Consider the following 143120-nt stretch of genomic DNA (forward strand, 5'->3'; position numbering starts at 1 on the left):
CCTCTTTGGGTTGCTGGTATCACTTCAGATCTTCAGTTCTATAATACCTACCAACATGGTGGGGCATTTATTATTTTTGGCGCTGTGTTTTGCGCAGTGATTAGATATTGTCCAGTACGGCCTTAACCGGGCTGCTCGGCTGTACATATGCCCTACGGCCCAGTGTGCATACGTTCGTGTGAATGTAGCCTTAGACTGAGACTCTAAGATATTCATGAGTATCTATATTTATGTAAACCCACCCCCTTCCCTCCCCTGTGTTAAATGCTCATCTTTTTATAGGTTCTCTTTGGACTTATGGTACTGCAGGAAGGATCCTCCCTCTTGTTGTCTCTTTACCATTCTTAAGTTAGAGGCTGAGGACACATGGCTAAGATCACGCTGGAATGTCTATGTTTCCACCACAACTTTAAAGGGGTTGTTTCGAGATCTATAAAAACTGCTATGTGGCTGGGAGGGGGCTGCTTAAAAAAATAAACATGTACTTACCACCTCAGTCCCTCCCGGTGTCCCTTGCCACCATCTCTCTGGGCCGCGCCCATTTTTGCTTACTAAGGGCACGGAAGCTGCGCTCAGACCAGCTTGCAGCCTACTAAGGTGGTCGCCCACCCATCCCCGTAATCCGCGCCTGATACAGTGCTAGGATATGGACACGGGTGGGCCTGGCCGGCCAGACGGAAGCTGGTCTGTGCACAGCTTCTGTGTTCCTGTAAACAAATGGGGCGCGGGCACCCGTGAGATGGCGGCGCAGGACAACTAGAGGGACTGAGAAAGTAAGTACATGTTTATTATTTTAGGCAGGCCCCTCCCGGCCACATAGAAGTTTATTTTAGGTCTCCCCTTTAAGGAAGGCCTTTGCTGCCGCATGGGGTAGGGCTTAACCTTTGCAATGCACATGACATCACTGGCTTTTAAAGCAGAAGCAGGACTCACCAGAACGCCATGAACACTGTGGGGGCGCGAGACATAGGGTCCTGCACACGTTCATTATTTTGTGGGGGTCTACCAACTCCCGCATAATCCCATGACTAATACCACCATTATGTAATGCATGTCATAAGTTTCCTAGACATACATTCCTGCCCTCTAATGATCTCTTATTTTAGAGAAAACACCATTTTAACCATAATTTCAAAAAACTGTACTGCCTCACTACCCCCGTGTATGAGATGTATATCAATGCCCTGCTCCTTATTGGAATTTTTAGAAAAAGAAGGAATTTACATTGGAATGCAATTTCCAGCAATTCCTGGGTCAGTAACCACTAGAATTATTATCCCCAGACTGCAGTGTCTCTGGCTTGTTAATGCAGTGAATACAGAATGAGCAGCGCATGCGGTGGGGGAGGGGAACACTCAAGTCTCATCTGTCTCCAGGGTCATACATTTCTTACATATTCTGTACATGAGAGGATCCAACCTAGTAACACTGGGGCTATACTCACACCACACACTAGACATGTACAGTATTAAGGGCAACACTTAGAATAGTAGAATAAGTTGTTGGAAATGTTTTGGTAGATAAAACTACTAACTGTTAGAACATATAAGGCAGATGACGTTTACTGCCCAACTCATGACCTATAATACAGAATGAAGAATCACTAGCTGTAATGGACCTAGCACCAATTATTACATAGTTATCCATTCATTTATATGAATATATTTCATTTTGCCAGTACAGTTGTCAGACTGAAGCTTTCTTTATGAACACATTCTATATCACTGAATATAGCATTCAATACCCCTAGATATTAGCACTAAACCATGATTACATCACTACTGACAATAGATGATGTCACAGCTTATCTCCTCCCCTCCCTGTACAATGACCTCTATATAGATAACACTGACCCATCACTACATCACTACTGACAATAGATGATGTCACAGCTTATCTCCTCCCCCTCCCTGTACAATGACCTCTATATAGATAACACTGACCCACCATTACATCACTACTGACAATAGATGATGTCACAGCTTATCTCCTCCCCCTCTCTGTACAATGACCTCTATATAGATAACACTGACCCATCATTACATCACTACTGATAATAGATGATGTCACAGCTTATCTCCTCCCCCTCCTCCCTGTACAATGACCTCTATATAGATAACACTGACCCATCATTACATCACTACTGACAATAGATGATGTCACAGCTTATCTCCTCCCCCTCCCTGTACAATGACCTCTATATATATAACACTGACCCATCATTACATTACTACTGATAATAGATGATGTCACAGCTTATCTCCTCCCCCTCCCTGTACAATGACCTCTATATAGATAACACTGACCCATCATTACATCACTACTGACAATAGATGATGTCACAGCTTATCTCCTCCTCCCTGTACAATGACCTCTATATAGATAACACTGACCCATCATTACATCACTACTGACAATAGATGATGTCACAGCTTATCTCCTCCTTCTCCCTGTACAATGACCTCTATATAGATATCACTGAGCCATCATTACATCACTACTGACAATAGATGATGTCACATCTTATCTCCTCCCCCTCCCTGTACAATGACCTCTATATAGATAACACTGACCCATCATTACATCACTACTGACAATAGATGATGTCACAGCTTATCTCCTCCCCCTCCCTGTACAATGTCCTCTATATAGATAACAGTGACCCATCATTACATCACTACTGACAATAGATGAGGTCACAGCTTATCTCCTCCCCCTCCCTGTACAATGACCTCTATATAGATAACACTGACCCATCATTACATCACTACTGACAATAGATGAGGTCACAGCTTATCTCCTCCTCCCTGTACAATGACCTCTATATAGATAACACTGACCCATCATTACATCACTACTGACAATAGATGAGGTCACAGCTTATGAAGGGGAGATAAACACCTGGAATCTCAGTAATATAGCAAGACAGTGCGCCTGTGTGTGTCCGCAGGTTCGCGCACGCAAGATGGATGTATTTGGCGCACCACAGCTGTGTAAAGCTGGTAAGTGAAGTCTTTATTTTTGTGCAGGTTCCCAACAGTGTGGACTTCTTTTGATGGACCGGCCGATCCTAGTTATAGCAGAATTGGTGCTTTGAAATGTTAGAGGCTAGATGCGTTTCAAAGTAACTTAACTTCTTCTTCAGTGAAGTTAAGTTACTTCGAATGAGTAGTGATGTACTACTGATAATAGATGACATCACAGTGCATCTCTTCCCCTCCTTGCACAGTACATGTCTCAAAAACTCTTCCATAGACCCGGAGTTAGCACCAGTTTATTAGGGTCTATAGTCATGAGCTAACATGGCATCAGGAAAAAAAAACAGATTACAAAACTTCAATATCTGGTTTTAATAAATGTAAAAAAAATGTTTGATACAATCCTTTTAAGGTTCTTTTAAGGTTTATTCTAATAATAAATGAATGCCCACTGAATCTCATGGTGAAAGATTCACATCTTTCAAGAACCTAAGAAATTTTTGGATTAGCAAACTAAGTTTCCATGTTCTCTCCGTGTTTGCGTGGGTTTCCTCCGGTTTCCTCCCACACTCCAAAACATACTGGTAGGTTGATTAGATTGTGAGCCCCATTGGGAACAGGGACTGTTTGCCAAGCTCTGTGTAGTGCTGCGTAATCTGTGTGTGCTATATAAATAAAGGAATTATTATTGTTATTAATTAAGTTTATTATCCTACTCAAAGAATGTTATAACCCACACTACTCACCCCTCTTATTTGGATAGAGAATCTGTGGCTACACATTTGCCATTTACAATAATAATTGTTTAAGTTAAGTCAAAATGCTTGGAAAAATGAGCTCAGTGATGCAAGAAGAAACCCAAGCGTTTGCTGGAGCTTAGCTGAGGGCACTTGCAAATAAGAGCAATGCTACAGAAAACAAACACACCACCATTGTTATGCCAGAAACTTACATAATGAATGCAAATACAACACAGAAATGCAAAACATTCTGCTTCCTGAATGCATGAATGACAAATCCCACAATGTGGAAAACCACAGAATTTGTTTATTAAACGTCTTACTCCAAAAATCTTTACATATTCTTTATTCAATATAAGATTTAAAGCTCAGGGATTTATTTCTATACATTGCATCATGTATGGTATTGCATAGTGTAGGTATTGCTGAAGGTTGCATCAGGATAGGATAGGAAAGGTATGTGTCTAATATACCATGGTACTGGTGCTAATGTAATAATGTATGTCAGGCTCCATGGGTGGTGGACCCACTGGATAACCGTGGACGATGGTTTAAGCAGTCACACGGGATCGGAGTCTAAGTGGTACCCGGCCTTCACCAGAGCCCACCGCAATGCTGGTTGGGCTTGCTGTGGCAGGGTGCCACCAGGTCGTTCCACAAGTGCGACAGTCGTAGAACAGAATCGTAGTCAGGGACGTAGCGAGAGGCCAAAGCAGGCAGCAGAGGAGCGTAGTCAGGAACGGAATCAAGGTCACAACGGGAAATCACTATAAACGCAAAGCTTTTTCTAAGGCTGTGAATCACAAAGATCCGGTAGGGAACACTGGAAGGGGCTGGGAATTTATCAGAAAAGGCAGCTGGCCAGTTCCAATTATCGGTGTGCTGGCCCTTTAAATTTAATAGAGCCGGCACATGCGCGTTCCGCCCCCTTGGGTGAAGCAGGACAAGCCTCGGGAGACGCTGCTGGAACCCAACGAGGTGGGCGGCACAGCGGGCAACACGGAAGTACACGGGTGCGCCTGCGACCCGAAATATGGGTTGCAGGGGCACCCGTGGCTATGTATAATGTAATCAAGTTGTGTGTGGTGATGAGCGGACCTGTCATTTTTCCCACCCAATGATGTCATCAGGGAGTAGCGACCCTAACCAAAATATCATCGCCCTTTGTGACCAATACAATTAAAATGCTGCTGACAACTTTGCTGGAGCCATCTAAAGAGTTAATGATCAGAAATGGTGCCACAACCGATCATGGGTTTTAGCAGCTGGGAGGGGGGGGGGGGGTTATTGTTGAGCCAAACCCGACTCTAGACTTCTAATAAAGTTCGGGGTGGGTTCTGGTAAACCCGAACCCGCACAGTTCCATACAAACCCATACTTCGTGGTTCGGGTCCGTTAAACACTAGTTGTGTAATTAGGTAATGTGAGTGCATGGATGTAATGTCATGAGGGTGACTTATAAGCTAAGAAGTTCTTGACTTTCAACAGAGTGTACCATAGAGAGGATGTAATTTGTGATGTCTAGTGCTGTAGAAGTCCTTTTATTCAATTACGTCTATTGCTGATCGGACCAGAACTGCAAAGTTCAGGCGTACCAAACTCGGTACCCCAAACCCAACCATCAACTTCATTAGACACTGGCACCAATGGCAGGCATTAACTCTTTGACCCCTTAATGCACCATGATGTTGGAGAACATCATGGTGAGCTTGTACTTAGTGCACCATGATGTTCCCCAACGTCATGGAGATCGCACGGGCTCAGAAGCGGAACCCTTGCGATCTGTGCAGGAACACGGCTGTATTTAAAACTGGGGCCTCTGCATGATCGAGATAGTCAACGTCCCAGCTATTTAACCCTTTAGGCGCCGCGGTCAAACATGTGCAAAATCCCCCACCGGGGCCTAGCCTTTTCTTGGGGCCTGGATTCAGCCTAGGCACGCTAGTGTCACGGTGCTTGGTATGGGGACCGGAGGGCTGTCCTACAGCCTGGCAGGTCTCCAGCAGGGTGGTGTTGGCAAGAAATGATGAGGGAGAGGCTGTTATAGTAGTTCTCCCTGGGGCAACCCTTTGGGGTCTGAAGTATGAGTCCCAGTGTAGTGGATAGGGTGCCCGTGAGGGTGACAGCCATAGTAGCAGGGACCAGACGGAGGCAGACGTTGTACAAAAATAACCTACAGTTCTTTATTGGAACCGACAGGAACAGTAACAAAGTGCCTTGAAAAATGGTAGAATGCTAGAGATGCAGTTGGAGGGAGCCACAGGAGTAGATCTCCAGTCTGGATGCAAGGGCAGGCTGGGAGGTAGCTGTGTCCTAGCAGGATGCTTCAGCTTGTCCTGGGTTGCTTCAGATATCACCCTAGAAGGTAGGATGATACCCCTTTCCTCTCACTAACTAACTCTTAACTCAACTCAGGCAGGGAGCTGAGCTCTCCTGCTCTGGTCTGTCTTCCTGTCTAACTAGACTAGAATGCTCCCTAGAACTTTCCCGACCAGGGGTTTTATTACTCCCACTGGTCAGGTGGTGGCTACTCCTCCAATTGCATCCCAGCTTACAGATACAAGATATGAACTACTGTAATTGGTTGCTGGAATTGCATCACATAAAGAATTAACTCCTGCCTTACCAGGCAGACTCTACCGCTGCAGTGTTCCCCTGTGTTATGTAGTGACCTGCTGTGGGGTTGATCAGACGTATTCGCAACAACCCCTCTGCCTTGCATCGGCATCGTTGTTGTACATGACTCACCCAGCCCCCTTGTGCCGGGTACGATGGTGTCGATCATCTCAAATAAAGGACCTCAGCGCTGCCAAGTCTAACTGCCAGTGTCAGCCTATGCATCGGCATAGTTACAATACACTGACATACATTAGTTTGGCAGTGTGTTAACTGAAACAAGTGATTAGAGGTGGACAAAAAAAAGTGAAAAAAAAAGTCAAACACAAAAAAGTCCCCTAAATGCCCCATATAATATAAAACTCCCCAACTGCATAAAGCCAACCCGAGTATAAGCTGAGGTACCTAATTTTAAGGCAAAAAAACTGGGAAAACTTATAAGCGTAGTGTGGGAAATGCATTGGTCACAGCCTCCAGCCAGTATATAGCTATCCATGCCCTCTTATATATAGCCTGCCAGATCCTGCCCCCTCCCCAGTATATAGCCAGCCTCTGCCCCCCCCAGTGTATAGCCTGACAGCCCGTACCCCCCGAGTATATTGTCTGCAAGCCCCTGCCCAAAGGATGCCAGGCCTATATAAAAATTATTAACTCTGTACTCACCTTTCCCAAGCCGCCCCCCCCCCCCCCCCCAGGTCCTCTACTTGCTTACAGTGCTCTGGCTCCATCTTCTGGTTCCAGTACATGGCCAGCAAACACATTATGATGTCAGCCGCTTGCGGACATCACTGTTTGCGCTCCGCCGCTTGTGTCAGCGGCTAACTCCATAATGTAGGTGCCGGCATCGCACAGCGACCAGAAGACGGAGCACTGAAAGCTAGAAGAGGACCTGCAGGGGGCGTCAAGGTGAGGACAGTGTTAATTTTTTTTTATAGACTTGAGTATAAGCTGACAATCTTGTGCTGAAAAACTTGGCTTATACTACTCGTATATATATGGTAAATAAGAAAACTGAAAAAAAATATGATTTTTGTGCATCCAAACAAACAAAATATACCATAAAAAGTAATCAAAAAGTCACATTTACCCCATCACAATACCAATAAAAAGTACAACTCGTCCTGTAAAAAATAAGTCCTTAAACAACTCAATCAACAACAACAAAAAAAAAGTTACGCCTTCAGATGACGGCGATGCAAAATCAAGGAATTTTTCTCTCCAAATGATTTTTTATTCTGTAGAGCAAGTCTAACATAAAAAGCTATTTAAATGGGATATCACCATAAGGCTACATTCACACGATGTATGCCCGCCGTACCGTAGTACGGCGGGCATACATCGGCGCTGCGGAGAGGAGCAGGGGATGAGCGCTGCTCACCCCCGCCCCTCTCCATTGGGAGATACAGAGAACGCCGACATATTCCGTAGAAAGATAGGACATGTCCTATCTTTTCCCGTGCTACGGAGCAGTACGGTGCCGCACGTGTGCTCCCGCACAGGGCCGTGAGCCCATAGGAGTGTATGGGGGACGTATATCGGCCGTGTTTACGTCGGCCATATATACGCCGGACGTATATATATGTCCCCCATACATGTGTGTGAATGTAGCCTAACTGTACTGACTCATGTATAAAACACAAAAAAGTAAAAAAAGACAATGACAGAAAATATTTTTTGGCATCTTCCCCCTTAAAAAAAGCTAATAAAGGTGAAACAACAGTGTATCGCACCCCAAATATATTGTTACTGTACTCCTTGAGGGGTCTTTTGAAAATGGGTCCACTCTTTGTAGGTTTTTTACTGTCCTACTATCTTAGGGGCTAAGCCAATGCGACATAGTACCTGAAATGTGTCCCAGCAAAACTCAACCCTCTAAAAGCCATAGAAGCTCCTTCCTTCCTGAGCCCCATATACACATATAATACATTATTATAGCAAAAAACAATTAGAGTGAATACTAGTCGTCACCAAGTCATCAACAACCTAAAAAGTGCCTGTCGCCCTAAATATTCTCCTTCTCCCTATAAAATGTATTCCAGTCACTCCGTAAACTAAAGACACTTTCTAACATGACTGGCATACACCTTCCTCCTCTCTAGCGTTCGTAAATTGTTATACCGCCTATGGGAAACGACAGAGTTCAGATGACGTCATTACGTCCGCGTTGTCTCCATCTGCGGACTCCATGAGTAGGTCGGAGCGACGGGTGCGTACATCCGGTGGGCGGAGTTACAGGACTGGTCCATATTTTGTCTGCGGTGGGAGCTCCGGGTGTTACTGGCATCATGGCTGCGGATGCTGCCGCCTCCAGTGCGCAGGTGGGAGCCTCTACAGCTAGTGCCGGGTGCAGGCGCTGCACAGTGCTCTGCCTTTATTAGAAGCAGCTATAGAGGAGCCTTGGTGGGGGATGGAGATGCATAGTGGTTATTACTAGTGCACACTGGCTGTCACTTGGTGACTCTGATTGTATGACCGATCATTGCTGGTCGTTGCAGATTTCTCCATTTTCTTCTGCATTACACAGAGAATAGGGGACACCTATGGTGCTGCGACCACTGATCATGACACGGGGGTCCTGTTCACACTAACTGAAGGAGTAGCATGTCCAGCATTTGTCCTCCTGCTACATTCAGTAGTATACAGGTATCGGGAACTGTCTACGAGAGAGCGGAGATATACTGTGTAATACTTGCCAATTTCTGACCTTCTGCCCCATCAATTAGTAAGAACATGACGCCCATTCTCGAGGGCTGCTCTTGTAATAAGTAGAGGGTCAGAAAAGTGTGACCTCCGCCAATTATCTTATCTTCTATATTGAAATCTGGGACAACATCTTTGCCGGATATTCTAACGCAAGACCCAAAAAACCCCATTGTTGTGTAGTGCGTTTTTTTCTTTAGCAAGTTGGGTGTCTTCTGCGCCTTTTTTCAGGGTGCGTTCACACGTTCAGCTTTTCAGATGCAGAAGCCAAAAGCAAAAGAGGATGACGGTGATCGAGAACATATTAGTGAAGCTGCTCCTCTCTTTTTTTTTTTCTCACTTTATTTCTGGTTTGGACATCAAAAACTGCATCTGAAAAACTGAACGTGTGAACGCACCCTCAGGGGCGATCATTATTTATCTCCTATAACGTGGGAGAGGTCGCCCAGCACAATACACCGATAATGAGTGTCCGATGTAGGAGAAAATGTTATGGGAGCATCTGGTTGTAAGCTGGGTTTCGGTGGTTTCTTACGTACATTATCCTACAGTGAGCCTGGCGCGCCACACATTAATGCCATGATGGAGGGGCCTGGAGATGTAAAGAAAAGGCGCCACAGGTTCCCTCACTAGAGTCCGCATCAGTCTCCCAGCGCATTTCACATAGTGAAGATAAGGTCCGTGTTCCTTGTTTCCCTGTTGTTGGACCCTCACCGATCTCATACAGACCATCTGTCCTATAGATAGGTATCAGTATTATTGTACTGGAAAACTCCTATTAAACCCCCACCAAAAAATAGTACACTATACAGTATCTGTGAGGGGGGACATGTGTAACATTGGGTAAAGCTACAGAGTTTTATGGTGTATTTCGCCCATAGCAGATAATCCGACTTATTACAGAGGACAAAGTCTGTGAATGTATCTGTGTTGTGCGATCCATCTTGTTCTTGTCATTACGGAGAGTAATCGACGTCTAATTTGTGTTTTGGAACCGACGCAGATCTCATTGTAGCCATGACCTACAGACCCCACCCACACACAGTGAGAGTTCTGATTACTCCGCCCACACACAGTGATTGACAGTTGGAGTCCTGATTACCTCACCCACACACAGTGAGTGACAGTGAGAGCACTGATTGCCCCGCCCACACACAGTGACTGACAGTGAGAGCCCTGATTACCCCGCCCCCACACAGTGACTGACAGTGAGAGCCCTGATTACCCCGCCCCCACACAGTGACTGACAGTGAGAGCCCTGATTACCCCGCCCCCACACAGTGACTGACAGTGAGAGCCCTGATTACCCTGCCCACACACAGTGATTATCAATGAGGGGGGAGATTTATCATTAGTCCTATGTAGCTTCTTGGCGTATAACTGTCGCAAATTTTTGCACAAACATTGTTTTTGCAGGTTTTTTTATTGAAACGTTTTTGCTCAATTTTGAGTTTGAGGTATCTGAGAATTTCCTGTGCAAAAAAACTGAAATTGAGCAGATGTTAAACGTACGACTGGTACAGTCTATTCGCATAAAGCACACACAGCTGATCACATCAGAAGGAGTATAACACTGCACATACACCGGATGATAAATCCGACTGTTGGAAACCTGCCAGTCTAACACATAGACAACTGCTCAAAATCCTGCCTAGTGATAAATTTCCCCCTGAGAGTCCTAATTTCTCCACCCACATTAATTGAAAGTGAGAGTCCTGATTATTTCCGCCCCCACACACAGTGATTGACAGTCTTAATTACTCCGCCCCCACACACAGTGATTGACAGTCTTAATTACTCCGCCCACACACACAGTGATTGACAGTGAGAGACCTGATTACTCCACCCACACACAGTGATTGATAGTTGAGGGTTCGGATTACTCCTCCCACACACAGTGTTTGACAGTGAAAGTCCTGATGACCCCGCCCACACAAAGTGAGAGTCCTGATGACCCCGCCCACACAAAGTGATTGACTGTGAGAGCCCTGATTACCCCGCCCATACACAGTGATTGACAGTGAGTCCTGATTACCCCATCCACACACAGTGATTGACAGTGAGAGTCCTGATTACTCCGCCTACACACAGCGATTGACAGTGAGTCTTGATTACCTCTCCCACACACCGCGATTAGATACAGCCACATGTGGGAGGCCACAGATGGGGGATATGTGCTGTAACCTTACTGCTTATTTTACAATAGTGATGGACGATCACCACGAGGTGCATTAATGGCCATTGATTTTGTACATTATTCATCGGGCAAATGTTTTCACACATTTTTGTTGCAGCTTTTTAATGTGTTTACCCAGAATGCCTTGCAGTAACGAGAGCGTATGCAAATGTGCTTTGTCGGGGGATTTTTCTCTAGTAATTGTTTCCTCTTTTCAGGCATTAATCAATTACTACTGCCAGGAAAAGTACTTCCATCATGTACAGGCCGCCGCTAATGAGGGGCTCAAGGAGTTTGTTAATGATCCAGTATTCCTCTTTTTCCGGGCCTTTGGGATGTTAATGGAAGGTAAGAGTTTGGAGGTGAGACTAACCCTCCTCAGCGTGCGGCGTATCAGTAATTCTCTCCTGTGTGTATCACAGATCAAGTGTCCGAGTCCATCCGAGAGCTGGAAACGATAAAAGACAAGGCGGACGTCTCCCTGTGTTCCCTAATGGCTCTGATCTATGCGCACAAGAAGAGCTCACAGCCCGGTAAATCTAACCCAAGTTACTGCAGCTATAACTTTTGAGCGTTGGCACCTAGAAACGTAGTTCTGGTGCAATTTTAAAGAGGAAAATCTCTAGTAGAATTTTGCCGGATTCTAGGAGCCACAGATATGACAAATATATAAAAGGTTAAAGCAAATCTACCATCAAAATCAAGCCTGGTAAACCATAATCTACTTATATTTGTCTATAAATCTCATAATCTTTTTATATTTGTTATCCATGGCCCTCTTCCTTCTAAAAGAAACTTTTAAAATTAGCGTTTTGGGGTTGTTAACAGAGCCCCTCCATGTTGCATCTGCTCCTCTGCTCCCTTGACACTTTCTCCTCCATCTGCTTGATGTAATCCCACACACTGGGAGGGGGTAAGTTCCCCTGCACAGTGCAACAGCCTGTAAAGCTGCAGCACAGAGGGGCTCTGGTAATGCTCCTAAGAGCCCTTCTGGCTCATGAACATCATTTTTACCTTTGATTTTATAAAGAAGCAGGCCATTGATAACAAAATAACATGATAACCACAGTTTTGGTGCCTGGATCTATGAGTAAGTGTCCCATGGTAAATTTCCTCTTAAAATTACAATTACAGTTGGGAGTTGTATATCAAAATCTCACTCCTAACATAGAAATACCATCCTATGTGATATTAAAAAGGAGATTCTCCTCTTTAAAATGATATCAGAAGTGTATTTGTAGGTTCCACAGTACAGAAGTTATTGCCTTTTGAAGTGCCCAACCTTCTTTTCCACCCATTAGTAAGAGTTGGACCCGCTTTCTCCAGTTTGTTGATGGTCACATTCTCATGATTGGGCAGGGTCCCAGCAGTTGGACCATCGCTGATCACTCCCTGAGGTGGTACATCCACTTTAAAGAGAACCTGTCAGTTGATCTTTTCCACTAAATCTGCAATCATTGCACAGCAGGGCACAAGTGTTCAAACATATTCTTTATTTTGCTAATCCTTACTTTTATTCCTACATGAGAATCTTTTATTCTTTATCTATACTAAGCATACTTGGCATACTAAATCAGTATGCAGAGGAGCAGGCAGAGAATTCCTGTTACCCCTCCCATCTCCTCCTCCATCCTCTTTTTCTCCCTCCTTTTCCAGCTCCATCACTTTCTGGTCACAGCTACTGAAGTGTGGAGTGAAGCCTGGAGTGTGATGGTTCGGGGTGTCACCTCCTGCTGTGCCTTCTGCCCCTTCTCCTTTCCTCCCCCCTCCCAAACCACCTGACAGAGGGGAGACATCAGGGCATTGAAGGGGGAATGGGTAGCATTTCCTTCCCCTGATAACAAAGTCTGCGGGGTAAGTAAACAGCGCTGTATAGCATCCATACACAATCCATACATTATATTAAAGGGGTTTATATTAGAGAAGATTCTTTTGTTTAATATGACACAAAAAAGTGTGTTTCTAGGTGCCAGGGTTCAGGAGATATAGCCTTTTGAAGTTGGTCACTGTCATGACGTTTATAAACGCCCTTTCTACACGGGGTACGTGCAAATCGGATGTATATAGCCGTATAGTATACTGAGACATATCAATTTTACCAATTATGTGTTAATATGGCACTTTTTTTGTTCAATGATTGTTTCAATAAATTTAATTATGTTCATTTAATCACTAATCTGGAGTAATCTTAACAATTTATCACCAATTGAGATACTCCTATATGTAGCGCCCCACGTTAGCTTCCCCCAATTTTTTCCTCTTTGTACCTCACAGTATATAGCCGTATGGCAGTCGTGAAGGGGTTACTCAAGTTTTTAATAATTTTTTTATTTATATAGCACCTACAGAGTTTGCCAAATTGGTCTCTTTTAATTAAGTATATACTTTGTGTGGGTTAATTTGATTTGTAGGTTCCCTTTAAGGATTTGTGTTCCATATTTAGATCATATACAACTCCTTTAACTATTTTTTTGCCTCTCAAGACATTAACTTGCCTTTAATCTCAATAGACAGAGAAGCCATTCAGGACCTTGAGATGAGGTTGAAAGAGCAACGCAAGACGGCAGGACCTAGAGCCTTATATTACGCCGGGTTGTTCCTTTGGCACGTGGAGCGTCATGATAAAGCTCGGGAATATGTGGATAGGATGATTAAAATATCAAATGGAGACAGAGATGTAAGTAACATACAACTTAACGATGTATACACAATCACCATCAAATTGACCATTCCATTTTAGCTAATAGGGAGTAATCAGTGTCTTCTTAAAGGGAATCTGTCACCAGGGACCTCATTTTCACTAAGGACAGGTTATAGAAGCCCATTACAGCTGCAGTGCACAATATAATTGCACCCTGACAAAATCTTGGGGTAGTCCCAGGGGTTGGGCTTTGTTTTGGATGCATTTCAAAAAACAACATGTGACTTGTCTGTATTACTCACTCCTCAGATCTTAGCCCCCACCTTTGTGCTGATATCAGTAGTAGAGGGAGGAGCTGTACAGGGACACAAAGGTGGGGGCTAAGATCTGAGGAGTGAGTAACACAGACAAGTCACATGTTGTTTTTTGAAATGCATCCGAACCAAAGCCCAAACCCTAGGACTACCCCAGGATTTTGTCAGGGTGCAAGGTAAGTTATAACACACAATTATACTGTAATGCAAATGCATATAAAAGGCAGAGAGGCATTTCTGCACTGCGGGTGTGATGGGCTTTTGTAACCTGTCGTAGGTGAAAATGAGGTCCCTGGTAACAGGTTCCCTTTAAAGGGTTTGTACCAAGTATTATCACTCTCTGCATTTTTGGACTATATTTTCAGTTGTGGAACTGACTTAAAATCTAATTGAAAGTCTGTGGTTTGAACATATCCCAATACCAAGAAGGTTATAGCAGTTGTGCCAAGTGTTATTGCTCTCCCCTGTCCACAGGATAGGGGATAAGAATCTGATATATTTGACGTCTGGGCTTCCCTTGAGAACGAACCTTCACTGATCATAAGAACGTAGGTTCTGTCCTCACTGAGGGCGCAGTCACTGAGGGCGCAGTCACTGAGGGCGATGTCACACGGTGCGTTTTTAAACGCACTGAAAACGCCTGTGTTTTTTGCATGTTTGCCATGCGTTTTGCTGGTTTGAATCTGTTTTTCTTCATATATAGAAGTGGAAGCAGCTGTAAAAATGTTAATACAGGATTCAAACCAGCCAAACACATGGTAAACATGCAAAAATGCACAGGTTTCATTGCGTTTAAAAACGCACCAAGAACGGACAAAGAATGCACCGTGTGACAGCACCCTAATGGAGTAAAGAAGCAGGTGGAGCATGCACACACTGGTGCTGCAGACAATATGCTGTTCTATATCCGAGCAATTTCCATCACTCCTATAGTATTTTGGTGGATCTGTGATCTGTGGGGACCCCCCTAATCAGATTCTATCTTGTGGATAGCAGATAACAGCAATACTTCATACTCCCCCTTTAACCTTCTTGGTATTATAGTATGCTCATATTACAGTCCTGTGATCAATTGTATTTAAGGTGGTTGCCCAACTCAAAGTGTGATCCAAGAATTGCCCTCCTGAGCCTCGTGGGTTACTGATGCTCTTCGGTGCACAGGAAAGCTGTGTTACATGAGGCAGCTACTTACCGCGGCTTCAGAGCTGATTATATCACTGCATTGCCATCAAGATAGGTCATTCATCTGAGTTTTTTGTTTAAAGGGCATCTACAAACAGGATGAAGGACTGTATGCAAATGAACCTGAAGGGCTCCAGGCTCCATAGGCATTAATGGAGCCTGGAGCCCCTCAGGCTCATTTGCATGCAGTCTTTCATCCTGGTTGTAGATGCCCTTTAAACACAAAGCTATTATCTCTGCCTCCCATACACATCACAGCTGAATGGAGAGTTTGCAGAGTATATACACTTGGCTATATTCACCTCTGCCATAGACATAGCTGCTCATGTGAGACAAACTCCCTGCTCGGGCATTTATTGGAAAGGGATCAGTGGACCCTGATTCCTGAGATAGGTGCAGGTCACAGAGGTGGGATAAGTCATAAATATAGGCACATCCTGAGCAGATTTTCCACTACAAATGAACCATACTCAGCCATTGAGTTATAAGCAAACTCCCCAATAGGGGGCACTAAAGAGGCAGCTCATCCATTTCTCTTTACATTTATAGGAAAATGGAATTAATGAAAAACATTGTTAATCTTGTGTTTGACATTGCAAGTTATTTTCCCAGCACTCATTCAGTAAGGTATTCACACGGGGGATGGAAACCCAGAGAAATGTCAGATTGTAATGACTCTCTGCGCCAGGATCCAATTAGTTGTGAACAAATTGTTGCCGGATAGACGCCTTGTTGTATTGTCTGCTGAGGGGAAATGATATCACCGGCTCTGGTCTTGCAGGGATTGGTTTTGAAAGGTTGGCTGGATCTGACCTGCGGGAGGGAAGCGTACGCTAAGAAGGCGCTCAAGTACTTAGAGGAAGGACTGCGCGAGGACATGGACGTGTCCGCCATGATGGGAAAGGTGAGATCCTCACAAGTGCTGGTAAATGGTTTCTAATTGATGCGGTTTTACTTTTGATCCTTAAAATTGATGAATCATTTTTGTATGAGTGACCTCGGGTAAGAACGAAAACAAACTTATACTTACCTCTTACTTAACCTCTGGCCCAACGCGGGGCCTTCATCCACCATTGCATACAGGACCTCAGTGCTAATGCTGCATCAACAGCCATAGCTGCTTCAGCTTCATATAGGTTCGCCTGCGGTAATCTCACACAATTGGAGGGGGAAGTGCTCCTGCACTGTGTAACAGCCTGTATATCAGGAACATGGAAGGGCTCAGGTAACATCCCCCGTAGTCTTTCTGGCTTATTTTAAGAAGTTGGCATAGTTTTAAAAGTTTATTTTAGGAAGGAGGCTATGCATAACAAACATGAGAAGATTATCACTGTCATGATGTTGGGATTTATGAGTAAGTGTCCCTGGTTTATCATGCTTGGGTTTGATGGTAGATTTCCTTTAAACTCACGGCCCGTGGGACAATAGTTTGCGTCTCCTACCTCCCTTCAGGCACTGGGACATATTATAATGTTCTGGAGTTGTGAGCGGTGTATGGAGAGAGCTCACAGGCGGAGCTCTCTCCATAAACAGAGTATGTCAGCTGTATAATACAGCTGACACCCACCTGTTGCTGCCTAACTTACCATTTCATGGGCGCCGCCATCTTGGATGGCCGATCGCTGCCCATGTGACTTCATCGGAGGGTGGTCGATTGGTTGCCATGGCAGCCTATAGTCTCATTGAGACTAGTAGGCTTGCCGTGTGTAATGAGCTCTAATAGCCAGCAGATGACAGGCTATTAGAGATCAGGAGTAAAATTGCTATATACTGCAATACAGTAGTATTTCAGTACATAGTATTAGCAATCAGGCTCAGAAGAGTTAAAGAACCCTGGAGGGTCTGAAATAATGGTTAAAAAATATATTTGAATTTTTTTTTTTAAAAAGTAAAAGTTTAAATCACTCCCCTTTCCCTAGATCGCATCAAAAAATAAACAGTAAAAATAATAAATATGATAGGCATCGCCGTGTCCCAAAATGCCTGTTCTATCAAAATATCCAAAGCCTTGAACACAAGGAAAATAGCGCCCAAATGTTCAAAACGCCACTTTTCCCCCATTTTTCCATCTGTGAATATTTGAATAACAAATGATCAAACAGTCATATAGGTCCCAGGTTGATATAACTTAAATTGCCACCACGTACCGCAAATACTGACACCTTAGGGTACATTCAGACGGCCGTTTATGGGGACGTATACATTTATGTTCCCATAGATGGCAATAGCGGTCCAGCGGCGGTACGGTGAAACACATGTGGCACCGTTCCTCGCCGTACATGGGGAAAAGATAGAGCCTGCTTTATCTTCCCCCGTGTGTGCGGCTGTGCACAACTTTTCTCAATGAAGCGGGGGAAGGGTCATCTCCTCTCCAGCGCACAAGATATGTTTCTGAATCAGTGTAGCTGCAGCATTTTCAAGGTATGTTTGATTCACAGTGCATAAAAACAAATGGTAGATTTCCTTTAAAGGGGTTGTACCACGTTATCCCATATCCACAGGATAGAGGATAAGAAGCTGATCAATGAGGATCTGACTGCTGTGTCCTTCTTCCATCACAAGACCCCAGTGGGGGTCCCATTCTCATTAGTGGGTGAAGCGGTAGGTCATGATGTGTCTTGTTGTTCCTTCGATACAATGGGAGTCCGGGGTCTGAAATTGCTATTGCAGAGATTGAACTCCTATTCACTGTCTGTGAGAGTGCCAGAGATAACTGAACGCTGTGTTCTGCAATTTCAGACACTCCAATTGTATTAACTGGAAGGACAGGACACATCTTGACCTACCACTCCACCCGTTGATGAGTACAGGACTCCCATTCCTCTGAAAGCTGGGGGTCCTGTTCTCATGATCAGTGGGAGTCCCAGCAGCCCGACCCTCACTGATCTGCTTATTATTATTATTACAACTTACTAATTTTGTCCACTCCTTTTACGCGTTGTGTTCAGATCTCCACCACAATCATTACAATATTATATAGACACCTCCCGCTCCATAGATCATTTATGTTTGTCTTCCAGGCTCACTATTACGAGTTGCGGCAGAATTTTTCCGGAGCCTTGGAAGCTGTGAATAAGATCCTTGCCAGCCATCCAGGCTTCACCCCGGCTCTCATTAAGAAGATGAAGCTACAACTCGCCCTGCAGGATTGGGAACAGACGGTGGAGACGGCGCTAAGGTGCAGTATGCCGCGTTCACACTAGCAGCGTGTCAGGTAGTCTGTGTGGGCTGCTGCTAGAACCAATTATGGGACTAAATGTCGCCTTCAGAGAAGGAGCTGACAATCTGATGTAGATGAAACGTCTTGTAGGAAGCCCTGTAGATATGGGAGGTAGAGACACTGAAATATCACTCTCTATTATTCTCTCTCCTTAACCCCATAATCCCCAGCTCCGTTATTTTCTATTATTCATCATTTATTCTTACTTTGTAAATTTAAATTAAGATATTCAGACGTCTTCACCTGCTGAGCTACAGTCACTTACAGTCTTACTGTAGTCTCCGTTGTAGAGGGTCGCCACGTAGTAGCTACTGCAATGGCTTGTATATTATTTTATGATTTGTTTTTACTTTTATATGGTTTTTTTTCACATTCTATTTTTTGGGGATTACAATATTGATTGTCTGCCCTTATGAAACGTTATCGATATGAGATCAGTTTGAAGAGTCTGCAGAATTAGGACAGGGCTAGCGGACTATTTACGCCCCGCTTAGCATAGCGCTGTGCACTGTATAGTGGCTATACTTGGTATTGCACTTCAGCCTTATTCACTTGAGCTGCAAAGAGGTCATGTGACTGATGGATATGAAAGACCTCATTGATTGGTGGTGATGACGGGTATTGGACTCATAGGTTTAATATTGATGGCCCAGCGTTGGAATAAGTCAAAGTAGTTGAGGCCCTTTAAAGGGGTTGTCACAATTTTTATTGTTATTCTCTATCCAGAGGATAGGAGAGGACCGTGGTGGCAACACTATGGCATGGGTGCCCAAGGTGGCACTCAGAGCCCTTTATGTGTGCACCTAGGCCATTGCTCCATAATGCACCTGATGGGACTCTAGGCCTCTTCCTGCAGTCCCAGGAAGCTCAGGACACGCCATTTTCAGTACTGTCTTCAAGGGACACATCCTGGCCTAACTGACACTGCAGGAGGAACAACTAGATGTAGAGAGGACTGGATTAACATAGATGCTCCTGCTCTTGGCTTCACAATTCTACCTGATTAGGGGAACACTACAGTGATAATCTAAACGACTCCTCCGTCTTTCAACTGTATTGATGTCAGGACACCAAAGCGATCAAAAGATGTGGCAGAGCAGTTAACAAGTTATTGTTGTTTTGTCGATTGTAATTTGGGCACTCCAAATTTTTTGGATCTGGGGACCGGCTGCACCTGAATTTTTTTTCCGAGGGCGGGTAATACTCTACTATGGTCATTGCAAATAGTCCATATCTAAATGCAATGTCCCCAGCAGTGCTCCTCCTAATGGAACATCCACCACTGTGCTTCCCCCAACCCAATGAAATGTTCCCAGCAGAAGCCCCTCCATCCAATGAAATTTACCCAACAGTGCCCTACCCAAAGAAATGTCCACAGCGGAGGTCCCCTAAAAATAATAAGTCGGAGACGCGCTCTAAAAGGATTGTCATTACTGGGATAGGGGATAACAATCTGATTGGTGGGGTCTGACTATTCTGACCCCCATCAATCATGAGAATAGACCCCTACGATCAAATTTATATCTACAGGAGAACACTTTAAAAAAAAAAAACATCCTCCTATGATGACGCCAGGGGTACCTAACAATCCTGTGATTGTTTATTCACTACAGAAAACTCATGGGTCGAAATGACAGAATCTGTTAGAAATAGTTTCTGTCTTGTCCTGGGTGGGGGGGCTCTGTGCAAGAATTAAAACTGGGGTGTTATATGTCAGCCACTGAAAGTCGTTGAGTTGTGTTTTTCATAGTTGCTTGGCCATACTTGTCCACTAGGTGGCAGCGATCTGTTGCTGCAGATCAGATACAGACGTACATGTTATTTGCACTCGCCCTTTCTATCCGGAGAAATGGAAACGCACAAATAGAAAGGTCTAAAGTCTCGGCGTATAAATATACTCTATACCATTATGCACACTTATATATATATATATACTTAGCTGATGATGTCTCCATGTTGCTGACGTGAAACATTTTGGTGCAAGTAATAACGTTTCTTACACAAAATAAAGCGATGGTATAGAATTGTTTTAGGACAACCCAGAAGTAAATAATAGGATTTTCCTACCATTAGTATCCTCCTACATAAGACTAGTTGGCAGTTCAGTCACTATGACAGATGTAGCAGTGTTAAGGATGAGTCAATATGAATCTCATTACACGGACCCAGATTTTAGACCTCTCCGGCAGAAATCAGGTTTACCCTTTACTTAGTTTTGTCACACAATCTGCTGTGTTGGGGGTGGATCAGACGCTAAAGTTGGGGCTTACTGTGATTTATCAGACGCCCACATATTAATCTTATACAATATGTCACGGAAAGATCAAGTGAAGTAATGTAATACTATTTCTACTCGGCAGGATACATACAGAGATAAATGTTATATTATCTGCAGGCAGACTGTGACCTGCCCCCAAACATAACACACTGGAAGAGCCCGCCCCCCAACACAACACACCGGAAGAGCCCGCCCCCCAACACAACACACCGGAAGAGCCCGCCCCCCAACACAACACACCGGAAGAGCCCGCCCCCCAACACAACACACCGGAAGAGCCCGCCCCCCAACACAACACACCGGAAGAGCCCGCCCCCCAACACAACACACCGGAAGAGCCCGCCCCCCAACACAACACACCGGAAGAGCCCGTCCCCAACACAACACACCGGAAGAGCCCATCCCCAACACAACACACCGGAAGAGCCCGTCCCCCAACACAACACACCGGAAGAGCCCGTCCCCCAACACAACACACCGGAAGAGCCCGTCCCCAACACAACACACCGGAAGAGCCCGCCCCCCAACACAACACACCGGAAGAGCCCGCCCCCCAAGAAACACATCGGGAGAGCCCGCTCCCAAGAAACATATCGGGAGAGCCCACCCCGCAAAAAACACATCGGGAGAGCCCGCCCCCCAAAAAACACACCGGAAAAGCCAGCCCCCAAAAAAACACATCGGGAGAGAGTCGGATAACCACCGGTCCTAAGGACAGGGCATCTAGTTACTTATCCTGTGAATTATTTGGGAGTGTAAAAAAATCTATTTTTCCTCTAGGTTACTACAGAAGGAGAGTCATAACCTGGAGGCCATCAGGATGCTGGGGATTCATTACCTGTGCAGAGAAGGAAATATTCATGAGGTAAGAGGAGCCGCTGGTCCAATTCCATTACACAGATTGACATTCAGTACTGGGGACCAGGATCTTGCTGTATAGGCAACAGCCTATCCCCAAAAGGTAACCCCCCCCCCTCACCCCACCCCAGCGTCATTTTATGGAATGAGCCTCAAAGGTTGATCCCACACCTTGCTGTAGACCTCATGGGATCACAGTCTTCATAGAGATCCCACCAAAAGGGTATATGGCCAATATCTATATGCCAGTTATGGAATAGCAGATACTTTTCTGGGATTGGGGAAGCAAGGCGCACCTGAGTCTCCTCGGTCTATTCTGGAGGCCTCGGATGAGGAGATATGAGGAGCATAGTAGGTGGGTCATTTTCAGTCTTAAAATATACTGGAGATTAGATTGGGTTTGATGGCACCCGAATCGTAGTCCTATGACCTCCTATTGACAAGTTTGAATTTACGTGGTTCAAACCTCGGATAAGGAGGTGTACTTGCACCCACCTAGGGGGCAGTGTGTCTACACCATTCATAGAAGCAAATGGGCCCATTGGCCATCGTTCTTTTCCTGGTGGCAGTACTATGACACTAAGACAACAACAAAAGGCAGGAAGAATCTTTAGATATTGGCCATCCTCCCCATTGGTGCAGCACACGGTAACTGACTTTCACTTGATTGCGAATACTTGTTGTACTCCACTTAGGACGTGTACTCTGTCAACTGTGCATATATAGTTTTTTCTAGTGTATATAAATTTAAAAAATTAGAATACTACGTATAGAAAAACTGGGTAAAAAAAACCTTATTTTCACACACCAATAATCAAAAGGTAAAGGGAACCTATCATCAGAAATTTGCCTAATAAACCACTGCCAGTATGTCCAGAAAATTTTGAAGTTAGATGTAAGTAATATGTATAAAGTCAAGGAGATGGAGAATTTAACATGGAAGTCAAGCTTTCCCTGCCTCTGAACACCTCCTATCATGTGATTGACATCATGTACCAGACTTCAGGAGATCTGATCAATGATCAGATTACAGTAAAGTGGGTGTTCTTATTCAGGAAAAGCTTGACTTCAGTGTTAAACTCTCCGCCTCCTTGACTTCATAAAACCAATTTACATCTAACTGATTTTTTGGATGATGCCACCACAATGGACCATGAAAGAAACATCATCTAGAAACTTCTCAGCTGCTTGATAACATACTGCTGGTGGTTTGTTAGAGCAATATCAGCTTCCCTTTAATATGTATTCCAAAACAACAGAGCAGGAATAAAACACTAGCAACAGTCCCTAAATTGCCAAAATATATAAATTTTAACCTGCCCATTAGAGATGAGCGAGCACTAAAATGCTCGGGTGCTCGTTATTCGAGACGAACTTTTCCTGATGCTCGAGTGCTCGTCTCGAATAACGAGCCCCATTGAAGTCAATGGGAGACCCGAGCATTTTTCAATGGAAACATCTGCAATCTATTCTTCACTGTTCCGCGCGTATATTATCTCCCGACAAGTTAGCAGATGTGAAAAACAGTGAAGAATAGAATAAAAACAGTGAACACAGGATCATTTAAGTGAAAAACGCAGTGAAGAATAGATTACAGATGTTCGGCACATCTGCTTACTTGTCGGGGTGATACGCTGTCCCGGGATCGCTCCTCTTCTTCCACTGAAGTCTCCCCGATCTCTCTGCCCTTCCCAATGTCTCTGTGCCCGCCACTGCCCCGGTGTCTCCGTGCCCGCCGCTCCCCCGCTGTCTCCGTGCCCGCCGCTCCCCCGCTGTCTCCGTGCCCGCCGCTGCCCCGGTGTCTCCGTGCCCGCCGCTGCCCCGGTGTCTCCGTGCCCGCCGCTGCCCCGGTGTCTCCGTGCCCGCCACTGCCCCGCTGTCTCCGTGCCCGCCGCTCCCCCGCTGTCTCCGTGCCCGCCGCTCCCCCGCTGTCTCCGTGCCCGCCGCTGCCCCGGTGTCTCCGTGCCTGCCGCTGCCCCGCTGTCTCCGTGCCTGCCGCTGCCCCGGTGTCTCCGTGCCTGCTGCTGCCCCGCTGTCTCCGTGCCTGCCGCTGCCCCGCTGTCTCCGTGCCTGCCGCTGCCCCGGTGTCTCCGTGCCTGCCGCTGCCCCGCTGTCTCCGTGCCTGCCGCTGCCCCGGTGTCTCCGTGCCTGCCGCTGCCCCGGTGTCTCCGTGCCTGCCGCTGCCCCGGTGTCTCCGTGCCTGCCGCTGCCCCGCTGTCTCCGTGCCTGCCGCTGCCCGATGTCTCCTTGCCTGCCGCTGCCCTGCTGTCTCCGTGCCTGCCGCTGCCCTGCTGTCTCCGTGCCTGCCGCTGCCCCGCTGTCTCCGTGCCTGCCGCTGCCCCGCTGTCTCCCTGCCTGCCGCTGCCCCGCTATCTCCGTGCCCGCCGCTGCCCCGATGTCTCCGTGCCCGCCGCTGCCTGTGCTGCTCCCCGGTGTCTCTGTGCTGCTCCCTGGTGTCTCTGTCCTGCTCACCGTGTTCTTCAATGTGTTCTTCACATACTATTTTGTTCGCACCATTCCGCCGTATCTTCCGACAAGTAAGCAGATGTGCCGAACATCTGTAATCTATTCTTCACTGTCTTTTTCACTTAAATGATCCTGTGTTCACTGTTTTTATTCTATTCTTCATTGTTCTTCACTGTTTTTTTTTTAATTAAATGCTCGATCTCGAGCAGGGGAAATACTCGTCCGAGCAATGAGCCGTTTCGAGTACCTTAATACTCGAACGAGCATCAAGCTCGGACGAGTATACTCGCTCATCTCTACTGCCCATTTTTTATCTTGATCCACAAAACCCCTTGTGGCTCTGTTATATATTCGCTACCTGGGTTGACTTCTGGACCAATATAATTTTGATACAGACCAGGCTTCTAGCTGGCTTATAACCATAGTTTGCGGCAGAACCTCTGTGTTGAAAAGGCTTTGTTTCACAAGGGAAAGGGGATTGTTAGCCCGTCAGGATTGTGGGTGAGTGTATCTGTGGTCGTGTGGACAACTCCATCTCATTTCTTGGGCCTTCCGGGACCGTGTGTTAGTGAAAATCAATATCTGCTGTTTACTCCCAAGGTGTCTCTAACGTCACAGCATGTAAATTACTGTGCCTAATATTCTGTGTTCTCTCCAGGCGACGACTAAACTGGGAGATTTGATCAACGCTCTGGACCGGTTTGAGCCGCAGAACGCTCACCTGTATTATAGCATGTCCTTAGCCTTCAGCAGGATGGTAAGTGCTGGACTATGAGATAGATATCGTTTTATTGATTTTCTATTATCATACTGTGATTTAAAAAATAGCAATTAACCACATTTTATAATGAAAATGTTTTTTTTTTTTTACCTAATCCCACCATCCACTGCTCAGCCTGAGGGGGAAAAAACAAAGGGGCCACCAGGTGCCTTTACCCGACAACCATATCCTTATATTAAAATTTGTTGTTATTATATTTGTTATTCAGGGCCTCCTTCCATCTAAAATCAACTTTTAAAATCATGTGAATGAGCGAGAAGTGCTATGCGGGGGAACATCACCATAATCCTCCCATGCTGTGTCATCACAGGCTGTTACACTGTCTCTCCCTCCGCCTCTGCTCCTTCAGCACTTCCCTCCTCCCCTCTGCCTGATGTAATCTCACGACACAGTGGGAGGGGGGAGTGGAGTGCCCATGCTCATTGTAACATCCTGTGAAGCTAAAACACGGATGATTTTAGAAGGAAGGAGGCCATGGATGACAAATATAAGAAGATTACCACAGTCACGGTGCCTGGATCTATTAGTAATGTCCCTGGTTTATCATGATGGATTTTAATGGTAGATTTCCTTTAATGAAGGAAGGACTTGACAAAACATGAATCTTGAGAATATTTGTGAATATAAGTCCTGTCTATTTTCTGCCCTAGTGTGAACGTAACCAACTGATCCTTCAGCAGACCCAAACCTTGGTGGAACGTGCAGTGAATTTGGCTCCTCACGATGCCACCATTGCCACAGAGCTTGGCTATCAACTTGTCCTACAAGGCCGCCTCAAGGAAGCCCTAAAGTGGTACAAGGCAGCAATGACTCTCGATGAGTCTAGCGTCTCCGCTCTAACTGGTGAGAAGTTATATTGTACTTAGTAGGGGTTATTTTTGTATTACACCTATTTATACACTTTTAATGGATCTACAATTATTTTCTGAAGAGACATATATGGTTAACATTAGGCCAGACTTTTTCCCATGAGGGGCATTTATGACTTATCCACAGGATTGTGGGATTGGCACTGATCACTGGCCACTGGGGTCCTGAGACCCCCATTCTTTTTTTTTGCGTTGATGATTTTAAGCCATTTCCAGTCTTCAGCGGCTACATAGACCCGGGATGGAGCAGTACACGTGTACTCCATTCAAACTCCTTTTCACTGAGTCTGTGGTAAGGAACAGGGACCGGACCTTCATTCTCGTGATCACGGTGTCCCAATGTTGGGGCTCTTAGTGCTCAGAAACTTCTAATTTAAAGGGGTTGGCCACTTTACCTCATGTTTAGTGTAATGTGTGTGTAAGTGTGGGGGACAGGATATTAGGTAATTTACCAATATACATATATTAATAGTTCTGCTCTGCTTTCTTGATATGTAAAGTGAAGCCTCCGGTCTTTTACCTCATCAGTCAGACATTTCTGACCATAAAATGGCCACAGATGGAGGGTCATGTGATCTTATCTCCCCACGAGTAATCACCCTGCCAGGACCTTATGATAGCATTCAGATAAACCTTAATGGCCGCACCCTTCATCTGCAGCCATATTATGGACAGGAATCTCTGGCTGAAGAGAAATAGACAGGAGGCTTCACTTTACATATGAAGAAATCGGAGCAGAACTATTACTAGATGTTTATTGGAAAATTACCTATAATCCCACCCCCTACACTTACACACACATTACACAAAACATGAGGTAAAGTGGCCAACCGCTTTAACCCCTTACTGACATTTGACGTAATAGTAAGTCACAGGGGGAGGTGACTTGCTGAAATGTGCCGTACTATTACGTCAGGCTTCTGGCACCGGCTCCCGAACGGATATTACGTACATATATTGTAATTTTCCTGGAACGTTTTAGAAACCGGACACTCCAGCAAGTGAAGACAATGGAGGCTTTTAGGGGAGGATGCGGGGGAGATTTTCCAGTTCTTGCAGCTTCGGGCTCTTGAATGAGGAGCAGTGGGTTACGGAAAGATGTGATTTGAAGGAACAAAACCTGCACAGCAGCTGATAAATGCCAAGATTTCTTATAGCAGTTTTTACCAAAATGAGAACATTTTTAACATATCCACAGAATATAATAGCTGAGACAGTAAAGCTTTTGCTTATTTCAAGCAGTCCCATACACGGTGAATGGAGCAGCACACGTCCGGTCCAGTAAGAGAGCTTTGGATCACTCAAAGAACTCAAGGCCGCCGTACTATTGATTAAAAGAAACCTGTCTCCAGATTTTATCCTTAACTATTAGTCCCTATTAGTCTTTCCTAAATTCCCTCTTTTATGTGAACTCTTCCCTGTTTACCTATAAAAAAAAAATCTCCCCCAAACTCAGACAGATATGTTCACATGAGATGAGTCAAGTTTAGTGGTTGTAGGTGGAGTGTCAATTCAGAAGCCGCTATCTTCTGTTCTATAGCAACTAGAAACAAGTATGGTTCTGTGCGCTAAAGAACGAATCATATAGGAAGTTAAGAAAATAGGTAGGAACTGCATCTTTATCTGCAGCTCACATTTTTAACTACCGTATTTTCCGGACTATAAGGCGCACTTAAAAGCCTTGGATTTCCTTGGAAATCCAAAGTGCGCCTTATAGTCCGGTGCGCCCTATATGAGGGCAGCGGACCCTACTTACATAGGTCCCCGCTACCGGAGACAGCAGATCTCCAGCGGGAACTGCAGACCACGCGGCACGAACAACTTCTGCCGCGTGGTCTGCAGTTCCCGCTGGAGATCTGCTGTCTCCGGTAGCGGGGATCTATGTAAGTATTCTATTCTCCACCTCCCCCTCACCTTCCCCGCGTTCCGCGTCTCTTCTCGGCGTCGCGTCCCGTCGCGTTCCGTCGGGTCTCCGCTCCGCCCCCGACCCTGCGCCTTATAGTCCGATGCGCCTTATATATGGAATTATTACATATATAAGGCGCATCGGACTGTTGCGCCTTATATTCCGGTGCGCCTAATGGCCCGGAAAATACGGTATATCTTTAGTTGCCTGTAACTCCGGTTCTGTAGCTCACAAAGCCATAAGCCTTATGTGATTTTAAAGATTCTATTCTTATCTATTCTTATATGACACAAAAAGCATGTTTATAGGTGCTACAGAACCAAAGTTAGGGGCTTCTGACACTACCTAAGAAACCACTAAACTTGACGCATCTCTTTGATAAAACAAAAAAACTTGCCTCCTTTTTTTTTTATATAGGTAAACAGGTGAGATTTCACATAAAAGGGGGACTTCTAGAAAGATCATTTAATTCCCTATCTGAGGGGGATAGTAGTTCAGTGGGATAAAACCTGGTGACTCTAAGTTGTGCATATTCACCAAATCTGAAATGAGATTAGTCTTTCCAAACACAGGGAAGAGCAATCGTTGTTGGGGGGTCCAGAGGTTGGACCCCCTCCCCATTCATAAAGTTTTATCAGTAAGGAGATGGTCTTTCCATTTTAATACGTTAATAGAGAAAGCAAAATTGATCCTTGACGGAATTGATCCTATAAGATGGGACATTTTGTAATTAATCTTGTGATATTTTGTAGGTATTATCCGATGTCAGATCCTAGAGGGACAACTACAAGATGCTGATCAGCAGCTGGAATTTTTGATGGAGATTCAACAGTCCATTGGGAAATCCGGGGTGAGTTAGAAGAGACTACAATACAAAGTGTAATGTGTGGGGTTAAAATCTGTACCAGTGTTTATAACACTGCTATACAGACGTCATCATATCTCATATAGTGGTGGTATATTGCTTGGATATGTCATCACTTTATAATCCATTGGGATAGTTGAGAGGTGCACGAATCATAAAGTGGTAACACATACTTGTGGTATGCCGTCACATTATGAGATGTTTAAGGAAATCTACCATGAAATTCCATCATGATAGACCAGGGGCATTACTCATAGATCCATGGAACCGTGACTGTGGTAATCTTCTTATATTTGTTATCCATGGCCTCCTTCCTTCTAAAATCAACTTTTAACATTATGCTAATGATCCTAAGGGGCTACTCTAGCCTTTCTGTGATCTGGCTTTACGGCCTGTTACAATGTCTAGTACATGAGCGCTTCCTCTCAGGGGGGAGGGTGAGACAGTGTAACAACCTGTAACACCAGATCACAGAGGGGCTGGGATAGCCCCTCAGGATCATTAGCATAATTATAAAAGTTGATTTTGGTGCCCCTGGTTTTAGAGACTTCTATACTTTGCACCAAAATTTGGGCAAAATGTTCTAACACTTTATTGTATGGTAAGCCATGTCTAAGTGTGGAGCACATTATGTACACTTGGTATAACAAAAGCAAGCAAGCTAGAAAATAACTTCTTTATCATAGAACTACAAACTGTTCTGTATCTGTAGGGGTCCAAATGACCGATCCATTCTTTCCCTTTCCAGGAGTTATCCTACCTGCAGGCCATTTTGGCGATGAAGAAGCAAAAGAAACAAGACGAAGTTATCCATTTGTTAAATGACGTCCTGGACAATCACTTCTCTGCCTTACAAGGATTGCCTCTCGGGATCCACTACTTTGAGTTGTTAAACCCAGATTTTTTACTTGAAATTATTAGGGAATATTTAAACTTTTGCCCCAACCAGGTAAAGTATTGCAAAATTTTTGTCTGTGGAAATGTGACCCTAATAGAGTGTGGATATATACTGCATGTCATACACTATGTTATCTAAATTTATACAAATCGGTCTATGTTTTTTGCTGGATGCTTCTACAATTTGTATGGGAAATAGTTGCATTGATGTGTACCAGCCCAACGAAGGCCAAAAGAGCACTAATATTTTCATAAGATATAACTGAAAAAAGCTGACCATTTGACAAAGCACGATAAACCAGGGACATTTACTCATAGATCCAGACACCATGACTGTGGTAATCTTCTTATATTTGTGGACGGAAGAGAGAAGAGAGAGAGAGCGGGGGCGCTCGATGTGTAGGATTTCTCAGTTATTAGTAGGTGGGTGTAGATGCTAAATGTGCACTCACCTTTTGGTGTTGCGCTAATGGCACAACTCATATGTCACATTTTAGATGGAGATATGGAACTGGATGCAGCCTTCCAGGAGTCGCTTCGGTCAGGGTGCCGATAGTAATAATGGTGCAGGATGGTCTCTATTGCTAGAGGCCCTTTGGACTCCTATTCGGTCTTAGAGGAAAAACCCGGCGCAATTCGTTCCAGAAAGTGGAGATTTTATTTATCCAGTGTAAAAAACTTAAAATATATATATAAAAAATATATTAAAAAGCAAGACGCGTTTCGGATCCGGACTGGATCCTTCTTCAGTTGCATTGGATATGTACATGTCGGGAGTTCTATATATACATAACTTTTTTGGCGCGTTCGCGGTAACGAGACCGGGAAGCGTCATGCAGGATAGTTAATGGATGACAGATCTAATCGATAATTAGACAGACAGATCTAAACAAGAACCCCACTGCACCCCCTGGTCGCCCCATAGTGTCCAATGTTCAAAGCCTCACAAGTAATCTATCACACTATATAGATTAGTTTCTCCAACCTTTTGTCACAAATCTGCCCAGCTATATAAAAGACTCAGGGGATCTTATCCAAAAACTACAGAAATTAACATGGCATAATAATTATTGGTTTGTCACTATGGATGTCACAGCCCTATATAGCAATATTGATCATCTTATTGGATTGACATGTGTAGAATTAACCCTTGAAAAGGACACATGTATAAAAGAAGAACAAAGAATATTCCTATTGGAATGTCTACAGTTCATACTTCAAAATAATTATTTTGTATATGGTGACTCAGTCTACCATCAGAGTAAAGGTACTGCTATGGGGACCAGAGTGGCTCCCTCATATGCAAATATCTTTATGGGGATCTTCGAGGAACTCTACATCACCCCTGAAGAGCTCCACAAAGGACATCTAGTCACCTATTTCAGATTCCTAGACGATCTGTTTATGATCTGGAAAGGAGACAAAGTAACACTGGAAAACTACTTCGAGGAAATTAACAAAAATGAATGGGGCATAAAACTCACCCTCAATGTCCAAAAAGAGGTAATTGAATTTTTAGACTTAATCATCAAACATAACGAAAACAAATTCATCACTGAAACATACTTTAAAACGGTGGACACCAACAGCTACCTTAATTTTAAGAGCAATCACCACAAGAAATGGCTAAATAATATACCCTATAGCCAATTTCTAAGAATTAGGAAAAACTGTTTCAATGATACCACTTTCAAGAAACAAGCAAAAATCATAGAGATGAGATTTATCGAAAAAGGCTATCCGAGAGAACTAATAAAAGACGCCATAAACCGAGCCAGTCAATATTCACAAGCAGAATGCCTAAAACCCCCCGGAAAAGACAAAAAGAAAGAGAACAGGAAGAACAAGAACAGTGACTCAGCGATCCGTTTCATCACGACATATAAGAAAAAAATCACAAAGAGATAGAAGCGGTTTTAAAAAAACATTGGCGTATTTTACGCAATGATCCATACTTACAAAAGAACATCTCTGAAAAACCAATATTTACATACAGGAGAGCCATAACACTAAAGCAAAAACTGGCTCCCAGTATACCAAAACAATTGAAAAAACAAACTCATACGGATAACTCAGTGAAAAAAGTCATGAAACGCAATAGTAAGAATTGCCAATGTTGTAAGGTTATCAATCACGGCACTTCTACGTTCGGTTCTAGCAATTCCGAAGAAAAATTCTGCATTAAAACCAGTATGACTTGCCAATCTCGCTATGTCATTTACTTAATTGAGTGCCAGTGTGGATTACAGTATGTGGGAAGAACCACTCAACCCCTTCACTGTCGCCTTAATCAACACAGGTTCAACATCCAACACAAAAACAATAAACACAGTTTATCTAGACATATGGAAATCAAACACAAAAATGACATTAAGTACAACATCACCCCAATTGACCACATTAATAAAGAAACTTCAAATAGATTTGAAGTTCTTAAACGCAAGGAAATTTATTGGATGTTCAAACTTAAGACACTAAAGCCACTAGGCTTAAATGAGGTTTCCGAAACAATCTTGACATAAAAACACACTTAATTCATATACCCATTAAAGTAAAGTTTATACTTACCTGTAAAATTAAGCATCTCTAATCCACACGCACCAAATAAAATTCCTACTTCTCTGTTAGTGATCGGAGCGGACACTAAAACTCATTTATCCGCGGCACACAACAGTATTTTGGCCACCTCAGGCTTCTGTAGATGTAGTTCTGAGATTGTGTGGCGTCCATTTTAGTCGTTTATCTACATCCGCCATCGGAACACAAACGGAATATATCGATTCATTTCTAAAAACCTCCACGCCAGTAACTCTATAATATAAGATAAGGTATTCTACTCCATAGGGTTTTTTAAATTGTGTATATATATTTGGGATTAACTATTCTGTATTGCTTATTCTAATTACCTTATCTATTTTTATTATCGATTAGATCTGTCTGTCTAATTATCGATTAGATCTGTCATCCATTAACTATCCTGCATGACGCTTCCCGGTCTCGTTACCGGGAACGCGCCAAAAAAGTTATGTGTATATATAGAACTCCCGACATGTACATATCCAATGCAACTGAAGAAGGATCCAGTCCGGATCCGAAACGCGTCTTGCTTTTTAATATATTTTTTATATATATATTTTAAGTTTTTTACACTGGATAAATAAAATCTCCACTTTCTGGAACGAATTGCGCCGGGTTTTTCCTCTAAGACCGAATAGGAGTCCAAAGGGCCTCTAGCAATAGAGACCATCCTGCACCAATCTTATATTTGTGGGGAGAGGCCTTACTAGAGCACTTCTGTGTTGCTTCACAGGCGGTTACACTGTGCACTTCACCTTCCCTTTACCTACTGTAATCTCACACAGTGGGAGTTGGAGTGGGACTTCTGCACAGTGTAACAGCCTGTGAAGCAGCATCACGAAGGGGCACTGGTAACCCCAGAGCCCTCCTGTCTCATCAAAAAATTTTAAAAGGAAGAAGGCCATGGATAACAAATATAAGAAGATGACCACAGTCCCGGTGCCTGGATCTATGAGTAAGTGTCCCTGCTTTATCATGCTGGATTTTGATGGTAGATTTCTTTTAAGCAAGACCTGTCACCAGAATTTTACCACCCAAAATGTACTCCATGTATGTGTCCGATCACATGAAATCACAGCATATCTCCCTGGAGGAAGGGGAGGAGAAGCCGTCTATGGAGGCTGTGATTTCATGTGATCAGATGCATACATGGGGTACGTTTTATAAATGCAAAGGGCACAGAACCTTAGATGACATCACATCACTTGAAGTGCTGAATATTGTGGCATAAGGAATGGGGAGGAGTAGATAGGAGGGGCTGGGCCAAGCAGGACACACCCCCTCAGATACCAAGTAATATCATATATACCGTATATACTCGAGTATAAGCCGAGTTTTTCAGCACAAAAAATGTGCTGAAAAACACAAACTCGGCTTATACTCGAGTCAAACAAAAATCGACACAAAAAAAAAATCAAAACTCACCTTTCCGGCGGCCCGCTCGGGTCTTCTGTGTGATCCGTCGGTCAGCGGAAGGTCCGTGCGATGTCACAGGCATTGACATCAGCCTGTGGCTGATGTCAGTGCTGTGCAGACCTGCCGCTGACTTGCCGCTGAAAAAAAAAGAAGAAAAATCAAAACTCACCCTTTCCGTGGCCCCCTCGGGTCTTCTGTGTGATCCGGCAGTCAGCGGCAGGTCCGTGCGATGTCACAAGCACTGACAGCCGCCGCCGCTGCAATAGTATTGTGTGTGCCGGCACACACTGTGATGTCAGCGGCTGACGTCAGCGCTGTGCGCGGCACGGACCTGCTGCTGACTGCCGGATCACATAGAAGACCCGACAGGGCCACGGAAAGGGTGAGTTTTGATTTTTTTTTTTTTTACATCAATGGGGCGGGGGTGCGGCTCAATAACGGAGCACAGGGGCTGCCAGGCTATATTTCCCGGGGCACAGGGGCTGGCAGGCTATATTTCCCGGGGCACAGGGGCTGGCAGGCTATATTTCCTGGGGCCAAGGGGCTGGCAGGCTATATTTCCTGGGGCACAGGGGCTGGCAGGCTATATTTCCCAGGGCACAGGGGCAGGCTGTGCTGTATACTGGGGCACAGGGGCTGGCAGGCTGTATACTGGGGCACAGGGGCTGGCAGGCTGTATACTGGGGCACAGGGGCTGGCAGGGTATATACTGGGGGGCAGGGGCTGGCTGGCTATATACTGGGGGGCTGCTGGCTATATATTTCTGGGGGCTTGCTGGCTATATACTTGGGGGAAGGGGCTGTGACCAATGCATTTCCCACCCTCGGCTTATACACGAGTCAATAGATTTTACCAGGTTTTTGTGGTAAAATTAGGGGTCTCGGCTTATACTCGGGTCGGCTTATACTCGAGTATATACGGTATATATATATAATATATATACGTTTATTTTATGGGGATGTTATGGTAATAATTTTTAGCTAATAGAATGGTTTCAGTAAGTTACTAGCGCTCTATGGAACCTGTTGCTAGCTGTATATGGGAAATTGTGATGACAGGTTCCCTTTTAAAGGGCTGTCTGAAATTACTTTTTCTATACTATTGGGCCCAGTGGGGTGTATATATAGGGGTATATATATAAGAACCGTGGTATACTGACCTTGTGCAGCGCACAGTATAGCCTACATACCTCAGACAGATGCGGATCTGTCTATGGGAGGTAAGTATACATTATTTGTTATGTTTATACCTCCTGGGGCCAATTGTATAAAAGAAAGGTAATCCTGAACAATGTGTATGGGACTATTGTCCTTCACTGTGATCATGTGTTTATGTGTACAGGACACTAGTCCCATGGTGCATCAGTGACTTCATGGATGTTTATAAATGACGGTGATGCTGGGAGTCCTGACATATGACCTGTGATATTTGGGTGTCATATGTTCCCTATTTTACAGTTCGGTCAGGTACACTGGGCTGACCTGTCGTATTTGCTTTTAAAATGCAGCAAAGTCCCTGTAATACAGAAAGGTCTGTAACATTTTCTATTGTTTCAGCCCCCCGCTGCTGGGCAGCCCGCGTCCCCCCTATTGAAGCACTGCACCTCCGTCCTGGAGACAGTAGTGAAGACAGCGCCCGGCCTGCAGCAAGCAGTGTTCCTGATAGCAAAGGTGAAATATTTAGCAGGTATGTCCAAAACTTAATACAATTATCCTTTTACAAAACTAAATTAGAAACTCCATATTCATCAGATTTGGGGAATGATATTGCACCTGCGTCAATGTAGTTGGTAGTAATGATAAAAGTCAGTCCCCAAAGTCTGATATATATTGATATATTGATATAAGAAAACTTCTTAAAAAGTGACACTTATCACATATGAATGCTCAGTACGTTGGGCTCGGCCACGTTGGGCTCGGCCACAGTACTGTTAGACAGTGTGTGCTCACCGCTCCGTGACTGGGTGCCTTAGACATCTATGGGAAACGTGATGCAGCCGCAAACTGTGGTGATAGCACAGCGGTGATAGCACAGCCCCCATGTGTTCCTGTGTAAGGGGCCTTAGGGTGACTCTTCAGATTTTGCAGTGTGGTGTATGGAATCTGTGATGAGCTTATTTCTTTCTATAGGTGACGTTGAAGCGGCTCAGAGCAGCCTCCAGCACTGTCTGGAACATAATCCGTCCTATGCAGATGCACATCTTCTGATGGCTCAAGTTTACTTACACCAGGACAACCTAAAAATGTGCTCTCATTCCTTAGAGTTGTGCTTGAGTTATAGCTTTGAGGTAAGTGAATGTGTTATGGCTTTTTAAAGGGTTTGGTAAGCAAAGACATTTGTCTTCTATGTATAGAACATGGAATACATGTCTGAGCTAGTGGGTTATACAAAGCCTATATTTACAGGGATTGTACCAAGTTTGCACGTTATAGCCGACTGCTGGGAGTCCTATCGATAAGAACGGGATCATAGCAATCCAAAGTACTAGGGGTCCTGTTCTCACTAATGGGTGGAGCAATATGTTAAGCGTGTGTCCTACTGCTTCATTCAATTGTATGAGTGTCAGAAAATGCTGTGCACAGCGCTCAGATATCTATGGCATTCTTATTGACCATGAATGATAGTTCTGGAGATAGCCGAGTGCTGTGCTTGGCAATATAAGATTTTCCCATACTATTAAATGGAGCGGTAGGACACATGCTTGAATGGACGCTCTCTCCGAATAGAGAGTACAGTCTTGTGATCGCTGGAAATCCAAGTGATCAGAACCCCTCCTGATTAGCCTGTTGAAAGGGGAAAACTTGCAAACTTGGTACAATCTTGGTACAAGTCCCAGTACTCTCCGGTCTGTGGACACATGACTGTGGCTGTCTGGTGGCACATAAACAATTTGTCTTCCTTTTTACAGATCCGTGAATATCCGTTGTACAATCTACTAAAAGCTCAGACCCAGAAGCGATTGGGAGATATTCAGGAAGCCATCAGAACATTACAGATAGCCATGAGTCTGCCTGGTATGAAAAAGGGGGGATCTTCTTCAAAAACAAAAGGAAGGAAAATCGAAGTCAGTGCGAGTGACCGAGTGTCCATCTTCCTGGAGCTGGTGGATTGTCACCGTATGAACGGAGAGCAGGTAATGAGGAGAACATCTCTCATCACAGAGGGGACATAGATGACATCCTATAGTGTGACACTCTCCCTCCCAGTATGTATGCTTTATGTTGATTGTGTCTCTCTTACAATGTCTCTATGTACAGCATGAAGCTGCAAAAGTATTACAAGACGCCATCAATGAATTTTCCGGGACACCGGAGGAGCTGCGCCTCATGATCGCCAATGCTGAATTGTCTCTCACTCACGGGGACGTGGAACAAGCTTTATCCATGCTCAGGAACGTCTCTCCGGAGCAGCCGTATTTTGTCCAGACCAAGGAGAAAATGGCTGATATATACCTCCAGCACAGGAAAGATAAGAAGCTCTACATCAGTTGCTATAGGTGATGTGCCGTATACGTGACATGATGTACACAAGGTTGCACCTCGTTTCTCTCTTACTAGAATTTTTAAAGGAAATCTACACTTACCCATAGATCCAGGCACCGTGACTGTGGTAATCTTATATTTGTTATCCGTGGCCTCCTTCCTTCTAAATTATGCTAATAAGCAAGAGGGGCTCCTCGGCGGTGTAACCAAAGCCCCTCCGTGCTGTAGCTTCATAGGGTGTTACACTGTGCAGGAGCACTTTTCTCCCTCCCAATGTGTGAGTTTACATCACACAAAGTGAGGGAAGAAAATGTAACAGCCGGCAAAGCCAGAGTACAGAGGGGCCCATTTAGAGCCCCCCAGAGCCATTCTGGCTCAATAGCATTATTTAAACAGTTGATTTTAGAAAGAGGCGATGGATTACAAATATAAGAAGATTACCACAGTCATGGTGCCTGGATCTAGGAGTAGCTTCCCCTAGTTTATCATGTTAAATGTTCAAGGTAGATTTCCTTTAAAGGCCAATGCTTTTTTCTAGTACTTCTAATTTTTTGGTTCCTTTTGCCCCCCTGTATGCTGCAGAGGGGCAGGTCTAGAGAAGAATGAATCTCTTTCCCCCTCTGTCCGTTAACATTATAGTTCTATCTTGCCTCCCTTTCACTTTTGGCTTTACTGCTGTGTATAGCAGATATTTTTCTCCTTCCCTGACAAACAGGGCAAGAAGTTATTCCTATTGGCTGCAAATCACTATGGCAAGACCTGGTGAAGAGAAGAGTGACTGAGCAAGTGTGTCCACCAGCACTCAACTAGCTGAGTGGACGTGCACATTGCCCTACACTCTTAACAACAGGTGGCGCCATAGTGATCACGCATTTTTACATAATGGCTTATCCGTTTTTCATGATTTTTCCTATTATGATGAAATTAAATGGTTGAATGAACTACTCACAAATTGGTATTATGTATATTCTATAAACTCATACATTCTCTGTAGTGATCTAGACTAACCATTTCCTCTCAGAAATGTTGAAAACAGAGATAAACTAGTGACAGTACATTGACGTATCACATTTTCCCCTTTCAGAGATCTGGTGGAGAAGGTGCAGAGCTCCCATACTTACCTCCTGCTGGGAGATGCCTATATGAATATCCAGGAGGTAAGTGTCCTGTCTGCCGGGTTCTGTATCATTGAGCAATTACTATAAGATTCGATGGGTTTTTCTGTGATGTGGGGCACCACACCATGCACCCAATATAAGTCTATGTGGCAGTGAGATAGCCGCTCACCCTCTCTGCACATGGTTGTGTGCACGAGGCCTTATTCAGTACTCAAAATACTAACAGGTGACCCAGTAATGTAACTGGATAGGGGTTATAGATCACTGAGGGTGAATGGACCACCGGTCACGCATGCTTCAGATCCGTTTTGATCCCTCTTTCCTTGTAGCTGAGGGTCCCAGCGATCAGTTACCAAGTGATCTATAACTTATAAGTTACATTGGTGTGAACTATGTCAGAAACGAAACAGCCCAATAACTTTAAAACTCACACTATGCTGTGTATAATTAGAGAGGGTCCTCCAGAATACATACATATATATATATATATATATATATATCTAATGCTACAAATGATCTTTTAGTATCTGGCTCTTTAGTGCCCATCATTACAGTCCATATAGTGCAGCCGTCGTAGATAACATAATAACTTCCCATATATATATGTATTTGGTGTTATAGTGTAGAAGCCAAACCTGAGAACTACCTCACAGCCAGGCAGGGTCAGCTCCAAGTTTCAGTAGGCCACTGGGCGATAGAGCCTCAGTAGGCCAGTTTACAGTGAACCTATGTGGCAGCTTTCAAAATTCAGAAACTAAAACCGTTCTGTTCCATAGAATATTCCCAAGTTTATCATCCCAAACAGCCCCCTCCTGGTTATTTTATATACAGGCCCCCTCACACCCTATGGATTTCTTATGTATAGCCTTATGTGGCCCCCAGAGCATCCAATGGCCCCGCCACTTGCCCAGGTATACCCAGTGCTGGCTATGGCCAATAATATAAAGAAATGACGAGGAGACAGGTGATGGATTCCTAAATTATTAAATGTATTATATTTATTTACTACCTATCCCTAAGCCAATGATCCAGAAGAAGGCAAAAAACCTGGACATATGTCACAGGGAAAAAATTCCTTCTTGACCCCGAGAAAAGGCGATCGGTTCTTCAACCCTGGATCAAGGCTGTAATACAACAAACTACTATCTATACTACCTGTGATAGCACACCGCATCTTATGTCCTCGGGTCTTCTATGATGTATCCTGGTAGTTTCTGCTTATGCAGCGCCTCCTCTTGATGCGGCGCCTCCTCTTGATGCGGCGCCTCCTCTTGATGAGGCGCCTCCTCTTGATGAGGCGCCTCCTCTTGATGCGGCGCCTCCTCTTGATGCGGCGCCTCCTCTTGATGCGGCGCCTCCTCTTGATGCGGCGCCTCCTCTTGATGCGGCGCCTCCTCTTCGTGCGGCGCCTCTTTGTGCAGATCGCACTCTGGATCTCCCCGCATGAATTTTCTCCACTGTAAAAGCGAAAACAAACACTCCCTCCCTACACCACAATTTTCGGCCACTTTTATTAAGGCGCGGCCCAACAAGAAACATAAAAAAGTTTTATCGCTGCAATAAAGCTATTTGTATACCTATTTAAAATACTAACTAATCATATATGTGTATATTTATATATATGAGGAAGAATAACCGCCTTTTTTGGGGGAAACTTATAGGGGGTCATTTATTAAGGGCCCGATTCGCGTTTTCCCGACGTGTTACCCGAATATTTCCGTTTTGCGCCGCTTGTACTTAAATTGCCCCGGGATTTTGGCGCACGCGATCGGATTGTGGCGCATCGGCGCTGGCATGCGCGCGACGGAAATCGGGGGGCGTGGCCGAACGAAAACCCGACGTATTCGGAAAAACCGCCGCATTTAAAAACCGAAAATGTGTCGCATAAGGACCGCTTACCTTCACCTGGTCCAGCTCGGTGCATTCCGGCGCGATGAGTTTACTTTCAGCGCAGCAGCGCCACCTGGTGGACGGCGGAAGAACTACCTTATTAAATCCCGGCCGGACCCGAATCCAGAGCGGAGAAGCCGCCGCTGGAACGCGAATGGACCGGGTAAGTAAATTTGCCCCATAGTGTCGTTTTTTGGTGGTTTATGCATTTTTTGATTTATGGGTCATTCTGACTTTGAGTCCCTTATAAGTATATGTGTAGTTATATAAGGGTATGAGGTAATAAAGGGTTGTTACGTTTTCCTTTTTGTTGTGATTTTTGGGTGTTTCATGTGAGATTTGTATATCTGAAGAGCAATTGTGCTGCCCAGTCATATCAGTTCAGTGTTTAATAGAATATTGAGAACAATCAGGCAAATGCCTAAAATCACTATCTACTACTATTACTATCTACTAAATGACACGGCGGATCCTACTTACACGTCATGTCCTCAATGTGGCGCATCCTCGAGATGCAGTGCAGTGTCCTCTAGTTAGGATGTTTACACTCTATGTGGGGCGTCCTTTAGATGTGCACGTTCACTACAAGCGGCGCTTCTTCTACATGCGTGTCCTCTATATTCCAGATGCAGAGTATCCTCAACATGCGGAGCGTCCTCTGCGGATCCACTAGATGTGGCGCATCCTGTGCTAATGGTGCAGGCTCTATATGCAGCGCGTCTAAAACATGTGCTGCGTCTTCCAGATGTTCGGCATCCTCAAGATGCGGTCCTCCCTCTGCATGCAAGTGCGTCCTTCAGATGCAGCACGTCCCCCAGTTGCGGCGCATCCTCTGTAGGTGGCATAACCCCTACAAGTGACATGACTTCTACAAGCAGCATGTCCTCCAGATGGGGCACATACTCTGCATGTGGCACGTCCTCCAGATGGGGCACGTACTCTCCATTCAATGTGTGGCGTCCAATTTTTGCTGCGTGTCATTTACAAACGGTGCGTTCTTTAGAATGCGGCATGTGGTCTACAAGCTGAGCACCCCATTAAAGCAACTCGTCCTCCAGATGTAGCAACCTCCAAATATCCATGCGACGTGTCCTCTTATGTGGCACAACCTGATTTGCAACCTCCCTGTTTTTTTATCGACCCTGTTTTGTGGTTTTTTTTTTGGGTGGTTTAAGCTTTTTTTTTTATTTGTGGGTCATATCTAATTGTTATTTGGGGTCATTATAGTGAATGTGCAGTTATATATGGGTATCGAGTCAATTGGGTGTTTTGTACCATTTTTCCCTTTTAGGCTTGTCATCTGATTTTTAAAGTGATGTCATTGTGTAAATAAAGATGAATTGGTTTTTGCATAAAACAAAATCATTTTTTGGATGTTATGACTTATGGTCTATAGCAGTTAGGACCACTTAATTTCATGTGAGATTTGTATGTCTGAAGAGCAGTTGTGCCTCCCAATCGTATCGGTTTAGCATTTAGTAAAAATATTAAGAACAATCAGGTAAATGCCTAAAATCACAGAACATTATGTCCTCTATTTACTAAGTGACAAGAGCATCCTACTTACACACCCTGTCCTCCAGATGTGGCGCATCCACCCCCTGCGATGTGTCTTCTATATGCGTCGCTTCCTCAAGATGTGGCTCCTCCTCTGGATGTGGTGCATCCACTCCATTCGACGTGTCCTCTATATGTGAGATGTGTCAATGAGTCCTCTAAATGGGATTTTTCCACTTCATGCAGGGTGTCCTCCAGATGCGGCGCGTCCTATGGTAGTGGTGCTGCCTCAATATTCAGCACATCTGAAATATGCGGGGCATCCTCCAGATGCAATGCGTCCCTCTGCATGCAAATGCATCCTCTACAAGTGGCGTGTCCTCCAGATTCGGCGCTTCTTCTACATACAAGAACCTCCTCTATAAGTGGCGGGACCTATACAAGAGGCATGTCCTCCAGAAGTGGCACATCCCTAAGTTGCAGTGCTCTCTCTGCATGAGAGGGCATCCTTCAGATGTACTGCGTCTTCCATATGTGGCGCAACCTCTACAAGCCGCGTGTCCTCCAGATGGGGCACATACTCTAAATGTAACATTTCCACTTCTTGCGGTACGTCCCCTAGATGCGGTAGGCCCTTTAAAAGCGGTACGTCCTCTAGATGTGACAGGTCCTCTAGATGTGGCACGTCCTCTACAAGCAGTAAGTCCTCCAGATGTCCTCCAAATGCGGCGCGCCCACTCCATGCAAAGTGTCTTCTAGACAATTGCAACCTTTTTTTTATCAAAGCTGTAATTTTTTTTTTGCTTGATGGAAATTTACCATCAGCTGTATGGTAGATAATTATTACTCACCTCCCGGTCCCGTTCTCCATGCTCCATTTTTCATAACTTTCTATTGCCATATTTTGGAGAAAAATGATTTTATTCCATAAGAAAATCATCTGGCTCTCTGCAGAGCACCATCAGGCTCCGCAAAGATATCATTTATTCACGCCCCGGGTGGGGGTGGTACAGCCCTGAGAGCTTCTTGGGCAACAAGCCGGCAGCAAAGAAAAATGTGAAAATCTTGCGCATACATATGGGTACCTGCCGGGTTGTTGCCCAGCACCAGATTTGATATGATATGCTCTTAATATCATGTGATTTTTTTTTTAATACTCTACATTTAGTAGAATATTAAGAACAATCATGCAAATGCCTAAAATCACAGAATATTATATACTCTATCCACTTTAAATCTACTAAATGACAAGGCGCATACTACTTACACAGTGTATCCTCCACATGTGGCGCATTCTTTCCTCAATGTGGCTCATCCTCAAGATGCAAGCGTTGTCCTCTAGTTAGGATGTTTCCACTGCATACGAAGTGACCTCAGCATGTCCTTAGGATACACGCGTCCTCTACAAGCGGCCTCCTCTATATGTATGTCCTCCAGTTGCAGAGCGTCCTCCACATGTGGGTAGATCCCCTAGATGCGGCGGGTCCTATGCTAGCGGTGCGACCTCTATATGCAGCGTGTCTAAAACATGTGGCGCATCTTTCAGATTTTTGGCATTCCCTATAACGGTTCTCCCTCTGCATGCGAGCGTGTCCTTCAGATGTGGCACGTCCCCCAGATGCGTCCCAACCTCTACAAGTGGCGAGATTTTCTATAAGCGGCATGTCCTCTGGATGTGGTGCGTTCCTCAGATGCGGCACGTCCCTCCGATGCAACGCTTTCCTCTGCATGCGAGCACGTCCTTCAAATGCGGCGCAACATCTATAAGCGACATATCCGGCAGATACGATGCATTCCTCAGATGCGTCATGTCCCTCCGATGCAGGGCTTTCTCTGCTTGCGAGTGCGGCGCCTCGTCTACAAGCGGCGCATCCTCTACAATGGGCGCAACCTTACCAATTGGCGTGTCCTCCAGATGCGGAACTTCGCTCAGATCTGGTGCATCATCCAGATGCGGAGCATCCTCTACATGTGGTGCGTCCTCTACATGTAGCACGTATTCTCCATGCGATGTATCACGTCCTCTAAATGCAATGTTTTCACTTCTTGCGGCGTGTCCTTTACAACCAGTGCGTCCTCCAGATGTGACATCCTCCAAATCTCCATGCGACGTGTCCTCTATAAACATTGGGGCACATTTACTTACCCGGTCTGGTCGCGATACCGCGGCGCGTTGTCCATAGCTGATTCGGGTCTGCCGGGATTCACTAAGGTCCGTACACCCGATATCCAGCAGGTGTCGCTGCTGTGCCGAGGTCCGCAGGAGTTCACCTTCTTCTTCCCGGTGTATGTAAGTGCTGAGCTTGCGACAAGCTGTGATGCGGCACAATCCGATCATGTGCGCCAAAATCCCGGGGCAATTCAGCACAAATGGGAAATATTCGGGAAAACCTACGAAAGTGCGGAGTGCGACCCTTAGTAAATGAGCCCCATTGTGTCCTCTGGATGTGGCGCATCACATGATTTCAGCCTCCCTCTTTTTTTATCGACCGTGTAATTTTTTTGCCTTTTTTTTTCTTGGTGGTTTACGTTTTTTTTTTTTTTTTTGATCTATTGGTCATATCTTGTTGTGAGTTGAGGTGATTACAGTGAAAGTGCAGTTATATACATGTGGATGAGTCGATTAGGTGTTTATGGGCGTGTTATCGGATTTTTATTGTGATATTATTGTTAAAATAAAAATTATTTGGTTTTTGCAAAAAAACTAAAAATATTTTTTATATGTAATGATCCATAAGGAGGTGAAACACTTATTTTTTGTTAATTCATGTGAGATTTGTATGTCTGAAGAGCAATTATGCTGCCAGTCATATCAGTTTAGTGTTTAGTAAGAATATTAGAATATTAAGAATAATTGGGTAAATGCCTAAAATCACAGAACCATTGTGTCCTACTTAAAGGAGTTTTCCCGCGAAGAAAAGTTATGCCTTATCCCGTGGATAGAGCCTAACTTGCTGATCAGTGGGGGTCTCAGTGCTCAGTGCTTAGACCCCCACAGAACACGAAAACGTATCTCCGTCGGACCGCTCATCTCTCCGTCAGACTATTGGAGCAGACGGCCACGCATGACTGTTCTGCTCCATTAATCTCTATGGAGCTGAAATTGCCGAACTCTGCGGTCACCGATCTCTGTCAGCTCCATAGAGATTATTGGGGGAGTATACTCTGTCCTGGGGGAGTATACTCTGACCTGGGGGAGTATACTCTGTCCTGGGGGAGTATACTCTGTCCTGGGGGGGTATACTCTGACCTGGGGGAGTATACTCTGTCCTGGGGGAGTATACTCTGTCCTGGGGGGGTATACTCTGACCTGAGGGAGTATACTCTGACCTGGGGGGGTATACTCTGTCCTGGGGGAGTATACTCTGTCCTGGGGGAGTATACTCTGACCTGGGGGAGTATACTCTGACCTGAGGGAGTATACTCTGACCTGGGGGAGTATACTCTGACCTGGGGGAGTATACTCTGTCCTGGGGGAGTATACTCTGTCCTGGGGGAGTATACTCTGTCCTGGGGGGGTATACTCTGACCTGAGGGAGTATACTCTGACCTGGGGGGGTATACTCTGTCCTGGGGGAGTATACTCTGTCCTGGGGGAGTATACTCTGTCCTGGGGGAGTATACTCTGACCTGGGGGGGTATACTCTGACCTGGGGGGGTATACTCTGTCCTGGGGGAGTATATTCTGACCTGGGGGGGTATACTCTGACCTGGGGGAGTATACTCTGTCCTGGGGGGAGTATACTCTGTCCTGGGGGGGTATACTCTGACCTGGGGGAGTATACTCTGTCCTGGGGGAGTATACTCTGTCCTGGGGGAGTATACTCTGACCTGGGGGGGTATACTCTGTCCTGGGGGAGTATACTCTGACCTGGGGGAGTATACTCTGTCCTGGGGGAGTATACTCTGTCCTGGGGGAGTATACTCTGACCTGGGGGGTATACTCTGACCTGGGGGGGTATACTCTGTCCTGGGGGAGTATACTCTGACCTGGGGGGGTATACTCTGACCTGGGGGGGTATACTCTGTCCTGGGGGAGTATACTTTGACCTGGGGGGGTATACTCTGTCCTGGGGGAGTATACTCTGACCTGGGGGGGTATACTCTGTCCCAGGGGGGTATACTCTGACCTGGGGGGTATACTCTGACCTGGGGGGGTATACTCTGTCCTGGGGGGGTATACTCTGTCCTGGGGGGGTATACTCTGTCCTGGGGGGGTATACTCTGACCTGGGGGGGTATACTCTGTCCTGGGGGAGAATACTCTGTCCTGGGGGGTATACTCTGACCTGAGGGAGTATACTCTGTCCTGGGGGAGTATACTCTGTCCTGGGGGGGGTATACTCTGACCTGGGGGGGTATACTCTGACCTGGGGGGGTATACTCTGTCCTGGGGGAGTATACTCTGACCTGGGGGGGTATACTCTGTCCTGGGGGAGTATACTCTGACCTGGGGGGGTATACTCTGTCCCAGGGGGGTATACTCTGACCTGGGGGGTATACTCTGACCTGGGGGGGGTATACTCTGTCCTGGGGGGGTATACTCTGTCCTGGGGGGGTATACTCTGACCTGGGGGGGGTATACTCTGTCCTGGGGGAGAATACTCTGTCCTGGGGGGTATACTCTGACCTGAGGGAGTATACTCTGACCTGGGGGAGTATACTCTGTCCTGGGGGAGTATACTCTGTCCTGGGGGAGTATACTCTGTCCTGGGGGAGTATACTCTGTCCTGGGAGGGTATACTCTGTCCTGGGGGAGTATACTCTGTCCTGGGGGAGTATACTCTGTCCTGGGGGGGTATACTCTGACCTGGGGGAGTATACTCTGACCTGGGGGGGTATACTCTGACCTGGGGGGGTATACTCTGACCTGGGGGGGTATACTCTGTCCTGGGGGAGTATACTCTGTCCTGGGGGAGTATACTCTGACCTGGGGAGTATACTCTGACCTGGGGGGGTATACTCTGTCCTGGGGGGGTATACTCTGACCTGGGGGGTATACTCTGACCTGGGGGGTATACTCTGTCCTGGGGGGGTATACTCTGACCTGAGGGAGTATACTCTGACCTGGGGGAGTATACTCTGACCTGGGGGGGGGTATACTCTGTCCTGGGGGAGTATACTCTGACCTGGGGGGGTATACTCTGTCCTGGGGGGGTATACTCTGACCTGGGGGGTATACTCTGTCCTGGGGGGGTATACTCTGACCTGGGGGGGTATACTCTGACCTGGGGGGGTATACTCTGTCCTGGGGGAGTATACTCTGACCTGGGGGGGTATACTCTGACCTGGGGGAGTATACTCTGTCCTGGGGGAGTATACTCTGACCTGGGGGAGTATACTCTGTCCTGGGGGAGTATACTCTGTCCTGGGGGAGTATACTCTGACCTGGGGGAGTATACTCTGACCTGGGGGGTATACTCTGACCTGGGGGGGTATACTCTGTCCTGGGGGAGTATACTCTGTCCTGGGGGAGTATACTCTGTCCTGGGGGAGTATACTCTGACCTGAGGGAGTATACTCTGACCTGAGGGAGTATACTCTGACCTGGGGGGTATACTCTGTCCTGGGGGAGTATACACTGACCTGGGGGAGTATACTCTGACCTGGGGGGGTATACTCTGTTCTGGGGGGGTATACTCTGACCTGGAGGCAGGTATAGAATGGCCTAGGCCACTTTATACCCCGGGTTTAGTCTGGGCTGGTGGTATACTCTGGCCTATACACCGGTATAGCCCTAACCCTATTGTGTCTTGATCCTAAATTTTTGGGGGGTCCCTATGTTTGGTGAATGAAGTTCTCCCTCCACCTTGTGACCTCTCATGAGCGTTTTCATCATCCAAATCCATAGATTCTGTCCACAAAGAGAAAAAAGCAATACATTACAGCCGCAAGCAGTAGTCCTGGAGGGTAGACATCTGTGTTGGTGCATGGTTCCCCTGCCAAAATCCCTGTAGTTTCTCACTTATCTGGAGCCTCAAACCAGAAGCCTCTGGTCTTCTTGTCTTCATCTCTTCTAATGAGCGTTCTCCCCCTGGACAACATTCTACTTGGAATCCTAATCACTATGACATCATGCGGTGAGGTCACAATGGCCGCCTGTACCATGGAAAGCAGGAGGTTATTAGGTGCCCTAGTGCATGTGGCCACGCCCCTTTTGCACAGAGAAGCTCATTTGCATAAAGAGAGAAATAGAATTTTTCTCAAAATTGCCTTAAAAGCTTATAAAGTGTCCAATAAAAACACGCAGCCATGACATTTACCATGTGACAAGAGATTGCACAAAGGCATGTGGAGGACGTTGCGAATAGCACGGTATCGCAACTTGGTCACATGATTCCTATACGAAACACAGACACCGGGGGAGATTTATCAGAAGTATCTTAGAGCAGGATTATTCTTGATGCTCATGTCAACCAACCAGAGCTCAGCTTTCAGTTTCCCACAGCTGTTTATAAAATGAAAGCTGAGCTTTGATTGGTTGTCATGAGCAACTAGAAGAGTTTAACCTCAGACATATCTGATAAATCTCCCCCACTGTTACTATGGGCTGGGGAAAAGCCATATCTCACATAGGCACAATGCTGGCACTCGGTATTAAAGGGGTTGTCCATCCACATCAAATTTTGCCCTATCTACAAGATTGGGGATCACTTGTTTATTATGGGGGTCCCAGCTGTGTATCTCATATAGTGTACCTTTGTACCCCAAATGTACAACCTCTATTTATTTGGGGTACAATGGACCACCCTATCATGTTGATGGGGGGTAACTTGATGAAGCGGGACATCCCTTTTAAGAAGGAGGTAGTGAGATGAGATCGGAGGTTGGTACATGTTAACCTCTGACCATGTGTTACATGCGGATAATGACCCCCACGCGGCACAGCAGAGCTGACTGTGTATCATTGCCGCCTGCACAGCTATGGCATGTGACCCGCGGGTCAGGTATCTCCTTCTTAATGAGCATTTCACAGCTTTCATTCAGGAAATGATTAGAGCGAAAACCATGAACTGTGTGTACGTGTCACTTGTTTTTTTTTATCATTTAAACATTTTTTTCTTTGTCCGCAACAGCCCGAAAAAGCCATTGAGATCTATGAACAGGCACTGAGGAAGAATCCGAAGGACGGAGCCCTCGCCAGTAAGATCGGAAAGGCCTTGATCAAGACCCATAACTATGCCAAGGTCTGCTTCTACTTTCTCCCCTCTCACTGGTGGTGAAATATATGAGGTTCTAGTTTTTAATTTTCTTTTTTTTTTCTTTTATAACAGGCGATCAGCTACTATGAAACTGCCCTGAAGAGCGGCCATCAGACCTTCCTGCGTTACGATTTGGCGGAGCTTTTACTAAAACTGAAGCAATATGAAAAAGCGGAGAAGGTCCTTCAGCAGGCGCTCGATCATGAGACAGGTAAACGATTGTAACAGGAAGCAGACAGCTCCAATCTCTGTGTAGTGGCTAAACTGAGTCATTGCAGCTTAGCTCTAATTCATGGGAATGGAAGCCGATCTGCAGTAACGTGGTGTGACCACTACACAGAGAAGTGTGCTGTCTGCTTCCTCTTCTATTGTCTGCAGTAGCAATGCCCAAGCAGCCCATAGAGGGAAGATGGTATAATGAAGGAATGAGGTAAAGATGATGATGGTGGTTATACTAGTGATGGGGAGGCTGGTGCCTTGTGAACCCTCCATTGTGATGGTGTATCACTGTGGTAGCTCCGGTCTCTCTCCTCTATAACTCCCTGGGTGCTGAGACAGCCAGTGATGAGGGCCGCAATGGTGTGAGATGATGATGGTGGTGGTAGTAGTTCCCCCGTGTATCCCTGGCCTGATGGTATATGAGAGGGTCCTTCATGTGGTAAACCAGACGACTTTACCGAAGAACTTCTTCCATAAATGGAGGCACAATACTGGGTTACAAGCTGGTAAACGGCTGAGACCTGGAGGGAGATGATGGGGGTGATGGTTAAGCTTGTCCTTCTCTCCAGCAGCTGCAGTATGTGACTTCTCTTATTGTGGCCTCCATGATGAAGCATCCACAGTTCCCAGCTGCGGGTGCCGATCTATTCAGACAAGTAATTCTTGTGGTTACTCTAATTTAGTATCTGAAGCCGGGCCGAACCCAATAACTACTCACAGAAATAGATGTAGGGTCTTCTCAGGCAGTGCCCTCACACAATAATTCTGCCCCTCTTCCTAAAATTCTCCACAGCTTCACTACCTACTCACAGGACCTTCACCTGCTCCTCACCTCCAAATTCCACTCCTCCAAAGTCTGCACTACCTCTTTATCTGGTTTTAGTGATGGGAAAAGCTCCTCCCACTTTCTGAAGCCAGCCAATAAGGATGTGGTACCCATCCATCTAAATCTCATCAGCTTGTAGTAATAATAAACAGCCACTAGGTTACAATTGCATTACCTATTCACACACTACATCGCATTCATTATGACAAGTGATGCCCTTTGGGTCACTACAAGCTGATGACCCCAACATATCTATGGGGGTGCTGGGAGCTGGACCCCACCAATCTAATCTGTATTGGAAAACCCATTGAATTACATCCATTGCATTTGTTTTGTTCATTTCAGTTAATGAATTATCACCACTGATGGATGACAGCCGCTATCTCGTTCTTCTCGCCAAAACATACAGTAAGATGGAAAAGCCTGAAGACGCAATGGTTTCTTTACAGAGGGTAATTACATTTCCATATTTTTCCCATGCAATCTTATATATATTACTCCATTATGCATTGTAAGGATTTAGTAAGGATGTATGTAGAGGAATCACTGGGAGAGCCCTCTTCTTAAGGAGTAGGTGTCTGCTGTACTATACTGTGAACACCCAACACTGACACTTGCATCATATGTCACGTTAAGGCTCCCCCTGCTGTCATAGAGGATTTGCATTATACACTGTAGTATATAATTCCAGGATCGTACTAATCCAAAAAATTAAAGGTTTTAGTCATATGGACTGCAACCCCGGTTCTGAGACCCTAATTAATCAGTTCATCAATGTGACTGGTATTGGACCTCAAATAACTGATGTAATTGACAGGCATTGCTGTAATATTCTGTTTTATTTCTGTGACATGGACAGGCCCGGGAGATACAAGCCAGGGTGCTGAAGAGAGCTCAGCTAGAACAGCCCGATGCCGTCCCTGCCCAAAAGTCCCTCGCAGCAGAAATCTCATCAGAAATCGCCAGACATACCGCAGTCCAACGAGACTATGAAAAAGCCATCAAGTTTTATAAAGAAGCGCTGGTCTACTGCGAGACAGACAATAAGGTGAGAAGTGTATGAGTGTTATGCAGGATGGAGATTATACTCATGTAAGGCTAAATTCACACCTGAATTCTGCAAGTTCCGTTACAGCTTCGGTTATTAATGGTGCAAAATGTAGTGCGGGAGCCCACGTCTATTTTGTATTATTGATAACAAAAGGTCCATTTAGGGCTAGGGGGAACTGACGGTGAATGACAAAATAAAGGGTGTAATGGAAACCTCCAACGCAGGTGTGAACATGGACTTAAGCATCAGGTTAAAGGAAATCTACCATCAAAATCAAACATGCTAAACCAGGGGCACTTACTCATAGATCCAGGCACCGTGACTGTGATAATCATCTTATATTTGATCCATTGCCTCCTTCCTTCTAAAATCAACGTGTAAAATTATGAGCTAATGAATGAGAAGGGCTCTAGTCTAGCTTCACAGGCTGGCACACTATCTCACCCACCCTCAAGAAAGAATGCACAAGTCCTGAGGGAGCAGGAGGGATCGGGGGGGGGGGGGGGGAACAGTGTAATAGCCTGTAAAACCAGATCCATTTGCATAATTTTAAAAGTTGATTTTAGAAGGGAGAAGGCCATGGATAACAAAAATAAGAAGATTACCACAGTCACAGTGCCTGGATCTATGAGTAAGTGTCCCTGGTTTATCATGTTTGATTTTGGTGGTAGATGTATTTTAAAGAGCAGCAAGCAGTATAGGAGCCACTGTGCTAAAGGGATAAGTGGAATATTTACATTGGTGCACTACATAGTCGGTTGTGAATTTTTGAAAGGTTATGGTTGGTGTTTGCGATTTACAAGCTTTTTTATATACTACTGTATATGTAGGTTATAATGGAGCTGGCACATCTCTATCTTGCACAAGATGACATTGACTCCTGTCAGCAGCAGTGCGCACTCCTACTTAAGAACGACCAGCACAATGAGGCCGCTACAATGGTAAGTGAAAACAATGTACACATACTATCTATCCCAACACAGAGTAATGTTATCAGGGCATGTACTTTATCACAACATAACTAGCAAAAGGACAAATGATAATTTCTGAATAATCCATCCACGTATAGAGAGAACTGTTACAGCTGCACGCTTCTCCCTATCCCTTGAAACAAGAACATCAATTGAGGTAACCTCCTGTTACAGCTAGGGCAACAATGGAGTGTAAAGAGGTGAGTGACCCACTAAACCCCGGGTATACAATATTAACCCATAACTGCCCTCCACCAGGGATCTCAGTTATCATTAGATTGCAGTATTGACCAGGGATACCCTTCTTAGCCTCCTCCTCTATTTAGAATACCAAGGACACTGTCTCTAGCCCTTTTACCACCATAGACAACTAGATCAGCTTAAAGGGGTATTCCCACGAAGACAAGATTCTTAAATATACTCAGGATAACATAATAACTCATTCTCTAATTCACTTTTATTAACATAAATACAGCATTTCACAGATATAATTCCATCCTGTCTATCAGTCCTGGTGTAGACAATTACGGATCCGTCCGTAAATCAGAAGTCTAGGGTCGGGCAGGATAGACGGTTCCCTGTCCTAGGCTCCTGCATCGGAGGCGGCGGTTAAGAAGGTCGATACTGCAATCTAATGATAACTAAGATCCCTGGTGGAGGACAGTAATGGGTTAATATTGTATACCCCGGTTTTAGTGGGTCACTGACCTCTTTACACTATGTTATAGAAGGTTACCTCCGTTAAGGTTCTGGTTTCAATCAATAGAGAGAAGTGTGCCGCTGTAACAGTTCTCTCTATACTTGGATGGATGATTCCAAAAATATTATTTGTCCTTTGCTAGTTATGTTATGATAAATGAATCCTTTATTACTTGGCCTGATGCTATGTGACTAGTGCTAGTATGTTATTTTCTGCCCCCTATACAAAATGCAAAGGCTTAAAGGGAATGTCAATAGAAAATTCTGCAACATCTGTGGCTCTGACCTCATCACAAGTTCTGTGTATGGTTGTTTATCTACGTGTCAGGAAATTGTGTAAGTATACCCCATGTGAGTAATATGAATCATTGCTGCCAGTCATGGAGAACGCACTGTGCCTGGCATTCATGTCCAGAGGGTTAGCAATGCTAGAGATACATCAGGCAACAATCTGAGCCTTATCAGAGAATCTCCATGTGCTGACATGATGTCACTCTGAGCGCTGAATTTGGCAGCGGCGCCGGGTTTGCTGGGCAGCCGCTTGTTTTTATGGAACACGGAAACGTTTTGCTGTTATTTGTTATTCTGCATATTGTACATGGCGGCCGCTCGCGCCACTTTCTGCAGCCTGGAAACAACATTAAACTGAATTTTACATTTGGAAAATGTTAAGCACTGAGAAAGGTCCCTAAAAACAAGGGCAGGAACCTGTACCATAATACAGTGCTCCGAGTTGGGGGACATGTACAAAAACAGGACACCGAAGTGTGTTGTGTAAAGACTACCGGGACTCCAAAAGTCCATCTGTGTTATGGCATTGTGGTGTGCATAAGTGAACTATACAAGGGGTTATAAGTCCAAAACACCGGCTCAAGGGAAATGCGCTCAACTCCAATGGTTGTGGTAAAACTTTTAAATTCTTTATTGAAATCTTCTATTATATCATACAAAAGATAAAAACATGGGCACGGATGGCACTGAGTCAAAAATACAAGCCTACGCGTTTCGGATGAAACCTACATCCTTATTCATGGCTAACATGTCCCAACTGTCCCAACTCCTCCAGCACAGCGCTAGCCTCTCCCCAGCACAGCGCTCGCCTCTCCCCAGCACGGCGCTCGCCTCTCCCCAGCACGGCGCTCGCCTCTCCCCAGCACGGCGCTCGCCTCTCCCCAGCACGGCGCTCGCCTCTCCCCAGCACGGCGCTCCCCTCTCCCCAGCACAGCCCTCGCCTCTCCCCAGCACAGCGCTCGCCTCGCCCCAGCACGGCGCTCCCCTCTCCCCAGCACAGCCCTCGCCTCTCCCCAGCACAGCGCTCGCCTCGCCCCAGCACAGCCCTCACCGCGCCCCAGCACAGCGCCCCAGCACAGCGCTCGCCTCTCCCCAGCACAGCGCTCGCCTCTCCCCAGCACTGCCATTTGCTGTCACAGAGATTGTGACTGTTCTTTGTAATTTCCATCATTCTTATGCTTCAGTCATTCCCCTGTTGTCCATACCCCCGTTCTCGTGATCAGTGGGGGTCCCCGCAGTCAGCCGCTCGTTGATCACATTGTTATCTCCTATTCTGTGGGAAAGTTGTTTCTAACGCTTTACAGATGATATGTTGTCCATTAATCAGATTTTCTCGTCTCCGCAGATGATGGCTGATCTGATGTTCAGGAAGCAGGACTATGAGCAGGCTGTATTTCATTTTCAGCAACTTTTGGAACGCACACCAGGTATGTACTACATTGGGGTTGTTTTGCAGCTTATAGAGACCCTGTCACCAGACTTTGCCCCATCAATCCCCCTAAGGTAGGGTATGACCTTAATTGCATTATCACCTGTTTCCCTATAAAAATCTGTCCCAAAGTCATGAAAAAATGACTCTACTCATCCCAGAATCCCCCATCTGTAGCACCTAGTAACATGCTATTTTTGTGGTAGATTTTAAAGGAAACCTACCACTTGAAGTGGCAGGTTTCAGATGGAAATACCGAGCTTGGTATTTCCATCTGAAACCTGCCACTTGAAGTGGTAGGTTTCCTTTAAAGGAAGTCTACCACAAGGGGGCAGCGCTTCCAAACCAAGCACACCTACATGCTGGCGTGTGCTTCCTGATATAGGATCTGTTCTTTTTTTTCTTCTAATAGTTTAGTTTTGAGAAAAACATCTTTTAAAATGCAAATTAGGCTCCTGGCTATATTGCAAGGGCCACTGCTGGCTCTGCTATCTGATAATAATTCACATCACTGGCTCTCTAGTAGAGGAAGTGACCAGAAACACCGAATGGAGGTGCAAATAATTATCAAGCGGCTGAGCCAACAAGGGCTCGTGTGATGTAGACAGGAGCCCTGAGGTTCATTTGCATAATTTAAAAATTTGTTTTTCTCAAAAACTAAGCTATTAGAGGTGAACAAAGAACTGATCATGTTTCAGCACATGCCAACATGTAAGTGTGCTGCACCCATATAGTAGATTTCCTTTAAGGGGGTTGTCCAGGTGGTCTGGGGGGGGGGCTGTGAAAAAAAAACTTTCCTTCTGCGACACTTCCGTTGTCCTTCAGGCGGGTGGGCATGCCTCACACAGCTCTGTACAAGGAATAATTGAGAAGTTATAGGTTTTTTTGAAGGTGGGGAGCAAAAAACTAACCAAAAAACTCTGCGACGCAAAGGGTTTAATGAACCCATAGTAGTGTTCTCATAGTTACAATAAATTACTTCCATGACTTGTACATTGAAGCATGAGGATGACTTGGATCTAGGACAGCTGACTAGAGGGACGGTGCAGATATTAGTTATTGGTGCATGAGCTGATGAAGTCATTGCATCTTCTGTTGCAGATAATTATGCAACGCTTTCTCGTTTGATCGACCTCCTGAGAAGAGCTGGAAAACTTGAAGAAATTCCAAAGTTTCTGGAAATGGCCGAGAAGCACTCGTCTAGAGCAAAACTGGATCCCGGCTTCCACTATTGCAGGGGGTTGTATCTGTGGTAGGTTTATTCTTTTGTCCATTAGAAGTTTGTATTTCTGTACGGAACCGTATACAACTTATATCCCAATGTGGGAACTGAACTGTCCACGTAAAAAAGTCTTTGAATGTGGACAACCCCTTTAATTCATATCCAGTGGAAGAATCATAAAAAAGCACACACTATGGTGTAACTTCAGCACTGGTGTTTCTGTTTGGTGCAGGTATACTGGGGAGCCCAACGACGCCCTCCGACATTTCAATAAGGCTCGCAAGGACAGCGACTGGGGGCAGAGTGCCATCTATAATATGATTGAGATCTGCTTGAATCCGGATAACGAGACAGTAGGAGGAGAGGTCTTTGACAATCTGGATGGAGACATGGGGTAAGGGAATTATAACTTTATGTTAAGTATTTTATATGTTGATCTCTACAACAGCAGGAGCACTATGTCCGTAACCACACGTAAACCTTTCAGACAATTAGGACAAACCTCACCCTTTTTAAAGCGTTTTTGGGGTATATGGAATACCTATATTATACACCAGTTTTTCAGACCTTATACTACGAGTGCATAACCTGCGGCCCCCAGACCACGATGTGTCAAGCAGTTGCCCCAGCATAATAAATGGTGTACAGGCTGGCAGGGAATACATCTGGGTGCTGATGCTGATATCATGGTCTGCGCTGGGGTCTCCATTACTATTGTCTGCTCTGGGTTTTCTTATTATTGGTCTGGTCTGGAGTCCGTATTATTATTTATATCTGGTGTCCGTATTAGTTATAGTCTAACTGCAGTATTTGTCTGGTTTAGGGGTGGTATTTGGTGCTGCATTGTATTATTAATCATTTCTGGGGAGGTATTTAGTTCCTCACTGTATTATTCAGCCTGTCTCTTCATTCATTGCCTGTCTCCTCTTTCATTGTTCCTCTCCTCCACACTACCCCCCACCCTCTCCTGCACAGTCTATGCACATGACAGGAAGTGGGGCGGGAGGTAAATGAGTGCGGTGGAGACTGACACACGCTGCAGGTGCTTCTTCCCTGGGACTCACCATAAGCTGCTGGCAGGGAGCCAGGTAATGTGAAGTAAACTATTATAAAGTACTGAAATGATTCAGAATGCTGACAAAAGCGGCCTAGCATAGGCTATAGGAACCTGTCACCAGGTAAATTTCTGGTGACACACAGTAAAGTAAACAAGTATCTGATGCTATTATATTGCACATTCACTGTACATGAGATCATTATGAACATTTTGTTTATTTGTAGGAATTCCACAGAAAAGCAGGAATCGGTGCAGCTCGCGGTCAGGACGGCCGAGAAACTTCTAAAAGAGCTAAAGCCACAGACGCTTCAGGGTCACATCCAGCTCCGGATCATGGAGAACTATTGTCTAATGGCAACCAAACAGAAAGCAAATGTAGAGCGAGCGCTGAACACGTTTACCGAGGTTGCGGCCGCAGAGGTGAGGAGCAACGCGCCAGCGCCGACCTGGGTTATAGTCAGTGGGCTGCACCCGTGTACTAGAGCCATGGCCAGCGAGGTCCTGTGCTCCCTCACTGGTTCAGTCTCACAAGGCCAAGGAGTGACAAGTGTTGGTCGAGGGTGCATTGGACCTCACAGCCACCGCTATGGTGCATCAAAATACTCATTTACATAGGAATAAAATAGTATTTTTATTATGATTGGCACTTCACCTTCACTATCAAGTCTTAAAGAGAACCTGTCACCATGATTTACCCTACTAAACTACCAGACTTCTCAGGTCGAGCATGAAATGTCCTTTCTAGAATTCCCTCTTTAATGAGAAATCTCATCCATTGACCTATAAAAAAAAATCTCCCCTAAAGTCAGGCAAATATGACTCTTCTAGTTTAGTGGTTGCAAGGCAGTGTCACTTCAGGAGCCGCTATCATTGGTTCTATAGCACCTCGAAACATGTTATGTGTCATATTACAGATAAAAATCTCATCTTATCATCTTAAGAGATCACATCAGGCTTATGGCTTTGTAGTATTCAGAACCAGATATACGGCGAGCTGCCGATAAAAGATCCAGTTTCCGCCCTTTTTTTAACCGCCTGTATATCCAGTTCTCAGAGATCATATTCTTAACTTTAATATGACACAAAAGTATGTTCCTAGGTGCTATACATTTAAAGTGACATTTCCCCAGGCAACCAATAAACTTGACTCGTCTCATCTCTGAAAATAAGGTGAGAAGAGTCATATTTTCCTGACTTTTTATAGATGGGAATTCTACAAAGGACATTTCATACCCTCCCTAAAGGAGATAGTAGTTTAGTGGGGTAAATCCTGGTGACAGGTTTCCTATAAATCTGGCAGATTTCACTTTGACAAACTTTATTTTCAGTGGTGACCCCTCCTCTCTCCATAGAGATGCACTGCCGTGTATACGAGGAAAGATAGGACATGTGTACAGAACGGAGCCACACTTTTGTGGCTACGTATAGTTCCGTGTGGCCAATGCCATCTATGGGGGATGTATGCGGCCTTACGGTGGTGTACATTCGGCCTTGTTGTCAGATTGCTGGGGGTGGGAGGTCTGATTGCCTTGAGCAGAACTATATAAGTGTACAGACCGCTCCAGTACGTCTAGTTTTGGGGCCTGTATTGGTCTGGAAGTTCGGAACGGTGGGACTTCATAGAGGCGCTTCTGGCAATCCTCGGACTAGGGGACAACACAGGAAGTGAAGTCCCCTGAAAAATTGAAGTCGAGGACACCACTCATTGGCTGAGGCTGGTCCTATGACCACCTGTAACATCCAGGCCCGGAAATCGGAAGTACAGGGGCTGACGCTAGCATTGGGAGTGGGGTAAGTATGCATGTTATTTCCTCCCATATTCCTGGAACATAACTACAGGCTGCTGGGTACAAGTTGGTGCCTCACTAATAGTGAAATTCCTTTGAATCTGAAGTATTTTTTGTAAGATTTCCAGAACCCATAACCATCTCCTTCAGAACTTCTTCCCATAATTCCTGTCTTTGTCCTCCAGAAGGACCACGTTGCGGCTCTTTTGGGTATGGCCACCGCTTACATGATACTGAAGCAAACCCCGAGAGCCAGAAACCAGCTGAAAAGAATTTCCAAAATGAACTGGAACCCGTCAGACGCAGAGGAGTTTGAGAAGAGCCTGCTACTGCTGGCCGATATTTATATCCAGTCAGGGAAATACGACATGGCGGGGGAGCTGCTGAAACGCTGCCTGCGCCATAACCGGGTGCGTAACATAGTGCGGGGGGTTATGCAAACTTGGGATAAATCCTCATTTTCTTTACCAATAATTGCTGGGGATCGTTAAGAGACGTTCAAGGGAACTGTTAAAACTCATTCCCGTGTCCATAATTGTAATAAAAATAAGGTTTCCTCATAATAATGGACAGCGCGTTATCAGAAAATACCTTTTATCGGAGCGCAGGAGAATCCTCTGGGGGCTCCTAATGTTCCTCTTCCAGAAGCAATTACACTGACAATACAGACTGCCTCATTCATACACAGATTTCACCTCCAAAAATCCTCATTGCTATTCAGGGGATGAGGCGCTCCATATTACTCACACTAATTCCTTCCAAATATTCTGGCAATGAGGCACTCTTCTTGGTCTTCAGTCAAAACGTCAATGAAAGGCGCAGGATAAAATACACTTTGACCCTTTCCGTTAATTCTTGTGTCCCATAGACATGGTCTCATAGAGGGGGCTATAGGCCGAGAGCAGGGGGAACGTTGTCATGCATTTATCCAAAACTGTTATGTCGTACAATTCCTGTATTCCAGTGTCATTGAAAGGTAAAATTAGTCAATGAAAATCTGCAGGTAGCATGCAATAGAGCAGGTGATACTGAGCAGATTGTACATAGGGACCTATCTGCAGGCGACATGCTATAGAGCTGGAGGAGCTGAAGAGATTATAACATGTAGATTATCCCACAATGTACAATCTGCTCAGCTCCTCCTGTTCTATAACATGCTGCCTGCAGACAGGACACTATGTACAATCTGCTCAGCTCATGATGCTCTATAATATGCTGCCTGTGGATAGGACACTATTTACAATCTGCTCCTGCTCTATAACGTGCTCCCTGCAGATTATTTTACAATGTACAAAGTACAGCAGAGCAGATTGTGATAGTGTCCTATCCACAGGCAGCATATTGTGTACAATCTACACAGCCCATTATGCTCTATAGTGTCCTATCTGCAGGCAGCATGTTATAGAGCAGGAGGAGCTGAGCAGGTTGTACATAGTGTCCTATCTGCAGGAAGCATGTTATAGAGCAGGAGGAGCTGAGCAGGTTGTACATAGTGTCCTATCTGCAGGAAGAATGTTATAGAGCAGGAGGAGCTGAGCAGGTTGCACATAGTGTCCTATCTGCAGGTAGCATATTATAGAGATAGAGGAGATGAGCAGATTGTACATAATTTGCTATCTGCAAAAATGTTTCTGTTTTGCTGCTCTGACCTTTGACCTATTTCACACCATTATTTTACCCTGGCTGCCCTGACCTCTGCTGGTTCTTGACTGCTCTCTGCCCGGCCACTGGAGCCTTTCAATGACTACTCTTGAAGGGGTTTCCCCACTAACAAAAAGTTGGCCTTATCCATGGGATAGGGCATAACTTGCTGATCAGTGGGGGGTCTCGGATCACAAAAACGAGGGACTCCTCGTCGCTCCGTCAGACTAATGGAGCAGACTGCTGCGTATGATCGTTCTGCTCCATTAAATCTCTCTGGAGCTGATGGAGATGAGTGAGCGCAGCGCTCAGCAATTTCCATCAGCTCCATAAAGATTAATGGAGCAGAACGGTCATGCGCAGCAGTCTGCTCCATTAGTCTGACGGAAGTACGTGGGACCCCATCGGACTCCGCGTTTTCGTGATCTGTGGGGGTCTCAGCACTGAGACCCCCACTGATCAGCAAGTTAGGCCATAGGCCTAACTTTTGTTTGAGGGAAAACCCCTTTAACTTGTTTGGGTTTGCTGTCGCCTACATCAGTACTAATTTCATGCCTGGTCGTCACAGGCCGGTCTTCTGGTCTGTATAAGATCATCCTACAGGACACCAGATGTGTATTTCTGTATTTTCTGGTGCCAGATTAAAGGAATTTACCAGATATCGGATGTAATATACATTGACATGGAAAGTCGTATGACTTCTAATTATAGAAACAGGTTTTCATTCCTTGTACCTTTCTCTTTGTTCTCCCAGTCGTGCTGTAAGGCCTATGAATACACGGGATACATCATGGAAAAAGAACAAGCCTATAAAGATGCAGCCAGCAACTACGAACTGGCCTGGAAGTACGGGAACCAGACCAACCCCACTGTAGGTAAGTACCTGAGAACACAGACTGGGAGGATGACAGAAAAACTAATAATCGTCTGAAAGGGTGGTCCACGCTGTATACTGGCGGACCACCGACAGATAGGAAAGTCTGGGATTGCTAGTGTTGGCATATAGATATATTCTGCTGTCCGTATACCTAGCATGGAAGTTACGCCAGTGTATGGGCTTAAAGGGGTTGTCCCATTGTAGGCCCTATCCTGTTGAGATTTGTATCTTGAATATGACACCAGAAGCAAGTTACTAGGTACTATAAATCTGAAATCTGACGCTCCCCCCTGCAGCCTCTAAACTTGACTCATCTCAGGCAAATATGACTGTTCATTGTCACATGATTGGAGGAGATTGTTTAATGGTGAACGGGTGAGATTTCACATAAAAGAGGGGATTCTAGAAAGGACATTTCATACCCGACCTGTGCTGTATTCAGGTGAATTATCTCACAGCATTTTTATTATTTTCAGGATACAAATTGGCTTTTAATTATCTTAAGGCGAAGAGATACGTGGATGCCATTGATGTCTGTCACAAGGTAAGATCCTCTGGTACAGATGGACTTGCAGAATTCATTGCTCCTCCATAGCTGTATGGATCAGCACCGGCCTTTGCTTTCGCTCTTCTAGCTTAACCCAATCCCCCAGGTGTTAAGTGTCCCACAATTGAAGGGACAAGGCTAAGCTGTCAGGATGAGCTTCATCAGGATGACAGGAGTGATCTTATCATCTATACTATTTTCTATCTCACTTAAAGGGAACCTGTCACCAGGGATCTCATTTTTCACTAAAGGCAGATTGCATTAGCCCATTACACCTGCAGTGCAAATGTGTCTTTCTGCTTTCTCTAAGCATTTGCATTACAATATAATTGTGTGTTATAACTTATCTTGCACCCTGACAGTCCTGTGTAGTCCTAATTGTTGGGCTTTGGTTTGGTTGCATTTCAAAAAAACAACTTGTGAATTGTCTGTGTTACTTACTCCTCAGATCTTAGCCCCCACCTTTGTGCTCCTGTACAGCCCCTCCCTCATTTTCCTTCATAGAGCTCACAGCCTGGTGGCATCCGTGGGATAGGGAGGAGCTCCTGCTCTATAACATGCTGTCTGCAGATAGGACACTATGTACAATCTGCTCAGCTCCTCCTACTCTATAACATTTTGCCTGCAGATAGGACACAATGGACAATCTGCTCAGCTGCTCCTGCTCTATAACATGCTGCCTGCAGATAGGATCTTATGTACAATCTGCTCAGCTTCTCCTGCTCTATAACATGCTGTCTGCAGATAGGACACTATGTACAATCTGCTCAGCTCCTCCTGCTCTATAACATGCTGCCTGCAGATAGGACACTATGTACAATCTGCTGAGCTCCTCCTGGTCTATAACATTTTGCCTGCAGATAGGACACAATGGACAATGTGCTGAGCTCCTCCTGCTCTATAACATTCTGCCTCTAGATAGGACACAATGGACAATCTGCTCAGCTCCTCCTGCTCTATAACATTCTGCCTCTAGATAGGACAAAATGGACAATCTGCTGAGCTCCTCCTGCTCTATAACATTCTGCCTGCAGATAGGACACAATGGACAATGTGCTGAGCTCCTCCTGCTCTATAACATTCTGCCTGCAGATAGGACATGATGGACAATCTGTTTAGGACACTTAAACATTTAGGTTTTTTTTTTACTTTTACGTATATATTTAGTCTAAAATTCATTTAAAGTAGCATTGGAAGTTTTACGGAAAGTCTGCAAAAAGATTTATAACATTGCGTTTTGTGGCATTTTGCACTTTTAGTTAACGAAATAAAATCATTTTACTGTACAAAAATATGTAAAAATATTAATATAATTGTTGTGGTCACCATTTCTTGTCTCCTTCTGCAGGTCTTAGAACTTCACCCAACTTACCCGAAAATAAGGAAAGACATTCTTGACAAAGCCAGAGCTGCATTGCGGACGTGAATAAAATTTTGGAAGTTCTTATGAAAGAACTTGGGTAGGAAAGTCGTGCGGGAAGAGATGGGGCTCATCTATACGGACCTCAGTACTTCTTCATGGAAGATGGAGGTGTCTGCTGCAGCAGCTTCCTCCCAGCCCGGGACCACAGCAGATCAACACCCTCCTCTTCTTCCAAACATTCTAGGAGTTAGTTAGTGACATGCAGTATAGGAGAGATAACTGTGAGAACCAATCAGGTCACTGCTTGCACTTTCCCCCCCCCCCAACATATTGGGATCACAGAGGTGAGTTATGATTGGTTGCTGGGGGCCGATTCTCAACTTTCTCAATCAATCATTTTGTTGAAGTTTTTAGAACAGAATCACAAAAATAGAAGAGAATGTGTACTATTTATACATTAACTATCACTTTAAAGTATCACTTTAGATTGGATCTTTTTGTAGAACCTGTGGATCTGGGTCGGTGCCTTGTAAGAAGGTGATAGCGCAGTGAGGAGTCAGGTGGGCGGCTTGTGATAGGAATACAATACAAAATAGGAATACAATGTATATTGTGATAGTTGTTTTCTGGAAGTCATGTAGATAAAATATCTGCATGTTTTGGGAAATCTGGGAATGGATCATGTTTATAAGTCATCAACATCAGGATAGGATATAACCTTCCAGTGGGAGGAGGTCTGAATATGCGGACACCCTCTAGTAGCAGGGAGAGAGAACAATGTCCCATCATGAATGCATCAGGAGGTGGAGATTTTTCTGCTGCCAGAACATTCATCGCTTTGAGACTTCTAAAAAATAAGGAGAGACCCATTCAGCTCCTCTTGCTCTATAACATGCTTATTGCAGATAGGACATTATGTGCAATCTGCTCTTCTCCTCTTGCTCTATAACAAGCTTCTTGCAGAGAGGACACTATCTACAAACCTTCAGCTCCGCCAGCTCTATAACATGCTATCTGTAGATAGGTCATTATGTACAATCTGCTCAGCTCCTGCTGCTCTATAACATGCTGCCTGCAGATAGAACACTATGTACAATCTGCTAAGCTGCTCTTTCTCTATAACATGCTGCCTGCAGACATAGCACTACATACAATCTGCTCAGCTCCTCATGCTCTGTAATATGCCACTATCAGATAGGGAACTATATAAAATCTACTCAACTCCTTTTGCTCTATAGCAAGCTTCCTGCAGATAGGACACTAGGTACAATAGGTCTTCCCATTCTAAGAAGGGATACAGGAGGCAAATCCTTGTGAAGGTCCAATTGGTTGGGTTTCCACCATTTCACAATAGGTGACACCTTGTAAACCTAATCCACTGCCTTTAAATTGATTTTCCGGATGGATGGCGGTGTGGGGACCCATACTCACAACATGATGTTCCTCTGTGAGTCACTCTGTACTGTACATTACTGTACTTTGATGAGTCCGGGCTCCACACATTGTTCAGACCAGGACTTATGGCCGTCCTTAGGTCTACCAATCACGACCGACTGCTGCGTCAGTTCTGCTTTTTATTATCATGGTAATTTATTTAAATGAATTATTTTTTTTTTGTATATTAAAAAATTATCCAAAATTCTGACTATTACGAGTGATCCGCACATCTTATTACTTATGCAGCACAAGGTTACATATACATATACTTGTATCATATAGTGATTGTTCTTATAGACACCTACAGTCTATAGTGGCCAAGAGTGCACAGTACAGCACAGAATGGGGATAGGGATAGACTTTTATGGCTATAAAGTAACATCCAGCAAACATCAACTTATCCTCCTGACATATCGGGGGTCATTTACTAAGGGCCCAATTTGCGTTTTCCCGATGTGTTTCCCTGAATTGCCCCGATCGGATTGTGGCGCATCGGCGCCGGCATGCACGCAACGGAAATCGGGGGGGGGGGGGGGGCGTGGGCGAACAAAAACCCGACGGATTCGGAAAAACCACCGCATATTTAAAAAAAAAAGTGTTGTGGGACTCGCGCTTACCTTCACCAGGAATAGGGCGGTGAACTTCAGTGCATTCCAGCGGGCCTTGGCGGAGTTCAGCGCAGCAGCGCCACCTGGTGGACGTCGGAGGAACTGCCTTAGTGAATCCCGGCCGGACCCGAATCCTCCACAGAGAACGCGCCGCTGGATCGCGAATGAACCGGGTAAGTAAATCTGCCCCATCGTTCTGGCATAAACCCGACACAAAATCTAAACAGAACCCCTGATTCGCCTCCACATGGGGCCCCACACTCCGGATGTCATGTTTTCCCGTATTAAGGAGCGCTGTATAAATGGCGACCTTCTCATACAAGGGACCACCAGGCCTAATGCAAAAGAATTGTAAACATCTGATGTGATTTGATACATTAATGCGAAGAGGTCAATGGCTTACGTGATTTGGGTAGAGCCGCAATACCAGCCTCTGCCAAAGTACAAGAGTGGCGCTGTTTCAAGAATTTAGTTTCTGCTCCAGCACTTTAGATCCTAACTGGTAATCTCTGGCATAACACCGCGTAACATTACATCAGCGCAGAGATGTATTAGCATTGAGCTGATATTTCTTGGCACGTTCCTCACAAAATATCTTTTTTTGCTCTGCGCTTTTCATTCCAAGCCAGCAGAATGTGTGGTCTGACATGGTGTCTGTGTAGACGCACAGTCTGTCCACTAGAGGGAGCTCTAGTTTTTTTTAATTTTTTTTTTTAGCTCACTTGTTCACTCCCTAGTAATCCCCAGTTCAGTGCTTTATATTATATCTGCTGCACCTATTCCTCTATATTGGGAACACAAATACAACGAGTGACCGGTCCCTAGAGCTCTGTTCACTAATTGACACCCTTCTAATAGACTCGCATCTGCAACTGTGTACGGCGTGTGATGCTGCGTGAAGCTGGGATAAGTCCCTGTCTTCATTGCGCATCTGCCATACCACTGCGGCTTCATTCACAGCAAAGGGAAATTATAAAAGTTTTTTTTTTTTTTTTTATTGTACCTATGTAGGAATCTCATACACTAAACCATCAGTCCTTAAGGACCCGTGGTATAAGATAGTATAAGGTAGTGGTGCATGATATGACTCTACCAGCGGGGACGCTGCCATCAAATAGTAATACCTAGAAAACAGTGTGCAGCTACTCATAATGAATAACACAACAATAAATGCACAAAGTATATAAACCACAAGCAAATACATACAGACCAATATAGAGAAGCTGCCCAGGTGTATAGTATATCGTACTGTTATTCTGAGATACAGCGCCTCTCTCACACATAGGTTGTTCCTGGTATTGCAGCTCTTTCTCATTCCATTCCACTGGGCTGAGGTCTAATAACACACAAATGAACAGATCCTGTAAGGACGACTTACACTCAGTGGGGGGCATTCATCACGGCTTTTACACCAATTGTTATGTGTTCAAGCCCTGTATCATACCTCCCAACTTTCGTAGCAAAAAAAGAGGGACAAAAGATGTTACGATATGTGTGTTGCCAAAATTTGTTTTCGCTGAGCCACTCATTTTGCTCTGCCCATTACTCCACCCCCGAACAGTATAATTTCCTTCGTAGTGCCCTTCATCTACCCCTCTTATTGTGCGCCCCAGCAGCTTCCCCTCTTTTTTTCCACCCACAGTAACTCCCCCTTGTATTGTGCTCACCAAGAACCCCCCCTTAAATTGTGCCCCCAAGCAGCCCCCCCCCCCATATTGTGCCCCTCTAGCAGTCCCCCTCATATTTTACACCCCCAGCTGCTCCCCCATATTGTACCCCCACAGTAAAATAATATAATAATATACTCCCCTTTCCCCGTTTCACTGCAGCAGCTCCTCCTGCAGCCTTCTGCTGTACGTAGCGCTGAAGCCGGCAGGCAGGGATGACACCATCACATCACACGTGCCGGCTCTGCTACATACAGCAGACCAGAGAAACCGTGATAGTGCGGGGAGCTGCCGTCCATCACACACAGCAGCAGCGGAACATCAGAGATTTGGGAGCGCGCTTCTCTGCAGTACACTGTTACATTGAATCACACTGAAGAAGACGACACTACTTGGCCTGATTGTGCCATGTGAAATGCACTGCAATGGCTGTATAATTTATAGCCGGACCCTGTGGAGAGTATTGGTCAGCATGTTGAGTGTTGTAGTACCCGAGGGATTGATCTTGCTGAGCTTGTACCTCGGCAGAGATGATCCACAATGGGCTCTCGAGCGGTTACTGAAGCCCTTACCGGAAGGTTACTCATCCCTGGTAAAGTGCCTCTAATAAAACTCTGGGAGCTCTGCCAAGTAGGATGCGGATTCATTTTATGTTACTTTATTACATTACGTCGGGCACCGAGCCAGGGCCACGAGGGATACGGACAGCCACATAGGCTTCACTGCTTCAAGGTTAAGTCTATTCATTAGTCCCAAAATCTATATGTCCAGAACAGGCGCTGGGTCTCGCTGACCCCTCCGCATCTGCTCCTTGTACTCTCTGGTTTTCGCTTGTCCTCCTTCTGTAAATTGCTGTTTCTGAGCACACAGGACCCCAGAGGATTAATGACCTCGCTATGGCTTCTCCTAATGGATCACATGGGACCCTGGCGGGCAATCCCACCGGCAAGGAGCCGGCCTGTTCTGTGTCTTATCAGTAATTGCCCTGGTCTGTGGTTTCTAATGTCTTGTCATGTGAAGTCAGCATTTTTACTGAAAGGGAAACTCTAGGGCGGAGGTACCCACAAAGCCTGATATACCCCCTTACTGCCCCACGTGCTATAAAATACCTCCTTATAATGCTCTCTATTCTCTAACCCATTACTTATATAATGATCCCTTTTTCTGTTGCACCCAATCTTTAAAGGGAATGGCCACAAAGGACATTTACCACCAGGATGAAAGATTGTAAACCATGTGCCCCCCATGTGTCATGATCCACTTTTTTTTTTAAAAAGACATCTACCACCAGAATGAGGGACTGTAAACCAAGCACACTGACATACTGGTGTGCGCCCCCTCTGGCAGGATCTGCTCTTGTTTTAGCTTCTTAAGCCCCGGCTTTTACAAAACATTTTTAAAAATATTATGCAAATGAGCCAGAGGGGCTCCAGGCTCCATTGACCTCTATAGAGCCTGGAGCTGCTCATTCTCATTTGCATATATATATATATATATATATATATATATATATATATATATATATATATATATATCATTAGGGGCACACAACAGTATGTCAGTGTATTGGTTTACAATCCTACATCCTGGTGGTAGATATCCTTTAAGATTCTATTTCCTGTTACCGATTTATGCACCCTTTTCTGTAGCACCCCATCTTTAAAGGGACTAGCAACTTGTATCAAATTTTAAGACGGTAAATTTAAGACCCTAATAGGGTCACCTTTTAAACTTTGCCGTTCACTGCTGGTCACATGACTCTCAGGCAGCAGGACCTCCAGTGACGTTCTGTTTCCTTATGGCAGAGGTAGCTGTGCACTTATTACTGTATATACCCCTCCATCAGGTGCATGGGGTTGTATCACTGATGTGGCCGTGGCTATGCATACAATAATGACGGCACAGCCCACTCCAGTAGGACACGGATGTCAGTAGAAGCTCCTAGTCCTTCTGCCCAAGGTTGGGTGGGGTTCATGTGACCTGCTGCCCCCAGTGAGCAGCAAATCTTACCAGGGCAAGCATAACATGGGTGACCCTATTGGAGTCTTACACTTACCCTGTTAAAGGGGCCAAACCCTTCTACCCTTGTTGTACCCACCCACACTCCTTTCCTATTTGGTGTTAACCTACTGTCTCTGCTCCGCCACAGCAGTTCTCCTCTTTGCTACGTCTGATGATGTTTTTTCCTGTTCTGCAGTCACGGCCCAGGTCCAGGTGTTCACGCCCTGGTACAGGGGGACTACTGCTGTATACTCAATACATTGTATAGTCCATCAATGTGGCGGGAGAATATGAGTGTCTCGTGGAAAATGACTTGGATCTGTGGCTTATAAAAGCTGCTGCACGTCAATTTTTAGATAAATATTCACAACAGATCTCTCCTCGCACTGTAAGTGTAGAAAACCTCTGTAGAGTCAATCTACAATATTACCTTTACAATTAAGATTTGTATGGCCAGCTATGATGTAGAGCAGGGGGTCTCAAAAATGCTGTGGCCCCTGGAACTATCACCCCGGCCCGTAGGGGGCACTGTACTTCCAGAAGCTGTCCTATGGCAACACAGCTGGTCATAGACTCCCTACAAGTCCATGTTATTACGATTACATTTACAGACCACCTTTTCAGGTAAACTGAGTCTTAGGCCATGCATTCTCTGCATGAGGATTAAGGGTAAGGAATATGCTAATAGGTTTTTCATGGTTGAAAAAGGAAAACTATGCCTTCTGTATAATCTACCATCAAAATCCATTGTGATAAAACAGGGACTCATAGATCTAGGCAGTGTGACTGTGGTAATTTTCTTATATCTGTTATCCATGGCCTCCTTCCTTCTAAAATCAACTTTTAAAATTATTGTAATGAGCCTGAAGGGCTTTGGGAGTGTTACCAGAGCCCCTTGGTGCTATTGCTTCTCAGGCTATACACTGGTTACACTGCAGGAGCACTTACTCCCTCCCACTGTGTGAGATTACAGCAGGCAGAGGGAGGGGGAAGTGCCAAGAGGAAGACAGTGTAACAGTCTGTGAAGCTACAGCACTTATGAGCACTTATGTCTCGCTTCTGTCATAATTTTAAAGTCCATTTTAGAAGGAAGAAGGCCACGGACATATAAGAAGATTGAAGTCCCTGCTATGTCATGTGTGATTTTGATAGACTTGGTAGATTTCCTTTAAATTTGTTACAATTTATATTTTATGCTACTTCTAGAACCCTCCTGCATTTGTTTTCCTTCTTTATTTGGACTGGAGAATATGTTTTCTCTTATATTGAGTTCAGGATCTTGTGAATCAATGACCATGTGATTGGCTGATACTCCAATGTTTTTCTTTTAAGTTCATGTCCTAGAAATGGGACTCATCTATTCGACACAAATGGTGCGCCCTCTATTATTACTATTATATACTACTATATCTGTTATTAATATTGAAGGGTTTTTTTTTGAATTGTGAAAATCCACTTGGGAGACGTTCCCCCTGGTACATTGACAGATCTCAAATGAGCAGCTGCTTCTGAATAAAATGCAATAACTATTTCATCTTTTCCCTATGTTTTGCGATGGTTTGAGCCTCCTATCGTCTCCAGTCACTATTGACCTTTAAATAAAAGCATTCGCAGGGAGAAGTTGGGTAATTGTGAGTGGGCCAGCTTTGTTATTCTGAAAGGACCTCAGTCTATGGCGCCGTGTTGCTAAGCAACCCACCTACCCATCTTCACATTGCATTGCACATTCCTCTTTCCCGTCCATTCATTCATTCTGCCTGGTAGTGGAGACTCAAGTGTGGTGTTTCCATGGAAGCACAATCCAGGTGTGATCTGCTCCGGCACTTCCCGTTTCATACAGCATGCCCGCGATCATTGTGTGTGAACCGAGATACTGACGGATCATGATGCTCCATTGTAGGCCTCATAATGGGAGTATGCAGGATACAGTATTACAGGGTGAAGCCGTGGGGAAAGAACAGATTTTATCACATTTTCCTTTTTCTGTACGATTTTTGCAAAAAATGTAATAAACTTTAGAGATCTTTGAAAAACCAAAGAAATCTATAACAATACTAATGGTCTCTTTATCATATGGGAATCCTCAGCATTAACCTGGGGCTAATAATACATCTGTATAGGAAGGGGTTAGGGTTAGGTATAGGAATCTTTGTGGAAGCCACTGTTGGAGCTGGAATGACAAGCCAAGGCATAGAAAGGTGAAAAACGCACCACAAGCGATTCTCTTGTACCAGCGCTGTCCTAGGCTACATCTGAAAACACTCGGACACAACTCACAAACCACAGGCGCAACCCATCAGAGCCATTGCACATGGATGAGTTTGGTCTGTGTAGTAAGTTTTAACATCCCTAAGGCAAAATCACTAGGACAGTGATGGCGAACCTTTTAGTGACTGAGTGCCCAAACTACAACCAAGACCCACTTATTTATCGCAAAACGCCAACATCATTGTAGCTTCCCTCCAGGAGCTGCAATGATAATCCAAATCTCCCCCCCCCCCTCCACTTCTCCAGTAGTCCCAGGTAGCGCTGCCACGTTAAAATAGCTCTGTGCACAGCAAGTCCTGGGCTGTCTGGGACTCTAGGAAGATACTTGGAGTCATCTCTGGTGAAGGCCTGGGTGCCCATAGCAAGGGTACCGAGTGCCACCTCTGGCACCCGTGCCATAGGTTTGCCACCACTGCACTAGGCCGTCTGTTGGGATGTATAATTTGCGGCCGCATATACATACCCATAGACGGCAATGGCGGCCCAGTGGTGGTGCACCGGGAAAAGATAGAGCATGCTGTATCTTTTCCCGTGTGTGCGGCCGCTCGCCTCTGTTTTCTATGGAGGAGAGAGGGGGCGGGCAATCCCGCCATGTGAAAGTACCCAAAGGGTGCATCCACGTGTTCAATTTGATGCAGTTTTTTAAGCCAAAAGCAGGTGTGGTGATAATGGGTTGAGACAAATAATGGAAATGTGCTGCTCCTCCAACTACTTTTACTCCATTCCAGGTTTGGGTATCTGAAAAACTGAACATGTGGTTGCACCCTTTAAAATTAAAAGTATGCTAATGAGCCAGAAGGGCTCTGGGAGGTGTAACCAGAGCCCCCTGTGTTGCAGATTCACAGGCTATTACACAATGCCAGAGCACCTCCCCCCCCCCCCACCTCCCACTGTGTGAGATTTTTAAAAGATTATTTTAGAGGGACGCATGGATAAGAAATATAAAAAGATTGACTCCCTGGATCTATGAGTAAGTGCCCCTGGTTAAAGGAAACCTACCTTCTGAGAGATTCCCCGTCCGGGCAACAGCTACAGAAATAAAGTTTAATGCTTTATAATGCAAATTAATTTGTAAGGCTACTGGGGGCGTAGTCTCAGACGACTCCGGGGGAAAGGCTACTCCACTCCTAGTAGACACTACATACCTGCCCCTACCTTCTCCGACCCTTTCTTCCGGCATTTGCTTTGCAGCAATCGAGCTCTGCTGGAGACGGGACGGAGCAGATAGGTGGGTTTGTAGTGGCTACTGGGATGTGGAGTGTCTTCGCTCCTGGAGGCTACTTACACCCCCAATAGCCTTAAAATTAATTTTCATATTTAAACTTTATTTCTGTAGCAACTGCATCCCTTAAGCAGTGAAAAACGGGCGGCAGCTGCTGCCCGGACGGGGAATCGACCATGGAAAATCTCTCATGGTAGATTTCCTTAAGGCATATGAATGTTTACCAAGCCACTCCCTCGTATGTTACCTGCTTCCAGGTGAATCTTCTGCCAAATTACTGAAGCTCCCTGTTCTTGCTCATCCTCGGTCACAGCCTCCTTCAGTCTCAGACTCTCCTCTGTCTGCTACTGACCGTCCATTGGAAGGAATAACCCAGCTGCTTCTTCATTACTGTAAGTACAAACTTTCAAAACTTTCATAAACTTATAAAGTGACTTCTTCTCATTCCAATCATGATCACTGATACTGTATATTTGTAGATAACAAACATTGTCCTTAAAGTGGGTCAAAGATCTCCATCATTCTTCATTACATTTTCTGGAGGTCCTGCAGTTCTTCTTTCCAAAGGCGGACTGTGAATCAACACAGTCCCATGGAGAGTAATCGGCTTTAACCTTTTACCATGGGCATGTTTTTTACTTAAAAAAAAATTGTCAACGAAAAAGCAAAGAAACAATTTATTTTGTACAACAGCAGTGAATAAAACAAGGATAAAATGTATAGTCTGTTTTGTATATCAATTACTGGATCTTGAAAATGACCATTATGTAACAGTGTAATTTTTGGACATTAGTCACTGACTACTGTAAGCTTTTAGTAGGAACTAGCAGAACAGGTAGGATTATAGATGCACCTCACCGAAATTGCATTAATGTCTGGATCCAGCAAATAGCGGTGTTTACATAAGAGATTGTTTCTTGTGTTTGGTTAATAAATTGCAGTTCCTGTGCCCATGTTATATAATAATACACTGTGGTAGAACAGAATTAAACATCCTTAAAGGATCTGTCCTAAGACATGCCCTATGAGCGTGCCCCTTCTATGAATTCTCCTTACTGGTCTCATTGCCCCCCAGTAACAGCGGAGGATCAGACTGGTTTCATAGGAGTGAATAACTAGCAATATAGGGGTTACAATGGTCATCCATCACCAAACACACCGCCAAATCCAGACTGTGGTGGGCCGCTGCCCAGAAAATGATCTTTGGCCACCATTACTGGTGCTTTTTACAAGCAGTTTCTGGCTGGCACCATGCTGCAGTGCCCATAATCATAGACAGCAAAATCCATGGGCAGTCAACCCCTGTCATTATCTACAGAAGCTTATGGGGGACCTCTGTCCTTTCCTTAGCCCCTTGTGACAGGATCAATGGATGTTGAGAGCCTAACAACTGCATCCAAGGGCTGCCTTGGATAGATGCCTATTAGGACATGCCTATGGAAGCCACAATAGGCAAAACCTCCAGTTATAATCTACAGCAGCAATGTTACAGTCTATTATATAACTAAGATCGCAAGTTCAAGTCCCCTAAAATGGCAACAATTAAAACTAGATGGGGCACATTTACTAAGCTCTTTGCGCCAGTTTTCTGTTGGACTTTGCACATTCTTTAGTAATAATAATAATTCTTTTATTTATATAGCGCCTACAGATTACGCAGCGCTACAAATTACGCAGTTTTCCAAATTGGTCCCTGGCCCGAATGGGGCTCACAATCTAATCAACCTACCAGTATGTTTATGGAGTGTGGGAGGAAATCAGAGGACCAGGAGGAAACACAGATACAGGGAGAACATACAACACAGGTTGCACAGGTATTTAAGAAGTGTCAGTAAATGTGCCCCGATGTCTTCCTACTAAGAAGAAACCCTCACACAGTTTTATAGATGGAAAAATAATCATTTTATGGATCTTCAAATGCAGTAGCGTAAAATGCATGCAGGAAAGAGGGGAGGGGCTTAAAGTAACATTTTTGCATGAGGGCCCTGTGAGGTTTAGGCGGCATTCACATGACCATTTGAGGGACGTATATCTGGGCGCCTTGGCTGGTTTACCTCTCCAGCGTCTGCCGGATGCCGGCTACGGCCCTACGAGCATATGTCTATATGAATGTAGCCTTAAGCTCAACCTTAAATTTGTTGGAACTAGAAGTATCCCAGTGTCATCAGTTGTTGGCATTGGGACATATGAGATGATGCTGAGGAGGAAGGCAATGAGCACTCAGCCCTCAAACTACCGGTAGTAGTGCAGGTTCATATGAGCCAACAGATGGACGGGCTCCATCGAATTTTACTTACCATGAAGCTCCTTCTCTGCTATTTCAATGTGAACTGGGTCTACAAATATTCGTGAAGGTCAATGTCGACTGATTTTCATTCTTCATTTTACAGATCTTCAGCTATGATATTCAGGGTTGTGTAGAGGACTATAGACCAACTTTAGTGTCTACCGACTGCCAAACCTTCATATCGACTGCCACTGGAAATCCTTTGTGGTAGTTCTCCTATTCTTAGGATTGATATTACAAAAAGTTCGGCATCTGGATGAACCTGCATCTTCAGTAAAAATGGAGGACATTGGAAACAAAGACGCCAAATCTACAATGGAAGCCATGTTGGAGTTGGATATCAATACTCCTCTGGACATTGGAGAACAGCCCCAGTGTTTCCCAGGCTATTACACTGATGAAGAACTCCAACCTCATCTTATCCGTCCTCCTGAGAACCCGAATGCTTATGGAAAACCCTATAGAGCTTTTAATGTTAGCCTGGAAGAAGAGGAAGGGCAAGTAGGACCTTATAAGAGATCTCATGAGTATGTATACATCTCCATATTGTCTCCTATTCCTAAATGTTACATAAATATTATCAGTTGTAATGTACAATTATAGTAAAGAAAATCATTCCTGTACCATAAAATAAGGCTAGGGACAACGGAGGACTACAACACGGGCCTACATGTCCTACTATATTTTCATACACTGAGATATGTCCTCCGCTTCGGCTCCTCCCTTGAAAGTGGGAGGAGTTAACATCGGCAGCAGCTTGTGATTTGCTGCTGATGTTCAGGGTGTCTAAGGACATAACGGTCCTTATATGGACACTTACATGACTGGGGAAACGCTCAGAGTGTACGCTCAGTGGAGTCTGTTGACGGATGTGATAAAGCTGCATCCCTTCCCCAGGCAATATGGCCTCCACTGAGAGTATTCTACAGGAACTAGGATGTCCCCAGCTGCAATTATGTGCCTATGGGCATGTGTACGTGTGCATATAACATTACGGTGTGGCACTGAAAAAAAAAAATAGCCTTTTTTTTATAACTTTTGACAACTCCTTTTATTTTCTACTTTTTTATATATAATTTCTGCTCCCTATTCTATATGTGTTTTTTTTCACCTCCCACTAACATAAACCAAGGAGCTTTAGGCAAATTTCATGTTGATATCACGGATGAAACAACGGCATCGTGTTGCAAAAAAAAGGGGGCGGTTGTCACCAATTACTGTAGTATAGGATTTATGGATCTCATAAAAAAATAATTTAAATGCAAAATAACCAACGGGGGATGTACATGGATGTTATAGATTCGGGGAAGGTCTAGGCTGAGTGAACAGTCAAGTAACGGAGAATTGCCCTAAGCTGGGAATAGACGTCTGATAGATGCCCTTATAAATATGCACATTTCAGGTTGTATTTGCACAAAAAGCCTACATCCACATTTAGCGCAGAATCTAGACTTCGCTAAATCAGCGGATTGTAACATATAGCATTTGATGAAAATGTTTTTATTGATCATAACATTTATTTAAAAAATCTCACCTATTATTTATCACCGATTTTACCCTGCGTAATGCATAATAATAATTCTTTATTTATATAGCGCACACAGATTACGCAGAGCTGCACAATGTATCAAATCGGTCTCCATGGGGCTCACAATCTAAACAACCTAACAGTATGTTTTGGAGTGTGGGAGGAAACCGAAGTACCCGGAGGAAACCCACGCAAACACAGAGAGAATATACAAACTCTCTGCAGATGTTGACCTGGGTGGGATTTGAACCCAGGACCCCAGTGCTGGAAGGCAGAAGTGCTACTCACTCAGCCACCGTGCTGCCCAGCATAGGAGGATATCAGCGGCAAATCCTTATGTAAAACATACAGATTAAGTGGCAAAATCCACAATTTCTGAGTGATTTCCCGATATACACTGCATATATGGAGCTACTTCTCTCCAAGGTGCAAATTTGTCCAAATAAGGCAGGTCACAGGCATTAAGCCTATGACACTGGGTGTGAGGGTGTATTCTGAGAATTATCAAAATATCAGGGGGCGCATAGTCCTACAACCATTGAAAAAAAAAAATCTGATCTGCGTAAAGGAGTTTTCCGACTAAATAAGTTAGTCCCTATCTACAGCAGTCAATCATTGCTAACAAATTTGGATACACTTTTACCTTTTTATTACACTTTGCTATAAACAATAGGGAAGCTGTGTGAAAGTAACTTAACCTTTGAAGCTTTATTTTTTATTTATTTCATATCATACATTAAATAGTGCAGGGAATAAAAGTAAACTTTGTAATTTACTTCATTATCAGTGCTTTTTTTTCTGCTTCTTTCTCCAGCGGTGAGCAGTGTATCTGAAGGATTCCTCAGGTCCACTTCAGATAGATACTGATTAACTCTTTCCATAATTTTTTTGCTCTTCTTTTATATTCTTTTTAACATTGTGCTTGGCTAAAATGACCAAAACTATATATTAATGTCTGGTTTCTTTTCCAACTGTAGTATTTTGAGTATTCAAAATGGCAAGAAATTTTACATAATTCCTTTCCGGATCTGTGACTTCGGGCCAGCAAAGGGCCAACAAACCTGAGACTATGCAATTACAAATCTGGATGCTTATTCACACTGCCAGAAGAGACGTGGTGTTTCCAGGCGGTAAGTTTGTTATACAAAGCCTCAGATTCTGGCCAAAATATGTATCCAAAAACTGTGAAAATCAATATAATTTACAAGTAAATATTATGTCTTTCTTTATCCTTTACTTAATTGTAGAGTGGAATGACTTAAAGGGCACCTACCACCACGATTCTACCTATAAAGGTAGATCGGGTGGTAGGTGGATGTAAGGGACGTGAGGAGAGCTCTTTTTAGAGCTAATCCTCACGTCCCCGCTAACTTTTAATAAACTTTATTCCCCTAACATGTAAATTTCGTTATGCGGCTACTGGGGCGTGGAGTAGCCGGGCACGAGGCTACACAGCGCGGCTACTCCACGCCCCAGTAGCCACGTTACTCCTCCTACCCTGTGTGTTCGGCGCGCAGCTCCTAGTAGCTGCGCGCCCAAGCCCGACATGCTGGCGTTCTGCGCATGCGCAGAACGCAGCTGAGCAGCCACAGCTTCGAGGCCGGAGCTACTGCGCATGCGCAGAACTCCGGCTTGTCGGATGCCGCGAGCTGAACACACAGGGTAGGAGGAGTAACGTGGCTACTGGGGCGTGGAGTAGCCGCGCTGTGTAGCCTCGTGCCCAGCTACTCCACGCCCCAGTAGCCGCATAACTAAATTTACATGTTAGGGGAATAAAGTTTATTAAAAGTTAGCGGGGACGTGAGGAGTAGCTCTAAAAAGAGCTCTCCTCACGTCCCTTACATCCACCTACCACCCGATCTACCTTTATAGGTAGAATCGTGGTGGTAGGTTCCCTTTAAATTTCCATCTTGTACCCTGTAACCAATCTGATCCTTTCCAAATTCGGAAGTTTTATAAATTTATATAAAATTTAATGTAAAAAAAAATTAGATTTTAAATTGAAGATTATAGTGTAATCATCTTATTCTGGGTGACTGAGATGAATTTAATAAAATGATTAAGACTTTAAAACTTTGTAAGTCGTAGTTATTATTTTCCTATCAAAAATTATATTGGTTGTCTACTTTTAGTTCTACAACTTTCCAATATACTTTCTGTACCAATTCCTCACAGTTTTATAGATTTCTGTTTGCCGTCCTTCTATAGAAAGCTTCTATGTGGATAGAAATCTGTCCATGGTCTTGTGATGGACATGCAGGTGCACGAGCTGTTACTATCAGACAACTCTCACTACTCTCTGTGATAATAATGGCTCATGCACCTGCGTGTCCATCACATCACCATGGACAGGACTCCTAGGGGAAAGAGTGCGTCCTGATTACCCCACCCACACACACTGATTGACAGGGAGAGTCCTGATTACCCCGCCCACACACAGTGATTGACAGTGAGAGTCCTGATTAACCCGCCCACACACAGTGATTGCCAGTGAGAGTCCTGATTACCCCGCCCACACACATTGATTGGCAGTGAGAGTCCTGATTACCCCGCCCACACACAGTGATTGACAGTGAGAGTCCTGATTACCCCGCCCACACACAGTGATTGACAGTGAGATCCATGATTACCCTGCCTCCACACACAGTGAGTGACAGTGAGAGTCCTAATTACTCCTTTCACACACAGTGATTGACAGTGAGAGTCCTGATTACCCCGCCCACACACATTGATTGGCAGTGAGAGTCCTGATTACCCCGCCCACACACAGTGATTGACAGTGAGATCCATGATTACCCTGCCTCCACACACAGTGATTGACAGTGAGATCCATGATTACCCTGCCTCCACACACAGTGATTGACAGTGAGAGCCCTGATTACTCCCCCCCCCCCCACACACATTTCTTCAAAGTCTACCCAGAACAACATATTCTGAATCTCTCTGCTCTCATCTTCTTATCGGAGATAGAAATTGGCGCTTCTATTTCTTTACCACTGTACATTAAGATTATCTTATTTTGGCATATTACAGTATTTTTCGGACTATAAGGCGCACAGGAGTATAAGGCGCACCATCATGCCTGCTAAAACGTCTAGGTTCATATATAAGGCGCACCGGATTATAAGTAGCACCTGATTATAAGGATGAATGACCAGCAGGTGGCAGACCTGTGCACAGTACAAGGCAGCTGTTGTCTGTAAGTACGGTTCATATATAAGGCGCACCTTTGATTTCTGAGAAAATCAAAGAATTTTTTGTGCGCCTTATAGTCCGAAAAATACGGTACCAGTATAGTGGATGAGCATTTTACCAAATTAATGTAGCCATATATTTAGTCTCCAGTCCCATATGGATTCTGTCCCACGTGCTTTCCATGTTCAATCGGTGACCACGGGGAGAGCCAGAGGACGTGAAATGCGCGGGTCTGAATAAGCCCCAGGGTTACACAGTAGGTGACACTCCTATCTGTAGTGTATAGCCCTTTTCCTGCCAGGATTCCATGTCCGTCTATTATATATTGATACTTGCCGGCTCGGAGGACACGGTGCTCCCATTGTTAGCGGTGCGGGTATAGCTGCCTGCCCCTGTGCCGCAGGGGGGCTGCTGATAATGAGTCTCCCCACAATCCCGAAATACGCTCTGCCGCTCACTAACAATACTCCCTGCGCCTTCTCCTTTCAGCACCAGAGCTGTCGCCTCACACAAGTCACTTGTCCCTGGATAGTTGTCTGCGTCTCCCTGTGGTGATGCTAAATAATGTCTGGAATTCTGCCGGATTAAATCCTTTGAATCTCGTAGCAGCGGAGCGGCGATTTCTCCGGCTTTTGTCCTCCACTTTCCTTTCTTTTCTGGAGTTTACATAAGACTTAACTTTCACGCTCTGTTAGGAAAATATTTTGCTTCCTAGAGAGACGGTAAATCCAACCGCACTCAGAGCATCTCCTTAAGGGGTAAATATTTAGATGTGGCGTTCACTTCTTTTAGGGAATTTTAAGGTGGACTATTAAAAATATGGCAGAAATTTACCATTAAAATCAAACAATAAACCAGGGACATTACTCATAGATCCTTGTCTTCTAATATTTGTTATCCATGGCCTCCTTCCTTCTAAAATTTACTTTTAACCTCTTCAGGACTTAGTTTATTTTGGCCTCTAGGACACGGCCCCATTTTTCAGATCTGCCCTGTGTCACTATAAGTGGTTATAGCTTTGAAATACTATAACATATCCAGGGGATTTAGAGATTGTTTTCTTGTGACATATTGTACTCCAAAATAGTTTAAAAATTTGGATGATACATTTTATGTTTAATTATGAAAAAAAATGAAATTTGGCAAAAAATTTGAAAAGATTCTCCATTTTCAAAGTTATAAATTCTCTACTTTTGAAGCAGATAGTCATAGCGCCCATATTACTTAGTAACTTACATTTCCCAAATGTCTGGTTTATGTTGCATGTTTTTTTAAGAATCCACATATTTTACTAGAATGTTATGAGGCTTATCATTTTTCACATTTTTTGGAAAATCACTAAAACCTGTGTTTAGATGGACCTGCTCAACTTTTATTTGACTGTGAGAGGCCTAAATAATAGCTAGGCTCGTAAATTACCCCATTATGGAAACTACATCCCATAACATGTGAAAAAGGACTTTTAAGAAGTTTGTTAACCCTCTAGTTGTTTTGAAGGGGTTAAAACATAAGGGAGGTGCATTCTACAAATTGTAATATTTTTGGAAAATACTTTCATTTTGGGTGGAAAATCAAACATTTGCAATGGATGAAATGACAAAAGACTCCACAATGTTTGATACTCAGTTTCTCCCGAGTGTACGGATACCCTATATGTGGTGGTGACCTGCTGTATGGGCGCACGGAAGGGCATAGAATGGAAGGAGGCGCCATCCAGAGCATTTGCTTTGTCAAATTGTACAGGCTATAATTTTTTTTCTTTTTTTTATGTGGACATACAGGGGCTTATTTTTTTTTGGTGCACTTTTCTGGTGCATAATTTTGTGACATCTTTAGCTAACTGATGAGATTTTATTAACACTTTGTTGGTGGAGGAAATGAAAATCAAATAAAAAATTTCTTTTGCCCATTCTCCATACCATAAAAATAATATGTTATATTTAATCTATGGATCGCCATGATTATGAAAATAGCTAATTTACATGGATTTTTAATTTTTTTTTACCAGTTTTACTGAATAAGAAAATCTTGTTAATTTTGGCATCACCTTCTTTTCAGAGGCATAACTTTTTTTTTATTTTTCAGATGAAAAATCTGGTTAAGGGCTTATGTTTTGTAAAAAGAGTTTCCTTTTTAGCTGTTTTATTTTGTGTGTCACTTTTTTAATCACCTTTTAGAGCATTTTTTAAAGGTATTCATAAAAAATTATCATTTTTAAGAAAGGTTTTCAGGCTCTTTTTCTTACGACGTTCACTGTGTGAGTCCAATAACAATTCTGTTCTATTATACCAAATATGTGGGTTTTTTTTTGTCTATTTGTGTTTTTATGAGTGACTCATGCACAGACAGCTTACAGTCAGACCCAGAATGGGTCTGACTGCAGGACACATAAGATCCGTCGGTAAGTGGCACAGGGAATACGATCCCTATGGGGGCCCTTACACGCCGCTGTCTTGCTTGACTGCGGCATGTAAGAAGTTAACACTCACAATTAGAGACGGCGCCAATCACGGGTGTTAGAACGCAGTGTCAGCTGTGATACACAGCTGACACCTGCTGCTTCTGGTGCTGTTTGGGAGTTGGTGTCAGAAGCTGGAAGTAAAAGCACATCCCATTGCGGGAAGTATCTTCCAGCAAGGACGTACTTTTACATCCATGTGTGGGATGGGGAGCCCTTCCATGCTGTAGCTTCACAGGATGTTACACCGTCTGCCCCTTCCAATCTGATCCCTGAGCATGTCCCTCTTCCCTGTGCCTGATGTTATCTCAATGCAGCAGAGGAAGTTTCAGCATACAGTGGGGGAGGGGGGGGGGAGAAGTGCTCCTACAAACAGCCCAGAGGGGCTCTGGTAACACCCTCAGAACACTTCAGACTAATAAGCATAATTTTAAAAGTTGATTTTAGAAAGAAGGAGGTCATGGATAAAAAATATAAGAAGATAAGCACAGTCACAGTGCCTGGATCAATGTGTAAGTATGGTATATGATGGTATTTGGTATAATTACTGGAGATATCTAGTAATCTGCTGATTTCCTGCTAACTGGTCTGTTCCACATGTAGCCCCATAAGATAGACGATAAAGAAACCCTGACAATCACAAGAACAGGGAATAAAAGTCCCCTAAAGTTCTCCACAAGTCCACCAGAGCTTTATTCACCTCTATGGGATTCCATATAATTATATAATTTTTTAGTGGAGAATCCACACCTCCTTGCTCTTCACATTGAGCACTAGAGAAGTTTTCCCCACTTGCGATTTCAGGTTGATTGTCACCTTATAGTGTGAAAAAATATATTTAAACAATTATATATCAATAGAAATATTTATTTTTACTAAGTTTTTCCACTTTATCCGGCTGTTCTGTGCAGGAGGAGAGATCAGGTTACAGTCTCTCCACATGGGGACTAGTGGGTGGGATGTGCAGCATTGGATTAGGGCAGAGAGCGTTGCATACAAGGCACAAACTACTCAGCTAGCAGATAGGGAGAGAGAAAATATTAGAGTAAAATATTAGCCTGAGGAGTTCTGGAATTATTCAGGTTACATTACTGGTTCTACTAGGTCTTCAGCATTACACATACAACTGAGGCATAACTTGGATTTTATCATTTGGAATGGTAGGACAAGGTCTTCTTCACATTTACACCACATACATACAATCTTATTTATTGGCCACGACTATATATATCCAGCTCACAGACAGTTCACTGCTGGCTATATTTCCTGGCTAGCTCTATTTTATGTGTCTCTTACTATACTTCTGATTTTCGGATCTTGGCTTATGTATTGGGACTATCAATCTATTCTCCGATTTTGTGCCGTATTTGCCATCTCCATTGTTAAAGGGGTTTTCCCATGAAAGAAAGTTCTCAAATGTTAATCCCCTAGTGATGGTTACCCAATAAAGATGATTTTTACCCCGTTACTTTACAAGATTTCTCTTGTGCTGTGAGATGCTGTGTGCTGACAAATTGCTCAGATTATCAGGGCCCAGGGTTTATATACACTTTCATTTAGTTTCTGACACATAGAAAAAGAGAAATGAGAGATGAAATGTATATAACACACAATGACACTCCAGCTCTGCTATATATCTGCTATAACACAGACAGTCAGCCCTGCCTTAACTCCTTCCCCTGCTTTAAAGATCTCATCTTATTTGTAGCTTGTAGAGTAGATCTTCTCACACTGTTGCTTGCCGTCAGGAAGTGTCTGTGAGTGTCTGTGTGTGAGCTCCTCTTGGAATGCAGGGGGAGGGGCACGAGGCAGAGAGAGACACTGGATTGTGCAGACAGGAGAAGCTATTCACAAAAAGAATCTGCCCTTTATCTGAGAAGATTAATGGTCACATCCTGGGAACACATCATACAAGGGACAGATAGGGAGAGGGAAAATATTAACCTGAGGAGAATAAGTATGGAATTGGCCAGGTTACAAAACTGGTTCACACATATAGCTAACTACGGGATGACTTGGGTTTTATGGAATGGTAAGAGCTATGTTTTCTCCACGCTGTTTACACCATATACATATATTCTTATTTTTTGGCCTCCACTATGTACAGAAAGTTTCCTGCAAACTTCTGTGCAAAGAACAAAACAGCCCTTGATCCCCTCCATTCTGTCAGCGTCTTAGGCCCTCGGCATTACGTCACATTTATACAGCGTCTTTGCCTCGGAGGTTTTAAAAACTAAAATTACCTGTTCCCTATTACTGAGCCATTCTGAGGCTTACACAGAACCATTAACATCTCCTATTAGCAGTAATGCATCACCATAATTACGTTTTCGGGTGATTTTGACTAAAAGCTGCTATGTAGCTAATGTGTAAATAATGGGAAGCATATACCGTGGGGGTTATTATGATTCTGGGTACACTTTGTTGTAAAAGTATTATTATAAAAATCGCTGATAATTCTGTACAATCCTTTTAGTTAAAGCTTGCCTTCATTGCATGTCCTAAAAACCTATTAGAATACATATTGTACTAAAATATTCAGGTAGCTAATCTATTTATTAGGGTCATTCCGTAGGACCTTTAGAATTGAGTTACTGCAACCTTTTAATACCGGGGGAGAGACATAGGGATGTAGCAAAATTAACCTAAATATGTTACCCAAATGGGAAATATAAGCCGTGGATGTGGTTATACAAGGAGACTGCTTGCCAAGGAAGACCTGTGATCACAGCAGCATCGGCACTGCTCCAATCAGCCAGTCTCTAAAGGCTCCTATATATTCAAGGATTTGTTCCAAGTATTTACGCTGTTCCCTATCAATAATATAGGGCAGTGGTGGCGAACCTATGGCACTGGTGCCAGAGATGGCACTCTGAGACCTCTGTGTGGGCACACAGGGTGTCTCACAGGCACAGAGTTTGCCAGACATGGCACCTCCCTGCAGTCTCAGGCAGTCCAAGTAGTGCCCTGCTATTTTATAGTGACCCATCCTGTGCTTCTTGGTCCTGTCCGAAGAGTGAGAAGATGTGGACAGGGTCGGACTGGAGCTCAAAGATTCTGGTAGCAATAAGTTTGTTACTGCCTAAATTGCAGTGTTGGCACTTTGGGAAAAGCTAGTGTGTTTTGGGTCTCATTTTGGACACTCGATCTCTAAAAGGTTCACCATCACTGATATAGGGGATAACAACCAGGAGTAAGGATGTCCTGTTCTTACTAATTGGTGAACACATGTTCGTTCTGCTGCACCATTCACTGACTATGTGAGTGCGGGATATTTCCAAGCACAACATTCTCTACCTGCCACTCCAACCATTAGTGAGAATGTAATTTCCTTTAAATGCATTTTCAAAGTCCTGCTGCTACTATCACAAACATAGGAATAGTAATGCAAATCTCCAGGGACAATACTGCAAACACTGCAGCTTTGTATTGTTATTCTGCTGGTAGACTCCCTTTAAAGATGATGTCCGTAGATTAAGGATATTCCCACAAAGACAAGATTCTTAAAAATATACTCAGGATAACAAAATAAAACATTCTCTAATTCACTGTTATTAACAAAAATACAGAATTTCTCAGATATAATTCTGACCTGTCTCTATCAGTCCTGGTGTATACAATGTCAGTTTCCTGGGATCTGACCGTAAATCTTCAGATTTGCATGGTCAGGCAGGACAGATTTTTCTCATGAATTGTTTCTCCTGTCTGCTCACTGCAGTGATCTCTTCAGCTCCCCCTCCACTACAAGACAAGCTCACACACAGAGACTTCCTGCCTGCAAGCAGCATCAGGGGAGGGAGGCATATAGCAGAGCGATGCAGCAGATGCATCAGAGCTGGAAAATGTCATTGTGTATTATATACATCTCATGGATCTCATCATCTCTCTTTTTTTTGTGTAGTAGACTGTTCAGAAGTGAAATAAAAGAGTATATAAACCTGTACATGTATGATAATCTAACCACATTGTCAGCTCAAAGAACTAGATGGATCATGAAGTGTCTGCTTAGAGAGTCCACACTCTAGAATCTTACACTTCACATCACTTAGTGATAGAAGCTAAAACAGCAATATGACTGAGTAAAAAACCCCTTTAAATTATTCTCTTGTTTTTTTTAAACGAAATCCTGATGAGCGCAGCATAGAGCCAGAAAACTACATGAGCCGGATGGTGATCAATTGTACCAGTGTCTTATAGCGACACCGGTGCAATTGATCCGGGGGCTCAAGAGGGCCCCGGCACTTGCCCGGGTTGGCCAGTCGCTGGCGCCGGGCCTGGCTCCGGCAATGTGGTTATATGTAAGGGTTCCACAGCAAGAGCGGATTGGTCTGAGATGATAAACCCTGTGGATGCTTGTTCTTAAAGGAATTGTGCCACATTTGCACAAAATAGGAAAAAGTGGAAGTGAGAGGGTATATTGGAACATATTGCTCAGGCCATGTGGCGATATACAAGGGTCCCTTGTGGAAGTGTTACAGTGCAAGAGGAGATTGGTCTGAGATGGGAAATCCCGTGAATTCTGGTTGCCACATCTGCTGAGACCCCATGAGAAATCCGGCCTGCAGGTGCCCAAGAGTGCTCAATATGAATGAATGTTTGGCTTACGTCCTTAACTATTGCTACATTTACTTTTATGGGACTTTGATGATGAAAAATGCCCACAGTCCTATTGAAGTGAATGGAGAACTTGAGTCATATAGAAGACTTGGGGGATCTTGTGGGTCCCCTATTTTTGCAATATCCCATGAAGGGGTAATAAGGTGACAGAATGGACGTCCTGCATTAGGACCCAGTAGAGAAGTCATTTCTTGCCTCCAATTAGTGGAACCTGCAGATACATATTTCACAATATTTTATGATGATTCCTGAAAGTGAATGTGAACAACGTCAAAGACAAAGAATCCGAGCGGCGGAGAAATAAATGTGAGAATGAGGCGTGTATATAGGGGAGGATTTCATGGTGTATTATCACCTTTTTCTTGCCACAAGCCAAATATTTTGGATTAAAGCTCCAAAAGTAAGATTTTGGTTCTCTGAAGCCCTAATGTTTTTTTTTTCCTTGTTTAGTCGTGACTCTTAGCAGACTGATTTATATGCAATCCTAGAGGCGGTGATACATGCCGAGATGCACAAACCAATTAAGGCTCAAAGGTTTTTACAGCAAACTTCCATGATGGACTGCATGCTAATGAGGCACGCTCCGTCTCTGCAGCCTTCATGTTGATTTAGCTACTGCTAGTAAAACATCAATTTGCCCAAACCCTGCAACACCCCGCACTCATTTCATAAAACACAGAGATTGTTAACCCTTTCCCTCACACGTAGTAGCTACACTAGTTACTACGCAGTTCCGTGCTGCCCAATGTCCCACTGTAACACCCTAAATTGGAGATACAGAGAGTCCCCGCCTTAAGAACACCCGACTTGCAGACGACACCTAGTTATAAACGGACCTCTGGGTGTTGGTAAATTACTGTACTTTAGCCCCAGGCTACAATGATCAGCTATAACAGTTATCACAGGTGTCTGCAGTTAAGCCTTATTTTTAATCCTGGTTCTTATGACAATCCAACATTTTTAACTCCTTCACGCTCTGCATCGTACATGAAGAGGGCTCACAGAGTGAGCCCCCTTCATATAGAGGTGGGGTTTGCTGAATATTGCAGCAAACACCCACTATCGGTCCTGGTTACTATTAACCCTTCAGATTCTGCTGGCGAAGCCTGTAAATGCTGAATGTAAATGCTGTGTAAAAATGTCATAAACTGCAATACAGTAGTATTGCAGTATATGGTAGAAACGATCAGACCATCTAGGGTTAAAGTACCCTAGAGGGTCTAAAAAAATAGTAAAAAAAAATTAAAAAATGTAAAAAACTTAGAGAACCTGTTAACTGTATAAAACAACAGCTACAACAGTCGCAGCTTAGAATACTGTAAGCAGTCCTGCATATTCATGAGGGGGCCATCTGAGGCGCTGCTTCTCCCCCGGACCGCTCCTCCCCCACTCCATAGGCCAGCGGTGACTGCCACGCGTCATGCGGTAGTCAACACCCCTAATCCCGCCCCCTCATGAATACACCGGACCGCTTACAGTGCGGTCCAGCGTTTCTAGTGTACAGCGCGGCAGTGTCTGCTTCGTTATCTGAGGTTTCTGATAACGCTAGCACCTGTCCCTGTGTCGTTTTTACACGTGACAGGTCCTGTATAAAAATTCTAATCACCCCTCTTTCCCTAGAAGTAATATAAAACATAATAAACAGTAAAAATCACAAATGTCCGATGTATCAAAATATAAAAACGATTATTGGACCCCATAACAGAAAATAGTGGCCAAATGTCCGAAACGCTACTTTTACACCATTTCACACCATATACAAAATGTAATAAAAACTGATGAAAAGGTTGCACAGTCCTTAAAGTAGTAACAATGAAATTGTCGGCTCATCTCGCAAAAAAATGAAACCTCGCGCCGCTCCGTACACCAAAGTATGAAAAATTATTAGCGTCAGAAGATGTCAAAAATATTTTTTTTTCTTACACATTCGTTTAATTTTTGAAAATGTATTAACTCACAATAAAACATGTATAAACTTGGTATCACCGCGATCGTAGCGAACAAAAGAACAAAGCAGAGGCGTTATTTGGAGCGCACGTTGAAAGTCGTAAAAACTGAGCCAAGTGACTCGAATGCTTTTTCTATATACGACATGGAATAATAAATAACGTCACTGAGAAGTAACAGAAAATAAGCCGTCACACAGCTCTGTACACGGAAAAATGAAAAAGATGGAAAGCGAAAAATGAACGGAAAAAAATCCTGCGCCCTTTAGGGGTCAATATCCAATAGTCACAGAGACCAAAAAATTTTTGACTGGGGTTTCAATAATTAAATATACAGTCCGACTTACATACAAATTGAAACCTACAGAACCTATCTTGTACGTAACCCGGGGACTGCCTGCATTTCTAATCTTGAGTGTTTAACCCTTGGATGACATGACCAACAGGTTAATGTATGTAGAGGTATGGACCCCAGGGCTACCACTAAAGGAACCTTGATTGTAAAGAAATCTTAAGGGGGGGGCATTTATCATACGCTGGGAAAATTAGGCAGGAGAGAGTACACCGGACCTCATGGCTGTGCCTATAATATATATATATATATATGGAACCTCACCTTTTAGGCAGCAATATGGGAAGAATTATGAGAAAACTGCCTGAAGCAACAGTTCACATTGTAGCTTTTATTTTTTTAACTTACCCTTGGAAAATACAATTTTTAATGCAGATTTTAGCACCAAAATCCTAGAGAAGAATGCACTAGTCACCAAGTTTTTTCCCACTAAACAAGTAGCCCCCTCTGGTAGGGGATGAAATATCCTTTCCAGAATTCCCTCTTTTATGCGAAATATCATCCGTTTACCTATTAGAAAAAAAACTTGTGTGAAAATGGCTCTTCTCAATGTATTTTCACATGAGATGAGTCAGGTTTAGTGGTTGCAGGAATAGCGTCACTTCAGATGCCCCTTATCTTCTGTTCTCTAGAACCTAGAAACATGTGTTTGTGTCTTATCGAAGAGAACGGTCCCATCTTTTATATATCATCAGGCTTATGGTTCTGTGAGCTACAGAAATGGACATAGAGGCAGTTAAAAATAGAACTGAATCTTTATCTATAGCTTGCATGTCCAACTCTGTGTTTAGTTACCTGGATCTCTGGTTCTGTAGCTCACAAAACCATCAGTCAGATGTGATCTGAAAGATGAGATCCTTATCTTTACTATGACACTAAAAGCTTGTTTCTATGTACTATAAAACAGAAAATAGGGGCTTCTGAACTGACATTGCCCCTGCAACTACTAAACTTGACTCGTCTCATGTGAAAATGGGATGAGAAGTGGGAGGTTTTTTTTATTATTACTGGTAAACGCTGAGATTTCATATAAAATAGAGAATTCTAGAAAGAAACTTTCATACCCTCCCTGAGTGGACTAGTAGTATAGTAAGATAAAACCCTCTTCAAGCAAAAATAGCCTTACCATGAGTTAGGGGTTAGTAGAGTGTTTGTTCACAACACAAAATGCACAAAGTCCATCCTCTTATCCCATTTTCTTAAATTGGGATAAATAAATTGAAAGTACATTTTCTCCTGGAAGCAAACTTTTGAAAAAAAAAATCATTAAACATTCACTCTACAATGTGGGTGTCAGCCATAGAAACACAGCGCCCCCTTAGGAGCTAAGTGGGCATCACACCTGCCAGGTCCACTAAGATTGTCACCCGATATAACGAATGTGTCGCTTCTCCGCTCAGGTCCGGATGCATGTAAGTGCTTGGGCTTGTAAAACATTTTGAAAGTTAAATCCCGCGCTCAGTCCAAATCAGTCGGATCTTCCTACGGCTTGCCCCCTACTTTGTGTAGCATGAAAGCTGCCGCGCTGTTCCAAAATCCAATCCCGTGCGACACAATCCCAGTGCAGACACTTGTTAAATAAGTACAAGCCGTGTAATCCCCGAAAAAGACAAACAGTCCGACAAAAGCGTGATCCGCGACTCTTAGTAAATGAGCCCCAGTAGGTCGGGCCCCATCCAAAAATAGTAGAAACTGGTAAAATACACAAATAATTAACCTAAAGAAACAAGAAGATCGAAATACAAAACATGCACTAAAATGGTACTAATTAAAATGAAAAATGATCCCATCCCCAATAAAAAACAATAAAAAAAAATCCCTAAAAAGGTTGTGTAAACTAAAATAGACAAATAATTGACTATAATCTATTTTCTCAAAGTATTATAACATTTTATTTAATACCTTTGGTATCTCTATAAATGTGCTGACAGTATGAAAGTAAAGTGTCGTAAAAAAAAAATATTCCCCCATAAAAACAATGAAAAAAGTGATTCCCCCCCCCCTTTTAGATTTTATTTCCAGCTTTTGGTTATTAGGAAGTACCATTTTTCCTACAGAAAAAAACCTCTTATTGCGTTTAAAGTAAAAAACGGCTATGTTTTTTGTTTTTTTAAAAGATAGGAATAAAGAAATTTGGAGTGGAAACGAAGAAGAAAGGCTCTGGCAGGAAGGGGTTAAGGTAGCCCCATGATTGTAGCACAGGTCAGACGAGGGTATTTGGGGATGGGTCACAGGTGACCACCCACTTTGTTCCGTTTGTACTTTCACAACTTTGCGAAGTTGTTTGTGGAGTTTTGGAATAATAAGTGTAAATCCAGGGATGCGGGAAACATGAGTAAGCGGGAGCCGGAGATTATAATTATAATAGTCTGCTGTGGGCTTGAGGCTTGTGTCGGCTTTTTCATTCCATTCTGGCTGTAGATGACTCATTCTTAGAAGTTTTCATACTCATCTACTGTGATGAGCCGCAGCTCTCCGACCGTACATCCAGCATGAGATGATCCCCATGATATGTAGAATTACCGAGAAATATCTGCAGAAAATGTGCTGACTGTTACATCTATAAGACAAAGGAAACCTCATTGGTTTAACTACCCTTAAAGGGAACCTGCTACCAGAATTGACCCCATTAAACTACTAGATAGGGAATGAAATCTCCTCTCTAGAATTCCCTCTTTTATAAGAAATTTTGCCTATTTATATACAAAAAATGCTTCTTTTTTTACCTTAAGTGAGTCACTTGCTGAGGTTGAAGGTGGAAAGTCAATTATTTGGTTCTATAGCTTATTTTTGGTACTGTTTTAAAGATAATAATGTAATCTTTCATATGTCATCAGGCTTGCGATTCTGTGAGCTACAGAACCGGAGATACAGGAAGTTAAATAAATAATATTGGATCTTTACCTGCCTGTATCTCTAGGTCTGTAGGACTCAGAACCTCAAACCTCATGCTGCTAGAAAGATAAGATTCTTATCTTTAATGTGGGTTCTAAAGAACCAATGTTAATGGTGTCTGAAGTGACCTGCATACTACTCTTTATAAAAGTGACTCGTCTCAGACAAAATAAGACTCCTCTCAGCTCATTTGCATAGGACTTTGGTAAATGGGATTTCACATAAAACTTTATTCTAGACAGGATATTTCACCTAAGGGTTCTGGTAGTTTAGTGGGGTTAAAGCTGTTGACAGTGTCACTTTAAGGGTAGTGAAAAAAAATTCTTCTAAATTCATAGGCAAATGAGGTGAGAAAAGTCACTTTTTGTCTGAGGTAAGTCACTTTTAGAGACTTAAGGTGGAGCGTCAATTCTTTGGTTCTATAGCCTATCATTTGGTATCATTTTATCATGTAAATATTAGAATGTCACCTTTCAGATAGCATTCGGTCATCTCCCGACAGGCTCATCTCATCTTAGGCAAAATATGACTCTTCTCAGCTCATTTATATATGACTTTGGTAAATTGAATTTCACATAAAACAGAAAATTCTTGAAACAATAGTAGTTTAGGGAGGTTGAAGGTGGTGACAGTGTCACTTTAAGGGTCTGCTCGAGAATACTAAAAACCAAGAAAAAAAAAATAATTTAAAGAAAACACAGAATGCTGGTGTGAGACGACTTCACATACTTACTGGAATGAGTGGCTGCTTTGGTAACATGATATCATGTCATGTCACTGCTCCTGGGATGTATATAATGATTGATGGGAGACCTTCGGACATACTTTATTTTTCACTCACAAACAACCCCTTTAAGGCCGGTGAACATTTGTAATCACTGTGGAATGTTTAAGACAAACTGAAATTTGAAAACTATAGAAAGTATATTTTGTAAGTTTTTGGAGCAAATTTAAGGGATTTTGGACTCTTCATGTGGAAAGTTTCTTTTTTTTGGAGGGGTCCGACCACTGGGACCTGATATGACTAGAGTCTGACCACTGCTCCATACATAGACTGAGGAAGATCATTGTTCTGAAAGTCATTATTGGGTAAATGTGGATAGTGTGACACCTAGGGGTGCACCAGCCATGAGGCGAGTTGAGCCTCTAGCCTCAGGCAGCACCACCTGCAGCAAAATGGGGGGTAGCTTCATGGGTGTAGTCAAAGCAGAGCTTAACACTTAAAAATAGTGTTTCTTCACACCAGACGTCAGGCATGGGTGTGAGACACATACTAAAAAATAACCTCACCTATAACTACTGGATTGGGTGTAGGGGGCGCCGTTCTATAATTCAGACAGCAGGGAGTTTAGGCTCACCCCTGTGACCTCCCCCCGCATAGACGGTAGTTCTAGGCAATTGATGTTCCCATTCTTGGGCCACAACAAGCATCACAGGTCCCCCACAGTCACAACAGTATAATATATAACACTCCGCAACTAACAATTTTAAAATCCCAAAACTCCAAATAAGTTAAAAAAACAAAAAAAAAAAAAACTGAAAAGAAAATGAAAGGACATGAAATAGTTAATGTATCTGCAGTCTCTGAGAGGTGGGCACCCGCTGCTGTGATGTCTGATCAGTCACTGGCTTGTAATAATAACTTGTGGTTACCTCTAAACTTGCTGAAAATCAGTCCGGTACTGGACGTCCTCCAGATGACATCACAGTTTCCAGACAATGACAGGGAATAGCTTGGAGCTGCCTCACCCCCTATTTGGGAAAAGTACTGCCCGGCGCTGAGATGTGGTGCCACATGCTTATTTACTGGCAGCAGCCGGAGGAAGGCTTACAATGGGGAAGCAGGGGAGCTGCGTACACTGGACTCAATGCTGACATATTACATCCAATGTGCTGTCCTCCCGTAATAGGAAGGGGGAGGTAATAGAAGTAATTGGATACACATAATCAGAGTCAAACTAACTGCTTCCGAACAGTTTCTGTACACACAAGTCCTGCTGTACCCTGATCAGCATATGACCTATGAGACCAGTGACGTTCTGCAGCAGTGACATGTGCATAGCTCAAGTTCGGTTTCAGGGTATAGGATGGACTTAAAGGACTGGTTTCTTTTATCTTGGGCTATTTTGTATTTTAAATTGTCATCCTTCACCTTCCTTTTGAGGTCTATATTAGGTAGTCTATGAGACCACCGGAGCACTGCAGGTGTGAGGTACATAACAATGAGCCCCATTGTCATGTAAAAGTGTTATATATTAAAGAGAAGGTATATGCAGAAAATAATTTATTTAAAACAACCTCTATATAGATAACACTGACCCAGCATTACATCACTACTGACAATAGATGATGTCACAGCTTATCTCCTCCCTCCTCCCTGTACAATGACCTCTATATAGATAACACTGACCCAGCATTACATCACTACTGACAATAGATGATGTCACAGCTTATCTCCTCCCCCTCCCTGTACAATGATCTCTATATAGATAACGCTGACCCATCATTACATCACTACTGACAATAGATGATGTCACAGCTTATCTCCCCCTCCATGTATAATGACCTCTATATAGATAACACTGACCCATCATTACATCACTACTGACAATAGATGATGTCACAGCTTATCACCTCCCCTCCCTGTACAATGACCTCTATATAGATAACACTGACCCAGCATTACATCACTACTGACAATAGATGATGTCACAGCTTATCTCCTCCCCTCCCTGTACAATGACCACTATATAGATAACACTGACCCATCATTACATCACTACTGACAATAGATGATGTCACAGCTTATCTCCTCCCCTCCCTGTACAATGACCTCTATATAGATAACACTGACCCATCATTACATCACTACTGACAATAGATGATGTCACAGCTTATCTCCCCCTCCATGTATAATGACCTCTATATAGATAACACTGACCCATCATTACATCACTACTGACAATAGATGATGTCACAGCTTATCTCCCCCTCCCTGTACAATGACCTCTATATAGATAACACTGACCCATCATTACATCACTACTGAAATAGATGATGTCACAGCTTATCTCCTCCCCTCCCTGTACAATGACCTCTATATAGATAACACTGACCCATCATTACATCACTACTGACAATAGATGTCACAGCTTATCTCCTCCCCTCCCTGTACAATGTCCTCTATATAGATAACACTGACCCATCATTACATCACTACTGACAATAGATGTCACAGCTTATCTCCTCCCCTCCCTGTACAATGTCCTCTATATAGATAACACTGACCCATCATTACATCACTACTGACAATAGATGTCACAGCTTATCTCCTCCCCTCCCTGTACAATGTCCTCTATATAGATAACACTGACCCATCATTACATCACTACTGATAATAGATGATGTCACAGCTTATCTCCTCCCCCTCCCTGTACAATGACCTCTATATAGATAACACTGACCCATCATTACATCACTACTGACAATAGATGATGTCACAGCTTATCTCCTCCTCCTCCCTGTACAATGACCTCTATATAGATAACGCTGACCCATCATTACATCACTACTGACAATAGATGATGTCACAGCTTATCTCCTCCTCCTCCCTGTACAATGACCTCTATATAGATAACACTGACCCATCATTACATCACTACTGAGAATAGATGATGTCACAGATTATCTCCTCCCCCTCCCTGTACAATGACCTCAATGACCATACATTATATTGTAAATGTCACCAATTATTAGTCTGGTAGATAGATAGATATGAGATAGATATGAGATAGATAGATAGATAGATAGATAGATATGAGATAGCTTTGTTAACTAGAAGTTACCAAGTGGCCATGAGGCAAATGTTTTTCTTCTCGCATCCTGGAAAATGTATCTGCATATTTCCTAGACAAAAAGTTAATCAATATTAATGTAGCAGAAAACATAGCAGCATTATGAAAGAAAAAGTTTTCATTCCACTGTAGAAGTATACAATATATATGGATACAAATGAGGAATTAATTACAGAAAAATTTGGAAATATATTAGTGATATTACACTTCATGCATATAAAAAAAAACCTGCATCAGACTAAGATAAATCTGCCCTAAGACAAAAAAACAGTCAGATGATAGAAATACAGAGAGATAAGCAAATGGGAGTGTTGGAGGTTGTCTTGACTGGTGGATTTGATAGATTATAGAATGAGATGATAGATAGATTGGATATATAGCTGAACGGTAGATTATGGTAGATTGAATAGATAGATGTATACAGGGTCGGACTGGGGTACCTGGGGCCCACCAGTGAAATTGATTTTGGGGGCCCACCTACTACTACATATAAATATTCTGGGATGAGGGAATTTCTAAGCACTAGTGGGGGCAGTGAAGCAGAGGATAAGCTAAGCCCTTTCTCCCTCCCTCTCTGCTAGTGCTCGGCTCTTGGTTTGTGTACAGGGGCTGCAGGGGTGACGTTATCTCAGGGCATTAATGCTAGGGATAGTATAAGAGTTACCCCTGGTGTCCCGGGCTTTCTGCTGGTGGCTGGGCTATGGTTAGGGATTAGAGATGAGCGAACACTAAAATGCTCGGGTACTCGTTATTCGAGACGAACTTTTCCCGATGCTCGAGTGCTCGTCTCGAATAACGAACCCCATTGAAGTCAATGGGAGACTCGAGCATTTTTCAAGGGGACCAAGGCTCTGCACAGGGAAGCTTGGCCAAACACCTGGGAACCTCAGAAAAGGATGGAAACACCACGGAAATGGACAGGAAACAGCAGGGGCAGCATGCATGGATGCCTCTGAGGCTGCTTAATCGCACCATTATGCCAAAACTATGGGCAACAGCATGGCCATGACAGAGTGACAGAATGAAGCTAGATAGCATCTAAAACATCCAATAATTGACCCTGACACTATAGGGGACGGCATGCAGAGGCAGCGGCAGCAGCGGCAGGCTAGAGAGTGGCATGGCGACATACCCTAAATGGACTCAGGCTTCAAACCAATGGGTGGCAGAGAGGAACCAAAGGAGGTGAGCAAGAAGCGCTCAAATAATATCGCTACATGATAAAAGTTTGCCAGTATATTTTGTGGATTACACAGCAGGGTGGCGACAAAGTTAACATGGAAGCCATGAAAACAACCCCAAATTCTGCCTGACACAGCTCGTTTGATAAGGGGACCATGTATGCTTACAGTTCATGCCAGTCGCTGCACTTGCTGCCAGTCTCCTTTCGAATAGTTTAAAATAATAATAACCCTCATCCATAAAGCTCTGTATAATGCTGCACCCCCCTACCTCTCCTCTCTTATCTCAGTCTATCGCCCAACCCGTGCTCTTAGATCCGCCAGTGATCTTAGATTAACCTCTACCCTAGTGCGGACCTCCCACTCGCGTCTCCAAGACTTCTCTAGAGCTGCACCAATTCTATGGAATGCTCTGCCCCGGACTATCAGACTAATACCTAACCTCCAAAGTTTCAAACGTGCTCTTAAAACCCATTTCTTTAGGCAAGCCTATAACACTCATTAACTGCATGAAGTTTTAACTCTTCTACTAACCCGTCCTGTATCGTCCTCCCATCTGTTATCCAGCAACCAACAGGCACCAGACTTCTCTGCAGTCCCATTCACCCTGGACCTGGTATATAAGATGACGGCTGAGTGTTTCAAGCGACAGCAATTCCATTTATTATATTTTTTTCTATTCCCTAAGAAGAATGGCTTGACCATTAAATATTCTTTTACCTCGTGTTACCCCATCATCTTCATAAACCGTAAGCTCTGGCGAGCAGGGACCTCACTCCTGTTGTTCCATACAAATGTTGTGCTCTGTTACATTACATTTGTATTTGTTTCCTATGATTTGTAAAGCGCTACAGAATATGATGACGCTATATAAATAAAGATTATTATTATTATTATTATGGAGGCAGTGAACTAGTAGTAGATTAAAGGTGCTGCAACTATGTTAGTTGGATCTTGGGATGGAGCTGGCGCTCTGCAGCCAGACGAGCTTTCGCCAATCCAAGCCCCTGTTTCTAGGCTACTCCCCAAACAGCACTTCTAAGAACCTTTTGTATAAGATCAAGTGTAGTAGCGTTCTTATAAGTTTAGGATATGCCGGGTGAGGGGAATGTAAACAGATGCGCAAGAAGCGCATGATGCGCATGGAGCTGGCGCTCCGCTGCCAGGCGAGCTTTCGCCAATCCAAGCCCCTGTCTCTAGGCTACTCCCCAAACAGCACTTCTAAGAACCTTTTGTATAAGATCAAGTGTAGTAGCGTTCTTATAAGTTTAGGATATGCCGGGTGAGGGGAATGTAAACAGATGCGCAAGAAGCGCTGAAATAATATCCCTAAATGGTAAAAGTTTGCCAGTATATTTTGTGGATAACACAGCAGGGTGGCGACAAAGTTAACAACTTTGATGTGGAATCCATGAAAACAACCCAAATTTCTGCCTGACACACCTCGTTTGATAAAGGGACGATGTATGGAGGCAGCTATATGGACGACTTTTGGAGGTAGCAATGGAGACAACGTGTGGAGGCTGCTATGGAGACAATTTAATTTGGATAGTGCCTGTATGTGGCAGTCCCAAACATTTTTCAAACCAGAGGAGCAGGTAGGTGGCCCTCCAGTAAAATGGAATAGATTGAGTGCCTGTATGTGGCAGTCCCAAAAATGTTTCAAACCAGAGGAGCAGGTAGGTGGCCCTCCAGTAAAATGGAATAGATTGAGTGCCTGTATGTGGCAGTCCCAAAAATTCTTCAAACCAGAGGAGCAGGTAGGTGGCCCTCCAGTAAAATGGAATAGATTGAGTGCCTGTATGTGGCAGTCCCAAAAATTCTTCAAACCAGAGGAGCAGGTAGGTGGCCCTGCAGTAAAATGGAATAGATTGAGTGCCTGTATGTGGCAGTCCCAAAAATGTTTCAAACCAGAGGAGCAGGTAGGTGGCCCTCCAGTAAAATGGAATAGATTGAGTGCCTGTATGTGGCAGTCCCAAAAATTGTTCAAACCAGAGGAGCAGGTAGGTGGCCCTGCAGTAAAATGGAATAGATTGAGTGCCTGTATGTGGCAGTCCCAAAAATGTTTCAAACCAGAGGAGCAGGTAGGTGGCCCTCCAGTAAAATGGAATAGATTGAGTGCCTGTATGTGGCAGTCCCAAAAATTCTTCAAACCAGAGGAGCAGGTAGGTGGCCCTGCAGTAAAATGGAATAGATTGAGTGCCTGTATGTGGCAGTCCCAAAAATGTTTCAAACCAGAGGAGCAGGTAGGTGGCCCTCCAGTAAAATGGAATAGATTGAGTGCCTGTATGTGGCAGTCCCAAAAATTGTTCAAACCAGAGGAGCAGGTAGGTGGCCCTGCAGTAAAATGGAATAGATTGAGTGCCTGTATGTGGCAGTCCCAAAAATGTTTCAAACCAGAGGAGCAGGTAGGTGGCCCTCCAGTAAAATGGAATAGATTGAGTGCCTGTATGTGGCAGTCCCAAAAATTGTTCAAACCAGAGGAGCAGGTAGGTGGCCCTGCAGTAAAATGGAATAGATTGAGTGCCTGTATGTGGCAGTCCCAAAAATGTTTCAAACCAGAGGAGCAGGTAGGTGGCCCTCCAGTAAAATGGAATAGATTGAGTGCCTGTATGTGGCAGTCCCAAAAATTGTTCAAACCAGAGGAGCAGGTAGGTGGCCCTGCAGTAAAATGGAATAGATTGAGTGCCTGTATGTGGCAGTCCCAAAAATGTTTCAAACCAGAGGAGCAGGTAGGTGGCCCTCCAGTAAAATGGAATAGATTGAGTGCCTGTATGTGGCAGTCCCAAAAATTTTTTAAAACAGAGGACCGGGTAGGTGGCCCTCCAGAAAAATGGAATAGATTGAGTGCCTGTATGTGGCACTCACAAAAATTGTTTCAAACAGAGGACCGGGTAGGTGGCCCTCCAGAAAAATTAAATGCATGAAGTACTATAGCAAGAGCCAGTGGGCCCTGTCAAAAAATAGCCAGTTTCCTCTGCTTTACTGTACAAAGAGGAGGAGAAGGAGGAAAATGAGGAGGAGGAGGAGGAGGAGGAGTGGATCAATTATTCAGGTTGAGCTTCCTTCACCTGGTGGAGATTGGAAATTCTGAGAAATCCAGCCTTTATTCATTTTAATAAGCGTCAGCCTGTCAGCGCTGTCAGTCGACAGGCGTGTACGCTTATCGGTGATGATGCCACCAGCTGCACTGAAAACCCGCTCGGACAAGACGCTAGCGGCAGGGCAGGCAAGAACCTCCAAGGCGTACAGCGCCAGTTCGTGCCACATGTCCAGCTTTGAAACCCAGTAGTTGTAGGGAGCTGTGTGATCATTTAGGACGATGGTATGGTCAGCTACGTACTCCCTCACCATCTTTCTGTAAAGATCAGCCCTACTCTGCCGAGACTGGGGACAGGTGACAGTGTCTTGCTGGGGTGACATAAAGCTGGCAAAAGCCTTGTAAAGCGTACCCTTGCCAGTGCTGGACAAGCTGCCTGCTCGCCTACTCTCCCTCGCTACTTGTCCCGCAGAACTACGCACTCTGCCGCTAGCGCTGTCAGAAGGGAAATACTGTTTCAGCTTGTGCACCAGGGCCTGCTGGTATTCATGCATTCTCACACTCCTTTCCTCTGCAGGGATGAGAGTGGGAAGATTTTGCTTGTACCGTGGGTCCAGGAGAGTGAACACCCAGTAATCGGTGCTGGAATAAATTCTTTGAACGCGAGGGTCACGGGATAGGCAGCCTAGCATGAAATCTGCCATATGCGCCAGAGTACCAACGCGTAAGAATTCACTCCCCTCACTGGCCTGACTGTCCATTTCCTCCTCCTCCAACTCCTCCAACTCCTCTTCTTCTGCCCATACACGCTGAACAGTGAAGGACTCAACAATGGTCCCCTCTTGTGTCTCGCCAACATTCTCCTCCTCTTCCTCCTCATCCTCCTCCACCTCCACCTCCTCCGATATGCGCTGAGAAACAGACCTCAGGGTGCTTTGGCTATCAACAAGGGAATATTCTTCCCCCGTCTCTTGTGACGAGCGCAAAGCTTCCGACTTCATGCTGACCAGAGAGTTTTTCAACAGGCCAAGCAGCGGGATGGTGAGGCTGATGATGGCGGCATCGCCACTGACCATCTGTGTTGACTCCTCAAAGTTACTCAGCACCTGACAGATATCAGACATCCACGTCCACTCCTCATTGTAGACTTGAGGAAGCTGACTGACCTGACTACCAGTTCTGGTGGAAGTTGACATCTGGCAGTCTACAATCGCTCTGCGCTGCTGGATAACATGGTCAGTGTTGAATTCCACCTCGTGGGCACGTCGCACAACAGTCGGTGAGCGGGCAGTTGGAGGCGGCGCTGCGCTGCCCTGAGAGTGGCAGCATCTGGGCTGGACTTCCTGAAATGCGCACAGATGCGGCGCACCTTCGTGAGCAAATCAGACAGATTGGGGTATGTCTTGAGGAAACGCTGCACTATCAGATTTAACACATGGGCTAGGCATGGCACATGTGTCAGTCTGCCGAGTTGCAGAGCCGCCACCAGGTTACGGCCGTTGTCACACACAACCATTCCCGGCTTGAGGTTCAGCGGTGCCAGCCACAGATCAGTCTGCGCCGTGATGCCCTGTAATAGCTCTTGGGCGGTGTGCCTTTTGTCGCCTAGGCTCAGCAGTTTGAGCACCGCCTGCTGTCGCTTAGCGACGGCACTGCTGCTGTGCCTAGAGCTACCGACTGATGGCGCCGTGCCCACGGATGGTAGTTCGGAGGAGGAGGTGGAGGAGGGGTGGGAGGAGGAGGAGGCATAGTAGGCCTGAAACACCTGGACCGAGGTAGGCCCCGCAATCCTCGGCGTCAGCAGTATATGAGCAGCCCCAGGGTCAGACTCGGTCCCAGCCTCCACCAAGTTAACCCAATGTGCCGTCAGCGATATATAGTGGCCCTGCCCGGCAGCACTCGTCCACGTGTCCGTGGTCAGGTGGACCTTGTCAGAAACGGCGTTGGTCAGGGCACGGATGATGTTGTCTGACACGTGCTGGTGCAGGGCTGGGACGGCACATCGGGAAAAGTAGTGGCGGCTGGGGACCGAATACCGAGGGGCGGCCGCCGCCATGAGGTTGCGAAAGGCCTCGGTCTCTACTAGCCTATAGGGCAGCATCTCCAGGCTAAGCAATCTGGAGATGTGCACATTAAGGGCTTGGGCGTGCGGGTGGGTTGCACTATATTTGCGTTTCCGCTCCAGCGTCTGGGGTATGGAGAGCTGAACGCTGGTGGATGCTGTGGAGGATCGTGGAGGCGACGATGGGGTTTTTGTGCCAGGGTCCTGGGCAGGGGGCTGACTAGCAGCTGACACAGGGGAAGGAGCAGTGGTGTGCACGGCCGGAGGTGAACGGGCTTGTTGCCACTGAGTGGGGTGCTTAGCATTCATATGCCTGCGCATACTGGTGGTAGTTAAGCTAGTAGTGGTGGAACCCCTGCTGAGCCTGGTTTGGCAAATGTTGCACACCACAGTCCGTCGGTCATCCGGTGTTTCCTTAAAGAACCTCCACACTTCTGAAGATCTAGCCCTCGCCGCAAGAGCCCTCACCACGGGAGCTTCACTAGTTGACAGTGGCGCTGATGCACCAGCTCTGGCCCTGCCTCTCCGTCTGGCCCCACCACTGCCTCTTCCAACCTGTTCAGGTCGAGGACTCTCCTCCGTCTCTGAAGCACTGTGTTCACCCGGCCTCTCAACCCAGCTTGGGTCTGTCACCTCATCATCCTCCGATCCCTCAGTCTGCTCCCCCCTCGGACTTCCTGCCCTGACAACAACTTCCCCACTGTCTGACAACCGTGTCTCCTCATCGTCGGACACCTCTTTACACACTTCCACTACGTCAAGAAGGTCATCATCACCCACAGACTGTGACTGGTGGAAAACCTGGGCATCGGAAAATTGCTCAGCAGCAACCGGACAAGTGGTTTGTGACTGTGGGAAGGGTCCAGAAAACAGTTCCTCAGAGTATGCCGGTTCAAATGGCAAATTTTCCTGGGAGGGGGCAGACTGGGGGGGAGGAGGCTGAGGTGCAGGAGCTGGAGGAGTGGGGATTTCGGTGACATGGGTGGACTGCGTGGAAGACTGACTGGTGGTGGACAAATTGCTCGAAGCATTGTCAGCAATCCACGACATCACCTGTTCGCACTGTTCTGGCCTCAACAGTGCTCTACCACGAGTCCCAGTAACTTCAGACATGAACCTAGGGAGTGTAGCTCTGCGGCGTTCCCCTGCTCCCTCATCAGCAGGTGGTGTCTCACCCCGCCCAGGACCACGGCCTCTGACCCCTGCAGTAGTTGGACGCCCACGTCCCCGCCCTCGTCCTCTACCCCTAGCCCTCGGGTTAAACATTTTTAAAATGAGAGTTATAACTTTTTTTTTTTTTTTACTTCTTTTTGTTTTTTTTTGTGTTTTTTGTTTTTTTTTTGTGTTTTTTGTTTTTTTTGAGTTTTTAAAACCAAACAATCCTATCCTATTGCTATGGCTATTTTCTAGCCAAGTATCAAAGGAAGCACACTACTATGCCAGATGAGATGACACTGAGTTATTGCCTAATAGAAATCCAACCCCTACTGAATTTTGCCACTTCGGCCTTTGCTATGGATATGTGCGCCACTAAGCGCAGAACACAGCGGTCGCAAGTCTCACTACAAATTGCTCAGAATTGGCAAGTACATGCACTGCAGAAACTACAGCCACCAGCAGATCAACCAGAAATCAAATATATAGAACGCTACTGTAGGCTTCAAGAAGCTGTTTGTATTCTCCTATGGCTATTTTCTAGCCAAGTATCAAAGCACACTACTATGCCAGATGAGATGACACTGAGTTATTGCCTAATAGAAATCCAACCCCTACTGAATTTTCCCACTTCGGTCTTTGCTATGGATATGTGTGCCACTAAGAGCTAAACACAACGGTAGCAAGTCCCCCTGCTAATTCCTCACAAAATGGTAATAGATGCAAATTAAAATAAAAAAAGTAGAACGTTATTGTAGCCCTAAGAAGGGCTGTTGGGTTCTTTGAGAATCACTCCTGCCTAACAGTAAGCTAATAGAACACCCTAACGCTTTCCCTGACCAGCAGCAGCTCTCTCCCTAGCGGCATCCAGAGACAGAATGATCCGAGCAGCGCGGCCAGCGGCTAGTCTATCCCAGGGTCACCTGATCTGGCCAGCCAACCACTGCTATCGACGTGTAAGGGTACCACGTCATGCTGGGTGGAGTGCAGAGTCTCCTGGCTTGTGATTGGCTCTGTTTCTGGCCGCCAAAAAGCAAAACGGCGGGAGCTGCCATTTTCTCGAGCGGGCGAAGTATTCGTCCGAGTAACGAGCAGTTTCGAGTACCCTAATGCTCGACCGAGCATCAAGCTCGGACGAGCATGTTCGCTCATCTCTATTAGGGATGTAAGTGTTCGCTCTGAACCAACCACCCAAAAAGGAAATGCTGAAAACCTTTACAAGAACTGATGACAAGTCACACCTACCTCTCTGACCCTATAGATATAACAGTACATAAGCTGAGCGCGGTCTTAGGCTGCATTCACACTGCCGTTGCCCGTTGTACCGTAGCGCGGTGGGCAACGGCAGTGCATGGGGAGAGGAGGAGGAGGTGAGTGCCGCTCACCCCCGCCCCTCTCCATAGGAACATATGGCGCACGGCGCCGTACTACAGAGAAAGATAGGACATGTCCTATCTTTTTCCGGGGTACGGAGCGGTATGGTGCTGCACCGTACCTCTCCCATTGCCTTCTATGGGGGGACGTATATCGGCCGTATATACGTCCCCCATAGGGTAGTGTGAATGTAGCCTTAGAAGGTAAGACCTACAATACAGATCTGACACAGGAAGAAGTAGGATCTCGTACCTCACAGGTGACTTGTCTTCTCCTTCACCTCCAGAATCGTCGTAAAATCTGGTTGCAAAAAATACCACAGTTACTTACAGTATAATGTCACCTGGATAAAACAATGTCATACACCTTGCCCCCCTGCAGATTTTAATAAGGCCTCCCTCATACACACTGCCACCCCCCTCCATATTTTATTAAGGCTCCCAATGAACACTGCCATTCCACGCCCTCCAAATTTTATTAAGGCCCCCCTCCCTTCCATAATATATTAAGGCAACCCCTCCCCTCCATAATTTTATTAAGGGCCCCTCTTCCCTCCATAATTTTATTAAGGGCCCCTCTTCCCTCCATAATTTATTAAGGCACCCCCTCCGCTCCATATTTTATTAAGGCCTCCCCCCCTTCCCTCCATAATTTATTAAGGCCTCCCCTCCATAATTTATTAAGGCACCCCTCCCTCCATATTTAATTAAGGCACCCCTCCCCTCCATATTTAATTAAGGGACCCCCTCCCCTCCATATTTAATTAAGGGACCCCCTCCCCTCCATATTTAATTAAGGGACCCCCTCCCCTCCATATTTAATTAAGGGCCCCCCTCCCCTCCACATTTAATTTAGGGACCCCCTCCCCTCCATATTTAATTAAGGCCCCACCTTCTCCCCTCCATAATTTATTAAGGGACCCCCTCCCCTCTATATTTTATTAAGGGACCCCCCCCCTCCATATTTTATTAAGGCACCCCCTCCCCTCCATATTTAATTAAGGGCCACCCTCCCCTCCATAATTTATTAAGGCACCCCCTACCCTCCATATTTAATTAAGGTCTCCCCCCCCCCTCACTTCCATAGTTTTTTAAGGGCGCCTCCTCCCCTCCATATTTTATTAAGGTCTCCCCCCCTCCCCTCCATAATTTATTAGGGCACCCCACCCTCCATAATTTATTAAGGAACCCCCCTCCCCTCCATATTTTATTAAGGCACCCCCTCCCCTCCATATTTTATTAAGGCCCAACCTTCTCCCTTCCATATTTAATTAAGGGCCCCCTTCCCCTCCATATTTAATTAAGGGGCCCCCCTCCCCTCCATATTTTATTAAGGGACCCCCCCTCCCCTCCATATTTTATTAAGGGACCCCCCTCCCCTCCATAATTAATTAAGGGACCCCCCTCCCCTCCATAATTTATTAAGGGACCCCCTCCCCTCTATATTTTATTAAGGGACCCCCCTCCCCTCCATATTTTATTAAGGCACCCCCCCACTCAACTCCATAGTTTATTAAGGGCGCCTCCTCCCCTCCATATTTTATTAAGGTCTCCCCCCTCCCCTCCATATTTAATTAAGGGCCCCCCTCCCCTTTATCAAGGAAAAAAAAAAAATCAACTCACCTGAACCAGCGTCTTCATTTGCTGGTGCTGCTGTGAGAGATGAGCGGCCGCGAGATGACGTCATCTAGGGCCTGAGTGAGGCGTGCGCCGGGAGGTACCCGGCGACGTTCGCACTCAATGTTTCGTCTGCAGTCAGTGATAGTACTCGATGCGGCCGCATCGAGTACTATTGCAGCCACTGGCAGGGGCATCCGTTGCATCCGATCGGAGGCCCCTGCCATAGAGACAGGAGTAAGGGCCCACGGGCCAAACCGACGCTGGATGTATAAAATACAGGTAAAGATATATGTGCGTGTATATAACAATAGATAGATATAATATATAAGTGTATATGATAGATAAAATACATAGGGTGTATACAGGCAGTCCCTGGTTAAGTACAAGATCGGTTCTGTAGTTTTGTTCTTAAGTTGAATTAGTATGTAAGTCGGAACTGTATAACTTATATACTCGAGTATAAGCCTAGTTTTTCGGCACAAAATTTGTGCTCAAAAACCCTAACTCGGCTTATACTCGAGTCAACTAAAAAAATAAAGACAAAACTCACCTTTCTGACGTCACCCGTAGGTCCTCTTCTGTCTGAGACAGAAGAGGACCTATGGGGGACGTCGGAAAGATGAGTACAGTGTTATTTTTTTTCCTACTACAGGGGCTGCACAGGCTGTATGCTACAGGGGCTGGGCAGGCTGTATGCTACAGGGGCTGGGCAGGCTGTATGCTACAGGGGCTGGCAGACTATATACTGGGAGGCTGTAACCAATGCATTTCCCACCCTCTGCTTATACTCGAGTCAATAGGTTTTCTCAGTGTTTTGTGTTGAAATTAGGGGTCTCGGCTTATACTCGGGTCGGCTTATACTCGAGTATATACGGTACTTTATCATTGTAACTCCAGCCAAATATTTTTGGGTCTCTGTGACAATTGGATTTTAAAAATGTTGCATTCTCATAAGAACCAGGATTAATAATAAAGCTTCATTGCAGACACCTGTGATAACTGTTAAAGCTGTTTATTGTAGCCTAAGGCTAAAGTACAGTAAATTGGCAACATCCAGAGGTCCGTTTGTAACTAGGGGTCGTCTGTATAATAGATATCATAGATGAGTGTACGTATTAGATAGATATAACAGGTGGGTGCATATACTAGATTATATATATATATATATATATATATACATATATATATATATATATATATATATATATATATATATGTATATATATATATATATATATATAGGTGTATATAATAGCTATAAAAGATGAGTGGATATAATAGATGGGTGTATGTATTAGATAGGTATAATAGATGGGTGTATTTATTAGATAGATATCATAGATGAGTGTACGTATTAGATAGATATAACAGGTGGGTGCATATACTAGATAGATAATATATATATATAGGTGTATATAATAGCTATAAAAGATGAGTGGTTCTAATAGATAGATATAATACATGGGAGTATATAATAGATAGATGTAATAGATGGGTGTATGTATTAGATATAATACGTGTGTGGATATAATAGATGGGTGTATGTATTAGATAGATATAATACATGGGAATATATAATAGATAGATATAATAGACAGGTGACAGTGCTATGACATACAGCTCGGGTCCCCTGTTGCTCTCTCACCTGTGTGGTGTGTGACAGGTGAGGGCGTTGTGCAGGTAGGAGTGCGGCGCCTGCGCACTGCGGCCTCTCCTGGTTACGTTGCAGCCTCCTCTCACCTGGGTCCAGCAAAGCGGAAGCGTCGTCCGTGTCCCGGGCTGTCATCACCTCCGTGTCCTCCCCCCACCCTGATCCTCCCCCGCCGCACAGCTCCTCCATCACTGCGCCCACACAACTTCCAGGAAACTTTCCGGTTTCTTCTGCATCTCCTCACCGGAGCCTGTACTACAACTCCCAGCATCGCTCCCGCCAGGTACTGACCACTCATCACCCTCTGTACATGGACTTGTTGCCGGGTCTGACCTCTAGGGGCGGTGTTACAATGTATTCTCCGGGGGTGCTGTATATTATATACTGTATATTATATACTGGCACTGCTTGTACTTATGGAACGTGCCAGGATTATTGTTTTATTCACTTTTTATGTAACACAAGTTTTCAGTTAACCCTTTCAGTGCCGGATCCGGCTGTCGTACGGTTACGCTACAGGTGAACTTGTTAGTGCTAGTCATTTGATTTTGGCGAAGAGTAACTAGAAATATTTGGGATCCACATTTAGTTTCGGATTGAGGTTGGTGACAAACGCTGATCACTTAGGTCAACTGATTCCTATGTCATACAAGGGATCCATTGAGTACCTGCAGTCCTATGTAAAAGCAGTGTTTGAATGACAAACTCCACCCTGCTACATCTATGTATAGAATGATGGGAATCATCTTCATAGGATTGTACGGGGGGATCAATGACATTCTATACTGGAGGATATACTGGGGTGTGTGACTATGTATCATTGACTTTGGATTTTACCTGTCTGACCCTTTTTTTGCCCTGATCAGGTGAAAAACCAGGCATAAAGCAATCCATCCACACTGTTACCCCCTCAGCCTGATGTGTTTGTCAGGAAAGTCTCCTGGTGACTGAATTACCATTTCTATGTGTCCTTATTTGCATTACAATACATGGGAAGTAGTGGGAGGCTGTCAGCACCTCCCTGTACCAGGTGTACGGTAGTTTCATGGTTGGTTTTTATGCTGGGCCCCTATGGGTGACTAGTGGCGATGTATAGTGTGTGTGTGTGATAAGTTTATGTATGGCTTGGGAATGCTGAATGTATACATCATGTTCCGGATGAATGTTATGTATATGGAAGCTCAATATGGCACCAGATGATTCTGGGGATGTGGACCAGGTACATGTATTTGTGACCACAGAGTCTGTGCTATGCCGTGTTATATATAATATAACAGGTGTGTGTATATTATATATTTTTTAAATAATGTGCATATATAAGTAATATATAATGTCTCCAGCTTGTTTTACACCATCTCCAGGCAGAGGGGCAGCTGTACCCTAAGCTACGAATGATTTTCTCATAGATAGACAATTCTTTGATTCAACCTATCATAGGAAAAAATGCAGCATTCACTACCCTGATCCAAGTTCGTGCATGAATTTTGCCCATTGAAGTCAATGGGTATGAGAAATCGGACACTGCTCAGATGCCATCCTCGTGTGCTCAGTTTTTAAAGCACAGGTTTTAAGAGAGAAGCTCAGAGATGTGAAAATGTGGGTCGATGAGGGTCGGATTGCACCAGGATTAAAACTGGACCACACGTTGCGTTTATATTTTCCAGGAATTAAGAAAAACGGATTCAAACCTGTCAGACGCATGGTAAACATGCAAATATGACCACACCCTCAGGGCGCGTTCACACGTTCACCTAGCGTCGCGTTCATAACCCGATCGCATGCGTTTCTCTGGAAACCCATATGCGATCGCCCTGTGCGCTAGCATCGCTTTATGAACGCGATGCTAGTGGAACGTGCCCTCAGGGTATTGTAGGGTCTCAGGGCCAGCACTGGGGATACCTGGGCAAGTGCCGGGGCCCAGGGATGCTGGGGGGCCCACATAAGGCAATATCTAATGGTGAGGGGGCTTTATATGAAATAACTATGAGGGGGCTGTATACAAAATAATTGAGGGGGCTGTTTGGGATGATGAACTAGGGAATATTTTAGGGAACAGGTGACTGTTTTAGATCCTGAATTTTCAATGCCACCATGCAACTTCACTGCAAAGGGGCCCACTGAGGCTCTGTCACTCCAGGATCTGCACACCTCAGGTCTACCGCCAGTTTTTACCTAATCTTATTTATATGCTGATTCTAAAATCTGCAGCTCACTCTGATCCCCATGGTTTCTAATCCCATGGTTAGAAACCCGCTGCTGTGATTCCCGCAGAAATGAGGCCACATATAACATTTTGGCACTTTTCACAAGAACCCGGAAAATCACTTTTTGTGAGTTTGCTGCACATCCCGTATAGGTTGTACTGATGGACAATTTGGCAGTAAAATAATTTTCTCCTCCTTTTGTTATTTTTGTGTCACTTTTGCTTTGCGATCATCAGCTTATCGGTTGGTAGTGCACGTCCCTGGTGTTGAATGCAGCCATTGTTACTGGCTCTGTATACACTGGTGACATTGTTACTGCGGGTCTGTGTCCACACTGTCAGTACCAAGACTCCTTTGGTTTTTTTTCATAATACATTGTCATTGACTGGTATTTTACTTGCATATTAACTTAGGATATGTCCTCCCACTGCTGTGCACTTAATCAGTGCTATGAGTCCTCACACTGCTGTGCTCTGAGCCTGAGTACTTAAAGGAAATCTACCTCTAAAGTTAAGCTAAATTAAACTTCAGATATACTTCAGCCTATACTCCTCTTCCCCCTCGATTCCAGCGCTGGTCTTCTTTAAGCTTCTTTCAAGTCGGGATCACCTCTAAAGAAAATCTACCATTAAAATCCATCGTGATAAACCAGGGACATTACTCATAGATCCAGGCACCGTGACTGTGGTGATCTTCTTATATGTGTTATCCATGGCCGCCTTCTTTCTAAAAGCAACTTATAAAATTAACACCTATGGAGCCTGGAGCCGCTCAGGCTCATTTACATGCAGTCCTTATGCTGGTGGTCGCGGAGAAGACATGAGGCTCTAAGGTGATGTGAGCCTAAGTGTCTCAGGCTAATTTGCATAATTTTTAAATCTTTTTTTTTTTTTCTGCATCATACAGAGGCTCAGGATCCACTTGAAAACAGGCCCATCGTCCTCTAGAGGTAACAAGCATAGGTGATGGGACGGTCTACCACCGATAAACTGGTGGTACATGTCCTTTAAAGATCAGAGCACAGCGGTGTGAGGATGGGCTCCTCATTACACTTTGAGAAATTATAATCCCGCTATATACATCCATTTTTTTCACAGTCCTGCGGCTACTAAAACATATCCAAATGCTATGATTAAATATCTTTCGAGGGCTGATGCTATATGCAGTTTTTCATAGAGAACCCCCCTTTAAGCTATCCCCCCGCCCCTACAGTCCTGTCTTTGTAGAATCCTTGTAATGTGGTTTCTCTTTCATGTTCTTTAATTACCTATGAAGGAATGCGGGAGGTGTCGTCACATAGGTGGCACCTAGCATCCGCTTATAGTAACATCACCCTCTCTCCTAATTAAAGGCTAAGTTAATGAATCCACGTTCCTGCATATCAGTATCTCCCAAATCCATGTAACATTTCTTGCGCAATTTAATAGATTAGCATAGAGCGAGACTTCTGCTAATATGAACCTAGTCACAGTCCAGGATATTACAAACGCTATTATGTTTTTACAAGAAAAACTACCATCAAAATCCATCATGATAAACCAGGGACATTACTCATAGATCCAGGCACCGGGACTGTGGTCATCTTCTTATATTTGTTATCCATGGCCAGGGGTGGATTAAGGGCTCTTTCACATTGGTGTTGGTCCTCAGTTTTCGTTTCGCATCCACTAAGGAAAGATGGACATTTCATTACTTTTTTTTTTTTTTTAATGTGGACCCATAGACTTCGATTGCTTTCCGTGATCCGCATCGCAGACATGTCTCATAATTTTTTTTCCACGGACAACGGATCAGTGAAAATACAAGCCAATGTGAAAACACCAATAGAAATTAATGGCTTCGTGAGGCATCCTAGTAAATCGCTGAACCACGGACAAGACAACCAACGCGAATGTAAAAGAGCCCTTAGACTGCCATGGACCCTTGGCTGTATGAATATTATTGCCCCCACAAATCTGGAATCACTTCCTACATATGGTACTAGAATGAATCTTCCTAGGGAATGGAGGATGTGACCCTTCTGCTGCTTTCAGTTTCTGGTTTCAGGACCTTTTGGAGGACCTTCAAAGATCCTGAATTGACTCTTGTGTATTGAAAGCAGGAATTCATGGGTGAAGTATAAAATTGGGTGGGTGCTTTGAGTGACCATGGGTTCCCTAGAAGACTTGGGCCCTAGGGTACCGCCCAAACGGCCTATATTATAATCTAATACTGTCCATGGCCTTCTTTCTTCTAAAATAAACATTTAGAATTATGCTAGTGGGGGGAATGTTACTAGAGCCCCTTTAGGCTGTAGCTTCATAGGATGTTAAACTGTGCAGAAGCACTAATCTTGCAGACCCAAATCAGATATGTAATGTCATAGAGCAGATATAAAAGCAGCCAAACTGAAAAAAATGAATTATGCCTCATAAAAAAACAACTGCATTGATGGTAGATCTACTGCACAACTACGAGCAGGAGACTGTAATGTGATATGTGGAATCGCAAGCAGATTTACAGAGCCGGATTAGGAGATGGCTAACCGGGCAAGTGCTCAGGGCTCTCGTTTCCAAGGGGGCAACTGAGGATGGAAACCCCAATTAAACCACCCAGTATTATGGATTGGAATTTGGACGTGTGATGTAGCACTTATTGTAAGATATAATTATGTAGGTTATTAGTTGGAGGCCACTATGTTAGATTAGATTCTTACGCAAGTGAAATCTTTATTGTTCATCGTGGCCTCATTTTTACTACAACAATCAGTGACAGTAGGGACGTGATGTGCCACACTACTATTCTCCAACCTAGACTGTGACGCTCGAGTAAACCCATGAGGACACGTCTCTGTACTTGGCAACCCTTCCCTCTAGGGACAAATGTTATGTGAATTGTTTTTATTTTTTTTTATACCCATTTGTAAGTTCTCAAAGCTGAACAAACTGGAGTTTCTTGGGCCGACCAAAAAGAAATATTCTATGGGCCCCTGTCGTCATCATCATGAAACAAACTCTACTAGCCTCCAAATTGAGTTGTCTTCAAGTACTGTCTCCAGTATTGGGCTAGAGCCTGGGCCCACCGGAGAATCCTCCGATTCCCTGATGGGCCTGTCCAACGCTGGCTCCACATTATTGTTATAATTTCTTCATCTCTTCCTAATTCCTGGCTGCTTCAGCCCAGGTCTCACCCAAGACTGAAACCTTCTTTCTGGTGTCTTCGGACTCCCATTCTTCACAGTGACGGTGTTACACGATTTGGGGAGTCTAGGCGGGACTATGCCTGTCCCTTTGTATATACTGAAGTTTCTCACTGTTTTGATTCTCTCCGGGGAATCTCTGGAGCACCTGAAGAACATTCAATGTTAACCACTTTCGGTAAAGTGTGGATTGAGGACGATATTTAGTCCTCACGCATATAATCCAGAGGAAACACTAATTCCATTATCTTCTAATATTCTAAATAAGGAACACTTTCTCTTGAAGAATATCTTACAGCCATGTTTGTATAAGGGTTTGGCTAAAATAAATATGGACCTAAGGTGGTGCATGAATGTTAAATTCAGTCTGTTCAGATACAGTATCACAGTATCGTCTTCTCGCTGTCACTGTAGCCTTATATTTTTTGTGAAGAAGGTAAAGCTCTATCCACACATAGGGCTCATTCACACGTAATCGGGTAATCGGGACTGATATGCAGACACACATCAGTTCCTATTGATGTCTATGGTGCCCGGTCACTGTGCTTTGAGCACACATTGTCTCATCGTAACCGTGAAAAAGAGACGTATAGGACGTGTCCTATATTTCGCCATGTTATGGTCTTGCTGTATGGAAAGGGAGCGGTGAGTAGCGCTCGTCCCTCCTCCTCTCCAGCGCACAGCTGTGTGCCCACCGGGCCGCACCCGTTTGTATGAATGTCCCCTTTTACTATTTTTGGTGGCATCATTCATGTATGTCAATAAGCAAGAATGAAAATTTTTACAACCCATCACAATCATTTACGACAAAAATCTGTTTGAAAACATCCTGCACGGGCAGGAGATAACTGAGCGCTGTACTCGGCAATATCCGACACTTCCATACTATCGAATACAGCTTTAGGACATACTTGACTTTTCTTTCCACCCTTTAGAAAGAACAGGCAGTGGTCCCTTCTCATGGGGGAACCAACAGTCAAACCCTCACCTCAATTTTCTTTACAAAGAACCCTTCGCCTCGTAATAAATTAGGCAGACCTTGCGCCAGGCCCAGGGGTGTCAGATCCAGTGTCTTCCATGGTCACTGGTCACTAAACGTTATTCCTAATAGCTGCTTGCCCACAATCGAGCACTGAGAAAAATGTTCTGTTTTCTGAAGTCCAGTCAGTGCCCCCCCCCCCAAAAAAAAAGGTTTAAAATCTATTTTATTCCAAGAAGCCACACAAAACAAATTAACCCCCCATTTTTTACAAAAAAAATAAAAAAAGGATATACCTACATGGATTCAGAAACATCAGGGTGTGCACAGTAAGGGCACCTCCATGTTACAAATGTAAAAATTGTGACTGAAATTTTTTCCGATTTTGAAATCTGAATCCGATGTGAGATTTGATTTGAAAATATTCTGCAATGACCTTTAAGGGCTTGTCCACTTTAAGCACATTCCAGCAAATGCTTGCTATTGTTTGTATGATGAAAATTTATAAGATTTTCCAAGATTTGTATCAATTTTTCAAGGTTTTCTAGATCTCTGCTTGCTGTCTTCTTGCTGTCATGCAACAGGAAGCTTCATGGTTTACTTCCTGTAGATAAACATTGGTCCATAATCGTGCGACATCACAGGACCATGAATCGGTCTTTATTTGCAGGAAGTAAATAATACAGCTTCTGAATGACAGCAAGCAGAGATCTAGAATACTGTGAAGAATTGACACAAAGTATATTAGAAAATTGTATACCTTTTGTATACCTTGTATACACAAACAATATTAATTATTTGATGGAAAGTGCTTAAAGTGGACAACCCCTTTAAGCATGATTGCTAGAGCCGCAAACACACTATAGAAATCTTCACTGCCCATTGTGCAGGATCCTCCCCGTCAGACCCTGTGTTGTAGAGGGCGTCAACAAGGGACACAGACTCGCTCGCTGTCTGACATAGTGACTTTGCTCTCTCTACGTCTGACTCTCCAGTGACGTTGCTCTCGCTGCAGACTAGACGTGTTCTTCAGGATAGCCGAGGGAGAATGTGAATCGCTGAGGAATGTTGACTCATCCCGTACATGTCTGACCTCAGATGTGATTTTCAAGTTTTGTCTCTTGGTTACATAGGTTGCTCTCAGCTAATTGTTCACTATTACCCTTCAGATGAATTTGTGATGTATTTATAGTATTGATATTGAAGTTTTTTGGGTGTGAGTAACCCATGACCAGCTTTAGGGTGTGGGGTGCAAGGTGCAAGAGAGTAGCAGTTTCATCTAAGCTTTGCTTCTGAGGGAGCTTAAAGGAAATCTACCATTTGTTTTCATGCACGGTTAAACAAACACACCTTGAGAATGCTGTAGAGACGTTGATGCAGAAACATATCTTGTTTAATCCCTGAGCCGAGTGGTTTGACTAAAATAAAAAATAATTATAAAATACAGGTAAATTCTTGGGAAAGCTGGGTGCAGACTGTTTTCCGTGCATAAAAGAACTGCCTGAACTGTCCAGACAGGACTAATCAACCTGAGCTGGATGACTCATACACAGCAGCTGGGGGATGGTGCAGCAATTGATTACTTTTGCCTGTCAAGGACAACACAGTGATGACGTATTCTCGGCTTATTCTGGTCAGGACAAGGCTGACCCAGTTTATAATTAGGGTGAGAGGAGAAGCTCTGGGGCAGCCACAGGAGCGACAAAGCCTCATAATTCATACTTCTTTTTTCAGCAAAACCAGGGATCGGGGATTAAACAAGATATGTTTCTGCATCAGTGTAGCTACAGCATTCTCAAGGTAACTTTGGTTCATAATGCATAAAAACAAATGGTAGATTTCCGTTAAAGGAAATCTCCCATCTTGAGGACCTGGAGTGGTGAGTACACCTGACAGACACCAGATACTTACCTCTCTACCTTCTCAGCAGCCCTCATCTTCCTTTCTTCTGCCGCTGCTATGTTCTGTGATGGCGGCAGACATGATGACATCATCCCATCTCGCCTACAGGCCTCAGTTGCAATAGTGATGACACAGCGCTGATTGGCTACTTATGCCATATGCCACCCTGGCAGCAGGTTTTGCACATGTGGTTTGAAGGCTTCATTGCCACATAAGAAGACTTTTTTTTTTTTTTTTTGTATAGTTGCCACATGTTACATTTTGCCCTGGATCTGAAAAAGATGTCTTGCCAATAAAAAGTATTACAAATGAATGCACATTCAGACAGTATTTTTAAATTTTTTTTTTTTTTTTGGGAAGTTGAACTATAAACTACGGGTCACGTTACACTGGCACAGCGCCATTACTATTAAGTGCATCGTGTTTCATCTGCTTTGATGCACTTCACTAGCAGCAGAGTGTGTGTGTGTAAAAGCTGAATACTTGTGAGATATGGCTGCAACGGAAAGAGGAAGTGGCACCGAAAACCGGATTACAAATATTTATGTCACATTTTTTTAACTGAAAATGAAGTAATAGTGAAGCTTTCTGCTGCACTTCTACCCTCACATGTGAATGTAAGTCACCAATATACATTAAAAAGGTATTCCTAATTTTAGAAATTGACACCTATACTTGGGATAGCTGATCTATTACAGTTAATCGTGGTCTGGCGCGGGTCGTTGCTTCCACCATAAAGGTTAGGTATGTGTAAAGTTATTCTAATAAGCCAGAAGGGCTGTGGAGGTGTTACCAGAGCCCCTCTGTGTTGAAGCTTTACACACTGTCTCACCTGATCCCTAGATCTCTCTCAGCACTTTCCCTTCCGACTGTAATCTCACGGCACTGTTTCAGCACACAATAGGAGAGGAAAGGTTCTTCTGCACAGTGTCGCAGCCTGTGAAGCCAGAACACAGAGGGGATCTGGTAACGATGACCTCATTAGCATAATTGTAAAAGTTGTTTTTAGAAGGAAAGAGGCCATGGATAACTAATATAAGAAGATTACCACATTCCGTGTGCCTGGATCTATGAGTTAGTGTTTCAGGATTTTGATGGTAGATTTCCTTTATGTTCTTTTATCAAGTGAATGGAACGGAGCTGCCATACCATGCCCAGATGCTGGACTATGTATGGTGATCACATTGGTAGGACGAGAAGAGACCGCAACAGGTTTTACATTTGTCTTTCTTCCAGACAATCAATATTAATGAAAATTTACCGACTTTCTATCGGGAGAGATAAGGAATGGGAAAGTTGGTAAGACAAATGTATAGCAGGATGTTCACTGTCTGTTACACTTGACACAATGTTTTCTGCTGGCAGTTTCTGTATCTTGTTATATCACACCTCCCTTGATGCATATCTGTATATAAATCTGTTTCTATGTACTGAGCTGTGTGTTAGCCTATGAATCTAAAGCATTTGTTGGAGTCGGGGCGTGCATGTGTCCTCCATAGGGAGAGGGGAATTATCTGCTACCAGATATCTCCAGTAGCTGTGTAAACCGTCTCGGACCGAAAGAATTTAATTAGTTGAAATACAACAGCAGGAGCCCCCTTATCCCTGAAATATTCCTTGATGAAGAAAGTCATGATGCCCCAAGCACATTTGATGGGTGGCACTGGGTGGGTATTTATGGGAGCTTGGAATACAGTATTTATCGGAGTATAAGGCGCAACGGAGTATAAGGCGCAACGGAGTATAAGGCGCAACGGAGTATAAGGCGCAACGGAGTATAAGGCGCAACGGAGTATAAGGCGCAACGGAGTATAAGGCGCAACGGAGTATAAGGCGCACCATCAATAAATTCCTGCTAAAACGTCTAGGTTCATATATAAGGCGCACCTGATTATAAGGATGAATGACCAGCAGGTGGCAGACCTGGGCAGCTGTTGTCTGTAAGTCAGTTCATATATAAGGCGCACCGGACTATAAGGCGCACCTTGGATTTCTGAGAAATTCAAAGGATTTTTTGTGTGCCTTATAGCCCGAAAAATATGGTAGTTTCTTATACAAATAGCAAGCTGAGATAAAGTGAATGGGGGAAATTTATTAAGACTGGGATTAAAATTCCCCCGCCGGTGCTCCGCTGCCCTGATCTACTAAGAGGCTCCAGCCTCTTAGTAGTTTCGGGAGACCCCTCCACCATATCACACCTATTTAGACAAAATCCCCGCCAGGACAGACCTTAACTATAGTAAATAAGAGAGGGGGGTGGGTGTTCATGCCACTGCCCGCCCCACTGCCGCTCAGCTCTCCACCCCCATCATGGCAAAAATGGTATGCGCGGCAGGAAAGTCCAAAAACTGTGGGATAGTAAATCTCCCCCACTGTGCTGCCATGCGAATGTAATACTATTTCTGGCCATTTTATGACTTGTATCTGCGCGTTTTACCCTCTGCAGGTGCTAGGCCCCTAAAACACTAGAGGGAAAACTACCATCTCTCAGGGTCATATAGGAAAGTATATAGAAGCACTGGCCTGTATGGATATGAATGAAGCACTAGCGTGATATAGACTACTTACTGTTATCTGCAGCAGCTTCTGTTTGCGTGTGGTTTTTCTCCCACTAGTCCCCTGTACACACTGTCCCCTCTATACGTTTTTTTTTTTTAGTGAACTTCAGTGTATCTTCAGAGACCACTATGTATTCAACTGGATCAGTTTGAAGGGTGTAAGGAGGAAAAGAGCCACATAAGATGAAAGAAGCCCTTTTCTCTGATAAACTTTGTAATAGATTATCATGTTCAGCTTGGCCTTCAGCATTTATATGGAGCAGTTGGACTCTTATGGGCCACAGTTCACACTTGTTTTCCTTCCCTTGTATATAGGGGCTAGTGCACATTATAGAACCCCTCTCCCCATCCTTCCATCAAAGTATCTGTAGCACTTGAGTAAATGATGCCCCCAAGGTCAGTAAATTATGTCGAACATCTCAAGTTCTGAGAACATCTTAAGATAACATGTACAGGACATTGGAGGAAATGACAATAATTTGTCTTGTCTTATTGACTATTCAGATATTTTTTTCATGTTTTTTTTGATTCCTCAACAATCCTTCTTATTTTCCAGGTTTGGAACAATGACTTTACATCAACAGTTATGAAACTTTTACAGTAGACCCCTCCCCCCTCCCTTTACTTCTCAACCTAAGAAGCTCCAGATCAGAAAATGGCAAACTTTAAGAGACTAGTTTTGGGCCAGCGCTTTATCCACTGGAAACTTGCGGCAGCAACTCTTATTTTTATGGGATTTGTCTTCTTAATCCAAAAAGAGGTAGTTGACCGCGAGATGGACGAGCTGACGGGACACGGAGGGTCTCACGTCAAAAAGAAAAAAATGCTGGACATGATGATAGACGCCGTCAATAATCTTAAAGACTCTGTGCCAAAAATGCAGATTAATGCACCTGAAAAACCGCTAGAAACTGATGGTAAAAGACATTGTCTACCGGGGTATTACACCGCCGCCGAGCTGAAGCCGTACCTGGAGCGGCCGCCACAGGACCCTCATGGACCTGGAGCTTCTGGAAAACCATTCAAATTGGAGAAACTCAGCCCCGAGGAAGAGAAAGAAAAGGAAGAAGGAGATAAGAAACATTGCTTTAATGCATTTGCCAGTGATAGGATTTCACTTCACCGAGACCTAGGACCCGACACGAGGCCGCCTGAGTACGTATTCCTCTTATAGTATTGTATATAGCTATTGGAATTATTCATATATGTCTGTATAAGCAATTGTTAAAGGGGTTCTCCAGGATCTTCAAACTCTGAAGCTCCTTCTGCAAAGGAGTAAGCACATGGTTTCTCACAAGTTTTTTGTCTGCAGTTTACCAAAAGGAAAGAGAACCCCTATAATTGTTGGGTTCAGATTATTAACCATGTCCATGGGAGATGACAAAAAATTCTATTACTAACCACGCCCGTAAAAACATGGTTTTATATCATTTCAATTTTATAAGGATACATCTTTAAAAGTCCTGCTTTGTCCATTCACGTATGATTAGTCTAGATCAGTGGTGGAAAATGTATGGCATGGGTGCCAGAGGTGGGCACCCAGGTCAACACCCCAGCACCCAGGTCAACACCCCAGCACCCAGTTTGCCAGACAGGACTCAAGGCCTCCTGCACTCTATGGTAGCCCAGGACGTGCCATGCTCAGTGCTATTTTAAACATATCCTTGGCCGCCAGGACTATAGGAAGAGCAAGAAGGCGATGGATGGACATGGATGGATTATAGTTGGAGATCCTGTTCTGGGCCCCGTGATTCTTCCTGTTCAGGTGTCCCTGGAGGGAAGCTACCCTGCTAATCCAAAATTTTTTTTTTTTTTTTTTTTTACTGTGTATGTCTTCAAAACGCTGATACGATTGAAAGCTGTAATAGAGCAGGAAGCAGTAAGTTACTGCTTAAATGTTGGTACGTTGCGGCTTTTAAGTGAGTTTTTGTGTAGTTTGGGCTCTCAAAAAGTATCAAAACAGTTCACCATCTCTGTAGGTGTAGATTGTGACTGATTCGAGTGTCTGGTTTGTCTAAAATGATCACAGCTCCACTGATTATGGTATGCTGATGCGGAGATAGGTCTCACAGCTCTGACGGTCAGTGTAGTCTTTGAAGATAGTAATTTCAATGGTGATATTGGGGCACATTTACTAAGGGTCCGCAGCTGCGAATCCGTCGGGTTTTTCCCAAATATTTCTGCTTTGCGCTGTATTTCACGGGATTGTGGCGCACGCGATCGTTTTTTTGGCGCAATCGTGCCACCTATGTGGGGGGCTCCAGGCTCCATAGGTGTTAATTTTATAAGTTGCTTTTAGAACGAAGGAGGCGCCGACTTTCACGCGACAGAAATCGGGGGGGGGGGGGGGGCGTGGCCACCGGACAACCCGAAGGATTCGGAAAAACCATGGAATTTAAAAAGCCATTTGTGTCGCAAGATCAAGCACTCACATACACCAGAAAAAAGCAGGTGAACTCCGGCGGACCTCGGCGCAGCAGCGACACCTGGTGAATATCGGCGCACGGACCTTAGTGAATCCTGGCAGAACCCGAATCGGCGTCGGAGAACCCGCCGCTGGATCGCGACTGGACCGGGTAAGTAAATGTGCCCCATTATCTCTGTGCCCAGTATGACCTGAGATAGGAGTTCACATCGTCTAGCATGGTCTACAACACCCTAACCTTCCAGATGTGTTTCGCCATTACAGCGCCATCTGTGTAATGAGGCCCAGTGGTTGAAGTTCCTCCACTTCCGGGAATATAAAGCATTTCAGTTCTTGCTACATCCAATCCATGAATGGGCTGGGTCCTGGATACTGTAGGCTTGCAGCACACCATCTAGAAATGTAAATTAAGTTTTTTTTTATTTTCACCTCTAATATAGGTGCATCGAGCAAAAGTTCAAGCGATGTCCTCCTCTGCCCACAACCAGCATCATAATAGTGTTCCACAATGAAGCCTGGTCCACGCTGCTCCGCACAGTATACAGCGTCATGTACACGTCCCCGTCCATCCTCCTGAAGGAGATTATTATGGTGGACGATGCTAGCAAAGATGGTAAGCTGACATCAATCATGTCATTATAGTACTAGGGGTTCCTGGAGTTGGCGCAGTGGGTCGATTTGATAATTAAATGTGGGAACCCGTGTCAATAACGGAGTTCCTCTGGGCCCTTGAAACGTGAATCACTCCTAAACCTAGGACATTATGTACAATTTGCTCAGCTCCTCCTGCGCTATAACACTTTACCTGCAGATAGGACACTGTGTAGAATCTGCTTAGCTCTTCTTGCTCTATAACAAGTTGCTTGAAAATTGGACAGTATGTACAATGTGCTCAGCTCCTCCTGCTCTATAAAATGCTGCCTGCAGATAGGACACTATGTACAATGTGCTCAGCTCCTCCTGCTCTATAACATGCTGCCTGCAGATAGGACACTGTACAAGCTGCTCAGCTCCTCCTGCTCTATATCATGCTGCCTGCTGATAGGATGAAGGATTGAATGACCAGGGTGAATGAGCCTGTGGCATGTAAGTGTGCTTGGTTTACAATCCCTCATCCTGGTGGTAGATTTCCTTTTAACATACTCAGCTCCTCTTGCTCTATAACCTGCTGCCGACAGATAGGACACCACGTAAAATCTGCACAGTTCCTTCTGCTCTATAACATGCTGTATCGTTGTTATTTTGTAGCCGTGCAGAATGGCATCCTGTCAATAGATTAATTTCTTATTATAGAGAAGTTGTATATTGTGCCTCTGAATAGCGCCAGCAGGAAGTGTCAGTCATAGCCAGAGGCCTCAATGCATTCTCCATATTGTCAGTATTTTAATTCATCCCTTAGGTAATAGTAAAGTTATCACCCATTTTTGTATGTTTTGCGCTGTAAAATTCAACAATTCCCTTCTATATGGATCATGTTCTGCAATTACTGATGTTACACTAGGTCTATATAGTCCACTCTAGTTCATAATTACATTAGACCACTGTTAGCTTCTTGTTGGTGTGGTCGGGGCACTTCTAGTCCAGTGTCTATATGCAGGACATGAACGCTGCTATGAAGGTAAAATACGGCTCTTTTTCTGAAAGGGAGGCTACCACCCCCTAGGCATAATAATCTGCTGGGAAAAAGTAGCAGAGAAGTACATTGCTATATCAAACCACCTTTATTATATCCGTCCATTATTTAGTTTCTGAGATATGCTCAATTGAATCCGTATGCTAATGAGGCACTCTGTGTGGATTCAGATTATGTTCTTAACACTGCTATATTCATGCCTGGACCATTACTTCAGCTCTCCACAGATAAGGAGATTTGTCTTGTGAGAAGCATGGCGCAAAACTGGGCGAAGAGAAAGTGATTTAGTCTGGAATAGCAGTGCACCAACTGCCTAATTAGCATAAGGATTACAATGGGAATTTCTCAGAGATTACATAATGTGCAGAAAAAATAAACTTATGGAAATTCATAAGTTTATTACTTCTGCACATTATGTCATCCGTTTATTTGTAAAAATCATTTTCTCCTACTTTTAGATTATTTAAAGGAGAAGCTGGACGACTACGTGAAACCATTTCAGATTGTGAAGGTGGTCAGACAGAAGGAGAGGAAAGGCCTCATCTCTGCTCGATTGCTTGGTGCCTCGGTAGCGACTGGAGAAACATTGACGTTTCTGGATGCACATTGTAAGTAATGGCGGTATCTCGTTATGGTATATCGCTATATAATATACCGAGGAATGCAAGGATTTATCATTGAACGTTCATAATTGTAATGCAATCGAGAAGAAGTCATACTTGCCAATTTGTGACTTCCTTTCCTGGACCTAAGCTTTCTGCATCCCCTCTCGTCACTACTTCCTGGACTTTCCTGACACACAAAACGTTGCTCTCGGCCAATCACTGTCTGAGATCTTTCTCTGCTATCAACCTTGATTGACCGAGCGGTCAATTCTTTTGTTTTGAGAGAGACCAGGGATTGTGGTGGTTTGGTGCTATGGCGCTTTATTTCACTTTTAATTTTTTATAGTTATAACCTATTCCGATGTCATTGTAAAAAATATTTTTCATGCTAGACATCCCTATGAAAGTTAATAGTAACCTGTATGCGGCTAGCTCCCCCTAGTGGTGTCTGTGGGTTTAAAAGACCTCTACCATTAGATTATCTGATGGTATATTAGTCCTGCTCATTTGTTCCTTAGGATTTCTTCTTCTAGAAACAGCCTTAATTATAATTCTGAATGGCACGATTTTGCCAAATAGAGTTTTACAAATTAGTCTGAGGCAACGCAGCCCATGCCACCAGAGTGTCTTGGCTTATAATTTATTAAAATTTATTCATAAAATTTAAAATGTCTTGATCATAAATAGAAAAGATTCCCTTTTAAAGCTTTGTCCATGTTTGTGTGAATGAACAGAACCCACTGGCCCTTCCCTTATAATCCTCCTATTAACCTCTTAGTGGCCAGTGAGTAGATTTAGCCCAGTCCCTGTTTATATTTTATAACCACAAGCTACAAGACATCTGTTCTTATGACCATCATCTTTTATTCCCGTAAAACAATTGCAGGAATTTTCTGTAGAGAACGTGTAATCTACGGCTCAGCTTCTCCATTAAAGCCTCATGACGGCCCATATAGAAACACAAGAAGCCAATTGTAGGTGTAAAATAAGCAGAAGTTGCTCAAAATAGACCCGATTTACAAACGCCTGCCGGCTATGAAGTGAAGAGATTCCCTTGTATTGCCTGTATTGTACTATTTCTCCTGTATGTTCCTAGGTGAGTGTTACTACGGTTGGCTGGAGACGCTGTTGGCAAGAATTGCCGAAAATTACACCGCCGTCGTCAGCCCCGATATCGTCACCATCGATCTCAACACTTTTGAGTTCGGAAGCCCGTCGCCCTACGGAAACAATCGCAACCGAGGGAACTTTGATTGGGGCTTAGGATTTGGATGGGAGATGGTCCCCAGTTTGGAGAACAAGAAAAGGAAAGATGAGACGTATCCGATAAAGTAAGATAATGCGTTACTATTCGTGATTCATCATAATAGATACGTTAACGGGATTGGCAAGAAAAAAAAAATGGCTTTCCTCAGGGTAGGCCTTCAGTGGTTCATGGGTGAGGGCCAGTGGCGTAACTAGGAGAGGCAGGGCCCCCATATCTCTTAAAAAATATATGTAGTGTATACACACCATACGCACAGACATGTAGCATATACACATCACAAATACACACATACAACATATTCACACCAAATGCCGGGGCCCCTGATACTGTGGGACCCATAGCAGCTGCCATGTCTGCTACCGCTGTAGTTATGCCCCTGGTGAGAGCTGACATCGGCTCTTGCACCTATAACGTGTTTATACAGGGACCTTGACCCGGAAACCATTTACGGTATGTGTCCCTGTTGCCAATAGTAAATGGGAGCCGGCGCTGTAGCTACATCTTCTGGCTGCGTCTGGGACACAGAACCAACTGCTTCTCCTTATTTACCTGTAAAACGCCCTGGAGATATGTAATGTGCTCCCTGTGTTGATCTATCAGTATTGGGACTAGAGTGACATGTCTGTAATTAGTTTGCTTAGTGTTAGTTGCTGTGTGTAACCTTGGGGTAATTGCATTATGTTATTTGCACTACATTTTGGTTGGTGCAGTTATCACAGAACAGTCTGTGCAGGGTAGGATAGTGTATACAGGTCGCTCATAGTGGCAGCTGCCGGAAGATGATGTGTGACAGTATACAGGTAGTGTATAACAGTATACAGGTAGACTACATGGGCAGCTGTGGTAGGATAATGTATGGCAGTAATTATACCGGCGCATGCATGAAACTACCAGTATACTGCCATCAGGGGGTGGATTAAGACTGCCAGGGCCCCTACAAGTCTGAAAGTCACTTTCTACATATGGTACTAGAATCAAGCTTCTTGGGAAATCTGCAGTTTCAGGACCTTTGGAGGACCTTTAAAGTCCTGAAATGGCTCTGATCTACTTGTGTATTGAGAGCAGTAAGAGATGTGCGAGGATTTTGTGGATTAAGGCTATTCTCAGTCTAAAATTTGTTGTGTGATCTTGGTGGCCATGGGCCCCATTGCCGCCAAAGCCACCTATATTATTATCCACTACTGCCATACATCATCTTCCTGTAGCTGACAATATGAACTATCTGTATACTACTATACACTGTTTTCCTTCATCTACCACTATGACAGTATGTTAATTTTTAAGGGTGTCTGTGCTAGCAATTTTGAGCTGTATATATCAGAAAAACTGAATTTAGTGTTTTTTTTTTTTTTAATATTTTATATTATTCCCTTCCATGGGTCTGTAATAGCCCATGTATAGTAGAAAAGTCTGGGTTAACAGATACATAGCATGTAGCACTTTACCAGGGCTGGATTGTAGGGAGGACTCTAAGGGCACACACCCCAGGGGCCCCTACTACTTTACTTATAAGGGGTAAAGTGACACCTGATTCCCCCCCCCCCTCCCTCAATACCTATAACTGGTTACCAGCCAAGACCTAGCCAATCAGTGTTAGGTTTACTTTCTCACAGATCAGCAGTGGCGCGTGGGACTTATGTGCAGACTAGCCACTGTGCCAGCTAGGACGACAATTTAAGAATATTAATGATGATTTAGAATAGTAATATGTACCACTGTCTGTGCTACATTCAGTGGGGGCCTCCACCAACCTTAATCTGGCCCTGTGTTTTACTGATTGCACTTGTAAACCGATGTCTTGATACACAGGAAGTGGCTAAGGATTGGTTCAGAGGTCACTTCCTGTGTCACTCCTTATGATTGACCTGATACTAGAGCTGTGTCTATAGATCTGCAGACTGAGTGAGCTTCAGGGTGGTTCTTAAAAATACTAAATTAATAAACTTTTCATCCAATATAAATGTGTACATTTCTGCAGGACACCAACTTTTGCTGGAGGTCTTTTCTCAATTTCCAAGGAATACTTTGAGCACATAGGAAGTTATGATGAAGAAATGGAGATATGGGGTGGTGAAAATATAGAAATGTCTTTCAGAGTAAGTATTTGAGTATCTAAAAGCTAGATATCTGGAGATGCCATGGACTTGTCAACCTTATTGTCAATCCTAATCCTCCTTCCAGGTATGGCAGTGCGGAGGGCAGCTGGAAATTCTGCCCTGTTCTGTCGTTGGTCATGTATTCCGCAGTAAGAGTCCTCATACCTTCCCTAAAGGTACTCAGGTCATCATCCGGAACCAGGTCCGTCTGGCCGAAGTGTGGATGGATGGTTACAAGGAAATATTCTACCGCAGAAATCGGGAAGCTGCGAATATTGTCCAGCAGGTAGATGAATCCAGTCTCTCATTCGAAATTGCCCCAGTTTACAAAAAATATTTCTACATTTCTAGTAGTAGTTTTATTGTTTTGGAAATTATAAATGTAAAAAAGACTATACCCTAATGGCCTATGTTCATCTCTTAGTGCCTGTCGTACAGTTACTGGTCAAGGACTCCACTAGTTGTTTGCTAATTAAGGAATAATTTCCTTAAACCATAAATAAGCAAAGTGCACAGTGTGCGTTGTTGGTGGTTGTTGGTTTTTGTTTTTTTTTTTTGGACCCATTCATTGTGTAAACCAGAAAAGCTTGGGTCGACATATACTTGGCCTCCGTCTGCTGACTATATATCGAATTCAGCAGAAAATACAGGATGAAAAACTATAGTAGACTGCGCTGTTTCATCCTGTCATTCTGCAGAGGTCATAGTAGCCTATGGGAGAGGGGGCGTTACTGGCGAAGACGTTTTTACTTGTGTGGGGACATAATTATAAGGTGGGGAGCCAAAATCAGAGGGCATTAAGTGTAGGGGCATTATTAAATCAACCACTCAAAAACCAAAAAAAAAAACCCTAGAAATACTCACCTCTGCTCCTCTTAACCTTGATCCCGGCGCTGTTCGTCGCTAGCCTTGACAAGCTGGGATCACATAAAAAAGAAACTTGTAATTAGCAGGCCGGAGCCCGGGGACAAGATGTCTGTTTTTTCGGGCTGCAGATTATGCAAGCCCCTGCCTCCTCCCTCTCCAATGTTGTGAGCATGGATAGCGAAGTGATGTCATGCGAGTGGCGTGGATTCACACCTCTTGTGTGATGACACCTCCCTCTTCTAGCATGAAAGAGGGAGGTGTGGGGGTGAGCATACTTGGCAGCCTGAAACACCGGACATATTGTCCCTGCGCTCCAGCCTGCTAATTTATAAGGTTCTTCTTCAGGTGACCCTAGCATCTCAAGACTAGCGACGGACAGTGCCGGGATCCAGATTAAGAGGAGTGGACGTGAGTTCTAGTGGTTTAATTCTTTTTAGCGTGGGTGTCACATTCAGGGGGCAAATTTAGGTGCCACATTGGAGGGGTCTTAAAGGGGGTAATCTCATGTATAGGATTCTTGTCACATTGAGGGGCCATTATTAGGTGGGTGGCACAATAAGGATCCTAATGGAGAAGATGAGGGATGAGTACAACTATAATCTAAAGCCACATCACCTGCAGTCACTGGATGTAATAGGTAGGGATCTCCCATGTTTCCTGTTTGATAAGAACTGTAGTTTTTAGGGCGAGCGCATGGGACAGGGAGTATGTTGAAACTACTAAGAATTCAGTACATAAGTCTTTCATAGCTTTTCAACTACATGTTGTTTGATATGAATTGGTCATTTCCATCTTTTTACAGAAATCTTATGGAGATTTATCAAAAAGATACAGTTTACGACAAAACCTCCAATGCAAGAATTTTTCTTGGTATCTACATAATGTTTATCCTGAAATGTATGTGCCGGACCTGAACCCGCTCATCTATGGAGATGTAAGTTTCGTTTTGTGTTAGGGTAGTAACTAAGAGAGGCAGGGCCCCATAGCAGGCTTCTGAATGGGGCCCACTTACCCCTTAAAAAATATACATATTTGTTTACTCACACAGATGAGTTACAATCACACACTGTATATACACACACATACATACATCTCATACATAAATACACCAGTATGATATACACACATACAATATCATATACACAAACATACATACAAATGCAGTATGTACACAGCACACACACATACAGCATATTCCCACCCAATACCTCAGAATACGGGGCCCCCTAACACTGTGGGCCCCATAGGAGCCGCTGTGGCTGCTTCCCCTGTAGTTGTGCCCTTGTTTCGTGTCCATTTTACAGAAATCATACCTCTTCTACCATCATCATTAGTTTTATTCTCCGCAGGAAGGGAAATGTTGGGAAAGCTGCACGGTATATGGTGTGTACCTTATCCTTTCACTAACCTAGAATTAATTCTAAAATTAACCCTTTGCTACCCTCGATCATTGGGGATTCTGTCACTGTTTAATTTACTGCCTTGGATCTGAGTAACCCCTTTATTACCCTATAAGACCAGGGGTCACAAAATTAGCCTATTAGCCCCAGGAAGTGCTGTATGTGCTCACTGATTTATACATGATCACAATATGTAGACGCCCCAAAGTCATGTAATGCTGGTATACAGGTATAGGGAGCTGAAAGTTTAAGGCTTTTCATTCCTTTGTTGACTTGAACTGCCAAACGCTTCCTACATTAATATGTTTGTGTTGCTTGGTTAGCGCCAGTTCATGCCGCATGAATGGAATAACGCTCCATATTTATCCGGGGTCGTAGATGGGGAAGGTCATCACTTGGTTAATTTTTTCTTGTGCCAAATAACAACGGTACATTGTCTAACTCAGGACTTGTCTTCCTACAGATACTTAATGTCGGCAAACAGTGGTGTCTGGATGCCGGAGCAGATAACACTCATGGAGATAAACCCCCTATCTTGTACACCTGTCATAACCTTGGGGGTAACCAGGTAAAATATTTTCCAGTTTTCATCCTTTCTATTGTCTACATCGAAATTTTCTTTTGTTCAGATTAATAATGTAATGCAATGTAATGGATTGGATTTTCCACATATTTGGGCTTGTGGAATCTTAAAGGGAACCTGTCAGCAGGTTTGATCATACAAAGCCACAGCCAAGTATTAGATATTGTCCATGGAGATCTCTCTTACCTGATTAGTAGCAGCAGGAATGTGTAAAATGCATTTATATTCCAGGATTGTGGCTGAACTTGTGGTGCGTTAGATCTCTTCAATGTACTGCTGAACAACCCTCCCCCATGCTATGAGTCACTTCTGTAGTATTTATACAGCTGGCTACAGCAGTGACTCAGAGCAGAGGGGAGGAGCTTTGCCGTGCAGTGCCTGTGAAATGATTTTCCACTCTGCATTTGCAGATACCTGCTGATTTTTGTAGGCAAAACTGCTGCTAGTTTCCCTTTTAAAGGGATTCTTCAAGCTCCTGGGTTCATATACATTATAAACTAAATAAAGTTCCATTTTTTTTTAGAAAATCAGTGGCTTTAATGTAGAGAGAGGTTAAGTTATATTTACATGTAAATGAGGCTTTAGGTGCATCATGGGTGTAGTTCCAATACTTTGTGCAACCTTGCTTGTACAGATAAGGACAAGGTGATGACAATCCCATAAGTGTACGCCACCGCAAAAGGAAATAAAGATTTCTCTATAGCCAGGATTTGTGTTTAGTCTGCTTGCGACCCGGGACCTGACAAGTCCCTTCTAATGTCTGAGGGCTCCAGTTACAGCGCAGAGAGGAGCCATTGTATGTTCTGGTGACTATGGGAATAAGTCCAACATATCCTTATTAAAGCGCACACTTTGTACTCCCAGTCCCGGATCTCTCTGTTTGATTGTGTGCATGTCTAATAAACCGTACATCTGTCCAGTGTTTCTTTATGGCTGGTATAAAGGAGCGAGAGATGTCCTGCTGTCAGCTCTTATACCCCCAGGGTAGTCTCTGATAACTGCACATGGCTGCCAAGGTGCCGCACTCCAGGATTTCTGGAGGAGCCTGGGGCTGCTCGGCATGGGGCTTGGAATGAAAATTACACGGTATCGGTTGTCTTCACATTCTTGAACCTTTGAGCAATCAGCTGGGAAGAAGGAGTCTTAATAAGAATGGAGAAAGCAGAATGTAGCTGGTTATACTGTATACAGTAGGCTTTTTGCAAAGAATCTCTGTGTGAACTACGCTTTATTGTAGCTTGAAGCTTGACTTCAGGGTTTGGAGACCCGAAGTGTTGGCGGGGCGGGGCTAGCCAAGGCATTTTTAATTTCATGTATACAATAGACTGTCATTCATCAGAAGTCAAGACATTATTCTGTATTATCCAGGTTTAGGTCATAGGAATTCGAGAGACCATTAACCTTTTATTATCTGAGATGCTCTCCACCAGCCTAGTAATGTGACCACAGTAGGCTTGAGTTCAGTCAGTTTTATTGTAGGGCATTTATAGACCTACATATCGCAGGGCTGTACAGTACCTAAAAGGAGCAGGTGTGAATATAGAGAATTAGCAAGGCTGAAGAGATCACAACCACTTGGTTAAACCACCCACTTTTACAGAAACGTGGCAACAACGTGGTAAAACGGTAAGAAGTTGTACTGGGCCATTGGTTTTCTTTGATCTTCTTTTAATGTCTGGCAGCTTGTGTGTGTGGTCAATCTTTCTGCCGTGGTGTCAAGCGCCCTCATATGCTGAAATGGTAGAGACGCAGAAGAGTTTATGATGGGCAGACTTTACCATTGCCACCCATTTTGTATTTTTGAATTCCAAAAAATACCAATCGATCAGCAAGTAGTTAAGTCTTCGGTTTCTAAGTGAGCAAAAAATGGTGGAGAACGTCAGGTCATTGGGGCTGGATCGGCAGAAGATTGAAGAGGGGATTATTTTTGGATTTATGTCACTATGTATGAGTGTGTGCAGTGGGTCCTTCTCTGAAATCTTGTCTCAGAGACCAAGAAATACCTTTTCCTTTTACGTCCTGGAGAAACCCTTATCAGTAAGAGCTCTATCCTGTTAAACACTTGTGTACACTTGGTTATCTTTATCACTTCTCTTGACCTAAGCTGAGTGATACTTGAAGCTTTCAGCATTGTGCATGCATATTCTTTGTGATTTGACAAATATTGGATATGGCGTGGCACTGGGAAACCATCCATACTCATCCGGTAACACGAACATCTCAGCCTGGTAACAATGCACAACCTTTATCACAAATCCATGTCACCATTTCATCCTGATCTTATTCGTAAGACAATGGTCAGATGTATGATGAGGTCTAAAGCTAGAGAAGTAGGTTCTAGTGAGGCTTCACGTCAGTTCTCTGGTGTGAAAGATGAAGTAGATGGCTTCTTTTACTACAAAAAGGGCTTGATACATGTTTCATCAGTCCCATAGAGCCATATTAACTAAGTGACACCCTTCTTTTTAGCTAAAAATCGTTGCCCTCACATTCCCATAAAATCAACTTTATTATCTTACCGTGAGGGAGCGTGTCCTGCTTGGCTGGCCCCTCCTATCTACTCCTCCCCATGCTTCATGCCTCTTTACTATTCAGCACTGCATGTTATATGACCAGGGTGATGTCATCTAAGGTCCTTTTAACTCTACATTTGCAAAATGTAACCCATGTATGTATCTCATCACATGAAATCACAGTAGCCTCCTTGGACGTCTTCTCTTTCACATCCTTCTTGGAGGCTGCTGTGATTTCATTTGATCAGATACATACATGGGGTACTTTTTGCAAATGTATAAAGGTAAAGCACCTTGGATGACATCACCCTGATCTAATGACATGAATGTAACACAAGGCACCATGTAAAAAAAATTGACATTATAAGTTAACAGAGTTGTATATGTCTGTAGTTGAATATTGGCAAATGTTGCCTAAGTAATAGCTCCATACAGCAGCATGTCCTAAGCAGTGAGACCTGTCAATCAGGAACAAGGAGATTGGGTATCTCCTGAGAATTTAAGAGAGACAGAGCTGTCAGTCAAAATAAGGGGGTGGGGTTCACTGGTAGCCTGAGAGTCATATCTTCAATAAGAGTCAAGTATCCTAATTTGCATATCAGAAAAACAGCTGTAATTAAGGTACAGTGCCTCACTGATGGGTAATATTAGGTGATATGGGGAGTTCTTGTAACCCTTTACCAGCAGGCATCGTTGGCTTGGTGGGTAAAATTCTGGGGACAGGTCTTTTCGGTTTCCGGAAGGGGCGCCACTATTTCCCGTAGGCTGTATCCGGCGCTGACTGCAATCCAAGACCCAACCTATAGGCAACAAATGACCCTTTTAATTTTTCTGTTGCTTTGCCTGGGCATATCCTAAATATGTTTTATTTTTATATTTTTGCTTATTTAGTACTTTGAATATACACTTAACCATGAAATACGTCATAATATCCAAAAGGAGCTGTGCCTAAGAGCTGGGAAAGGGCAGGTCCTGCTTAAGAAGTGCAGTTACAAAGGCAAAGGAACAACTGTATTAGCTGAGGAAAAATGGGAACTTCAGAAGGTACGTCCTCCTTATGATGTCATAGAACACAAATTATTTCAAATCGATAAATGAGCCTAAAATGATCCTTAATTCTGTACAGATGGGGAAACCCAATAATTGCGATCTCTCTTCTCTTCGCAGGATCAGGTCCTCTTCAATGCTGCATATGGAATGTGCCTGACTGGAAATGGCGCTAACCCAAGTCTTGTCCCTTGTAACCTCGCGGATCCCTTCCAACAATGGGTTTTCAGACAAAGCTCTTAAGGCAACGAATGACACTTTCTCTTTAACACTGTGATAGGAAAATACACTGTAAGGTTTTATGCCGTCGCAGCTGACTTAGGTTATTTTGGAAACGGCTTAAGCCTGTTGCGTTACGAGAGAAAGAACACTCCGAACGGCGTGTCAACTGCCGATGCCAAAGAATGTTTTAAATCTTTTTTTATTTTCCTGAGTGTTTACATGTGAGTTGTTAATGGGTCAGGGGGGTCTCTTAGTGTTTACAATGACAGCACGGCACATAAACTGGACGGTGTGCTATGTAGACGAGCACCATAGGCAAGTAAAGTCTTATGCGCTTCTAGGAGGGGGGGGGGGACTTAAAGGGAAACTCCACTCAAAAATAATATATATGTATTCCTTACTTACATTTTGATAAGGCTTTGTATTTGCTGTTACAGAATGGTTTCGACGTTGTATCAACCAGTGGCTGGCTTCCCTTTTTTTTTTTTTTCAATTCTTATTGTGTATCGGATATGATTCCTGCAATTTTTAGCCTGTAATTGTATATTTTGAGGAGTTTTTATTTTGTTTTGTTTTTTTTGGCTCCAATTGTAAAGTTCTCCCTTAGGCAGTCTACACCAGAACATGTTCAGCCTATGGACCAGTGTGCCGGTTCAATCCTGCGCACAGAACGGGAGCCTATGCTTAAATAGACCCTGTTTACAACAACACGTGCACTGTAATAATTCGGCCAGCATAGGGTATGATGCAAGGACTCCTGTCCAACTCACTGTGTTTGGTCTTTGGGAGTGAACCAGCACACGGGTCCATTTCCATGGGCCAAACACGTTTGTGTACCTATTTCACAGGGGCTAACTTTACTGTGAAGGTCACAAGAATGGGGTCCAGTTCCTCCAACTGAATGGGAGTGGTAGCTCAATCTTGCACTGGTACTCGAGCAGTTGGACCTCCAGTGATCTGCAGGATCTAGGATTACTTTACAACGCGGGCCCAACCCACCTCCGATTTTCTTCTGCAATGAAGGCATATGAAATCTGGATACCTGAGGTCTGTCACTATTTTCAGACCCCTTTTGTGGGTAAGTGAACATGCCCCCCCCCCCCCCACTCCATGTTCACCGGTGTAAATAAGCCTTTTCTTTACATTGAACCTATGAGGTGTTTGTGTTTTTCTTTAAGTCAATAATTGCCTCCAATTTAATTTATTAGGATACCGATATTCCGGTACCTCTCACCAGAACGCTGTCACTGCCGCATCTTCTAAGGAGGATTTCCTTGTATGTAGCTGTAGGGTCTTGTGTTATTGTCAAGTAAAGTGTGAATAATATTTTCTTGTATCTTCCTTGTATACATATATTATCATAATATTATGGACCTATAAAAATTGTTTATAGTATCCTTGGATACCAGTCTGAAAATTCCAAAAAGGAACTCCCTATAGACGTGTTTTTTTTTTTATTCTGACCAGTACGCTATTCATTTACTGAAGCCGCTTTTCTTGATAGGTTCAAGGTTTTTGCGTTATATGTGCGGTTAACTGACTCAGGGATGTTCACAAACCTATATTTTTTTTTTACTTTTTTTGTATTCAGTTCTTTGCCATCATACTTTTTTTTTTTTTTTTTTACCTTTTTTAAATTTCCCACAACCTATTCAGAATTTCATATGCTATTTTAGGAATCGATGACCCACAGCAGCAATTCAATACAACTAATGGGTAAAATTCAATCTAGGATGCCTTAAATTACATTATTCTGAATATACGTTATTTCATAATTGTAGCCTGGTTTACATAAAATCAGAAAATGTTATATGGTCTTAAAGTGGGTGTCTCATCATGGTCTCATCATGGCGGTACTTTTTCCGTTGCCCTCTTAGTACAAATAGTCACCATATTTGTAGAGTCGATACGTAAGAGCAGATTCTACCCTGAGCAGATAAGATCCCTGACTTCTCAACATAACAGCTTGATGTCCAAGTAGCTGCTATGGCAGCGGTTTCTAGAGTGGTTATCTTCCTAAGACTCTAGTAAGGAGCCTGATTTTTAAAACAAGCTCACAATGGGTAAAAAAAACCCGTCATAACTGCCCTCTCCAATTCCTGGTACTTTTGGCCTGATGCTCCAGATACCCTGTACCCTCCAGATACTCCCTGCTTCTATGATGACCTATTTCCTGTGTGTTAGGCCTCACCCCGTTTTTGCGTGTTGCCCATAAGTCACCGTAAACTGTCTGTAGTCGCAAAAATGTACAGCTGGCTGGCACCCACTTGACCTGGTCTCCTGGGCAACCCAATGGAAAAAACGGGCCGTATGTAGGCCAACACCACCGTATGTTGGACTTTTCTTTGGACTTTGATAGACACCTATGGAGAGACGGTAGACATGTTCTATTTTTTACATTGCAGTCTCGCGGCCAGTTCACTGTGCAGTGAGAAGTGGGGTGCTATTAAAAAAAAAATTAAAATTACGTTGACCTTTTTTACATCTAGTGTCTTATAATGGTATCGAGTACTAGAGATCTGGAAAGTGTAGAAACACTAGTGGTTGGTGTTTATTAAATACTTATTAAATAATACATATTAAATTAAACAAAAAATACTTTTTTTTTTTTTTTTTTTACAATTTATTAACCGTTTTAAGACATTATTTCCCCGCCCAATCGATTTATAAGAATGCCTTTTGCTTTCAAAGTCTTCTATTCTCCTAATAATTCAATCTGCTTTCATTTCCTTTAATGCCGTACCAAATAGCAATATAAATGGCGGCGTGCACTATAAAAAGGTTTCCAAAACAATTTCTAAGATCTCAAATTGCCTGAAAATGTTTGGATAAAAGTCTAATATTAAAAGCAATACGTAAACTAATCCTGTTTGTTTAATAATTACATGATGGCAAATTTTCAGTATCTTTTAAGTTTCTGGTTATTGTATTATTTTAAGCTCTTGCCGAAGCAGCTGGTAAAGGTTAGAGAGGAAATATTATTGTCTGCTTTTTCTTACTATTAGGCATCTAAATCTCTGTTCCATAATAATTGGCGTTGACTTTTTTTTCTTAAGGGTTTAAATTCCTTCCAATAAGATAAACTTGGGAGATTTATTTTAGCTTTTGTGTGGATTTGCTGTTGTTAATTTTTACATTTTTGTTGTATTATTTTGAGCTGGGGCTTGAGTGATACTTGATGTGGGTGGCAGGCTGCCCATCTCGTTTACACTTTCTGAATATATCCAGTTTCCTTTCCACCTTTAAAGGACATCTACCATGAGATTTACTGATATCCCAAACTCGTTCATACCGTATGTCTTGCTTTCATGAGGTCCTGGGACATCGGCATTGTTCTAAAAGAAAGTCTAAAAGATATTCAAATGAGCCGCAGGTGTTCAGGGCTAGGTCACCCGAGCGCCTCTCTGCTCCGCCTCCTGTTAATATATGCATGCACCACTCCGTGTTCATGGGACTTGGCCCCGCCCACCAATTGTGAAGTCGGTGGGCGGGGTCAGGAATCATAAACCCGTAGGGAAGCATGCATATATAAGCAGGAGGCGGAGCCAAGAGGTGCTCTGGTGACTAAGCCCTGAGCACTTCCGCTTAATTTGAAAATCTTTTATAAAGATTTTTTTATTTTTAAGAACAATGCCGATGTCCTAGGACTTCATAAAAGCAAGATCATGCTCTGGGACATGCTTGGGACATCTACCATCAGTAAATCTCATGGTAGATGTCCTTTAAACTTCAGGTGAGATGGTTGACCGGACTGGTTTGAACTTTAGTCTGTGCCGCCTTCTTGTTTCTATGCTGTAGTGCCTATTTAAAGGAAGAGCGTTGTTGCTCACAACAGCCATAATACAATGGGATAGATACATCTTGGTCTAGGAGGACTACATCTATGACTTGGTTTTCTATAGAAGTCCAGGATGTTTATCTCTGGACGTGTCTTCAAATTGAAGAGAGGCTTTAGTGGTCCCTGTTCTTACCTGGTATTATGGGGCAAGATGGATATGTGAATTAGAAGTATTTAACTTCATTAGACTTCCTGTTCTGTGCTCCGCCCCTGCAGATCCTAGATACACCTCCGCGGGTCCTGCAGTAGACGTCATATAGTTTATCCTTAAACTTCAGAAATCTACTACAATTGAATTTTGAGAAATGTTCTAAATCTGTGGCTGGAAGATGAAATGGCTTTCATTTATTATTTATAACACTAGTCTGGTCTATAGCTTTGTGTGATTGCTTTCCTATTCTGTTTTTGTATTCTCTGATGGTAGTGGACGATTTTCGCTGCCCATACAAGCGTGGTTAGTTTTGTCTAACGTGGCCTTCGGTAATGTTAAAGGGACGTTAAACTGCAATAATGACGGGAGAGGTTTTGTATGAATTTTACTATGAATGTATATTTTTACATTTTTTGAAGGAAATATCAAAGGTCATATTGGCCAAGTGAAAAAGTGTGACATGTATTTGAGATAATTTTAGGATAAACTGATTTTTTTTTTTTTCCCTTTTGTTTCAACTTTGTAACATAAAATGGTGGAAATAAGCTGAAATAAACAGATTTACACATGAGAATTGCTTGTCTTGTGTCTTTTATGTGATGGTTAGTAAACTTGATGTAAGTGTATGTTGCTTTGAGGAGACCCCCCTCTAATGTTATAAAGTGGTCTTCATAGGGGCGTCAACTGACAGATGTATTCAGTATACTGAATATATGGTGCAAATGGAAATTTTAAGAGGATGGTTCTTAAAGGGGTTATGCAGGCTAGGAACTTTCCCTTCAGTCCAGCCTCTGGTGGTATAAAAAGTCTCAGGGGTGACCTCTAGTCGCTATAGAAAATGTCTTTCAAGCTCACCCAATTGGCCATCTAGTCGGCAATGCACACATGCTACGGCCTGTGGCCTGTACTGGGCTTTATCTAGTGAATGATGTCGCTGCTTGGCCTTTATCTCCTTTATATACCAACAGAGGCCGGTGGTGACATGAAGCACCTTGCGGGACCGGAGCCAAGCACAGTTTTCTATTTTGTACACCACCTGGAGACCATAAAACAAAAAAGATTCAATCCAGGACCACCATCCTCTCCCCTTTTTAAAGAAAATTTACCATCTGGAATCTACTTGTTTAGTAGATCCTGATGGTAGCTTCCCAAAATATCCCTCATCCCTATACAGTTTTTACTATTTTCTAAAAAGTTTTAAATTTTTTATGCTAATTAGCACCATGTGGAGTAGTCTTTGTGAACTCCAGGGCTAAGGCTACTCCGTAGCCCAAGTAGCCTTTTGCTGAGCCGACCCCTGTGGATCCGTGTCACCCGTGAACATCAGCCAGACATTCCTGTCCATAAAATGGCTGCAGGTAGTAGAGGGTCATGTGATTTGTCCACATGACCCTCCATCTGCGGCCATTTTATGGACAGGAATCTCTAGCTGATGAGGTAACAGACCGGAGGCTTCACTTTACATTTCAAGAAAGCGGAGCAGAACTTTTAGTAGATGTATATTGGTCAATTACCTAATATCCTGCCCCCCACACTTACACACACATTACAGAAAAATGAGGTAAAGTTGCCAACCCCTTTAAATCACTTATTGGAGCTAAAAAGAGCCTTCACATGAGCTGTATGTACATCAGAGTAGCTCCCTGATACATAACTTATGAGCCAGGGGCTTGTATTATTTATATAGGAGCAGGGACATCCCTGCCAATGTTTCCTTGCTGTGTTTGTCTGCATCTGGTTCCCAGTAGTCAGAAGAAAGCTGATCTGTCTGTCACACACTGAAGAACTGTCTGCTCCTAAATGACATTCACAGTAATCTCATCCTGGGGACACAACACTGCAGACCTATATATATAAATGATGTGTAATTAAAGTGACATTTCCTTCAGCCACAACTCGACACGGCCTGACCTGAAAATTCAAGACCTAATTGAGACAAAGGAAGGTTTTCCCATGATCTTTCCTAGACTTGTGTTCCTAGACTAGTTATGATACAGTGGATTCTAAATCTAGAGTGATTGTTAAATTCTGTCTTATTGAGGTCCCTGGGGCCCACTGGTAAAAATTTAATTCTGAGGGCCCTTATTACCTGATCCTTTTGTCTGCAGCTCTGACTGTTTCATTCATGGGGGTTCAGTCCCTATTCTGCTGCCTAGCCCTTACCTCTGACTTTCTGTGGTGTGGGTCTAGTCAGTAGCCTACGGCAGTGATGGCAAACCTTTTAGAGACCGAGTGCCCAAACTACAACAAAGACCCGCTTATTTATCGCAAAGTGCCAACACAGAAATTTAATTTGTGATTTATACTCCCTTCTCTGTCACAGTTTTCATTGATACCAGCGCCTGAGGACACCAATAAAGCAGAAAATAGTCCCAGGTAGAGCTGTCACTTTAATATAGCTCTGTGCACAGCAAGTCCTGGGCTTTCTGGGACTGCAGGACGACACCTGGAGTCATCTCTGGTGATGGCCTGAGTGCCCACAGAAAGGGCTCTGAGTGCCACCTCTGGCACCAGTGCCATAGGTTAGCCATCACTGGCCTACGGCCTAGCCTATTCACTTCACTATTCCTTTTGTTTAGGGGGGCTATCATTCTTTCCAGTTGTGGGGGTTCAGTCAATAAATAGTCTGCTGCCTAGCCCTTACCTCTGACTGTTTCTTTCTTGGTGATCCAGTCAGTATCCTACTGCCTGACCTTTTCCTTTCATTGTTTCTGTTAATGAGGACTTATAGCCCTTTACCTCACACTGTCCCTGTCATGTTCGGTCCTGGGAGTTCAGTCAGTATCCTGCTGCCTAGTCCTTTACCTCACACTGTTCCTGTCATGCTCAGTCATGGGGGTTGTCAGTATACTGCTGCCTAGTCCTTACCTCACACTGTTCCTGTCATGTTCAGTCATGGGGGTTCTGTCAGTATCCTACTGCCTAATCCTTACCCCCACACTGTTCCTGTCATGTTCAGTCATGGGGGTTCTGTCAGTATCCTACTGCCTAATCCTTACCCCCACACTGTTCCTGTCATGTTCAGTCATGGGGGTTCTGTCAGTATCCTACTGCCTAATCCTTACCCCCACACTGTTCCTGTCATGTTCAGTCATGGGGGTTCTGTCAGTATCCTTCTGCCTAATCCTTACCCCCACACTGTTCCTGTCATGTTCAGTCATGGGGGTTCTGTCAGTATCCTACTGCCTAATCCTTACCCCCACACTGTTCCTGTCATGTTCAGTCATGGGGGTTCTGTCAGTATCCTACTGCCTAATCCTTACCCCCACACTGTTCCTGTCATGTTCAGTCATGGGGGTTCTGTCAGTATCCTTCTGCCTAATCCTTACCCCCACACTGTTCCTGTCATGTTCAGTCATAGGGGTTCTGTCAGTATCCTTCTGCCTAATCCTTACCCCCACACTGTTCCTGTCATGTTCAGTCATGGGGGTTCTGTCAGTATCCTTCTGCCTAATCCTTACCCCCACACTGTTCCTGTCATGTTCAGTCATAGGGGTTCTGTCAGTATCCTGCTGCCTTGCCCTTATTCCTGTTTCTTTCTTGGTGATCTTTTCCTTTCACTGTTTCTTTTAACAGGGACTTGTGTCCTGCTGCCTAGCCCTTTACCTTACACTGCTTCTGTCATGTTCAGTCATGGGGGGTTCAGTCAGTATCCTGCTGCCTAGCCCTTTACCTCACACTGTTCCTGTCATGTTCAGTCATGGGGGTTCAGTCAGTATCCTGCTGCCTAGCCCTTACCTCGCTGTTCCTGTCATGTTCAGTCATGGGGGTTCTCCGTATCCTGCTGCCTAACCCTTACCTCTGTTTCTTTCTTGGTGACCCAGCCAATATCCTACTGCCTAACCTTTTCCTTTCATTATTTCTGTTAACAGGGACTTATGAGTATCCTGCTGCCTAGCCCTTACCTCACACTGTTTCTGTCATAGTCAGAGGTTAGGGCTAGGCAGCAGGATACTGACTGAACCCCCATGACTGAATGTTTCCGTCATGTTCAGTCATGGGACTGGTTTCGCTTTGACCAGACCCATTTAGATATACAAGCCATAGACGCATGCTAATGCAGCGGCAGGTCATAATTGGTGATGAGGTATCCCAGATCATAATCGTAAGGTGTGAAGTTACAGTCTGACTCCTGATGTCTATACGGTATTTAATTTGATGGAAAATCCATGGTAAAATCTGTTGGGTGTACAGGGCTGCAGAGCAAAACTTAAAAAAAATTACAGAACTTATGTTTTGTATTTTATTATGTGTGCATGTAGGATTATATACTCTTCTTCATAGTTTTTTAAGCTTCTTATGGAAGACAACCCCTCCTAGTTGAAGGTTTCAAATATTTTTAACTTCAGCTCGAGTGAAAAACCTCAAGCCGTGGTTATAGATAGTTCTCTCCCATCCGGTTGTGTTTGATGCAATGTCTTTCTCACTCTAGCCAGACACATTTTGGCTGTTGTCTTGTGGCTTTCCTCTATTTTTGTAATCGGCCACTTCCTCTAACCCTAAACTAGTAGTGATGACTCTTCTGTGTCGAAACATTTGTAACTCTGAAAACAAAAGATAAGACAAATGAAGAAGTGGGCTTAAACTAGAAGCTGGAGATGATGTTTAAATGTTAGGTTTTTAGGTTTTGCTCCCACAAAAATAGGATGGCGTGATCTTTCCGCTGTGTCTTCTCATCTTATAAAGGAGGGTTTATTTGAGTGAAACAGACAATGAAAAACTTCTATAACTCTTATTACATTCAAGTAAGGACACTCTTACGGGAGGCTACATATAGTCTGCCATGTTTTTCTATGACAGGTCCAACCACCAGCTCAAAATCCAGAGCACCCTGTGTCCTAATGGTTTGGTAAGGACAAAGTCATGGTATCATAGTAGATAAGGTTGGAAAAAGTCTAACCAACAAGTTTAAACTCTGTGATATTTCTCAATAAAGCCATCCAGGTCCCTCTTGAACATGTACAACATATCCACTATGACATAGTTGCTGCTCTTACAGTAAAGAATCCATGTCTATGGTGATGGTAGAACCTCCTCCTCTCTAGGTGTAGAGGATGCCCCTGTCTATAGTGATGGTAGAACCTCCTCTCCTCTAGGTGTAGAGGATGTCCCCTGTCTATGGTGATGGTAGAACCTCCTCCTCTCTAGGTGTAGAGGATGCCCCTGTCTATAGTGATGGTAGAACCTCCTCTCCTCTAGGTGTAGAGGATGCCTCCTGTCTATGGTAATGGTAGAACCTCCTCTCCTCTAGGTGTAGAGGATGCCCCCTGTCTATGGTGATGGTAGAACTTCCTATCCTCTAGGTGTAGAGGATGCCTCCTGTCTATGGTAATGGTAGAACCTCCTCTCCTCTAGGTGTAGAGGATGCCCCCTGTCTATGGTGATGGTAGAACCTCCTCTCCTCTAGGTGTAGAGGATGGCCCCTGTCTATGGTGATAGTAGAACCTCCTCTCCTCTAGGTGTAGAGGATGCCCCTGTCTATGGTGATGGTAGAACCTCCTCCTCTCTAGGTGTAGAGGATGCCCCCTGTCTATGGTGATGGTAGAACCTCCTCCTCTCTAGGTGTAGAGGATGCCCCTGTCTATAGTGATGGTAGAACCTCCTCCTCTCTAGGCGTAGAGGATGCCTCCTGTCTATGGTGATGGTAGAACCTCCTCCTCTCTAGGTGTAGAGGATGCCCCTGTCTATGGTGATGGTAGAACCTCCTCCTCTCTAGGTGTAGAGGATGTCCCCTGTCTATGGTGATGGTAGAATCTTCTCTCCTCTAGGTGTAGAGGATGCCTCCTGTCTATGGTGATGGTAGAACCTCCTCTCCTCTAGGTGTAGAGGATCCCCCCCTGTCTATGGTGATGGTAGAACCTCCTCCTCTCTAGGCGTAGAGGATGCCTCTGTCTATGAGGCTGGTAAAAGCATCTCTCCTATAGGTGTAGAGGATGCCCCCTGTCTATGAGTATGGTATATCTGCCTCTCCTCTAGGCGTAGAGGATGTCATCTTGTTCTGGTCACAGGCCTAGATATAAAGAGACCTTTGAAGAGATCCTTGTACTGCCCATTTAGCTATTTGTAAATTGTAGCGAGGCCTCCCATTAGTTATTTATTTTAAGCTGAATAACCCGTAGTATTGTTGCATGTGCTGTAGGCTTTTTTTGACGAAGAAGATTTTAGCAGTGGACATGTTTTTATCTTTTAAACTTTCCCTTCTCTTTGGTTTATTAAAGTGTAACTCATTTTCCAATGATTTTGAAGTGGCATATGTGATTCACACTTTCAAAACTAACAGAATGCTGCCTACATTTTGTTGCTCGCCCTTTTCTTTCCATAGTTATAGTATTTTTCTATACAAAGCTACTTGCCAGAAATCTTTCTTGGCAGCAGTGCATTGGGTGAAGACTAACCACTTCATGTTTTTTCCCTAAACCTTTGTCAATTGTAAGTTGAAATCACTTTCCATGATGCTTTGTGTTCTCTCTTGAAGTAACTAAAGTAATTAAGCAAACACTGTGAGATTCAATCCATTGACCTCAGCATAGAGGATGTATACAGTGACCAGCCTGACAGCTTTCATCACAGGTGAAGGGCATGGAATA

At 44.1% G+C, this 143120-nt stretch overlaps 2 protein-coding genes and 1 long non-coding RNA gene across 6 annotated transcripts; all 3 read left to right on the forward strand.

Annotated features, from left to right (window-relative positions):
- Positions 1 to 8527: 8527 nt before the first annotated feature.
- TTC21B (tetratricopeptide repeat domain 21B) lies at positions 8528 to 63256 on the forward strand. 3 transcript variants are annotated; one of them, XM_072121829.1, is made up of 29 exons: positions 8528 to 8652; positions 11429 to 11558; positions 11633 to 11743; positions 13721 to 13887; positions 16129 to 16251; positions 18368 to 18525; positions 21626 to 21710; positions 24828 to 24926; positions 25601 to 25793; positions 28478 to 28575; positions 29339 to 29539; positions 35037 to 35166; positions 35610 to 35767; positions 36389 to 36613; positions 36738 to 36976; positions 38047 to 38119; positions 48543 to 48653; positions 48741 to 48879; positions 50059 to 50165; positions 50573 to 50761; positions 51595 to 51705; positions 54071 to 54152; positions 55256 to 55406; positions 55609 to 55770; positions 56658 to 56853; positions 58406 to 58630; positions 60616 to 60736; positions 61215 to 61282; positions 62634 to 63256. In XM_072121829.1, exons 1-29 carry the CDS (start codon positions 8620 to 8622, stop codon positions 62709 to 62711), a joined length of 3963 nt encoding a protein of 1320 aa, XP_071977930.1. In that variant the 5' UTR covers positions 8528 to 8619; the 3' UTR covers positions 62712 to 63256. The 3 variants fall into 3 exon arrangements, with proteins under 3 accessions (XP_071977930.1, XP_071977931.1, XP_071977932.1); XM_072121830.1 differs by having other exon boundaries at positions 58409 to 58630; XM_072121831.1 differs by lacking the exons at positions 8528 to 8652; positions 11429 to 11558; positions 11633 to 11743 and adding an exon at positions 12916 to 13064.
- An 8741-nt stretch (positions 63257 to 71997) lies between these two features.
- Positions 71998 to 76835, forward strand: LOC140074785 (uncharacterized). The gene is made up of 3 exons (XR_011849275.1): positions 71998 to 72243; positions 74242 to 74665; positions 76644 to 76835. It is a non-coding gene; the product is annotated as an uncharacterized lncRNA (long non-coding RNA).
- A 30230-nt stretch (positions 76836 to 107065) lies between these two features.
- Positions 107066 to 135983, forward strand: GALNT3 (polypeptide N-acetylgalactosaminyltransferase 3). 2 transcript variants are annotated; one of them, XM_072121832.1, is made up of 11 exons: positions 107066 to 107348; positions 118443 to 119041; positions 120752 to 120924; positions 122403 to 122552; positions 123646 to 123880; positions 125795 to 125912; positions 125998 to 126198; positions 127582 to 127713; positions 128643 to 128747; positions 132167 to 132319; positions 132443 to 135983. In XM_072121832.1, the coding sequence occupies exons 2-11, from the start codon at positions 118542 to 118544 to the stop codon at positions 132563 to 132565; spliced, it is 1890 nt and encodes a 629-aa protein (XP_071977933.1). In that variant the 5' UTR covers positions 107066 to 107348; positions 118443 to 118541; the 3' UTR covers positions 132566 to 135983. The 2 variants fall into 2 exon arrangements, with proteins under 2 accessions (XP_071977933.1, XP_071977935.1); XM_072121834.1 differs by lacking the exon at positions 107066 to 107348 and adding an exon at positions 110204 to 110218.
- The last annotated feature ends 7137 nt before the right edge of the window (positions 135984 to 143120 follow it).

Source organism: Engystomops pustulosus, chromosome 8 (genome assembly GCF_040894005.1).
Source record: "Engystomops pustulosus chromosome 8, aEngPut4.maternal, whole genome shotgun sequence".
Classification (NCBI taxonomy): Eukaryota; Metazoa; Chordata; class Amphibia; order Anura; family Leptodactylidae; genus Engystomops; species Engystomops pustulosus.

Excerpts from the sequence above, each read along its gene's own strand:
- TTC21B (XM_072121829.1), top strand. The coding sequence starts at position 8,620 with ATGGCTGCGGATGCTGCCGCCTCCAGTGCGCAG. Across the intron at positions 50,166-50,572 it reads CAATGGTTTCTTTACAGAGG|GCCCGGGAGATACAAGCCAG; the intron begins GTAATTACATTT and ends TGACATGGACAG. Across the intron at positions 50,762-51,594 it reads ACTGCGAGACAGACAATAAG|GTTATAATGGAGCTGGCACA; the intron begins GTGAGAAGTGTA and ends CTGTATATGTAG.
- GALNT3 (XM_072121832.1), top strand. The coding sequence starts at position 118,542 with ATGGCAAACTTTAAGAGACTAGTTTTGGGCCAGCGCTTTATCCACTGG. Across the intron at positions 122,553-123,645 it reads GACGTTTCTGGATGCACATT|GTGAGTGTTACTACGGTTGG; the intron begins GTAAGTAATGGC and ends GTATGTTCCTAG. Across the intron at positions 132,320-132,442 it reads AAAAATGGGAACTTCAGAAG|GATCAGGTCCTCTTCAATGC; the intron begins GTACGTCCTCCT and ends TTCTCTTCGCAG.